Consider the following 144179-nt stretch of genomic DNA (forward strand, 5'->3'; position numbering starts at 1 on the left):
TGGGGGTATCTGAGCTTGTTTGGCTGACTGGTGGGGTGGGGCCCTGCATTCAATCCGCAGGAGGGATTCAGTGGGGAACGTAAGCAGTACATGTGAACCATAAGGAAGAAGGATTAGGAGGATGGTCTCATGTCTGTCTCAGAGGCTTATACTCAGCACAGGCTCTGCCTACAGGCAGCTGAACCCTGACAAAATGGCTGCAACTGGAAATTGAAGGACTCATTTGCACGCAAACTCCAGGAGACTCTGAGGCACGAGAAGACCCTGACTTGGTCTACGTAACACAAACTCAAGGACTACGTGTTAAAGTGGTTCAGTGTAAGGTGGCAAAGTGTAACATCACAGGTGGGGAAGGAGGAGGACACTCTCTCCGCTTGTGCACAGGATACAGTGCCACTGGGGAAGACTGAGGATTCTGGGGCACCGCCACCATTGCTGGCACCTCTAGGCCTGCAGAAGGAGCACCCACCAGTCATATCATGGTGGGCAGTGGTAGAAGCAGTGGGAAGCCATGTTCTCCAGCAGGTGCCCATCACAGAGTGGGGGTCCAAAGCAAGAAAGGAATGAAAGCATGGGTAACATGTGGTAGCAGGACGTATCCTTGAGGCCAGAGGAGATAATCTTTGGGACTTCCGGGGAATCACCGGGAGGTGGAGACTACAGAGAAGAAAAGATCCTGCAAGAGGAGAGATATGCAAAAACCAGTAAAGATGGACCACGTCTAGGAGACCAAATGGCTAGGACTCAGTGAAATTTGAACGTGGGTGAGGGAAAGGGAAGAGTGCCAGAGGGACCCAGCTACCGGGTTTGAATTCTATGTGGTTCCCCCACTGGAGGTGGAGTAATGTTGGGATTTTGAACCCACCATTCCGGAAGATGCTGGGTGTAAGGGTAGGGGGCAAGCTAACAGAGATGAGGGGAACTAGGTAGAGCTAATGCACAGTAAGGGGTTGGCACCCAGAAGCCAAAATTCAGTCCAGGTCGTAGGTCAAGAATTGTGGGTTTCGAGGGCTCAGCATGCGAAAATGGCTTCCCACACACCTCACACACCAGGATAACATTCTTTCCCCCATACCCTTCAATCTTTTCCTTTCTATAGGATCCCTTCCTTTAGTATTCAGATATGGTCAAGTATCTCCCATATTTAAAACAAAAACTTTCCTTTGACCCCGTATCCTTCTCCAGCTACTTCCTTCACCTTAGCTCTCCACTCTCTGTAATGAAGCTTCTCCAAAGGGTGGTTCCTCCACTCACTGCTGGCCCCTGCTCCCATCCCTCTGCCAACATCTCACCACCAATGACTTCTGTGTTGCTAGCACCAGCGCAGTTTTCTGTCCTTATATTATCTGACGTTTCGGCTCTCATGATGTCTGTGATGGCACAAATTTAACCAGTGTTAGGGGTCTGAGGGAACTTAGTTTGGATCAACATATACGATGAAACTCTTACCTTGCTTCCTATAAAAATGTGCCACCGAGCAGCACACCGAAATTGAGGCCTTCCTGAAACCTAAGCCAATGGCCTTCTTTCCCCCAATCTCTTAAATGTCTTGGCCTAAAGCAGAAGCCAGAAATAAATGGCCATTTTCACTGTCGTGCCCTTCTTCAATATCCATGGTCATAAATGAACGTTTGGTAATCACTTGACATGCGCTGGATAATTAAGTCTCACGGCACAACTGCAAGCAAAAGGCAATAGTACCACAATTATCCCCATTTTAATCATATTTTTTAATGTTTCTTTATTTTTCAGAGGGAAAGAATAAGCGTGGGCAGGGGAGGGGCAGAGAGAGAGACGGAGACACAGAATCTAAAGCAGGCTCCAGGCTCCGAGCTGTCAGCACACAGCCCGACGCGGAGCTCAAACTCACGAACCATGAGATCGTGACCTGAGCTGAAGTTGCAGGCTTAACTGACCGAGCCACCCAGGTGCCCCATTATCCCCATTTTATAGATGGGGACACTGACACAGCTGTTAAGCACAGAGCTGGGATCAAAAAGACGGATAGGCCAACCGCAAAGTCCCCACTGTTAACGACGATGCCACAGCCTGAGAGGGGTGTCCAGCCAAGTGGGAGACAGCCGGGCCCAACCATCACCTGCCACCCAGTCCCAGGTCAGCACCGACCAGAGTCAATCACTCACGCAGCATTCCTGCAGATGATGTTTCAAAATTCACCTTTTTATTAATTTAAAAATCCAGAAATACAGCGACTACATAAATAAGTACCCTATTTAGGTACATGTCCCGTGAGAAGAGTAAAGGGCTAATACTGTGACGTTACTCTTACTTGTGTACACGAGTTAACTATGACATGCCTACAACTGCTAAGTGGTGTTTATGGTCTTTGTTGTTCCAAGTGTTTATGATACAAATAAATATACAAGAAGAACCACATCCGTTCCTCTAACTACAGGTGGCTCGGCCTCACCTCCCCACGTCCCACTGCCTACACGACACCAAACGCTGGGTTTCCACGTTGGCCGAGCACAGCTCCCCAGCTCATGCTTCACACGGCACTTTGTAAAGGTGTGTCCCAGCACCCGGGGGGCAGAAGTCTATCTAGGGAAGCTCTCTGGGTGTTCCCTTATGGTTGAGCTTTCAGAGAACACCTGGGTGGGAAGGCTTTGGGGTGAGTCACCCAGAAGGGGAAACCACCGCTTGCTTTGGGATTCAGTTACTTGTTTCCACACTATGGAAATACTGCCACCTCTGGGAGGGAGGCAGCAGCTGCTGAACACCGTCGTCCCCCTCCTCCGCAATAATGCTCTGTGGCCTTTCAGCCCCTGGATGTCCTACCACCCTCTCCCGCGGAGAATATGAAGGAAAGGTTGGTAAGAGGCTTATCCCATAAAGGCCTGGCCACGAGGCGCTCCTGTGTCTCCTAATTTAGGAGAACAGCCTCCTTTATGCCAGGTTGCCATAAAGACTGGGCCCGATTGCTGTCAAATGCTGTAAGGAAACCAGTGTTCCTCTCCCCTATGGTCACGGAGTGGGAAATGCAGGATTTCTGGGCCCCTAATATTTCTGAGTCTTCATTAGAGTTCATTCATGCCCCTCAGAAGGGATAAATCTAGGAGGCAGGCTTGAGATCCTTGTGGAGAATTCAGAGTTTTGTCACAAAGATGATTTCTAAAGCCAGGCCTCAGAATGGAGAGCTTCTACTTCTGGGATTGAGCTGCAAAGAGACAGTTTTCAGAGCAGCCTGGATTAGGATTCATGATTCAGATCTGGGCTTGGTGGATGAGAGGAGAGTGGTAGGAAGGTTTAGAACAAAGATCCTTATCAGAATTTCCATTTCCTCAAAGGTTCAGGGAGAAAAGCGAAGCGGTCTCATCAGGGAAATGTTAATTATCGCTTCCAAGGGAATGCGACCGTGAAATAGCGTTTTTGTTCTTCACCCTTCCATCAGAGTCGGTGACTTTAGCAGCCACACCACTGACCTAAGGGTTGAGCCTTTTGCTCACAATTCCTTCTTTATCTTCCTGAGTACCCACAACTTCAAAGCTACCTGGGAGCCAGGCAAGAGAAAGGAGGGGGGAATCTATGCTGGCTGTGCCTCAGAATGAAGACTGCAGTTTAGTCTGTGTGTGTGTGTGTGTGTGTGTGTGTGTGTGTGAGGATGGGGTGTTAACTTTTTAAAAAAAACACAAGACATTCTAAAATTCAAAGAGTATGATTTCATACAAATATTTTCTCTGTACTACAGAACTCCTACTAAGCATTTCTCTCCTGTTTCTTTCACTGGAATAACTTTCTAGATAGAAACCCTACGGTTTTGTTTACTCTTTAACCTGTAAAGAAATGTGATTCTCCCAGAAACTTAGAGCAGTGCTGTGGTGTTCTATCCCTCTTCCTCCCACAAATAATTCAAGACTCTCCCAGTCTCTTTGGAGGACATGTTTAAGGACTGACACATAAAGGAGCAAGTTATGCTGTGCATGGCGTGAATAATAAACTGCATTTGAGTTTGGGGTTTTAGGGCACTGTTGACTTAAGCAAAATAAGCCTGCAGTCCAGCTGCGGCTTGATTTTTCTTGCTCTATCCTATCCAATACCGCCTGTCTCGTCTAACAGTGGCCCTTTTCAGACCTTTCCAGGTACAAAACCTTGACCAAATCTTCAAGCTCAGTTCTGCACACACGACTCGAACACATCTGGCTGATCTGAGCTTCTCCTTCGGTGAAGATCTTCCACTGGCCTAGAAAGCAAACACAAAGCAGCCCAGAGAGGTAAGAGGAGAGCACAGCCAATTAGGAGTGTGACCAACCTAACCCGATCCTTACCCACTCACTTGCCGGGAGGAGCTGGAAGCCAAATGTCAGGGGGTTTCAGCAAAACAGCGCCCAAAACACTTTTCTGGGGACAGATATGGAAAGTGGGCCACAGAATGTTCATTTCAACACACAGTATTTGTAAGAATCCCAAGAATAATAGGTAATTGCCTCCAGAGTCAAACCTAAGTATTATTTTTGGAATTTTTACAGTATATTTAGCATTTGTAAAATGCTCCACTATCGGGCTGTTAGCTCTTTAGGTGATTCCCTTGGGACCAGGTCAAATAAGGCACTTTGGAAAACAGTACCTGTGCGTTCCCGAGGTCCCGCTTACTTTTCAGGGGCAAGATACTGGTGTAGGTGACTCGATTATTTAGTGCTCTTTTTTCTATTCCTGCCCTTTGTTAAAAAACTGCCCACCTCGGTCTTCTCCTGTGCTCACATGCTGTCTTAACACCCCCCTCTTAGGATCCCTCCCATTCTCTGTTTTCTCCTCTCCCTGCCAGCATGTCCTTACCAGCTCAGCTCTTCCCCCATTCCATCATGCCAACTGAACGAACAGTCTTGAGTGTACTCCCCGTGCTGAGCACTGGAAACCATTCTAGATCACCTCTTTTTTCAACCGTCCCTTTTCTGACTGTCCTGGTCCTTGAGTGGCAAGATCTTCCTTCTCCTTAGTGTCATCTTGCCATGGCAAAGAATCTTCATGACAAACCGTCCACCCTGGATACCCACTTTGGGTCTTTTTCTCCCTGCTCTCATGGCGTTACAGCCTAGGGAACCCCTAGTCCAAGGTCAGCGAGCTCCTCTCAATCCAGAGCCAATTTTGAACCACTTTTCTTTCCCTAGCCACAGAAGAACATGACTCTCTTGGGTTCTTCACTTTTCTCTGTTCTCTCCAACTCAGCGGGAAAGGAGAGAAGGGTCGGGCAAGGAACCACCTTGTACTGAAGCCCTGCTGTGTGCCAGGATCTGAGAGCCACATGACAGAAAGGGCCAGGCTTGTTGTTCTTTGTCCCCAGGTGACCCCGCAGGATCGTCTCATTACCCACTTCCTTCAGCTGCACACAGTTGGGGGCACACACCATCTACTTCCATTATACACCCTCAATCCCATTATGCCTAGCATAGGGCCTTTCTCACAGTAAAAACAAAAACATGTTCTTTGAAATTCATCGGTAATTAAAAAAAATCACATCATTCATACCAGACCCTAGACTCTGCCCCCTTCATTTCCAACCCCTCCATATGAATTCTCCTACGGGGCAGTTTATGGTCTATCAGTCTCCTACAGAATACACAAGTAACCTCGTTAACCCTATTTCCAGCTGCCCACCGCGAAACTCTGCTCAGATGGCCTTTATGTATCTGAATGTAAACATGTTTCAAATGAAACACATTTTTTTTTTTTTCTCCCCGGCAGTACCTGCCTGTTCTCCAGAGCCTCCCCTTGGCAAATTATCACTATTCACCCGGTCTGTAAAATTGTTACTCCTGGAGTCATTCCAAACTCATTTCTCTCTTTGTAGCCATCTTGATGATTTAAACTCAGAGGTGTCCCTCACCGTGACCTCTCTTCCCTGGTCCAACCGACTTAATACAGTATTTTAATTCAGACTATCATCAGCTACTTACCGCCGACAGTCCACTTTCCAGTCCACACAGCAGGCACCTCTTTCTAAAAAACATATGTGCACGCACCGTGCACTTGCTTAAAGTCCTCCCCTGGGGTTCTCTGGCCTGGCAATCAAGTCTAACTTCTCAGCATGGCATAATGGGCTCTTTGGGATATGATCTCATCAAAGTAGGTACACCATAAATCCATCTGCTAGCCAAGAGACATCTTTGCAGAGCATCATTTTTGTTATCAGTAGGCCGTTTGTAAATCTGCAGCAACCACCAACGCGACTGGACTTCCATGTGAACTTCTCACCGGCTTCTTCCAGGGCTGCCCACCCCCCACATTTCTTGTTTGTTCCTGGCAGAGTCTCCTTTTAGGCAGCACCCTCTCCCTGAATTGATTTCCTGACCTGTTGCACAGACACACCCTTCTCTTTCAAAACACACCTCCTCCCCGAAGCCCACCTGGCTCTTGTCTCATTGTGCCTTGCAGATTCCCCTGAGTACTCAGGTAGTTAACTCTTGAGAGCTAGGCTGATTCACGGTGAAGGTATTTTCATGTTCTGTCTGGCCCATTAGAATACCCGGTGGATACAAATTCTGGGCCTTTTATTCCTTCAGAAGTGCTGGCCACCTCCCAGCGCCTAGCAGTATCTAGTCCTTAGGCTCCATCCTGCATTAGAAAGAGGGAAAGCTGCCGAGGTGCTTGAGTCCTTTTAAAGAAACATGACCCCCTGGGGGCAGTTTCAAAGAGTCAAACAGACCTTGGTAGGACACAGGAATTGAGACACTTTCCTTTTCCATCTCCCACCCCCACCGCTGGAGGACACATCCTTCCAGAGGTCAAGTCTCCACAAGTGTACCAGCCCTGGAATCCTGTGAGCTTTCTCTGACCTTCTTGACACGCTGGGGTTAGCAGTTTTCATTAAAGATATTCAGGAAACCTTGACTCGAGGTAGCTGATGCTGAGACTACATCTGGATTTGTATTCATCGGGTCCCAGTTTTCCAGTTCACATTCGGACCCCCCGCCCCCCCCACTGCCGAGTCACCGGGAGAAGAGACACAACAGCCTCTAAGGTTGACATTGAGCACTGCTAATGTTCACTAAGAACACAAGCGGACCTTGTTTGGGGCTATGCTACGTTGAAGACTGGAGGCGTTTTCCAGGGAGGAGCGAAGAAAGACAGGTACCACTTACTCAGCGTTGTCCTGGTCACCAGCTTGAAGTGATGGAGCTCCTCAAACATCCTCTTGGAGATCTTCTCAATATGGAAGTGCTGGAGGATGCCTGGAACCAAGTAAAAAGTGGGGGCAGGTGGTCAGGCCCTCCCTATCTGGAACCACCACCCCCTTTTTCTGCTTGGGCTGGGCATATCATCTCATTACAGGGGCTTAGGAGTATCGAGCTGGGCTGTGTAATGTGCTTAACCAGGAACTTGGATGGCTCAAGGGTTATAATTGACTCCATCTGTTTCTTTGGCTCACTGGCCTCCCCTTGGTTCTCCAGAGGATAGAGATATAGCAGATCGTGTTGCTGACCATGGGACCCCCTCCTAGGGAAAGCCACATGGAATCGGGCATGGGTGCTGGTGGGAGTTGTTATAGCCAAAGGCAGTATTAGAAATTCTGCCCTTGCCCCACGTCCAGGTAGATTATGTCCCTGCCAAACCACTGGGCTGCCCTTCTGGCCAAGCAGTGAGAGCCAGCAGTGGGATTGAAGACAGGTTGTTTGTGTAAATGGAGAAGCCATCCCTGTTCTTGAACTCACTGAAAAGCATATTTTCCTTTGGGAAATCTTCACAGCTCCTTTGGCTTTCCCTTACAGAAAATGGGGAAAGTTAAAATAAAGGTGGAGGGGGGGACACAGTCTCAACTTGGCCTGAATAGTTTTTATCAGAATAACACATAAACTGCAAATGGCCTTGCAGTTAAAGAGCAACATGTTACCAGCCTACTTAATCCTCAAGAGGTCTAGAGAAGGCAACGTAATTGAAACCTGGGTTATCCTCTGCTCACCGAGCACAGACCGTGGCTGCCCAGCCCTGAACAAGAAGTCCTTCAGATGCTACCCCAGCAAGCATGGAAAAATATCCACGTGCCTCTAGGGGGTGAGTGATGTGGGGCAACCAAATATTGGGGCCACTGTTAGGGAAGCCAAAAGGACAGGGCTTAGTCCTAGGTGACCAGTTACAGAGGAGCTAGGGAGTTAGAGATGGAACATGGACATTCCTAGGTATAGAGCAAAAACGAACACAGACAAGAAACCTATGTGTGTTCTAGCATATTTTTTTAAGGGGTGGGAAGGAACTCATTCTTTCAGGCAAGAGAAGTTGTGAAAAGGGAGAGGAAGAAGCCCTAGAAATACTCGAGCCATCGTTTCTCAAAGTATGGCCCGAGTGCTGCCTGAATTAGAATCACCTGGCCGTTTGTTACGTGTTGAGGTGCTACCTAAGGTCTACTGAATTCACGTCTCTTGGATGGGGCCAGGGATCTGTGTTGTAAACCGGCTCCTTTACATGGTATGTAAAGCTCCTCAGTATGATGCGGAGGCATACTAAACTTGGAGCACTCTCGAGGCTTACTTACGCAGGAGCCAGGAGAAAAAGGATGTGCGCTGTTTCCCAGCTGAAATCTTACCTCTTCACTTGGATTCCTAGAAAACGCGGCCAGCCTAGATCAACACTAGCCTTGTTATCTGTGGGATGGTCTGAAGGGCTGTAGGATCACAATGAACACGATGCGGCTGGCTATGGCAGTCGGGGTGAGTGATCAGAAAAGGAACTGGACGGACAGAATGACAGGGATTGTTCCTCTGGGCGAGACGCTTCTTGAGGGCGGGGATGAGGTTTTCAGTGCGTGTCACCCCAGAGTACATAGCGCGATTTGAGAGACGCAGCTTTGCACTGAATGGATGGATTTTCCTGTTTGTTGAGGTTCAGATGGGAAAAGAATGGGTAGGCTACAGTTTGGTAGGCTGCCGTCGTGGCTGTGCATTAGAATCACCTGTGGAGCTTTAAAAACAAACACTTTTGTGGGGCGCCTGGGTGGCTCAGTCGGTTGGGCGGCCGACTTCGGCTCGGGTCATGATCTCGCGGTCCATGAGTTCGAGCCCCGCGTCGGGCTCTGTGCTGACCGCTCAGAGCCTGGAGCCTGTTTCGGATTCTGTGTCTCCCTCTCTCTGACCCTCCCCTGTTCATGCTCTGTCTCTCCCTGTCTCAAAAATAAATAAAAAACGTTTAAAACAAACAAACAAACAAACACGTATGCCGAGGCCCCATCCCTGGCCGATCAATCAGCAGCCCTGGAGGGAGGCTCAGGCATTTGGTATTCACAAAAACCTCTCCCACGTGATTCTGATGTGCAGCCAGGGTTGCAAAGCACTCCTCCAGACTTTGTTGGTACAAGAAAGACAGCAAGCCCCAAGGGCCAACGCTGACTTTTTGGACCAGGTCATGGTTAAGGGTCAAAGGTCACAATCACCACCGTGTCAGTCATGTGGTAGTTGCTGAGCGATCAGGAAAACTGACCCAAACGGAGGAGCTGGTTGAAGCAAAATTAAGGCGAGTCTTCCCCTCCTTCCCTGGTCCCCCGCCCCTTACAAAAAAGTAACAAGGAATTAATATTGTCTTGCTCACCCTTTCGGATGGTCCAAACGTGCACCTCCACCTGAGGTGGTCTCTCGGTCTCCAGGGCTATTTTTCTGGTGGTCTCCCCATCCTCCATGAACACAGATTCATACACAGGCATGGTTTCTTCTCCACAAAAGTAGCCCTTACTGTCAAAGCTTTGGCCCGGAAGTTCTTCTGGAATCGGGAAGCAGGTATCTCATTGTTCATAGTGTCTCACGCTCATCGAAAGTGGACAATCAGCGAAAACATTCTTACAGAGTTAGAAATTCCACCCCTATTCCTTTGGCTCAGTTTAAGCTGCGCTGTAACAGCCACCAAATCACAAAGGACCACATGACCTTTGATTTAAGTCTACACGAGGACAGAATCCATAGATGTGCAGAACACTGGCCCACAAACCAAACTGGATCCACCCACCACCACAGGAGAAGTAGACCTTCGTGAGGAGGAAGAACTCGGCCAGGTACAAATCTCTTAGGCACGTCAGGGTACATAGGATTTTCCATGCTGGGTCCGGATCATGGTCTGTTTAGCACAGTGTTACCAACCGAGACCCAGGGAATGGGCTGACAGAGGGTCTTGCTTAACTTCCCTGACATCACTTTGGTATACTTAGAAAACATTTTATGACCCTCATTTATGTGCATATAGTTGCCCAAAGGATCTATCCAAATTGGCTTGACATTTCTGAATGCTCTTTGATTTGTTTGTGAGGGGAACGATAATACCGGATCAGCACCCGTGCCAAAACCTAGATGTCAGATTAGTCATATGCATGCTATGCCAAATGAACGGCTGGGAAACACAAAAAATTGGTCAAATCCCTCAACTATGGATCATTTAAAGTATAAACTAAACTGCTGGATTTCAGCTTCCAGGCATAAAGATACCAGCCCCTTCAAACTTCCCATTCCGCTCCACCCTTCTCTTCCCTCGGCCCCCTACCAAAAGAAAAAAAAAAAAAAAGTTTTTCCAAGTTGATGATCTGTGAGTTAAGTTTCTTTGCTGGCTTCATGAGCAGCACCCTCTTCAACTATGGCTTTAAAGTGTACCCTCGCATGAGGAGGAACAAAGAGAAGCCACGGACACCCTGAAAACTTTGAATATGTGCAGAAGTCATGTGTAAGACTATCTGATGAAACCACTGAGTGCTGGGTTCTTTGGATCTGTGACTCTAATTAGGGAGACTCATTGTTAGCCAATCAGATGCATCAGGACCAGAGGCTGTAGTCAAATTGCTATTGCCCATCTTGTGCTGACCTGATTCCCACCCTCCACCACCATCTCGGCAGTGTAAGGACAAAATCGAAGTCATCTCTTGGTGATTCCAGGTGGAACTACTCAATTTGTAGATCATCCTAGGATCAAGCCTCCTTTCTCCTTTGGCCCTTTTTAGTTATTTAATTGCTTGGTGGGCCAGTCCTTTGTGGTAATATGTTAGGTAATTAGGGGACGTGTGCTAGCACTTTGCCAGTCAGAGAAGTGGGTCTCTGAGTTCGCAGGGACCTCTGTGTATTTATCACCTTGAGAATGACAGCTGAGTTCAGTTGTTGATTTTTTTTTTTTTGCACCAGCTTAATACTGGCTACAGCTGTTAACTGCCATGCGAAATCCATGATGGCTCTGTAAATACCTGTCATGTACTAAAAGTTCTCCTAGTGTCCTGAAGAGTTGTCTTGCACCCCCCACCACCCCCACCGAGAGCTTAATGGACTCAGCAGAAGGGCTCTATGAACAACAAAACCCATCAGTGACTCAACCCTGGCTGGCACTTGAAAATATTAAGAGTAAACAAAGTGTGTCTTTGAAGCTACCCAGTGGGCAACAACCTCCCCGTTCCACACCCTCCACATCAAGGTGCTTTCTGATCACTCCATGCTCACCTAGTTGCGTTTCCTTCCAAGGAAGCCTGCTATGCTCACAGTCATTTCTGGCCATACCCACCTCCCTTGAGAATGCTCATATCCCGAGCTCTCTACAACTAAGTAATTGACAAAGCATTTCCTTATGGAGGTGGTAATGACTGATGAGGATGTATTAGCCCAGATAAGTTTTAAGTCTTAATAGGGGTGTTTTACACTGTATGCCGAAAGGACTGTGTAATTATAGGAATTCCAGATACCGGGGTGGTGTGGTGGGGATGGGAGTGGAGTTGGAGAACCTTCAGGAAGTGAAAGTCCTACACAATCTTGTAGGTGGCCACTAATAAGCAAGGCCAGGCCAGCCTCTACCAGAGCAAAGGCAAGAGAGGAAAGTAAAACTCACATCCTTAATTTTGGCCCTAGTTTGTGACTGGAGGAGGCTGTGATCATGTGTTCTAAGGAAACTTTTGGCTAGATCATCAGTGAATTTGATTTATCTCTTTTCCCTTCTCAACACAAATAACTGAATTTACTGTTCTTTTCTACATCGATCTTCTTCCCTCTCCACTCTTTGTCCCTTTTTCTCTGTCATGTGTTATCTTTTTTTTAAATTAATTTATTTTGAGAGACAGAGAGCACAAGTAAGGGAGGGGCAGAGAAAGGGGGGAGAGAGACAGAGAGAGAGAGAAAGAGAGAGAGAGAGAGAGAGAGAGAGAGAATCCAAAGCAGGCTCTGCACTGTTGCACAAAGCCTGATGTGGGGCTCGAACTCATGCACTGTGAGATCATGACCTGAGCCGAAACCAAAGAGTCAGATGCTTAACTGACTGAGCCACCTGGGCGTATTCTTAATCTAAGTGTATTACAAGTGCTTTCTTTTTTTAACAGTAAGTGGGACTACAATATAAATATTGTTTTGGAGCAAAGCTTTGTACTTAACAAATATGTCACAAACATCTTTCCATGCCATTAAGTCTTGGTCTACAATGTTTTTTTTTTTTTAATTAGTTTTTTAGAGAGAGAGAGAGAATGTGAGAGTGGGGGAGAAGGGCAGAGGGATAGAGAATCTCAAGCAGGCTCCACACTCAGCATGGAGCGCAACGCAGGGCTTGGTCCCATGACCCTTGGATCATGACCTGAGCTGATGTCAAGAATCGGATGCTCAGGTGCCTGGGTGGCTCAGTTGGTTAAGCGTCTGACTTCGGCTCAGGTCATGATCTCACGGTTCATGGGTTTGAGCCCCACATCAGGCCCTCTGTTGTCAGTGCAGAGCCTGCTTTGGATCCTCTGTCCCCACTTCTGTCTCTGCACCTCCCCATGCTTGCTCGTGCTCTCTCTCATTCTCTCAAAAATAAACATTAAAAAAAATTAAGAGTCAAATGCTCAACCAGCTGAGCCACCCAGGGACCTCAGTCTACAATGATTTTGAATGGCCATCTGATAAGCCATGGTACAGCTATACCATAACTTATTTAACCATTCCCATATTGGTAGATTTTCAAATTGTTTCCAATTTTTTACTGCTGTAAACAACATTGAAGAAAAAAATCCTTATTTGTGTATCTGTGTATCCCTCTTATTACTTTCTTAGGATTCCTAGGAGTGAATTACTTAGCCAAAGAGTAGGAACGTAAAGGTTTTAATAAATACTGCCAACATGAGAAGCCAACTATTTAAAAGCCAATGCCTGTTCTACATTCACTTATTTGAATCACCTATATCTCTAAACGACTAAGCATTACAATGAAATGAGATTTGGTCTGAAGATCTGAGATTGAAATTGGAATATTATATAGCAGGGAGGATTTACCTTCCCTGGGGTAGTTTAGATCATGATTAGTTTTGTCTGAAAATATCATGTTACATTACTTATATGACTGTAGGTGTTACACCCTTGGCCAAAACCAAAGAACATAAAATAAAATTGTGTTGGTAGAATTACTCCAAAGTGACACTAAAAGGTTTGAGGATCCGGCAAGATCACAGACTTGGAAGTCACAACAGGTTATTGTGACTTGGGTGGCCCCCCTGTCTGGATCACGCTCAGAATGTGCTCTCTCCCTATCTCTAATGAGTGCATTTTCTCATCAATTTTATTATTTTTTTAAAGATTTTATTTTATTTATTTTACTATTTTTAAAACTATTTTTAGTTTTCTGTAAGTCTTAGTTAATATATGGTGTAATAATGATTTCAGAAGTAGAATTTAGTGATTCATCACTTACATATAACACCCAGTGCTCATCCCAACAGGTGTCCTCCTCAATGCCCATCACCCATCTAGCCCACCCTCATCCACCTCCCCTCTAGCAACCCTCAGTTTTTTCTCTGTATTTCAGAGTCTCTTATGGTTTGCCTCCCTGTTTTTATCTTATTTTTTCCTTCCCTTCCCCTATATTCATCTCTTTTCTTTCTTAAATTCCACATGGGTGAAATCATAGAATACTCATCTTTCTCTGACTTACTTCACTTAGCAGGATACTCTAGTTCCACCTGCGTTGTTGCAAAGGGCAAGATTTCATTCTTTTTGATCACCGAGTAGTATTCCATTGTGTATACATATCACATCTTCTTTATCCATTCACCAGTCAGTGACATTTGTCTCACCAATTTTAATGCCCCAGTTCCCTACTCCGGATCAGATAGGTCCTGTCCTTCCTATCCAATCCTACCTGCTGTTTACTCTGGGAGGAAGATTTTGTTTGTGCCATAAAGAAATGCTTCTCATACTTTAACGTGCATGGGGATCAACTGGGGGGTCTTGTTAAAATACAGATTCTGATGCAGTAGGTCTGGGAGGGGACCTGAGAGTCTGCCCTTCTAACTAGCTTCTAGGTGCTTCTGGTCCACAAACCACACTTAGAGTAGGAAGGCTATAAACCACCCTGAGCCTATGGCAGGTGCTTCTCAAGCTTGTCTGCACATTAAAACCACCTGGGGATCTTTTAAAAATTCTGGCGCCCAGGCAACACCTGAAATCAATTAAATCCTAATCTCTGGGGATGGTACACAGGTATTTTTAGAAGCTTTCCCGGGGGTTCCAATGTGCAGACAAGTTTGGGAACCACTGGCTTACATGAAGATGGCTCAAAAAATATACGTGGGCTAAGTTCATGTTTGCCTGCAAATCATGACGAACTAACTGCCTAAGTTGAAGGAATAAATGTTTGAGCTCTCTGCCTACTTCTAAAGTTTTTTGGGTTTTCATCTGTGTTTACAAAAATGCTTTGCAGGTAGGCATATGAATCGATGAACTCATGTGCATGGGAGTGACTCATTCACTCCTAGAATGCTGGAGCAGGAAAGGCCCTAAGAAATACTCTACCCTAACCCTCATTTTGCAGAGAAGGAACCTGAAGCTCAGAGAGGTGAAGTGACTTTTTCTAGGTCACACAGGAAACCAGCGGAAGAGCCAGGATTAGAATGCTTGATCACCGATCCCCTATGCTGTCAGTCCCCACACTACAGACTACATTTTAATCTAGTTCATATGTGTTAGAACCACTGTGGATTCCCTTTTTAGGAAATCAGTTAATATTATCTCCTGGCCTGGAAAAGGTAATGAGCTACACGTGACCTGAATTCCAAACCTCGGTTTTGTTATCTATTTGTGGGATTCAGAGCAAATCACTCTATGCACTTCGGTAACGATATCATTATACAATTGTAGTGTTGGATGGGAGCTTGGAGATGAATTCTTCCAAACTTCTCCTTGTGCAGATGAGGCTGATGAAGGCCAGAACAGGTCTGTCACCTTTCCCAGGTCACACAGCAACTTAGGTCAGGACCAGAACCCACTTTCTTTCCACTCTACCTCATGTGCCTCCCATCCTATCTCGAAAGGGTAATGGATGTGATTGTGCTTTGACGAGTGAAATAGTGACATCAATGAAAGGTGCTACTGTTCTTCTGTATAATCCTCATACTCCAATTTCTCTATAATTTAGAAAGGCCAGGCTGAAGTCTGGCACCTGAGGCTATGTGGGGCCAAAGGTGTAGTAGATACGAGAAAAAAAAAAAAACAGTCTATTTCTGAGTTACAAATTTCTTCCAAACAACCATGTTATCAGCCCTTCAAGGGAGGAGAGAATGAAGTTCATTGTTACAACTAGTATCATTACAAGGCTATGGCAGGTTGGTTAGGTTTCTGACACTCAAAGAACACTGAGAAGGACTACGTGGGGAGCTCATTCAACGAACGGCAGGGCTTCCAACCAACGCACCTTTTGCCTTTTTACCTGGACACACCTTGCAGCACTTTCCATCTATTTTTTGAGGATACTTGCAGGGGTACCGGTTGGGGCAGTGGATTTTCTTACACTCTTGCTTGGTGACATTGCAAGTGCACAGCACACACTCCACAATGCCAAATGCCCGGAGATTGGGGTGCCAGGACTCGCCATGGGAGTAAGTCTTTCCATTGGAAACACACACTGGAAGAGAACACAGGACTGGAAATTAAAGGCTAGGGTGCTGAAACGGGTCCCTGTGCTCAGAACCCAAGCCCTGAACCCCTTCAGACATCAAGCATCCTTTGTCCTTTCCATGGCCGTGGACGTATACAGAGCAGTCTCTGTCACCACAAAAATCCCCATCCTGGTTCCTATTCTACCATTAGCAACCATTCAGATGCTTCAGCAGCGACTTCTGGATGCTCACAAGTGCCTGGCACCTTGTGAGCAGTTGATAAATATTTCTTAAAAATGGAGGAATGTACTAGTGCATGAGAGCAGGGTTCCATCTGTCCTGGGTATCTCTGCGATAAGGAACCTCTAAGAGATTGTAGTGTTAATCCCTGCAGTTTCATAAAAGATGTACGCGGCTCGAGTGGATATGCTTCTTGGCATGAAAATCCCCCAGAGAGCTTGGCTGCCCAGGGAAGCTCGATGAAGAAACTGCCGCTCTTCCCAAAGGGCCAATTTCTTCCAGATCCTGAAGCAAATCAAATGCTGTGGAGAGTCTGATCCACCAACACAGATGGGTATGGAGGTAATGGCACCTGCCTACTCTTTGGCGTGGGGAGGAAGGCACTAAAATGAGATGAAGAGGGAAAGGATTGTGAAAGGTAGCCTTTCGTGCCTCTACACTTTGGGCAGGGTCCTCTGGCCCCTGTCTCACAGTGGCTACAGGGGTCCAGCAACAGTGGTCTCCCGTTTCCTGAGCCGGAAGTGAAGTCACTGGCTCCGCGTTTTGTGAGGGGCCTTGCAGGAGCAAGCATCTGAAGAGCTGCAGGCTCGGGGAGGGGGGAGTTGTGGGGGCGGCTATGAAGGGAAGGGGCGACGGGAACATCCTCCAATGCAGACCAACCAAAACATGCCCAGCTCCTCCCGTAAGGCATAGAGCCGAACTCCAGGATTAAGAACTATACAGGGCTGGGAGCGGGGAGGGCGGAGAATAAGCTCTCTCCCTTTCTGAAAGTGCCGAGACATTCTGGAGATTTTAAAGCCATGACTGGGATTGGGTGTGTTTCTCATTATTCCCATCACCTCATCATACCCAGGGAGACCTGTCGGCATCCCAATCAACAACATCTCTAGGGTGGGTTGTATCACTTAAGGCGGGGCTAGGGTGGGAGAAGTAGCCCCACTTGGGGCGTTTCTAGGAATTGGCTGATTTGGCCGCAAGACAATGGCCTCAGAAGGATGAATCATTGGGCTATTTCTTTCTCCTCAAGTCCACTGGGTCACATTAGGAAATATGGATGATGTCGGCTGCCTTTTCCTGTCCTTTGCAAAAACTGCTAGAGTGCTGGGCACTCTAGCAGGGTCCATCCGTGCAAAGATTTCCAAGAACACAGGCACCCAAACCAGAGAAGCTCCCCACCTTCCGGAGAGATGGAACAGGAACTTGACATGTGGACTCTGAGGCTCAGGACTGTGGACGGAATCCCAGGACAAGGTATGCCGGATGTGTCATTCTGTCTCCTGCCCTCATCTCTCCTGTCATCTCCAGAGACCGTGACACTGCCTTCTAGACAATGTGGTCAAGTGGGTACATTGTCTGCTTCATGCCAACGGATGCTGGACTCAAGTTCAAAATGGTGGAGTCCTATCGCTTCTCTTCTTTAACTCAAGCAGAGGACCAAGGACATGTGTCTCAGAGGAGCATGCTGTTAGTAGGAACACTAAGGAGAAGGGCGGGCAGGACCCCTGTGCTATATAGCTAGGTTCACTTTCCCCTAAGTATTGGGACTAAGGGGACAATCTAGACCGGGTGAGAGTCTACATTCTGAGATGTAGTAACAGGAGATCAACCCTCTAGAGGGAAACACAGCCTTCTCCCCACTAACAAACTCTCAAGATGATTTTGAATCATCCAGCTGGGCGTTGTGGGTTGGGGGTGGGGGCAAGTGATTCTCCAGTGAACTATAATAGAAAGGTCAGGAAAGAACTGCTACATCCAAATCAATGGGAGCAATGAAAAAATGTAAACCAGCTGAGCCTTTTGTAGGACGCGGAGAAAATCAAGGGATGAGCCTCTGCCCTGAAATGAAGAGGCCTGTGGAAATTATGGGATTTAAGATTTTCAAAGTCCATTTCCCCACAGGATTTTTTTTAGGCTTTGAAATATTCCTCCTCATTTCATAAATTCATATGAGGATGCCTTGGACTTCAAAAATAATACGCTTCAAATCAAACCCAGATCGATAGTAAATATTTCCAATTCTTCTGATATATCGCCATTTTTTTATCAAGACTTTTATTTTGCATGTTCCTCTTTTAAGCCTGTTAGTTTCAAAAGCGATTCAATGTTTTTTATCTGTAATCTGAAATTTACATCTAACTAGTAACAGCTGTGATCAACTCGCTTTGGTTTGACCAGCTTTGTTGAGATTTATAGTAGGAGTTCTTTGTAACGGATTGTTTTTCACCCGTGTTATTCAATCATTTGGTTTAATAATTTATTACTTTTAACCCATTCAGAGAACTGGCTTTGATTTGTTTTTCCTTTAAAGGAAACAAAACATGTTTGTGGTTTCGTAAAAAGGAACCAGCTGAGCTCTTGCTCTGAAGAGCTGGTTGACACGATGCCTAAAAAAAGTAAGAAGCAGTCAATTGTTTGATTGAATTTCTCCCCCCCCCCACCCCCACTACTGGGGTGGGGGTGGAGGCCAGGGAACTCTGAGCAGGAAGGACCTGGCCATGGACGTGTGTGGGTGCCTGCTGTAGCCAGCTGGTCGGCTGAGTGAGTGGGCTGCATATCTGTGTTAACCTGATCAGTCCTCCTGGTGCTCAGCCAGGAGGTTTCTGGATTTCTTACTGGATTACTCATTTCCAATGACAATCTCCTCATATGAATTAGAATCTCCGAGTGTGGGGCCCGGAATATGTACCTTCAGCAAGAGGCCCGGGGAGAGCCTTGGGTGCACTGCAGTGTAAGAACGGCTACTTCGAAGGTATGGGGCTAAGAGCTTCATTCGGCACTGAGTCCCTGTGAATATTGGGTGCCCAAGTGACAACACACAAGTTCTCTTCTGTTAAGGATCCAAGGAACTTTCCCAAATGACCTGCAACCCCCCGGGGCAACAGAGAAAATGCCGGAGGCTGCATTACGCTCACGGCTTTCTTTTGTCCTAAGTAAGGGCAGGTATACCTGAAATCTAAACTAAGCTCTCTGGGCTGCCTTTAGGGAAGTCCTAACAGTCGGCTGGAGTCGCTTGTCCACACACACGCTTTGAGGCCTGATGGGAAGTCATCCTCATGTGAATGTGTGATATGCATGGGAGACAGGGCCCTTCCCAGGCCCAGCCATTAAGAGAAGGGGACTGTGGACGTGGCCCAAAACGAGAGTGTCCCTTACCTTGTCCGTGCTTGTGTTTGTTGTTGATGACAATTTGCACAATGGTGCCCGATGCTTGCTGGGAATCCATGAGAGCTCCTCGGTGGCTTCTGGCCCCGGGAAAGCGGGGCAGACCTCCAGCCTGTCGGCTTGGTGGGGGGTCGTAGTGAGATCGGTGGTAAGAATGTCTCTGTAAAGTGACAAGGACAAACTCAGTCCCCCAGATCCACCAGTGAGAAGGCCCAAGTGGACTTAAACACACTTAGAAGCCATGTGATGACCTCAAGTGATGAGCTCGGATCTTAAATTAACCACATGTCCGCCTACACCGGTGGAGACATACGGTTGCGCCTGAAGCAAGAGTAGCCTTGACAACATGCCGAGATTTTTCTCTCTGCTTGCAGAAGACTGGACTAGTTTCACCTGAGGGAGCAAACAGCCCAAAAGGGTAAACAAAACGTCCTTAGCTGCTCCCAAGGAGCCATTTGCAACTCTTCAGGAGCCTTAACCTTAGGAGTTAAGGGAGTGGCCTGCAGCCCGAGGCTGAAGGGGACAAAGTGGGAAATGGTGTACAAATTAGGAAGACAAAGAGAACTTTCCAGTCTTGGGGAATGTGTGACCTGGGTGGGCCATGAAGGGTGGAGAGGCTTTTCACAGGCAGAGTTGGTGAGGTATATTCCAGGTAGCGATTTCCAACTTGAGAACGTGTAGCAGAGAACATAGAGTCCAAAAACGGGAACCGCTAAAGGATTACATTCCAAATTTGGGTTGCAGCCAGATCATGGAGGACTTTAAATGACAGGCTGAGGGGTGAGGACTTTATTTGGTAGGCAACAGAGGTGAGGGTGTGGAAGCCTTCGATGGATTTTTTTTTTTTTTGAAGCAGGGAAATAATCAGAATCAGAACTGTGTCTCCAAGCACTGATACCTGATTATATATACGGTGCGCTGGATGGAATGAAGAGACGGGATAGGCCAGATGAGAGGCACAGAGACTCAAAATGCAGCCAATGGCATGAGGTCACAGAGCAGGGTACAGACACCCTAGACATTGCATAAAAGAACCGACCATGTAGGACAGTACCAGAATGTCAGCCAGAGGGGAGGACTTTGTTTTGCTCACTGCTATGCCTCCAGTGCCCCAAACAGCATCCAGTGTCTAGAAGGTGCTCATTAGACACTTGAAGGAACAAATGAATGAATGAATGAATGAAAGCTGTTGTCCCCAATGAAAGCTTAGAGTCTTGTACTACAAATAATGCAATCATTCCTCTGTCAGCAAGGCTTTGACACGTGATGTGCCCACTATTCTCCCAGGAGCTGAGGGAGAGTGAAGGCAGAGGAGGATGGAATGAATGAAGGCTAGAACCTAAGGCAAAAAGCCAAATAACATTGTGTTTTAGGGGCAACTGTTTGGGGTAAAGGAGGGGAGACCCGTGAGTAATTTCACAGGCAATTAAAAAGGAAGATCCTTATGTTCAGTGTTAGATATAGCAGGGGATCTTGGGAAGGTAGTTTTGGGATCCCCTAACCCCAGCATCCCATAAAACATTTATTACAGTTATGGTCCATAGATACACATGTTGCAAATTTAGCTTTGAGAATTAGTATTAACTCTCTTGTGGGGGAAGGCACCGGTGGGAGAAGGGGAGAGAGAATAGGAGTCAGAGTAAGAGAAAGAGAACATGATTCCCTAAATCTAAAGAAGCGTCCACGCTGGTACATTGCTATAAAAACTCACGCAAGTAAGAATTTGCATCAACTTATTATCATGTACACAGATGGAATTTTCAGCGCAAATATTTTTCGTTCCCACAATGGCTCAGATGTCTTTTTCACTTACATTCCACAAAGACCATTACAGAGCATTCTGTCCTTTCTGGAGTTTGGCAAAGTTTTGCCAAAGGAACACAGAGAGGACAGTCTGGCTGGTGGGTGCCCTGATGCTAAAAGGAGGGAGTCCCACAGAGCTAGAATTGGAGAGAGAAGGTCGCTAACCCAGGATGAGTTGCAAGTACAAGAATTTCTGTGATTCATGAGGGTGAGAACAAAATGAAATGCTGGCCTTGGGTGCCAGGGACTCAGACCCTGGACATACAGTAAGAGACAAAAACATTCTACACCAACCAAACAGACTCAAGGATTTTGATCAGCCCCCCAGAACCTTGCCTTGTTAAAGTCTTGCGTTTTTCAGAGAAACAGGCTAGACAGGAGAGGGGTTTTATTTAGGGTGACCATGAAGTTGCAGTTTTTGGAGATGGCAGGAGAGGAGGAGAGAGAAGGATGAACAGGAGGAGGAAGAAAGGAAGGAGAAAGTGGGAGAAGGAACGTGTGGTCAAGCCCAGTGGTCTGCAAACATTTGGCTGAAAGCTGCTCTGAAGAAAATATCCAAGTCTGCTCAGATAGCAAAGTCGGCAACAGTGGTCACAACCTGGGGGTGGAGGGTGGTGAAGTGTGATTTTGATTTGAGGGTCATGGCTCTTTTATAGAGGTTGTTCCCCTAAACAGGCAAACGAGGGGCGCCTGGGTGGCTCAGTCAGTTGAGAGACTTTGGCGCAGGTCATGATCTCAGGGTTCGTGAGTTCGAACCCCGTGTCAGGCTCTGTGCTGACAGCTCAGAGCCTGGAACCTGCTTCCGATTCCCTGTCTCCCTCTCTCTCTCTCTGCCCCTATCCTGCTCGTACTGTGTCTCTCTCTCTCTCTCAAAAATAAATAAACACTAAAAAAAAAAATAAACAAGCGAATGAAAGAGGCTTACCAGGGACCATTCTGACCTTGTAACTTATAGCAAGACAGGAAAAGGCATTAACACCTTGGAGTCGTAAATGAAATTGGAGTTTATCTTAAAAACAAGCTGTGAATAGCCTGCTCAAGAGAAGAGGTCAAGACTTGTTAGGTAGAAATGGCCATATAGCTATACTTTGTTTTATTCTGCTCAATATTTTGGTATTATTTTATTTCCTGACTCAAAGTGTCGATAACTAAGGCTTTTGAAGTGGTTCCCACACAGTTCTTTTCTGATGGTGGAAAATCTCCATTATTGTCGAAAGTTCCCCAGGAATCTCTTCCTTACTTGTTCTAAGGTCTAATATGGGTTTTACTGGCAGAGACGGGGAAACAGGACAGTTCTGGGAGAGCCCTCCAAGTGCCTTCATGGCTGTGAGTCTAAAGTTATCATGAAATATAGTTTAACTTAAAGACTGTCTTCAGAATGTGTCATAATCCACACAACCTTGAGTGCCTGTATCTTCATCACTGGAACCCTGGGACCATCCCTGTCTGGGAGACACTTGGGCCAGTTTCCTTCCCCACCCACCATTCTGACAGTAGGAATGAGACGTGGATTTTTATCTGTTGCCTATTGTTTCTATCTCTAAATCTTTCACTTTTCGAGTGGTAAGTCTCTGAGTAATCTATCAGGGGCAAAATCAAGACGTTGGCTGTTGTCCAAAACAAAATTGTGCTTGCTTTCATGTTTTGGCTTTCCACCCTATGTCTACTTCTCCCTCCCTATAACACACACACACACACACACACACACACACACACACACCCGCTACGGTACTAGGACCAGTGCATGTGAAATTATGATCTGGAAACCGAACCAAAACCATTTCAGATTTTGACAAAGGAGCTGCAATTGAGGCACTGGTTCCTCCTGTGCACTTCGTAAAACTTGGGAAACTGATGGATTGCAACCCATGTGGCAAAATGAAGCAAACCTCTGTGTTTCTATCGAACTGACGTTTGGATGGTTCCCTGTGAATAGGGACGGTCCATTAAAGTGACAGTCTGCTGAACTGGCAACGTCCTGTGAGGCCTGCCTTTTGTGATCCCATCGAGAAAGCTGAGCCTGCACAGGATATTCAGAAGGCGTTCTCCTACCTTCTGATTTTTGGCTGCTCGAGGGCCAGCAACAAGTGTGAAGCATCTTTGACGTGGGACAAATGCCTGTGCGTTCACGTTCATGAAAAGCCCCTCCCACACATTTCACCCCACCTTCTACACCCATTCACTCAACACGGATTTATTGGGTGCCTACTATGTGCCAGGTACATATTCTTCTATTACTACAGATGCTATTTATTATTACAAATCCTATCCCACAATATCTACCCCTTTTAGAACAAAGGAAAATATTTATTTATAATAAAGTGGAACCATCTGGACATTTTGGTCTACTAGGCCCAAATGTTTATTTCTAAAGATAGGTCTTGAACTCCTTTGAAAATCAATAACAATTTCAAGGCCCTGCATTCTGTACCTGACCTCTTTTGCTACAGGAAGTACGGGATCCAGTTCAGCCCTATCACCAGCAGTTTAGGAAAAAGGACAAGAGGGAAAGGCCAGGGTAGAGTTGGAGGCAGCATAAAATATGAGGGCGAGAAGAAGGGCTAATTAATGGCATTCCCAGCAGGATCACCGAGCTGGCCACAGACGCTTAGCTTTGGGGACCAGGGCACCCAGTTTAAGGTATCTCAGGGCCAAATTTGGTTAGAATACCATCTGGTTGACAGCCACAGATTTAGTCATTCTCAACTTTCTACCACAATAAAAAAAAATGAGCCCTGAGAAAAAGAGGAAATTCACAACACAAAAAATGGAGACTGGTATCATCTCCTGTCCAGATCTGGGAGGAATCTGATTTACTATAAAGCAGATAGAGCTAGATGGAGAAAATCTTGTTTTTTTTCTTTCTTTTTTTTAAAGTTGGTATTTAAACTCCAGTCAGTGAGCATACAGTGTAAGATTAGTTTCAGGTGCACAATCTAGTGATCGAACACTTCCATACACCATTCTGTGCTCATCCCAAGTGCCCTCCTTAATCCCCATCCATCTATTTCACTTACCTTCGGGCTCCATATTAACCCGGGAACTGGGAGGCCCATCCTCTCTCACAGGAGTGTCACTTTCTTTGAGACACCCGGTATTCTCTGCCCCACCCACAATCCTTCTACACTCATTCAGAAACAGCAACGTCTAGAAAATAATACGACTACAGAATAAAGCCAACGGCCATCACTTCAACTCATTGCTGAGGGTGTTGGCCAGCTGGATGTAGGCAAGTCGAGAGTGGCGCGTGTGATGACCAGGAAACATGGCCTAAGCAACACTGAGATGTTTATAGTGGCCATTTTATTATGTCCCCACCAACACCTTCCTTACACCCTCTGTATCCTAGGGCTTGCCCTGTAATTCCCTAGACTCTTGTCTTCTATAAAACGCTGGTTGAGAAATAATTCCACGGGTTTAAAAACATCATTTAAATGTTTTATCCTGCAGGGGCGCCTGGGTGGCTCAGTCGGTTAGGCGTCCGACTCTTGATTTTGGCTCAGGTCATGATCTCACGGTTCATGAGTTCGAGTCCTGCGTTGAGCTCTGAGCTGGCGGTGCAGGGCCTGCCTGGGATTCTCTCTCTCCCTCTCTCTCTGCCCTTCCCCTACTTGCACCCTCTCTCTCTCTCTCTCTCTCTCTCTCAAAAAACAAATAAGTACATTAACATTCAAAAAATAAATGTGATATATTGCAAAGCAAATCGATGCTCATTGAAAAACATCCAGTGATACAGAAAAGATAAAGTGAATAATCCAACGCTCCCTGTCCTCCTGCCAACTTCCACCCCTGTGGGATTCCCACTCTTGACGTTTTGGTTTAGGACCTCCCAGACCTTTTCATGTGTATGTACACATGCACACACACAATGTTTACATAAGGAGATGCTAGTGTAAATTGTGTCCTGTACCTTGCTTTGTTTACATAATATATGTTGGGGATCTCTCCACCTTGGTCCATTTCGATGACTTGCACTCTTTAACAACAGCACCATGTGCCATAGATGGGGTGTGTTTAACCACGCCCTTATTGCTCATGGTTAGGTTGCTGCCCCGTTTATTTTGCTCTTATGAAAATAATACTGCACTGAATGCCCCATGCACTTTTTCTGTACGGGGATTCGGTGAATGCCCATTTATGTGCCATGAATGCCTTTGTACATTTTGCGTGCTTTTATAAGCCCTTCAATAGGATAGATTCCTTGAACTGGAACATCTTTCCAGATTTTAAGAATTTTGAGGTATTTACGCTGTACTTGACCATATGTTTTTTTTTTTAATTTGATGTTTTACTTATTTTTGAGACAGAGAGAGAGAGACAGAGAGAGACAGAATACGAGTAGGGGAGGGGCGGAGAGAAAGGGAAACACATAATCCAAAGCAGGCTCCAGGCTCTGAGCTGTCAGCACAGAGCCCGACACGGGGCTTGAACTCAAGAGTTAAGAGATCATAACTTGAGCTGAAGTTGGATGCTCAGCCGACGGAGCCACCCAGGAACCCTGGCCCCCCTGGCCATATGTTTTTTAGAGAGGGATTGCATTTTGTTAATTACTTCAAAATACAAAGGGAGAAGAGATACTGTTGCTATACATAAAGAGGCTTTTTATGAGGTTAGCACTGAGCATGGGAATGAGATATTGTAGGGTGGGGAAGGAATATCCAGCCTGCTACCTTTGCTCTCCTTCAGCTGTAAACCTAAGGCTTCAGAGAGGGTTTGTGGAGACGCGTCCACAGTACCCCTGTCAAAAGGATGGGAGGACCTACCTTACAATTCCACAGAAGGTTCTCACTATTGAGGACAGAGGTAGTGACCTGCCTTCTTTCCAGAAGGCAGAGATTTGCCAAGCCATCCTGAAAGTCTACCAGCTTCTGATCTAGGCAAGGGGTACCTACGGGCGGGGGCTATGATTTCTTTATGCACATGTCCTGGCCCCGGTTACCAATCGTGCAGTGTACTTAAATGGTAATAGGTTGGTGATAATGCCATTTAATTTTCTGAGGAAAGGAAAGAGAAATGGTGTTAGAGATGGGCCCTTTTATGGAGTTGCTGGGATAACAGCCATGGAGAGAGGAAAGTTTGGCTTGGTGCTGTGGAGTGTTGAATTATTTGAGCGATTCACACTTACTGCTTCTCTGTTGGCAGGTTGCCGGAAGATATCACCATCAGAATGTTCCCACGACAATTCTCCATCCCCTGTTTATTACAAAATAAGAAAAGAGTCATACATACATAGAAGGGAAAACCATCACCCTTGTGACCTAGCAACATTTTTGGTTCTATGATCCCAAATTTCTCCAGACAGCTTGACCGTTGTTAAGATGGCTGTCCTTCAAAAAGTGAGCCCGGAAGATTTCTCTCTGGGTGTGCCTCAGTTTTCAAAGCAGCTCTGAAGAAAGCTACCACCTTCTAAAAGATTCCGCCCATCACCATTGTGTAAGATTTGGGAAACAAAAGGGAAAAAATCACTTTCTGCTGTGATACAGCCATCAGCTTCCCTTTTGATTATTTTATTTCCGTGGCAGTTAACTTTTTTGCAGGTCATGTGTAATCTGTGTTTAAACTACCCTTAAAAATGAGAGTTTTGAGGATGTGGTCTGTCATAATTGGTTAAATTTTCCATTGTGTCTCTGAGTAGGATGACCTGGTCTGAAAGTTAAGCTAAAGCTTGCGGTGGTTGGAGGGTTTACATAACCAGTATCCAAGATGTACTCCTCTACCGTTGCCTAAGATACCTTCCTCTAGGTCTCTGTGTCCACTCTTTGAATAGTGAACCCTTATCACTGCCGTCTTCCACAGTAACTGCTTTTGGGAGGAAGATCTTACTTTTAGCCTTGAGAACAACAAACACAGCACAAGATGGTGATATTCCTCAGCCAAAGAAAGATCACGTACAACAGGACAATTTCCAAGGATATTCCCTTGTGTTATCTATGACCAAACAAGCCAATGGGAAGAGCTTGGTCTGACTATTAGCATCAGATCAACCATATATTTCATGGGATAATAAGAAATACCCAAAAGTATCAGCATTAAGAACTTTCTATTTTAATTTATCCCCCAAGCTTTCAAAACCCATGGCTACATAGTAACATGTTACTAGTTCAAGGATGTGATAGTACTATGAGGGAAAATTGGCTGTTAGGACTTGAAAAAGACTTCGAAATTCCTTTGATAGTAATATTATCATCAGGTAGTGACATATAACAAAATTATGGCTTTAGTCCCTTCATGATTTAAAGATCATCTTATGGAAAAAAATTATGAATTGTCAAGATTTAACTCTGGTTACTAGATTAATCATAGTGTAACTTCATCATTCTGTGATCAAAACCTTCAATGTGTTCCCATCCGAGACTGGATATAATTAGCTCCCCCCCTCATCTTTATGAGTACCTGCCTCTTCCTGAACTGTCTCAGCTACTCTACTATGAGAACCCTTTGACCCCTTTGCTCTTTATGGAAAATGTGGCTCCTATTCTTGCTTCCATGCATTCGCTCATGTTATTCTTCTGAAATTATCTTCCCATCTCCCACACCCATACCTCCCGTACAGCTATGCAAACAATTTAAGTTCTGCCTCCTGTACAACATCTTCCTCAAGCGCTCTTACATATTTCTGGTTGCCTAAAGGACTTAGCATCCCATAGTCTTAGTTTTTGTCCAACTGCTCCATTTCACAGATGGAGAAAGGCTCAGAGAGGGCAAGCAGCCATTCACAGTCACATGAGTTGATGAGCATTAACACCCCGAACCCCAGATTTCCTGGCTTCCAAATAAGCACATCCATTCTGTAAGGGCAGGATTTTTTATTCGTGTTATCCATGGCTGTATCACCATCATCTATAACAGTGCCTGACACATAGTAGTCACTCAATAAAATACTTGCCAAATGAGGGAATTGAGAGGCCTTCTCTAACGACATATTGAAAATTTCAACGCTCCTCTGATAGTTCTTATCTGCCATCTTGGCCTTTTCTTTTTAGCACTTAACACTATCTTACGGTTTATACAGTTTGTTTGTTTAATTTTCTGCTCTCTCCACTAGAATTCTCCTATGAGAACAAGGATTTTTGTCTATCGTGTTCACTGATATAACCCCAGCACCTTGAACAGCACTGGGCACATGGTACTCATTCAATATTTCTTGAATGAATGAACATTAAAACAATGTACAGTATCCTCTGTTGTAAAATATTTTCTGAGTCTTCCTTGTCCCCCTGAAGAGACCATAAATCCCTTGAAACTAGGGACCATGTCTTAGACATTCCCCTGTGTTGCCTAGATCACTGGTTTTCAAAGTGTGGTCTCTGGAGCAGCAGCAGCATCATTACCTGGGAACTTGTCAGAAATGCAAAATGTGGGACCCCATCCCAGACCTACTAAGCCACTCTGGGGTGGGAGGGCAATGATACCGGTTTTGACAAGCCCTCCCGGGGATTCTGATGTGTGCAAGAATTTGAAAATATTTGGCCTGGAGCACTTAGCATGTTCCTGGGTACACATCAGGTGCTCAGTATATGTACTGAATTGAACTGCAATCAAAAATACAGAATTAAGTAGTTGGCCAATAGTAAATTCGCTTCTTCCTGGTTATTCCAAGTCTGAGTAAAGATGGCAGACAAAGACTGCATCCAGACTATGTGGAAACCCTGAGTGACCCTGAAAGAGTGAAGATGATTTCACCTTTGTTTACATCTAGAAAATAATGCCCAAAAGTCAGTTAATATGTATTGGATGCTTCTTGGGTGGAAAGCCTGATACTAAGGCAGAAGGTGGAGAGAAATCAGGCTGGGCCCTTGCCCTCAAGATCTTTACAACATGTTTGGAGGTGACAGGAAGTCAGCACAAGAAACAGCCTAACACACGCACACGCATACACACACACACACACACACACACACAGAGTAACAACTGGAAATACAAATGAACCTATGTGCTTGGGAGATACTGAATAGGTGAGTGATCAGTAAGATAGAATTGTGTAAAACTTCCCAAAAGGATTAGTCATGTTTTTAGAAGTAGATGCTACAGGGCACGAACACATGGTGACGTGGACAGCGGGTGGCTCAACTGAAAGGAACGGCATTTGCAAAGGGGCAGAGCTTTGGAAACAGTAAGTAACATACTGGAGACAGCCAGCAAAGTGTGGCTTGAGTAAAAAGTTCCGATGTGAAACAAGAGAAATGAGGATGGTGGAGAGAAAGAAAGGAAGAAGGAAATGGAGGGGGGTAGTGGGTGAAGAGGAGAGGGCAGGAAAGAAACAGGAGGGGAGGGAGACTGGTTGTTGCGGTATATAAGGCTGGTAAATAATTGCTTTGTAGACTTCAGAAAGAGGTGAAGAATTCACATTTTAGCCTGTTACCAATTTTTACGTAGAGGTTCCTGCAGTAAAAATGGTATTTGTGGAAGCTTCTCCTGACAATCGAGTGTCATCTAGTTGGGGAGCAACTGGAATCTGAGAAACCAACCAAGGGGCTGTTCTACTAATATGTGACAGGCCCTGAGAATCTATAAAATAATGGAGAAGGGGCAAATAAGACTACTTCAGATAAAAAGGAAATGTTAAGATCCCAATGGGAGATTTGGTAATGGAAGAGGTTGGCAAAGGAGAAAACAACAAAAAATGACGCTAGGGTTGCAAATCTGGACAGCTGGGAAATGACACTGCCTTTGACAGAGTCTGAGTGAGGATGAACTTCAATTTACTTGTTCCGCTTCTGCTGGCAGTGGTGGGTCCAAGCAACGTCCTTGATGAAGCCAGATGAAAATATGGGACCAGAGAGAAGACTGGAAACCAGAAGAGATTCACCAGCAAACAGCTGAACAAAATGTAAAAGTTATAGGATGTATTTTCAAGCCTAATCTAAGGACCCCAAAGAGAATAAATGAGAAAAGAAAAAAGGATAGATTTGCTCTCTGCATCAAATGGCGTTTGTAAACGTAGATTTAATGATTGGTATTGACACGGAACATATACTTAACATGACCTTCTGAGAAGTTCAATTTATTGCATTTATACCCTAGAGTGTTCAAAGGGCTTTTAGGTAGTGTCTTGAAATACTTATAGTCCAGTCAGAATCTTGAAGCATATAGTCCCTGCTAAGTGAGCAGAGAAACAAGCCAGGATCAAGCATGAAGGCTTGATGTAGAGGTTCCTACAAGCACGGGGCTTTAGCATGAACTTGTGTAACACCCTGTAACACAAGTTCAAGAAGAAAGTGTCGCAACACCTAAGCATTTAATGGCAAACAGGCATGTGCGCCTAAATCTCAATTATTTCACTTCACAAAAAAACTACTGGAGCCATTACTTCTGTACACACACACACACACATATTCTCAAGTATGAATGACTACTAGTTTTATGGCTTTGAGCTTTCAAAGTCATCCAAATGGTATTCTCTAAGCTGGAGTGTTCTGTAAGTAAGAAGTTATTCCATATAATTTGGACCATAGCTAAATTGGAAGAATCTTCTTAGATGTTCCATTTAGTACACGTTTAAGTGATTCTCTAGACCTGGGCAAAGTCTGTCCAGATAGCTGATAACAGGCATGTTCATTTGCCATCTCAGATATACCTAAGAGACAAAATACATACAAGAAAAAAGGAAGCTGCACTACCCTAAAACCTGTTCCTTTGCTTTTTTTTTTTTTTTTTCCTGATTCACCGGGCAAATTATCTTCCCTAAGAGGGAGATGCTTTTTACATCAAGGCTTTATTTAAAAAAAAAAACACCAAAAAACCCCCCAAAACAGTGATTCTAATGGAGACAGATGGATTCTAGTTAATTCCGAGAAGCAACAAGATGTAATTTTAACCATTTTTTAAAACCAAAACGAAAAACAACTCTAGTGTACCGTATGTCAAACAATATTCGTTTAACCTTAAAAGCCACATGTGTTGTTTATTCAAACCTCAATTATATTCTGAGTGGTACCCTATGGAGCTCAAATGGCTTTCTGATAATTGGAGAAATGGAGAACAAGCATTTGAAAAATGGTCAAGAGCTAAGCTAAAATTCAGACTGTTTATAACTCCCACTGCTTCCATTAAACTCCACTTGGCTTGAGTAGGGTCACAGAAGTAAACCGTGTCCTCTTAGAAGGACTAAGTGTACAGCGAGATTATTAGATGTCCATGAAGATAAGCCTCAGAAAGCAAAAGTACGCCAGCATGTGGCCGCTTCTGAACCACACACAACATCATAAGCCGCATGCTTATAGGCCCCGATTTATCTGGGACAACCCAGTTTCATGCCTCTTTTTCTGCCAGGCAAAAGTAGTAAGACTACACTCTCACTTTCAGAAGTGTCTTGATTTGGATGCTAGGTTACACAGTTGCTCTAATCGTAAGGCGCACAGAAATGAAATGAATCCCTGAGATGGAGGGATGGGAGTGATCACTGGGACCAGGGAAAGCGATCTCTGCACTTTCAGAGGAACACGTCCTAATCAGCAGAATCAGGGCACACAGTTAAAGGGCTTTTGAGGGACAGCGAGAGAGGGCAGAGAGGAAGACACTGATCGTGAAATCTCCACCTACTCTGTGCCACGTTCTGGGATGGGCCACTTTATAGCTAGTAGACAATACCCAAGCTGCAGATGAAAGACAGAGTGGAAACAGCTGACTTGGGGGCCTCTGCCAAACATCCAATTCTACAAATTCTGTTGAGAGGGAGCAAGCGGGCTGAAATTTGAGCTCAGCTTTAAAGAACTGGGGTATAAGGATTCTCCGCTGGTAGACGTTTGAGCTAACAAGAATGATATACAGTACTTCCAGGAGTCCTCTAGTGTCTTGTGGATAGTCAGGTTTTCTAGAAAATGCTTCACTGTCAAATAAAGCACTTCATTGTTTGGGCTGTCCGTCGATACAAGCTCTTAGCATTTTAAAGAAAGTATCTGCTTGAGAAATGTTACGACACAGACAAGGGGGACCTCCTGCCAGGAGTAGCCAGCCAAATCTGAAGAGGAATACAAAAGCATTTATCCAGAAAACTCAGAAATACATATTTTTTTTAAAAAAAAAGACCATTATGAGAGTTGCATGTGCTTGCAAGAGGAAATCATGGGAGAGAGAAGAGAGAAGCTATTAGCAAGATGGTAAACAGAGCCCACACTCTGCTCTTCCAATGGTGCTGTGGATAAATAATTCAAGTTTATTATAATAAGGGTCTCTGAGGGGCCTCTGGGTGGCTCAGTGGTTAAGCGTCTGACTTTGGCTCAGGTCATGATCTCGTGGTTCATGGGTTCCTGCCCCACGTCGGGCTCTGGGCTGACAGCTCAGAGCCTGGAGCCTGCTTCGGATTCTGTGTCTCCCTCTTGCTCTGCCCCTCCCCTATTCATGCTCTCTCTCTCTCTCTCTCTCTCTCTCTCTGAAAAATAAATAAACATTAAAAAAAAATTTTTTTAAATGAAGTGGGGTCTTTGAGTCGTCACAATAAATCTGCTGGAAGTGCTACCGTATCTGGCCCCTGGGGAGCAGAGCTGTCACGAAGTCTGTTCCTCCCAGTAACCTCAGAGTTCAGACTCCCCAAAGTTTCTCTACATTCCCAAGTTGAGAGGTGACACAGCAGTCATGGCTGAGAGAACAACCCAAGCCAGACTGCCTGCGTCTGGATCCTGGCTCCGCCCCTTCTTGCCTGTGCAGCTTTGGGCAAGTGATGAACCTCTCTGAGCCTCAGTTTGCTTAGTGCTAAAATGGAGACAATAATGCCTACCCGGGGTGGGGGGCATGTGTGAGGATGAAAAGAATTAGTATGCACAAAGAGCTGAGAACCGTGCCTGGCACACCAAGTGCTACGTGTCGGTTTTATTCCCCTTCTTCTTCCCATCCTTTGGTCCTCCTCAAGAGTAGTTTACCTATGGGGAAAACCCCACCTCAGAGACTCCCATGAGCCTGCGAGGTACCTAACAAGGAAAGGGTCCAGATTAAACAAACAAATGAAACCTAGCAGTAAGGGAAACATTTATGCCTGTACACATTTAAGAGAAATGATTTAAGGGAATCATTTCATGTCTAAATCACTCCACTTTGAAAGCCAGGATCCTGGATACAGGAAAAAAAAATAGCCATAGAGATTCTTTTAGCTCATGGCTTCTGAACTGGTTTAGATGGTCTCATAATTGTGCTAGCCCTGTCCTCATTTTCATCATTTTCAAAGATGCGCTTGGGTTTGAATGCGATCCTGTATTCTCTCTTGGCTTCAAATGAGACTGACGAGGACAGATATCTGCTTCACTGGGAGACAGTGAAATTTGTAGTCATAAAGTGGAGTGACAAAAGTCCAAGTACCCAAAGAAAGAGAGAGTTGTGCTACCGCATCCATAAATGGAAAAGAGCATGTGGATGGAAAACAGAAGCCCAGGAATCCATCAACATTTGCTGCTGGTCAACCTGGGAATGACTGGAAAGCATTCGTAAGTTCTTAACAGTTGTCAGATAGTTGCTCTTCTTGCTCCTGTTAATCAATGAATCAGACTCATTTCTACAAATACCGGGGTCTTGGCCCATGAAGAGTGTTCCAATGAGAATAATGGATACACACGGCCATGGGTTTCTGGGCAATCATGGCGTCCTGTGAAGTGCTTCGAAGGACAGGGCTGAAGGCAGAGTGGCTTTAACCTGGGAAGAAATACTTGCTCCAAAATGCTTCACGGGGAATTCCTTATTTTTACTGTAGAACCAGACTCCTATACATATGAATCACCCTCCAATCCCAGAGTAGGATGGGGCATTGATTCCACACAGCCAATTAGGAATCAGGGCTGTTCATTAGGCTCAGTATGAAAGTCACTGCTGTCCCATACACTGTCTAAAGGGCTTTCTATCTAAGAAGACACACTCTACACATAAGAGACATGCTAAGAAGGAACACAATGACCGCAGAGGGGATGGAGTCCTGGGAGTGTCAGCAAGCTCATAAAGATGAATTCTGAGCACAGAGTATGGAGAGAGAACCAAACACAACCTAGGAAATTTCCGTGGCAAAAGAAAGCTTCCAGCAGGGATTTGGAAGAAGAGAGGAAGGCAAAGGGTGGGAGAGCTCTAAGGTGGTCCTTTCTTTATGAACTTGAACAGTTCACCTGAAGACAGGGCTTACTAATGGTGGTCAGACTCTTCTGCAGCTCTGAGAAGATCGGAGTGTTTCAATGCATATTGAAGTTTACGTGAGAGAACCCCAACCCGAAATCATCAAGGACTGAGTTCACTTTTATTTATTTTTTTGAGAAGTGTGTCTCGTTAATGATGTTTCCTTCCTATCGTCATGACCTGGAGATGGTAGTGTTCTGCAGAAAATGTGGACTAAATCAGAAACAACACTAAAGGATCTATACTTGGAGCTGCTGTTATTTTTTTTCCAGTTTTGGTTGACTTGGCAAACTTTGACAACTTGGGTAGATTTGTACCATGTTCAAAAAAATGGACTATAGCTCACACCACTGCCCTCAAGATTTACGTTGTCTTGGCCACCGACAAATTGCCTTTAAACAGTTGCTTTCGGTTTCAGTCACCTCAAGGGAGCTTGTAGAAATGGTTCAACTTCATAAGAAGAGATTCCATTTTCTCTTTGGACTCTTTAGAAGTGTGTAGGATAAATGAGCTTGGGTCAAGGAAGTTGCAAGTTCAGCCATCTGTCCTGCCTCCCTAGCTAGGACTGCACTTGGGGAATGTTGTCAATAGCGCTCCATAGCTGTACGTCTCTTCCTTTTTCACAAATCCACCAAAAGATATGCTTAATCCTATGCTAGGGGAAACAGAGGAATCAGGTGGTTCTTTCCCAGTTGAAGAGCCAAGACCTGTGAAATGATGAACAATCCAAGAAAATATTTTGAAATGCTGGACTCTACAAACCAGACTAAGCCCTGAAAGTGGTGCAAGAAGGGGCCCAATGACTACTAGAGTGATCAGGTAGGGCTCTTTGGAAGGGGTGAGCCTCTAGCTGGGATCTTGAAAGATGGGTAGGATCCCAACCCATAGAGGAGAGGAAGGAAGCTATTCCAAGCTTGTGGGGAGTAAGAGCTAAGAGAGGCACATAACAGGAGAGAAAGTGGGAAGGAACATGGCATATTTTAGGACACAGAGAAGAGCCAGCCTAGAATAGAAGGTGTGTGTGTTGGTGTCCGAGAAATGAGGATGAGTAGTAGGTTAAGGAAGGGTCAGATTGCTTTATAGAGCGCCTTTAAAAAACAATCTGAAGGGAATTCCCAGGTAGCTCAGTCGGTTAAGCATCCAATTCTTGGTTTCGGCTCAGGTCACGACCTCACAGTTTTGTGGGTTTGAACCCCGCAGAGCCTGCTTGGAATTCTCTCTCTCCCTCACGCTCTGCCCTTCCCCCACTTGCACTGTCTCTGTCTCCCTCAAAAGAAATAAACTTAAAAAAATAAAAATACATAAAAACCATCTGAAGGATTCACCTTGGCGAATGTGGTTAAGACACGGTAGGCACTGACCAACATGATCAATAGTTGTGTAAGAAGAAAAGCCTGGGCTAGAGCATGACACACATGTACAGTGAAGAAAGAACAGTTATTCACACTCCTACAACCCAGGGTGGCTGGTTTCATGGTGGGATCAGAAGTCGGGGATCCTGGGAGGGTAAGACTACCCCTAGCTGTGTCCCTAACTTTTGAGTCAATCCTCCCTTACCCTGGGGTGCAGACAGCAAAGAGGAATATGGTGTGAGTTGAGACTAGAGAGACCGTCCTATGCATCTTCCTTCACCTCCCTGACTAGGTCGACCCCTCTTACTTACTGCCTTTTCCAACACCTTTCTTTGTAGCACACGGCATAGTTGTAATTTTATATTAGCTTGTGCCATTATTTGCTAAGGCGTCTTGCCCGTTTAACTCCAGAAGGGTAGGCTCCATGTTCGTTCTGTTCTCCACTGTACCTCCAGCACCAGCACAGCGCTCGGTACTTGGCGGTTGCTCCAGAAATTGTCCGCGGGATGAAAGAAAGTAGACATTTACATTCTTTAAACCTATAAAGGGAGAGGGGTGTAACAGAGGTGTTCCCCTGTGGTTGGGAGTGGGCAGGTTGAGGCCGTGATGGGGGAAGCTGAGTAGTGTGGTTACCCTCCTAGGATTATCCGCCTATGCCAATGTGCCAGGCATGTTCTTTCTGCCCCTTTACTTCCTTGAACTGGGAGAGGTCCCTTGTCAGTGTCCTATGAACAGCTCCCGCCAGGTAGTGTAAGAACTTGGGACTCTAGAGCCAGGCCGGCAAAGTTCACATTCTAGCTCTGCCACTTACTACCACGGATCCTTGGGCCAATCGCTTAACTTCTGTGACTCGGTTTCCTCATCCATACAATGGGGATAATAATTGTTTCAACTCCGTTGTGAGGGTTAAAGAGGGTATTACACACATAAGGGCTTAGACCACTGCCTGGCACATAGTAAGCGCTACCTATATACACTGTCCATGCAGGCTTGGCTCTCGATGTGGCCAAGAGCCCACTCCAAAAACCTCTCCCTTGTCTAGAGTCCAAGTACACAGCCTTCCCCTTTGCCTTGGCAAGATAGGCAGGAGACAGGAAGCAGTAACGATAAGCGGTAGAGGGAAACCGGGGCCAGGTTTGGGCTTGAGGCCTGCCTGCCCAGAATGTGGCAGTCGTACGATCTCCAAAGAGATTTTTCCTTCTGATAAAGTTTCCCTTAAGGTTCCAGTGGCTGGTTGCGTTCCGCTTCCAGTCCAGATGAGGTCTGCTCAAGTGCCAGCAATGACACGCCCCGTGCCGACACTCTCCTGACTGTCCTAGGCTCAGGGGCACGTCTAAATAATGGAGGTTGGGGTGGAGATTCAATCTGTGGCCGCTATCGCTATCTGACGCAGGAAAAGAGGCACACGCTAGTGTTTGGTGAGAGAACAGAGAGCGGGTTTCAATGGGGCCCTTTATATGAAGGTTTGCAGGTCCGGCACTCAAAAGGTTATTTCTTCCGCAGTATTTTGCCTGCAATTAGGGTGGCCAGCATAGGGGAGAAGCGTGTCTGCATTCTCTGCTGCACGAGTAACATGCTTATACAAGACATACCTTTATAAAACACGACATTTCGACAGAAAAAAAAAAATAACAAGGTGCTTCAAAAATGAGGACTTCAAAGGAGATTCAATCACATTATATACAACTGAAAGATGTAAAGAAATTAAAGGCTGAGAAAAAAGCATCAATTTTATGGAAGTGTAGGATTCAGTCTTCATAGGACAAGACGAAAGAGAATGACTTATTCAGGCTGCAGAAGAGACGGCGGAGAAAGAACTTCATGAACCGTCAGCTGTGTGAAGGGACAACACGTGATCGGTAATACCTTGCTTTTATGTGTTGCTTCTGAGGACATGAGAAAAGAAATGTAAATTGTGATGAGAGAAGTGTTCAGCAGATGGGGACTCTGTGAACAGAGATTAAGCAAATAAAAAGGCAAGACTATCAGATACAGAGGGGAGGGTGTAGACAACTCTCCCCCCTCCAAGATCTCCAGGTCATCTCAGTTACTTTTTACAGCCTTTGCATGGGTGATAGATATTACGTATCTCCATTTTCAGAGCTGAAAAGAAAACAAGGCTGTATGTGGGCCAGCAGCTTCCCCGAGGTAACACCACGAGTAGGTGAAACCTGAGTAAAAGCAAATCTGTGTCCTTCTGACTTCAGAGCCTATGTCCTCTGTGCCACGTTGTCTCTCAGATGCAAAATATGTCTTGTGGCAGTTTCCTTTCTTTTATTAATTGTCCTTCAGTGTAGATTTGTCATTGTAGCCTTTGCCCCAAACAAAATAACCTCAGCCTGACAACTGGACCGGAGCAACGAGTTGGTTATATTAGCAGCCACATGTATACCTCTGCTCTGTATGGACTCTCTTCCCTTTGGAGCAGACTCAGGTTGGGGCAGAGATGGCAGAGAGACGAGGAACAAAATACCCATCTTTTCTGGCTTAAATGTAATAGCTGTATTGACGTACAGACACACACACTGGGAGAGACCGCTACCGAAAGATCCAGGGCCTTACTGAAGCACAAACCAAATCAGGCTGTGACTAAATCCACATTGACTTGTGACAACCACTAAACAGAACATATTAAAAGGGATACACAGAGGAGTGACTGGGTGGCTCAGTCCATTAAGTCTCTGACTCTTGATTTCAGCTCACGGCCATGGGATCGAGCCCCACATCGGGCCCCACATGGGACTCCATATCAGGCTCTGCATCAGGCTACATGTTGGGCTTGGAGCCTGCTTAAGATTCTTTTTCTCCGGCTTTCTCTGCCCTCCCCACCTCAAAAAAAGAGGGGATCAGCACTCAAAACAAGGTCATTTCTTTCTAAAATAATATTAATCACAGTGTCTTGAAGTGCGACGGGGAGGAAAAACCACCTGGGGATCAGACGTGACACCAGGTGATTTCCTACTGACCACGAGCCAATATATAGCCAGCACCACCAACCACTGTCAACCAGTAACTCAGAGGAAGGAAACACAACAATAATACCATATGTTCATTGCATCTAATTCAAACTATAACTTCCTGGCAATACTTCCAAGCTAGTGTGCATTTCTCTCCCTAGAGCAGTGAGGGGGAGAAAAAGATAAATCGGAAATAGTTTCTACCTTAAGGAGCTTATAATTGGTAGGGCGGATAAGACATGGGCACACATAATGAAAACCAAAAGGTAACAAAGTGATAGATGCTACTGGAGAAGGGCCAGTTACATGCTGAGGAGTCTCAGAAAGGAAGGAGTTTTGCTCCTAACGTACAGGATTTTTAAAAAGTGCTTCATGGAGGAGGGGGCAGTTAGGCTGGCCGTTGGATAAGCAGGGTTTGGGGGTGGAGAAATTAGGGATGGAGGTGGGAAGGCAAAGAAGAGAGAAAGGCCTTCCGTCTGGCATTTATCATAACGTGACCAGAGGACCGCCTACAACAGAATTTCAGGCAGTTGCATGTGAGGTACGTCTTGAGAAACCTGTAGGATTTCCACAGGCAGAGATGGACAGAAAAGGATTTTCCAGAAAGAGGTGGTATTCCCTCCTCCCAGATCTTGCTGTACACGTGCAGTTGTTACTTAGGCCGCCATTTTGTTCCCCCCAGTTCCTTACCATGAACCAGCTGTCACTCGTTCACCCCAAAGTTGGTTGCCATATGACTGGAATTAGATGCTCTGACCAGAGAGTGACATTTGTTACTTTTCTATTGCTTTCAGGTCTCAGACTTCTAACAGGTTCAATTTAAGTGCACTAAGCTCAAATGTAAACCATTGTTTGGGGCCACCTCCAGTCACCTACACGGTCTTAGGAATGGCTTCTCAAAGCAGGGCGTGTGGACCACCTGTCTCAGAGTGCACAGTGGGGCCTATATCTACAAGCACAATCTGGAACCCCACCCCAAAGCCATTGAATCAGAATCTCTGTAGTGGTTGTCTGGGGATCTGAAAGTTCTCCAGGTGATTCTGAAGCACACTGGAGTTGGAGAAATCTTGAGGGGGAGAGCGAAGGTACAAAGGGAAAAGAGCACAGGAACACTGTGAGTAGAACCTGAGGTACACAAATGGAAGAATGTGGGCCTCAAGGGTTTAGCTGAAGCTACAACATGGGTTGACGTGTTTTCTACTGGCAACAGGCAGCCATTCTTTTCAGTGCCAGAGTGAAGAGGGTAAGCCTGGAGCCAGACAGCCAGGACTCAAACCTTAGTTCCTTGACTCACTAGCTACATAACCTTGGACAAAGCTGTTAGCCTCTCTCTGCCTCAGTTTCGTTATCCATAAAGTGGGGACACCAACCATCCTCACCACACAGCGTCCTCATGGGAGAAAATGAGTTCATATCAAGCATTTAGAACTGTGACTGGCATTTAGTAGGTACGATATGTGTCAACATAAATACTTTTTTTTTTTAAGTAAGCTTTACACCCACCATGGGACTTGAACTCACGACCCCGAGAACAAGAGTCACATGCTCTACTGACTGAGCCAGCCAGATGCCCCGGCACAAATACTTTTGAGTAGAGGTGTGGTATGGTTAAGGTTAGGTTTCCGGAAGATTAACCTAGCAGTAATGTATAGGAGTCAACTGCCCATCCCCTATCAGTAAATCCTATAATTTTGTCCCTCTAACTCAGTGATTCTCAACCTTGGCTGTACATTAGAATCACTTCTCTTCCCCTCCACCCCCAGTCTGGACACAAATTTATCAAGGTAATTCTAATATAGACACACGGTCAAGAAGCAATGCTGTAAATATATTTCAAACTTGTCCATTTCTCATTATTGTGCCCGCACCATATGCAAGACACTGTGCTAGGTCCTTTTCCTGCATTATTTAAACCTTACAACCCTTTGGGGGTCAGTGCTAACATTATCCTCCCTTTAAAGATTGTTAGAAAGGTTGAATGCATTGCTCAGGATTATCCAGCGAGAAAGTAGCAGGACTGGGATTAGAACCGTGGCAGCCTGGTTCCAGAGGCTCCAGGCTGAACCACTACTCTATATTGTGTCTCTAAACCAGGCATCTGCCCTCTCACACTAGACTCTCACTCTCCACTTGCCTTCTCCCTCTCCTCTACCCTTGCTTCGTTGCTTCCCTCTTATCTAGTCTGGACACAACAGCCAATGAGATCTTTTTAAGACATCAACTGGTTCATGTAATGCCCTGCTCACAACCTTCTGACGGCTTCCCAATGTACTTAAGAACTGAAATACAAACTCCTTCCCGTGGCCTTGAAAGTCCTGTGTGGTCCGACTCCTGTTCACTTCTTCAGCCTCATCTCAGGCCAGTTGACTATAATCACTGTATTCCAGCTACACTGGTCATCAGATCCTTGAATGCTTTGAGCTCTTCCTTGCTGGGGCCCTTGAATTTTCTTTTCTTTCTGCCTGGAATGCTCTTCCCCCAGGATCTCTGCATGGATGGGTCTTTTTCATCTTTCAAGTGAGAGCTTAAATGTCACCTCAGCAAGGCCTTCCCTCCCACTCAATGTAAATGCTATCCCCTCAGTCTTTTATTTGTTTTCCTCATGGCACTCACATATTTATATTTAGATTTTCACTTACTTCTTTGTTTATGATTTGTCTTCTATGGTAGAATGTGAGTTCCACAAGAGCAAAGAACATACCTTTGCTGCTATGTATGCTACATACAGTTGTAGAGGGTGTGTACTGCACAAAAGTGCTGCCGTTAAGGGAGTGCATTCGCAAACATTTTCTGGCAAATGGCAGTAAAGTGTCTTAAATAAAAGGATTCTTTTTAAAATTCGCATACAGATGCCATATAGTCTAGTGGTGCCCTGTATGTTCACTGTATTTACCAATATGTATCTAGCTTCTAGCACAGGGCTGAGCATATGGTAAGTAGATGCTCAATAAATATGTTGATTGGATGGACGGAAAGAAGACAAAATTAGAATACTGCTAGAGACAGCCAGAAGAGACAGATCGAAGATTGCTGATATAGTAATCTCAGAAGAGGGAATAAAGGAGAAATTAAAGGCGATTATGCTTGACCTTAGGAACCCAGAGTGGAAAATGGCGCTATTATCAAAGGAATGGAAACCAAATAAGAAAAAAACTGGGTTGAGAAGACACTGATGCCATTTGGGCTATAATTTGAGAAGACGATGCCTTCCAATGTGCTTTTACTGAGTTTGTCACCATTGGACGGTGGGGTTTTAAAGAATATATCTACATTTGCCCTGCACAGTTTTCAAAGTGGTCATGTCAATGCTTTGCAAGGCCCAATCTTCCTTTCAAGGCTGTGCATGGAAATGGCCTGTGTTTTACAACACAGTAAAAGCTAGAAGAGATTAAGGGAGAAGAGACAGAGACACTTTCTCAGTAGATGATGCTCACTCTTTCTTTCCTGCCACACTCCCGCATGGTTTCTTTCAGGTGGTTGCCCTTAAAATCAGTGTTTTTGGGGGGCCCCCGGGTGGTTCAGTCGGTTAAGCATTCAACTTCGGCTTAGGACATGATCTCACAGTTTGCGAGTTTGAGCCCCACGTCGGGCTCTGTGCTGACAGCTCGGAGCCTGGAGCCTGCTTTGGATTCTGTGTCTCCCTCTCTCTCTGCCCCTCCCACGCTCGCACTCTGTCTCTCTCTCCAAAGATAAATAAACATTAAAAAAATTTTTTTTAAATCAGTGTTGTTTTTCTCCCTTTTGTGAATCAACTGCCCCCACCCCACCCCCTGGCTCTAAACTAAGGCTACTATAGAAAATTTCCCGTCCTAGGACGCTGGGAAGCTTTTTCCTCTCTTCCAAGTCCAGCAGCATCCCTACCTCTTGGGATACGGGGTACCTACCTCTGCACACCCGGCAGCAGGAATCCGGAACAGAGACTGGGAATGCACAGGTTAACTTGGGGCAAGTCTTGAGACCACAATACACGTTTCCCTCCTGCCAAGTAAAAACAGAACTTAAGGTCAGAAGGATCTGGGAATAAGTAAAGGCTTCTTAGCTTGGGACCTGGGATGAGTAGGGACTCAAAATGGGCTACTCCTTCCCAGTGCCCTCGCATAGTTAGTTCTAGGTACTTCCGAGATTTGATTATGCTTTATTTTTTTTTTCTTGCTTACTATTTCTCCAGGCCAGAGACTAAGTCACGGAAGAGTTGGCAATCCTCGCTGGGGATCCCCTGAGGTGGTACAGGGTAGTCAGTGAGAGAGCTGCCGTAGCCCCGCCAAAGCCCTAAATATGGTCTTGCCCTTCTCTTCTCTTTGCATTGTATCCCTTGGTCCCCATTGTGCCCCAGCTGGACACTGGGACTTCAGGGAATGCAGATTTGCATGACAGTCCCCCTTCTTTATAAATCTCCAAGCCAGGGAGACAAATTGTCTCGGGGGCCGGGGGGGAATGCAAAATTACACGGGCTGATTGGAATGGACAGCTCAATTCAGCACAAGGCAAGCGAGAGAACCAAACTTACTTGCTGTTAGGTCTGTCTTTACATAGATTCCACCTCCCTAAAGTTCTAGGTTCCAAACATCTTTCCTTACACCTTGTTCTTAATTCTTAGAAGCAATAATTCTGGGGTGAGAAGGCTCCCTAAAAAGTCATTAGGAAGGCAAGGCCACAACCAAATTCTCCCAAACTACTGAGATACCATATTTTTACTACAAGTCCCTAGGGGAAGAGATTCTCAAACGTCCCTTGGCAATCCAGTGTTTAAGGCCGTTACTGGCAATAAAAAGTTTCTACATCTAACTTCATTTCCTCTCACTTCAGGTTAAATGGCCATTTTATTCCATTTTCTGGTTCTACCTATTACATTCTCTGGATTGCACAATTACGTGAAGATATAATCGATTTACTTTACTCCTAGGGTATACACAGTTCTGACAAGTAATGTCACAGAAATAATCATGTTTTGCTGAGAGAGTTCTCAATGCACGGCACCAGGGACAAACTGGTTAGGAGAATACATCAGAGATGGGATCCAAGAGATACCCCTCTTTTCTTGTGAACTGGGGCACTAGGGTGGCTTAGTCGGTGGCATCCGACTTCAGCTCAGGTCATGATCTAACGGTTCGTGAGTTCGAGCCCCGCATAGGGCTCTGTGCTGACAGCTCAGAGCCTGGAGCCTGTTTTGGATTCTGTGTCTCCCTCTCTTTTCTTTCTCTGCCCCTTCCCCACTCGCTCGCGCGTGTGTGCACGCGCGCTCCTTCTCTCTCTCTCTCTCTCTCTCTCTCTCTCTCTCTCAAAAGTAAATAAACATAAAAAAATCGTTGAGTCCTTCTAATGAAGGCTTTGCTGGTGTGACTATTAAGAAAAGGAGGACAAATGAAGACCGTCAGCTGATATTTGTCTATTTAAACAGTCCTAAAGCTTCAAGACCAGCATATAACTGGGTCTGACTTTAACATAGGTCAGGGTTGTTCAGGGTTGATGCAGATCAGGGAGTAGATCAACAGGGAGGCTTAGGATTCAAATGCAATTCATCTTCCATTCAAACACCTCACGGTGTAGGCTCAAAGTAAAGGTGTAAGCACAGAGAAAGCTCTGGTGTTGGGGTAGGGGCCAGCAGGGACATTAAAATGCTGGGTCTTACCGAACAGCTGCACTGGGTGCATTGATTGGGTTGCCGGTTCTGAAAGAGCCCTTCAGCCATGAACAGCTCACCATGTTGGTAAGTGGTCCCGTTGTACTCACATGACTTGCTGGTCACCTTGTTGTTCGCTGGGGGTAAGGAGTCTTCTGGGACAGGGTGGAGAAAAACCACACCGAGTATTAGCATCATTGCAAAGAATGTCATAAATCCCAACAGCAGACAGGGCTGTACCATATAGAGGGAGTTAAAAGATAGCCTCAGGGTGCCTGGGTGGCTCAGTCGGTTAAGCGTCCAACTTCGGCTCAGGTCGTGATCTCACGGCTGGTGGGTTCAAGCCCTGCGTCGGGCTCTGTGCTGACAGCTCGGAGCCTGGAGCTTGCTTCGGATTCTGTGTCTCCCTCTCTCTCTGCCCCTCCCCCGCTCATGCTCTGTCTCTCTCTCTCTCTCTCTCTCTCAAAAATAAATAAACATTAAAAGAATTTTACAGATAGTTTCTAATTCAGTGGCCGATGACTTTAGATAATATTAAAGTGACCAGACAAGAACAGCAACTGATATGATCACCCATCTGTTCTTTTATTTGGTGAGCATTTATTGAGCACCTATGATGTGCCAGGCACTAGAATAGGTACTAGAGAGAAATCAGAGAATGACAAGACTCCTGCCTTGAGGGAGCTAACAGACCAGATGAATAACGTGTTAACTTGCCTGGAAGGAGGGAGTCCTTTCAGAAGACAAACCATCTATTATAACTACCCTGGTAACTTTACCCCCTCCCATGTTTTATATCACTTGGTATGTTCTTGTATGTTTGTTCTGGCCCCTGGGGTCCTTGCTTGTTTTTTTTTATTGAAGTATGGTTACCACACGAAGTCTTTGCTTATTTTTAATTCCATCACCAAGATCTCCCCCCTCCTCCCACTCTTTTCCACCTGCTGAAGTCCTGTTCGATTTTGAAGTCTCAGGAAAAGTCCCTTTTCTTCTGCAAAGCATTCTCCAATAGCTCCAGCCCACGATCTGGACCTCTCAAGACATGTGATTTCTGAAGCACACAGTCTGGGACTTGAATATTACTGTATCTCATATTCCTGAATTATAGTCATCTAGCCAACAATTTACGAAGTGATTTCACACAGATTATTACACCGGAACCTCATAACAACCCTATCAATCAAGGAAGGCAGATCTTGAACTTCATTTTTCATTTGAGGGTAACAAACCTCTGAGGTGGACTTTTCTGAAGTCACAAATGTAGTGAGCGATGGCCCCAAATTCCATCTTCTTTCTATCAGCCTATGTACACATATGCATGTTTTGCTTTTTAAGGACTTGGACGCTGCCTTACGTGTCTCTTTCCTTTGTGGGGTCTAGTGCAGGGTTCCCATGTAGCAAAAACTCAATGCACCAATGCACTTGGTGAGTGGACTCTAAATGGCCTCAAAAAGTCTTTTTACTGGGCTTCCTTAGGATGCATGGTGTGTGTGTGCATGCACGCACACACCCGCCGCCCCCACGCACACACACCAAACAACCCAGATGAAGCTAATCATTGATGTACAAATTAACAATAGATATAAAAAGAGCTGGGAAAGTGCCCTCTGTAGAATAGTGGAAGAAGAGTAGTCAGAGGAGTTGTGTGTTTTGTTAAGGGAAGGCTCAGACAGTGAAAGCGTCCTTTCCTTCCCATCAGTCAAAGGTATACTGAAGGTGCGCCTGGGTGGCTCAGTTGGTTGGGCGTCCAATTCTTGATTTTCGGATCAGGTCATGATCTCACGGTTCCTGAGTTTGAGCGCCATGTCGGGCTCTGTGCTGACAGTCCAGAGCCTGCTTGGGATTCTCTCTCTCTCTCTCTCTCTCTCTCTGCCCCTTTCCTGCTCATGCTCTCGCTCTCTCTCAAAATAAATAAATAAATAAAACTTTTAAAAATAGAAAAAAAGGTATAATGAAATTGAGTCCATCTTATGGGTCAATTATACCTCAGTATGACTGTTTTAAAAAAAAAAAACAGAATAGATGAATCACTAAATTCTACTCCTGAATCCAATATTTTCCTATATGTTAACTAACTAGAATTTAAATAAAAACTTGAAACAAAATAAAACAAAACAGAATAAAATTGTCCTCAGGATGTTGGTGAAAATAATAAAGGTGAATGGTAATAATAATAATAATAATAATAATAATACAGCTAACATTTATTGAGCCCTAATTAATATGCCAGGCACAATGGTGAGTGCTTTTCCATGCATTTTCTCCTTGGCTTTTACTTATTTTGCTGATGGGGAAACTAAGGTTTAAGAAATTAAATGACTTGCCCCAGGTCACACAACTTGTGAGTGGCAGCACCAAAATCTGAACTGATGTCTGATTCTAGAATCATCCGTCCTTGCCACTATCAAGGAGGCTATCAATCACATCAACCCTGGAACAAGGAAGGGGCCATTCGATTTAAAAACCAAAAGCAATGGAACATGAAGGTTATGTTGTTCCTTTACAATGTTTTGGCCTAGAATACCTAGAAAACTGATATCACACTTACTTTGGCTTCAGTGATTTCTATAACTAACTCAATTCTATACTTTGTTATATAAACTGATCTAGCTTCAATTTCTGAGTAACTTACTCCTTGGGTGTGAACTGCTTATTAATGACCCCTTACAGGATGCAAAAGAAGTTCCTTAAAAAGAAGCCTCAGCTCCTAGAAAATGTTTATTTCTTACCAGCAGACCCTAAGTCCTGGCCCCTGCCCACAACGGGACACAACCAGACAGATTTAGCTGGTAGACAGGAATGAAACTCACTGGAGAAAGGACAGGAGCAGGGCCCACTCACCCCCCTGGGCTCTAATTACACCAAATATCTGTACTTTGTGGTGAAGGAAAACTAGGATGACCTACAAAATAATATCTACCGTGACTCTTACAGGAGTTGACAGATCTTTGGAATACCAAAAGAAGAAAAAGTGGGTTGGAATTATTTTGCCTCAGAAGAATGTGGATTGATCTTTGAATTGGGCCTTCTACCAAGGGATCAACGGGGGGGGGGGAGGGGGGCAAGTGCAGGGTGAGGTTTTCCAGGGGAAGCATGACCTTGAGAGTCTTTCTTGCAATAGTCTGCCTAGCGGCCTGGCATGGAGTCTATTAATCTGCTCAACAGGAGATGGGGAGAAAGCAAAAGACAGAAAGACAAAACAGAATCAAAGAAAAAGAAACCAACTATGAGCAAGTTAATGCTAGGTTTACACAATAAATTTATGTTAATAGCTTTCCATTTATTCTTATTTCATTCTTTTAATATCCTTAATGGAGTGGTGGTGGGGGCATTATGAAAGTGAGGCTACTGGTACCCCAAAAGATTTGGCCCATGCCACACAGCTATCTAATAGGAAGCCCAACTCAGACATACAGTTTTCCTGTCTCGAAGTATGTTTTTCTTTACACAGAGTGGGTGTTAAAACTGGCTGGCAGGAAAGAAATTAAATCAGTACATGCAAGAGATATCTGTGCTCTCGTGTTTATTGCAGTGCTATTCACAATAGCCAAGATATGGAAACAGCCTAAGTGTCGGTCAACCGAGGAATGGAAAAAGAAACCATGGTATATATACACAACAGAGTATTATTCAACCTTAAAAAAGAGATCTTGCCATTTGCAACAATACTGGATGGACCTGGAGGACAGTATGCTAGGTGACATAAGTCAGATACAGAGGTAAAAAAAAAAAAAAAAAAAAAAAAAAAAAAAGGCATGATTTCCCTTTTGGTGAAATCTAAAAAATGTCAAATAATAGAAGCAGAAGGTAGAATGGTGGTTCCCGGGGTCTGCGGTTCAGGGAGAAGGGGAGATGTTGGTCAAAGGGTATAAAGCTGCAGTTATGTAAGATGAATACAGCTGGGGAGCTAATGTACAGCGTGATGACTATAATTAATAATATTGTGTTGGGTCCCGGAAATCGGCTAAGAGAGAAGATTTCAGGTGTTCTCACCACAAAACAAACACGAACTATGTGAGGAGATGATGTTAATTAGCTGGACCACACTAATCAATTCAATCTGTTTATGTATAACAAATAAGCATGTTGTACACCTTAAATGTATACAATTTTTACTAAAGAAAAGAATGTTTTTCAAACTGGGAGACAAAGACCACTGAGTCAAAAATCCCAGCTTAGGTATCCACACTCCACAACCTTACACAAGCCACTTTACCCCTCTGGGTCTCAATTTTTCTTTCTTTCTTTTTTTTCTTTAGGGTTTATTTACTTATTTTGAGAGAAAGAGAGGGAGAAACAGAGACAGAGAGAGCAAAAGAGAAAGAGAACGAGTGCAGAAGGGGCAGAGAAAGAGAGAGGAATCCCAGGCAGGCTCCACTATCAGCGTGGAGCCCGATGTGGGGATCGATCTCATGATCATGAGACCATGGCCTGAGCCAAAATCAAGAGTCAGACGCTCAACTGACTGAGCCACCCAGGCACCCCAAGGGGTCTCAATTTTTCTAAGAATGGGACATACGGAAGTGTTGAGTCACTGTATCATACACCTGAAACTAACCTAACACTGTATGTTAACTATACTGGAATTAAAATTTAAAAACATATATTTAAAAAGCCTCCCCCAAAACTTAGTGGATTAAAACTATAAGAACTAATAATAATAATAATTACTTAATTAATTAATTAAACAGGCATGGACTCAAATGCTAGCTGCACAGTAAAGTGGAACAGCAAGGCCCTTACATTCTTCATTTATAATGCAAAGGAAAGAATGCATTCTCAGAAATTAATTAATTAATTAAGTTTGGAGAAGTGATTTGGAACCTGAAGTTTTATCTAATAAAAATGGGTAGTTGTTTCATTAAAAAAAAAAAAAAAAAGAATGGGACGTGGGAGTTAAATTTCCCCTTACATCTTTAAAACTGTTTTTTAATGTGTATTTATTTTTGACTGAGAGAGAGACAGAGAGAGAGGGAGACACAGAATCCGAAGCAGGCTCCAGGCTCCGAGCTGTCAGCACAGAGCCCGATGCGGGGTTCAAACTCATGAACCGTGAGATCATGACCTGAGCCAAAGTTGAATGCTCAACCAACTGAGCCACCCAGGCGCCCCTTGCCTTGGATTTTAGAAGGCCAACACAGCATGCAAGGAACCACAGAAGCAAGGAAGGCCACCTGGTACTCTACCCTCTGCCTTCCTCGATTTTCCAAGGTGGCCGGGCTTCTAACCAACTATCCTTGGAACACATTCGGTGTTCCTGGCTGAAAAGTGGCAGAAAATGCGTCCAAAGCATAGCTGGCCTCAAAGCCCCTCAGGGGAGTGCTACTCTGAGGAGAGGCGGGGCAAGGACATCGTGGGGTAAGGAGACCAGCACGATGCCATCTGACTATAGTTATGCCAGGAATAGAAACTACTTCTTCCACACACCCCTCCATCCCATTAAGGATGGCCTTATAAATAGCAGAACTATGACTTCCAGGGGGCTCAAAAAACACTCCCCTATCCTAAATATCTCTTCCTTCCTTTTCTCTCACTGCTACCTCAAATGCCATCATTAGAAGTCCATTACTTTGGGGTAAATGACTGTCTTTGGGCAATCAGATTTTATAATCCCAATACTTCTACGAGAGGTTACACATTGTCAGGAATATCTTAGTATGAATAGCCTTGCCACAAGTTTCTTTGGTTTTGTTTTGTTTCTCTTCAGAGAAACTGACACATTTTAACCAAGAAGTCTGTGGTCCTATCCCACTTCCTTTGGTACACCATTCTCTTCCCTCCTGGCACTAGCCTTCTTCCCACCCTCGGGAACCCAAAGTCCGCATGCCAGCTGCTGACTTCTCCACTCTCCCTACCCTCAAATTTCTATTTTCTTAGTGGGCCACTTCTTGGCTCTTCAGAAAGGTCGCTTGTACGTCAGGAGACTAATCAGGTCCCACTGTTTATGAGAGATGCAAACCCCTCCAGAGCTCCCAGTTGCCAATCTCCTGGTCTCCAAGCCTCTCCCTTCTTTTGCCATTGCTGCCATTACTCAGGTTCCTACTTTACTCTTGATGGCTCAGCCTGGTGCTAATGTGTCCAGTCTCATTCTCTGTCATCCGACTGGTCGGCTCCCAGCACATATGCAGACCATGCCGGAGGTGGTGGTGGATGGGGAATTGAGAGATGAAGGTACAAGCCTTGAAGGAAGAGGTTACCTTCCCTTGAATTATGATCACACACACACACACACACATCCTGAAAAAACCCGAAGAACATAGAGGGATTCCCTTCTTTCCATGGATAACTGGACATTTAATTAAACGATGTTTGTTTTGTGTTTATGTGTACGGTAGGTAAATAAGGCATGCCCCTGACTTCAAGGAGAATCCTGCTGTCCTCAGAGGGGCTGGCACAAAAAGATGTTAAATGAGAACACATTTAAATAAGTCATAAAGGTGAAGGCTAGAAGAGAGGTCAGATTATTTATCACAAATTGGCAAACTATGCCAAGTGGGAAGGAATACCACCTGCATCACTAACGATTTCAGTCAGACACTAGAAAGCTGTGGAATTTCTCATTCCAAAATTAAGTTTCAAGTTTCTGTTGGAAAGAAATTCGACTTGAAGGCCAGAGGCTAGACTAGGTGACTATTCTGGGTGTCTTCCAACCAGAGAAAGACAATCCTACAAAACTAGTCACGGAAGCCCAGCTGTCCTCCCACTAGTGGGACAGACCCTAGTCAGGACTCTGTGTTCCCAATCCGACCATAATGAGATGGTTCTTTGCCGCTGACACTATCCGGCACCTTCTGGGGCAAGTGTGAGCTATCGCGGTGCTTTCTAAAACACACTGTTTTAAAGCGTGTAAATTTGGGCTGGCTCTTAGGCCTTGGCCCAGATGGAAAGAAAGCAGACAGCTAAGGATGCTCGTGGGAGACCACTTATGCTCCACCAAGGAGTGCTGCTGTAGTGAGAGAGGGACAGTGGGGTGCTGTGTCTTGTTTCTTTGGGATGCTCAGTAAAAGTGAAGGTACTGCTTCAAGTGGGTCTAGCGGCCACAGCAGCGATGCCTACCATTCAGATCTCTTCCTTTCCATGCTTCAACCGCTCCCGCTTCTTTTTTCCCTGGGCCTCTCCAAGCGATGACTTAAATGCACCGGCTTTCCTGGGACAGAGACCTAAGACTTCCAGATCTTCTCCAAACGCTCCTCTTCCATAAAGACTTAGCTCTTCTCTGGCCCACCACATTGAGGTCCTTATATAGGGAGGCATAGGACTTACCTCAGCAATTTATGCTAAGGTGTCAATGGAAGGAAATGTTTGAAAACAGGTTATTTTTCTAGATAATTAAATTGTTACCATGGCCCTTTGATGTTTGAAGCTATTGGCTTTGCAGAATGTTGGGCTTATGTGGTGGAGATCACTGAAAACACAGCCTCCACAATATGTCCTATTGGGAGGAGAGGCCTGACTTCAGGGTTTTCCATTTGGGTTCAAATTCCAGGCTCACTATTAATTAGTTACCACCTATTAGCTGAGCAAGTCACTTCGTATTACTGAGCCTCCATTTCACCATCTACAAAATGGAGCTCGTAACAGTACCTACTTCATAGGTTGTTGTGAGGAACCAACAAGATAAGACGCATAATGAGCTTGGCATAATACTGGGTGCATATTAATGCTTAATAAATGTTGTTACTGTATTATTACTATCAGCTATAAATGACAGGATTTCTGGAAGGTAGAAAGTAGGTTGGTAAGGCAGCAGATGTGGGGCTGCCTAATCTTTACAGTGCCTGCGTTAGACTGAATGTTTGTGTCCGCCTCGCCCCCCCAAATTCATGTATTAAAAACCTAATCTCCCAACGTAATGGTATTAGGAGGTGGGACCTTTGCAAAAGACATGAACAGACACTTTTCCAAGGAAGACGTCCAGACGGCCAACAGACATGTGAAAAGAGTCTCAACATCACTCATCATCGGGGAAATACAAATCAAAACTACAATGAGAGATCACATGACACCAATCAGAATGGCTAAAATTAGCAACGCAGGAAACAACAGGTCTTGGTGAAGATGTGGCGAAAGAGGAACCCTCTTGCACTGTTGGTGGGAATGCAAACTGGTGCAGCCGCTCTGGAGAACAGTATGGAGGTTCCTCAAAAAGTTAAAAATAGAACTACTCTGTGATCCAGCAATTATACTACAAGGTATTTACCCAAAAGATACAAAAATACTAATTCAAAGGGATATGTGCAGTCTGATGTTTACTGCAGCATTATCAACAGCACTATCGGCAATAGCCAAACTATGGAAAAAGCCTAAATGTCCATCAACTGACGAATGGATAAAGAAGATGTGGTTTATATATACAATGGAATACTACTTGGCAATGAGAAGAATGAAATCATGCCCTTTGCAATAATGTGGATGGAGCTAGAGAGTATTATGCTAAGCAAAATAAGTCAGTCAGGGAAAGAAAAAGACCATATGATCTCACTCATATGTGGAATTGAAGAAAAAAAATGAGCATTGGGAAAAAAAGAGTGAGAGAGACAAACCAAGAAACAGAGTCTTAATGACAGAGAACAATCTGATGGTTACCAGATGGGAGGTCGGTAAGGGGATGGGTTCAATAGGTGATGGGGATTAAGGAGTGCGCTTGTGATGAGCACCGGGTTTTGTATGGAAGTGCTGAATCACTAAATTATACACCTGAAACTAGTATCACACTGTATGTTAACTGGAATTTAAATAAAAACTTGAAAAAGAAAAAAAGGAGGTGGGGGCCTTTGGGAGGTGATTAGGTCAAGATGGCAGAGCCCGCAGGAATGGGATTAGTGCCTTTATCAGAAGACACAGGAAGGAGATGATCTTTGTTCTCGGCATGTGAAGAAGCAGCCTGAAGGTGGGTCTATAAGCCAAGAAGTGGGGTCTCTCCAGACACCAGATCTGTTGGCGCGCTGATCTTGGACTTCTCAGCCATCACAACTGTGAGAAACAAATGTTTGTTCTAGCAAACATGGTATTTTTGTTCTAGCAGCCCACGCTAAGACAACTGTTCTCCACTGCCCTGTAGAACTTCTCAATAATTGCCAGCTTCTGGGGCTCCTGGGTGGTTCAGTCGGTGAAGTGTCCAACTCTTGTTTTCTGCTCAGGTCATGATCTCGCGGTTTAGTGAGTTCAAACCCTGAATCGGGCTCTGCGCTGACCGTGAGGAACCAGCCTGGGATTCTCCCTCTCTCTGCCCCTCTCCCCACTCGCTGCCTAATAAATAGATACACGGATAGATAGATAGATAGATAGATAGATAGATAGATAGATAGATAACCGGATTCTGAGTGGTGACTAGAAAGTCACCTCTGAGCTATCACATTCACTAAGAATCCTTTTATGCCTCTGCTCTCGGTGGACTGGTAGAGCAGACTGTTCCTGCCACATCGATACTTCCAAAGGTGGCCAGTCCACTCTGTCCCTCAGCTCGCTTCCTCTTTGCTCTGCCAGAGTGCCTGACATGGCCCCGGGTTTAAGCATTAGCTAGAAAAGGGCTTTGCTGTTTTCAGAGGTTCAATGAGTTTGTAGTAATGACTACCGAACACTGGAAAAGTCCCGCTATGAAGAGCAAGGCCTTGGGGCAGGGGACAAAAATCCACAGCATGCTGTCACTTCGCACCCACCCGGGAGGCTGTAATAAAAAAGACAAGAACACCAAGTGTTGGCAAGGATGTGGAGAAACCGGAGCCCCCTTCCACTGCTGGTGGGGGTGTAAAAATGTAAAATGGTATAGCTGCTTTGGCAAAGAGTTTGGCGGTTTCTGAAAGTTAAATATAGAGTTACCACATGAATCAGTAATTCCACTGCTGGGCGTGTATCCAAGAGGAGTCAAAGCAGGGACTCAAACAGATACGGTACGTGGATGTTCACGGCTGCATCATTCCGAGGAGCCAGAAGCCCAAAGGTGGAAACAACCCAAGTGTCCATCAGTGAATAAATGGATGAACAATAAGCGGTATATCCATACAGTGCAATGTTATTCAGTTGGACTAGATGACCCTTGACAACATTCGACTAAGGAATAAAGCCAGACACAAAAGGTCACAGGACATAGGATTCCATTTGGATGAAATGTCCAGAATAAGCAAATCCACAGAGGCAGAAAGGACATCAGTGGGTGTCAGGAGCTGTGGAGAGGGAAGAATGGGGGATTGACTGCCAGGGGGTATGAGCCTTCGTTTTAGGGGGTTGACAATATTCTGAAGTGGACAGTGGTGACGGTGGTGGTATGTTGTAACTGCCCTGAATTCACAGTGAATTGTATCTCAATAAAGCTGTTACAACGAAATCACTAAACGCCCTTACAACGCGGACACGGGGGGCTGGGTACCCGCGTGGAACAGGCTTAAGCAAAATGAAGGTGCTATGTAAGGTGACGGGGAGGCAGACAAAGAAGGGAAAGGTAAATGAAACAGGAAAGGAGAACCCACAAAGGGGTCTGGGGGCTGGGATGGGGAGGTCGATGGGAAGTCATAATTTGGTCTGGTGCTCCGTGGCCATGCCGCAGGGCACCCACCTTGGGAGGCGGGATAGGCCTGCCAGGCAGCTGAGCCAAAGGAAAGGGCTGATGCGGGGCTGGATTTTCCCGCTTGGAATCTTCAAGAAGACCATGTTTGGGCCCACACCAAGACTACTGGCCTCACTACTCGCACCCCCAGCCCAACCCCCCAGTGGGGTCCCAGGGCAGGAAATTCTTGCGGCAGACTCAGGAGATCACTCTGCAGCTCAAGAGACAGAGACACAACACTCTGTCCCAAGCAAGAAGGTGCCGAGTGAGAGGAAACAGTCATCTGCCGGTCCAGCTGGACAGGCGACTGGAAGAAAGCGCTTTCTGAAAGCTCACACCCCAGTGTAATCCTGCTTCTTCCCTCCTCACCCGGAACCCATCTGTGGGCTGTTTTTCATCCCGCTTCCCTTAATGTTTCAACTGTTGGCAGTCAGTAGCTGACCTTGCTGGGATGTGCCCTCTTGTCAGACAGATGCCAGGAATGACGGCTAGAGGAGAGGGTTTACGCCGGAGGGAAGACCCGTGTCTCTAGGACGCAAGTGGTGCTGGTCTGCATCTCTGGGCCTACGGCTTCTGATGAACTCTCCGCATTTGTGAGTATGTGTATTTGTTGGGGACAATCATTTCATTGGCTTCTACTTCACGGGGATATAAGGGGAGCAAACGAGATTCCATATGTTTTGAAAAGGCTCGGGGAGGAAAGAAGCTAGAGCCAACACAACCCATTGATGATGACTGTCTGCAGTTTTACCAGGTACATAAGCACCTGAAGGCACGGAGATCTGTCACTGAGTCAGCTCCAGTGGTCCAGTGTCCAGAACTTACTCCATCTCATGATGGTTCCGCCGACTCAGAAAAGGCCCCTCAGTTTGTGATTTGCTGCCTTTCAGGCGGCAATCCTGGCCCTGCAGTGTCAGTCTCCTGCCTGTGGGCGAGCACCCAAGGGTTGAGGCTATAGGTATGGAGCAGTCTCATGGCATGGTCCAGCCAGGGTAACGAAGCACATCTCAAAGATGCATCCCCTTGGCTAAAGAACGCTCTACTTCAGGGGCACCTGGGCGGCTCAGTCAGTTAAGCATCCGACTTCAGCTCAGGTCGTGATCTCGCGGTTCGTGGGTTCGAGCCCCTCGTGGGGCTCTGTGCTGACAGCTCGGAGCCCGGAGCCTGCTTCGGATTCTGTGTCTCCCTCTTTCTCTCTGCCCCCCCCCCAATAAACATTAAAAAAAAATTAAGAATGTTGTACTTCAGACCAACCAGTCGTTATCCCCCTCCCCCCACTGTGCTCCTTGACAACTCTGCCCTGGCTCACCCTAGACCCAACCACCATCAGAGACCAACCTTTGCTTGCTCATATTGTAGCCAACCCTCACCATCCATCCAGCATGCTCTGATTTCTTGTGGCTGCTCTAATGGCCCGCTTGTCTGTACCCTACAGCCTAGCATCTGATAACAAGCGTACTATTTGCTAAATGATCAACGTTGCAATAGCAACACATGCTCAAATGCTGTGAGTCTATTATTAATTCTGTTCACATAGAGCAAGGCTGTTCTCATAGAGCAAGAAGTATGACTGAGAAGGGGGTCCATGGGTTCTCTCAAAGTGTTCCACGACCGAAAAGAGATGCCTCTGCTAGTTGAACACAAAGCCAGGAGCCTGTGGGATTCACTTCAGCGGCACTGGAACCCTGCTGGCAGTTCAGGCCAGTTCTCAGGCTCTAGGGTCACGCATGCTCAGTTTCTGCTTTCTGGAGGCTGAGAGCAGTTACCGGTGACAGCTTCCCATAATCCAGTCTTTGCAGGGAACCTCTCCATGTCCTGTCCTGTCAAAATGTCTTCCTCCACTTTACTGAGCAGCTTTATCATCAGCTCCATTATTCAGCTCATGGACCATTGCAATCTCATTCGGGCCTCGTTTGCATCTGTCCAGAGAGGAAGCCATTTCCAGCTTCCTGTTGGAGATCTACATGGGAAACCCTAGAAGGCTTAGGTAATGAGAGTGGAACGAACACCATTACTTAGTGCCAAAGCAACGACTCAAACTTCATTTTACTGAGAGCCACAAAACTTGAGGGCTAGGGAAGCCCACTAAAATCTAGTCCAACGACTGGGAAAGAAGAAAACCAAATCCTTCTGTTTTCAGGGGCCAACTTCCAAATCCCAAGTCTTCACTGGAACTCAGGTTATATAGCCGAACATAAAGAGCATTTTCTTGTCTTATTCCTATGCTACTATCCAATAGGTTTTAAAATTGGTTTAATTACCCAGTGGTGGGATAAATGGACTTGTAGTTGAAATGGGAATGTTAAATCAACTATTCTGCATGACACCGGATTGTTAATGGCAGGTTGTGTAGTAACACGTGTCACTCACTGCCTTCCTCTTCTCCCTAAATAAATTAAGAATGAGTTCTACTATTACTTGGTTAGTTCTAATCCTTTGGGAGCTAGGCTTTTTTTTTTTTGAAGGTCAATGACCCTTTGAAATGGACAAATTAGTCACTACCCTCAAGCAGCATTTACAGAAACAATGTGAGGCATCTGGCCGAGACAGTGGGGAGTGCAGTCAAGCATTCCTTTGTACTGCCTACCCCAGCATTTCCCAAGTCTGCTCTGCGGAGCACTACTACTCGGCAAGATGCTCTGTGCAAACAAAAATTCCGTGCTTCAAATAAAGTTGGGAAAAGATCCACATTCTATGCTCGCAAACAAAAATTCCGTGCTTCAAATAAAGTTGGGAAAAGATCCATATTCTATGCTCACAATATCCCTCTCGGTGTGTTAAAGGATATCAGAAGTCCCGCAGTAAAGAAAGAAACCTGTTTTTCACTACGACCCCACATCTTCTCAGACTGATTTTTTCTGAACTGCTGCACTTTTGTTTTCATCTATGTGATAACTATGACCACCCGAGGAAGACTCGTAACTAGGTATTTTGAGGATCTGGACATTTGCCATCTCGTGGACAGCCAGACACTACTGAATTCAGGACCCTGCTCCCCAACCCTCAGTCACTCAGCCTTCCTCGAAGACCTAACGTATTTCTCCTGGGTAGCTATACAGCACCTCTTGCATCTTTTTCCTGTCCTCTCCTCTCCTCTCCTCTCCTCTCCTCTCCTCTCCCCTCCTCTCTTTTCTTTTTTCTTTCATTAGCGAGCCCTGTAAAACAAGAGAAAACGCCCCCTATGAAATACTGGATAGTGTTATTAACTTGAACCATACAGTTTGGCACTTGCAACAACAACCCAGTGACATCAGGCATGGGGGGAGGTGGGCAGTGAAAGAAGTCAAGCCCAGGAAGTTTGGATTTTTCCTGTAGAGGAGGAGAAGCCAGTGAAGTGATTTCGGCAGTAAAGTTATTTGGTGAGGTGAGTATTGCTGAAAGACTGGCCTAGGACAACTGGAGGAAACCACGGGGTTGGAGGCAGGACCTGTCGGGAGGCTGGAGAAAGAACCTAACGGAAGAAAAGAGGCATTCAGTACTTGAGGATTAATTGAGAAAACGTATCCCCCAACACGCATTTTGTTGTGTTTGGAAAAGTGTTAGTGGCAGGCTTCAGAGAGTGGTCCCCAGAGGCCATTGGCAGAGGCAGAGGGAAGGCGGTGGCAAACGGAGAAGGTTCCAGGCTGCTTGGAGCAGTCAGAGTGCTGTTAGGAAAAGTCGGTCCACTTCTTCCTGGAGACTAAATGAGGCGGCTCGTCAGCCTTGTCATGGAACTACCAGAGGAAAAAAGGAAGTATGGCGTTTCCCTCCAAGAAGAACCTTCAAGTATGGAAGCCGAAGTCCCTGCTGGGCACAGGGTAGCACACGTAAGAGTATACAATACAGAGACTGAAAAGCAAGTGTTTAGGGAATCTGGATGCAAAAAAACTGCACCACAGATCGCCCTGGGATGGCGAGTAGTCCTCAGGAAATGAAGGCGTGAACAACAGTCACAGGGTGGCCCCCCTCCTCATTTCCGAGTGATGTGATCACAAGCAACCGTGACTGTAGGGGTCGGAGATGAGGCAAGGAGATAAGGTTTGCTGCCATCTTTGGATTTAGCAGGACTGGAGCTGCAAATACGAGGTTCAATCATTGCTTTGGGCCCATCATTATCAAAAGAAGAGGGTGCCTTAATTCTCATGACGACCAGGGTTTCTGATGGGAGCAGTTTCAAGGTTCACACCTCGGCCCACCCCAAACTGGGAACCTTTGAGCATAATGACAGATATCACTGATGGGAGTGTGGCATATGCAGACATTTCGGAGACAGAAACGAATCTGAGAGCCATAGTTCTGATAATTACAGTGATAGCATCAATATCATTAGCAGCTGCTATTTACTGACTCGTGCCTACACTGAGCAGGCTCTGCATTCGGCACCATATGTGCGTGTCCATCAGCCCTGTTCTCCCAGATGCCACCCCATGAGGTAGGTCTTGCTGTTATCTCCCTTACAGATGAGGAAACTAAGGTCAGAAAGCGGTTAGACTGGGGGCGCCTGGATGGCTCAGTCGGTTAAGCATCCCACTTCAGCTCAGGCCATGATCTCACTGTTCATGAGTTCGAGGCCCGCGTCGGGCTCTGTGCTGACAGCTCGGGACCTGGAGCCTGCTTCGGATTCTGTGTCTCCCTCTCTCTCTGTTCCTCCCCTGCTTGCTCTCTGTGTCTCTCTCTCAGGAAATGAATAAACATTAAAAAAAATTGTTTTAAAGAAAAAAAAAGAAAGTGGTTAGACTGGAGCCAGAACCATGGTGTCTGGCCCCGGAAGCGGAGCTACACTACATTCCTCTCGAGATCTCTATACTGCATTACGTGAAGCCACCGCTTGGGCAACACAGCCACCCACACAAAATCCTCTGCGACACTCAAACTGCTCTTCCGAAGTTCTTCTCCCTGGGAAGAACCCCCTGCCTCACTTGCGTGCCTGCTCTTTCGCTGGCACAAAGAACATCTAAAAAAAATTTACAAGGACCAAAAGGAAGCACGTGACTACCTCCCCTCATGATAACCTCACATGGTTATTAGGGAGAGTGTGTGGGAGCAGGTGGGGGAGGCTCTAACCTTGGGCTGTGCTTTCTTGACAGTGGCGGCAAGAGGGGATGGTCACAAACTACAGATTACCTTCGTGGTGACTGGGCCGGTGAAATGATCTCGGAATGGAACGATTCCCTCTACAGAACCTGAAAATGGCATCAGGAGCCGGCAAAGCGTCCCGGAAACCACCCGCTCTCTATTCAAAGCGTGGTATGGGGACCGGCAGCATCAGTGTTCCCTGGGAAATGGTCAGAAATGCAGGATCTCAGACCCTCACCCTGACCTACCGAATCAGCCAGCGTCTGTGCCCCAAGAGGATTCCCAAGGATTCACATGCATTTAGTACAGTTCTGAGAGGCATTGCTTTAGGGCTTCCGGTTCTAAAGCTCACTGAAGGTTTTCCAAACCTTCAATAATACCCTAGAAAAGGAGTCAGCTTCTCAAAGGTACTGAGAAGGCTTTTTTAATTTTTTGTTTTCTTAACTTTTAGAGAGAGAGAGCGTGGGAGAGTGGCAGAGGGACAGAGACAGAGACTGAGAGAGAGAGAGAATGAATCCCAAGCAGACTCCACGCTGTGCAATGAGGGACTCGATCCCACCACCCTGGGATCATGATCTGAGCCGAAATCAAGAGTCAGATGCTCAACTGACTGAACCACCTGGGCACCAGGAGAAAGCTTTTTTTTTTTTTTTAATGTTTATTGATTTTTGAGAGATACAGACAGAGCACAAATGGGGAGGGGCAGAGAGAGGAAGACACCAAATCCGAAGCAGGCTCCAGGCTCTGAGCTGTCAGCACAGAGCCCAACACGGGGCTTGAACCCGCAAACCACAAGATCATGACCTGAGCCAATATTGGACGCTTAACCGTCCAATTTGAGCTACCCAGGCAGAGAACGCTTTTTTATTCCTAGTTCTGGACATATACATGTGCCATTTGTTCCACACTGCCTCAACCTCTGCCTCCTGGGAGCAATAGGCAAGCAATCCTAGAACTCCCTGCCACTCACAACCTTTGTCTCAAACTGCTGTCTCTATGAGAAATGGCAAAATGCCTTTAATGCAAGACCAGGATCCCGGGGAAGTGAGGCTATCTGCGCAAATTCCAAATACTTTAAGACTACAGCAATAATTCTCAGCTGAAGGCAATGCTACCCCCAGAGGACATTGGACAACGTCTGGAGACATTTTCTGTTGTCACAAGTAGGGGAAGATGCTACTGGCATCTTGCAGGTAGGGGTGAGGGATGCCCCTACCATCCTCCAGTACACAGGACAGTGACAACAAAAAACTACCTGGCCCCAAAGCAGGTGAGAAACCCTGGACCAGAGGAAATAATAAAAACAAATGACCTGACACGTAAATACTCGATACAAAACTAGGGAGAAAGGGAACTTTGTTGAAAGGGCTTTCTCCGTTCTGACCAACAGCTGTGGGTTGAACACAATAGCTCTGGCTGCCCTTGAAGGAGTGATGTACTCCTTTTTGGCTTAGAGAGTTGGGCTCTTCTTCTTCAACCCAAGGTTCATCTCCAAAACTACACCATGTAAAAGCAACTGCTCAGAAGCCACTGATACACCCCAACAGCCTTTTTTGCAAATATTAACGTTCAAACTCAGCATTAAATAAAACAAGAAAAAAATACCTTCGCCTTTTCCTCTCTACGAGAGAAGGCATACACCATGACATAGTTTAAAACAGAGGGGCGCCTGGGTGGCTCAGTGGGTTAAGCGTCCGACTTTTGATCTCAGCTTGGGTCTTGATCTCAGGTGTATGCGTTCAAGCTCCACACTGGGCACTGTGCTGGTAATGAAGTCCACTTAAAAACAAAACGGGCGCCTGGGTGGCTCAGTCGGGTGAGCATCTGACTCTTCATTTTGGCTCAGTCATGAGCTTTCAATCGTGGGATTGAGCCCTGCATTGGGCTCCTCACAGAGCGCTGAACATGGAGACTGCTTGGTATTCTCTCTCTCTCTCTCTCTCTCTCTCTCTCTCTCTGCCCCTACTCGGCTCATGCACATGCACTTGCACTCTCTCTGTCTCAAAATAAGTAAATAAACATTAAAACAAAACAAAACAAAAAGCTAAACTAGAAAAAACATGAACCAAGAAGTAGCTAGAAGAACTACCAACCAATAGAGTTAATGTAATTATTGTATGTGAGCATTAGAAGATTCTGAGTTCCCTGGTAGCCAGGGCAAAAAGTTCCCCTTTTAAAGCCTACCTTTTTGTTTCTTATACTGATTTATGAACAGTCTAGGATTCGGAATGCGTTGCCCAGGATCACTGATCATCATTTCACTGAATGTCATCTTTTTTCACTTCTCTGCCCCTAGCACACATATTCCAAGCCTCTGTACCAGCAAGAATATAACTGCCCTTACCTATGAGTCTATAGGCTGTGTGAAGCACAATGCAAAATGTGAGATCTGGGGGTGGGGGTGCATTTATGTCTATTTATAATACGAGTTCTCTGAGGGAAAGACTATTCTCTTACTGCACGAAAGCCTACAGTGCTCTGTGAGTGGCAAACATTTCAATGTTGAGAGAATGTTGGTGAAGACTTCAGTCAAAGACTCGGCAATTTGACCCCTTCCTAGGAAAAGTCACCCTTGATTAGGACAAGTATATCATAGTGGGGAGCCTGGATGGCTCCTCCGGTTAAGGGTCTGACTTCGGCTCAGGTCATGATCTCACAGATTGTGGGTTCGAGCCCTGCTCAGGCTGTGTGCTGTCAGCTGACAGCACAGAGCCTGCTTCAGATCCTCTCTCCCTTTCTGCCTCTGCCCCTCCCCTGCTTGTGCTCTCTCTCTAAAATAAACATTAAAAAAGACAAGTATACAGTAGTACACACAGTGCTGTGTGCCCATCAAACCCGCTTTCCTCCTCTCCATCCCACCCATGTCCCCAACACCCAGATACACTGCATTTCACAGCCTCGTGTGTGGTTAGGTAGGGCTATCGGAATGAGTTCTAGTCCGTGGAATGTGGTGAGAGCTGACATACAGATCTCTAAAGCCTGACCTGCATAACCTAATGCACAATCCTCCTTTCTTTCTTTCCCCTAGACTGGGCGGGGGGGGGGGGCACATGCAGACGATCCTGTGGAGGACTCTCAGGCCACAGAGGATGGCGAGGCCACTACCCCGAAAAGGACCTGGATCCCCGGATGACAACATGGAGCAGAGCCCTCGTTCCCTATAGCCTCCCCCCTCCACTGTGTTTAGCCACTGAACTATTGGGATTGGAGAGCAATTAGCTGATCCCGACTAATTCTTTTGTCTTTACACATATATTCCCTCCTCCAAGATCATGGGCCAAAAGTTTCACTTCAGCCTGTAATATTGCATTGTTATCATTTTCTACCATTCGCTTTTCACCTCCCTCTTCCATCGTGACAACTGCCCTCCAGAGCACTACGGGCAGGAACTGCCCAGAGTCAATATGCTGAGAACGTCCCCCCTGATTCAAATTCCCATTAAAAGCAAACCAAAGTGAAATCAAAACCAGAGGCATGGGAAGTCAAACTGTTCTCAGGCCCGCTGCCCAGTGGCAATCAATCCTTAGGTCTGATGGCATGTCGGAACTGGCTCAAAGGCCCGACGTGATGTTCATAGCTGGTCAACATAGCATTTTAAGGAATAATTGCTGTCCTAATGCTTTTAGTTCCTAAGCTATTCCCTCACATGTTAATGTCAACGGCCAGCAGGACTGAACAAAGTCAGCCAGGGTTGGGCAAAAGAGGCAAATAGGCCAGAGGACCTATGGGCTAGGCAAGAGAGGATATGAAGAACCTGAAAAAAAATGTTTTTAGAAAGCGTGGTAGTCATTAGGGCTATTCATCAACATTCTTATTCTTCTCCTTTCAGACACATGATAGCATTGCACTCCCCTGTCCCCTAGAAGTCAAAACATGGCTGTGTGATTTGCTCTGGCCAATGACATTTGAGCAGAAGTAATCTGTGTTACTTCCAGGCAGAAGTCTTTAAGAACCACGGCAAAATTTGCTAAGTTCCCTTCCCATGTCACTGGAACTAAATTCCAGATGGCAACGCTCAGTCAGCCAGTGTCCCTGGATGAGAAAGCCATGTGCTACCTTAAGGTGCACAATAAGGAATAAACCTTTGTTTTAAGCCACTGAGATTTGTTGGTTGTGACTGCAGCATAATTTAGCCTATTCTGATTGCCACAGGGCATCCAACATTGGGTGAAGAATGGGCTTTCGTATTCAAAATGAGATGAAACATATTCCCACAATTTTTACATCTCTTCCCAAAATGAACTGAGGGGTCCCTTTCCCAAGGGGATGTTCATAAACACTCTACCAGCTGAAAACAGGTCCCACCTACTCATTGGACTTGGCACCTTATGTCTAGAAGAGGCATCATGGGTCAAATCTGACCTGCAGTTTGTTTTTGTAAATAAAGTTTTATTGGAACACAGACATGGCCGTTCATTCACATGTTGCTGACAGCTGCTTTCACACTATGATGGAAGAGTTATCGTAACAGAGGCAGTGCGGCCTGCAAGAGCCTAAGATATTTACTATCTAGACCTTTACAGAAAAAAAAAATTCCTGACCCCTGGTCTAGAAGAAGCCAAGAGGAAACAGATCCATGGAGTATCTGGAAAAGAAATCCAGCATGCCGTGCCACTCACAGTTAAGAGAACGCACTCTTGGTAGCTGTGTAACCAAGAGTATACACTGATCAAGAGTTGGCTTCGGGCCAAGAGTAGTGCTTCGGGCCTTTTTGGAGGTAGGCAAAGGTAGCCCTGGTACAGATGAGCTCCAATAATCACATCTTTAAAGCTCTGTTGTTTACCGACCCCAGTATCAGGATGGGGACAGGATCTGAACAAAGGATATACACAGTATATGTCAGGATTAGTGAACCTGACAGTCCTCAGGATGACTCAGTGGAAAGTTGCTTAAGTGCTTGCTCGAAATGATTCACTGCCTGGAGATTCCATGGCAAATGAGATTCTTAGGCTAAACTGGGCTGTACGGTTTGTCCACCGCCCTGAACTCAGCACAAAGCAAGCAGGCCGACCCTAAGCAAGGGAGCAGACTCTTGGAGGGTCTGATGAGGGTCTCAGCCTGCTGGGCGGATGTAGCCTCCGCTGTGGCCACTGGCTGCCCTCTGGGGGTGGGGGTGTATACGGCGTGGCTGGAATGCTAGGAATCCTGGACTGACTTAGCAGGCACTCCAATTGGCTTGGTGTTCTACATGCTCCAAAGATTTTCTCCAGTGTCCTTGGCATCCAATGACTATACTTGGGCTTAAGATTTTTAGGGCTGGGCGGGTCCCTGGAAGCCTTCAATCTCAATACCAGATCACTCCTTCATTAGGTGGTACCAACAAACGAGCTGGCCATTCCACTGCAGATGGGACCCAGGCCATTTGCTCCCTTGCTTCAGACTGGCTCTTGGCAGGGCCACCTGGAGGAGCCAGCTGCTTGGCTAAGACTCAGCCTTTGGTGGCTGTTAACAGGTTTTGCTTCAACTCAGCTATTTCTGAGTTACTGTCGGTTGGCTCTGGGTTGGGGACAAAGGCCTGGGGTGGGAAACAGAAAGAGGAAAAAAGAAGATGAAAATGTATACTTCACTTGGACTTAGGAGTTGAATGGTCTTCTTTTAGCAGTCGATTCTGAAGTCAGTGTGGACTGGATGTTTCCTCTCAGTTTCTAAGTGGACCGGTAAGACATTGCTCTCAAGTCCTACTCGAGGGATCTTTTGTTCTAGGTGATTGATTGTGTTTTGCTGGAGAAAAGTGGAGAAGGGAGAGCGTTATGCCTGATGTTCCTGGTTACCATCAAGTTTAGAGGATTCAGAATGCAGGTAGGCCCGAGAGCACAACGGGCTACAGCAGTTTCACTGGCCTGCGAGGCAGCTTCCAGAGGTGCCCTAGTTTGTACCTGAGTGCCTGCACAAGCCATGGTCACGTCCACGGAGTAGAGGCCCTGCCTCCCTGGGCTGAGACAGCATGAGCACGAGCCGACTCAAACACACTGAATGTCTGAGACAGAAACAGAATTTCTCGGAAAATATAACATAAAAAAGAACAGACAACGGGAAGGCCTTCGAGAATTCATTCATCCCATGAACGTGTGTCCAGAGCCTACACTGTGCCTTGGCACATGAGGAGATAAAGACAGACTTGGGGCCCAAATTATTTTCAAATATGAAGGCACTAATCTCAGTTATAAAGAGTGAAGACATTGGAAAGAAAAAGGGCATTTACTTTTCTGAAGCATGGTCCAGGAGGCAGGGAGATCCAGGTTCCAGGCTCAGCTACTTATAATGAGCGCTGTGGTTTCAGGCAAATTACAGTCTTTCTCAGTCTCCCCACTTGACAAATGCGAGGGGAAGGGGCTGGACAAAAGAATCTCTTCAAGACATGATTTTCTGTGGTTTTAGAATCTACCATTCCTGTCCTCAACAAATAATTGTAAGACACTGAACAGACGGGCAGAAGGTATGGAATTAAACTCGATGCAACAGAAAAGTACCCGATGAACGGTACAGAGCCATGCTATGCACTACAGTAGCTGCTAATTACGTGTGCCTGTGTATATTTAAACTAACTGATGTTAAATACCATTTAATTTTTTTTAATTTTTTTTAACGTTTATTTATTTTTGAGACAGAGAGAGACAGAGCATGAACAGGGGAGGATCAGAGAGAGAGGGAGACACAGAATCTGAAACAGGCTCCAGGCTCTGAGCGGTCAGCACAGAGCCCGACGCGGGGCTCGAACTCACAGACCATGAGATCATGACCTGAGCCGAAGTCGGACACTTAACCGACTGAGCCACCCAGGCGCCCCTAAATAACATTTTAAATGCAGTTCCATAAGAGACTCTTAAATATGGAGAACAAATAGAGGGTTACTGGAGGGGTTGTGGGAGGGGGGATGAGCTAAATGGGGAAGGGGCATTAAGGAATCCACTCCTGAAATCATTGTTGCACTATTTGCTAACTAATTTGGATGTAAATTTAAAAAAAAAAATTTTTTAATAAATAAATAAATAAGTAAATAAATAAATAAATAAATGCAGTTCCTCAATCACACTAGTCACATTTCAAAAGCCCAATGGCCACACGTGCTTGTGGCTGCCATATTGGATGCTAGAGATACAGAACAGCTCCATCATTGCAAAAAGTTCTGTTGGACAGCACCGGTATAGACAACTTGCACCAAAGATAACCAGAGAACACAGAACTGCTCCTCTGTGCCTTTTAGGTCTGGGCTCATCGTGCCTGTCCAGCTGTGACCAATGCTGACGCTCCCCAACGGTGGGGCTGTGCTCTGGCCCCCATTATTGCCTTCCTCAGAGAGCTCAGCTGCTCTACACTTCCTGCACTGACTCTGCTCCTTTGATCTTCTCGCAGGGCCTTTAGGAAAGCCAACAGCCATCCAGTCTTCTCATGAAAAATTCCCTTTTAAAGAGACATATGAATAATCTAGATAATCCAACAATGCGTGCATCTTTTAGAGTTCCCTGGGCAATTTGCAAGAGCTACGGTATGTAAAGTCTGACAGGGACCAGTTCCATTGATCAGCACTGTATTTATTATTTGGGAGAAGCAGGCATGGCCAAGACTGAGGATAAAGTCCTTACATGCTCCCTCCACAGCACTCTTAATAACATGAAAAAAAAAATCATCCCATGTAATCCCAAAGACTGATTTCAAATCAAAACAAAGCAAATAAAAGAAAGCAAAACAGAAGAAGAGTTAACACAGTCACAGGGGCTACCCAGGGTTCCTCTAGCTCATGGGATGGGTGTGGGTGTGAGTGTAAGGGTAGCAAGACTGTGTTTGTGAGGGTCATGTGTGTGTGAGCGGGGATGGGGGGGCAAACTTGGAGGCTTGCAGAGCGAGGGCGCTTAGGCAAATCTCTGACTCAGAGGAGGAGTCTCCGTTCCTCTTGGTGGGGAGAGGGGAATTCAACTTCTGTCAGACAACCTCATTGCCCCATTCCTCTCAAGGCGGGGGGGGGGGGGGCGGGGAGGACAGTGTCATAACACAGATAGTGTTAACGGCTGCTATTTTAACAATCAAATTCACTGCCCCGCGGCTGCCAGGAGAAACGGAACAGTCTTACTGCAAAGGGTGCAATTTTAAAAAATCAAATAAATAGCTGAAGGCACACTCACATTGAACTTGTGCCCAACTCAGTGTCAATCAACAAGTTTCCATTGAATGCTGGACAAGCCAACCCGCCTTCCAAAGGGAACACAGAAAACATTGTAAGTTCAGTTTGGGGGCAGCTGGATGATCTTTATGTATCCTGTCCCAGTTTTCTTTTTTCCCCTTTTGCTGCTTCCCTTCTCCAGCTAAGACTTTGTTCCCTCATCCAGCCCCTCCCAAGTTAATTTCTTTCTAATGCATCTTCCCGGCTCTGGCCCTAAGTGCTGTGATTCTTCCATTTTGTGAACCCACGCAGGAGGACAACGGACGGGGGACCTGGGCCTAAAGGCAGGTTTGCACCATCTGTGAAACAACAGCTTCCCACCTTGCATGCCCTCCAAGTGGAGGTGAAGAAAGTAAAGCCAAACATACACAAAGTAATGCTATGCCTCCACTTGAGAAAATTGACAGTTTGATAAGCGACGTCCTAAGAGATTATATCGTTCCAGGTTGAGGATGTGGCCTAGCGAGGCACAGATTGGAAACTAGCCAGATAGAGCCATGAAGTCTTAGCATCAAATCTTTATCTCCATCCTGGCCAGCATGTTCTCACCTCCCCAGACTCCACTGTGTGGCCCTGCACTCTCAGGGGCGCCTGGGTGGCTCAGTCGGTTGGGCGGCCAACTTTGGCTCAGGTTATAATCTTGTGGTCTGTGAGTTTGAGTCCCGTATTAGGCTCTGTGCTGACTGCTCAGAGCCTGGAGCCTGCTTCAGATTCTGTGTCTCCCTCTCTCTCTGCCCCTCCCCCATTCACACTCTTGTCTCTCTCTCTCTCTCTCTCTCTCTCTCTCTCTCTCTCTCTCTCACACAGACACACACACACACACACACACACAAATAAATAAACATTAAAAGAAGTATAAAAGGAACCTACATTTCTTGAGAGCGGGCTATGGACTGGGCTTGGTGCTAAGCCCCTTACATGTATTAATTCATTTAATCCTCACGACAGTCCTTCAAGGTAGGAGCTCTTATTATCCCCAGACACCTGCTCACACACACAGAATCCCACCCACTCACACGTGCACGTCACATACTCTCATACTCGCAATGAGTGTGTGGTCACTGAACAAAGGCCCTCGGCACTATCTCCTCAGTGCTTAGTTCTTCAAAAAGTCTTCTCCCCCAAGTCTGTCCCCCTGACATCCAGAATTCTATCTGTTGGGAATTCTTTAAGTGAAGTATTGACCTTTCTGCTGCTACAGGGTGAACCCTCCCTGGAAGGGATCACTCAGCCTCGTTCTCCTCAGACGTTAGTGCCTGTATGAGAGCTGAGTGGTGTGGACAGACGTGAGGATTTGGGGAACTGAAAGAGAGAACAAAAAAATGTCCGGGGGCACTGAAGACAAACTTCATGTACTCCCGATGTGTGCGGTGGGCCAGCTCTCCAAAATTAACTTCTAACTGTAGGGCATGCGAGGCCCTTTGAGACTCGGTCCCCACCGATTTGACCTCTCGAGCCTCCTCCCTCACAGACCATACCCAGTCCAGTCATGGTCCCACACGTGCCTCTGCACGTGCCCTCCCTTTCCTCCTCCTCCATCTGGAAAAGCTCCATTTGTCTGTCAGAACCCAGCTTGAGTAGTGACTTTTCTCTGAGGAGCCTGGCTCTTAGCTCTTGGAGAGTGTCTCTCCTCTTCCCTTCTCTGTCTGCCCAGCCCTGTCCACACCTCTACTGAAGTACTCATCACACTATGTTTTAGTGATCTCGTTAGGCCTGTCTCCCCACTGAGACTGTGGGCTGTCTGAGGCAGGGACTTTGAAACCTCACCACCATTCATGGGACCTGGCCCAAAGCTTGTACTCTGGAAACGTTTGTGAAATGAAGGAATAAGTGAGTGAGTGAGTGAGTGAGTGAGTGGACACGAACTGCCAACTTCTGGCCGGGAGGAGACTCCCTTCCCTGGCCTCCTCTGAATAAGGCTGCGGTCCAGTGTTTATCAATAGGGCCACCGGTGGAATTCGGACGGGACGTTTCTTCACTGCACTGCGTTCCCATTCACACCGTGGAACACGAAGCATCCCTGGTTCCTGCCTAGTCAATGCCGAGGACATCGCCCAGTCACTGTGATGACCAAAATAGTTCCCCAACATTTCCAAAGCCCTGGGAGAAGGGCGGGGGCGCTGCTCCTCCGGGGCTGGGAGGCAACACTATGGCAAGAGCTCTTTGCCCGGAGCCTGGTGGTCGGAGAGGCCCCCTGCAACAAGATGCTGGATGACAGGCTCCAGCCAGAACATGAATTCGTAAGAGCATAGACTGAAGCGCTCCTGGCCTGCTAAGAGGAATTATGGCAGCCTAATCAGCGCTCAACAACGCAGAGCAATGAAGCCCGCTCAATGTTTTTTTGTGACTGGAGGCAAGGGGCAGGCCTAGCCAAAAGAAAAAACACACCCAGTCAAGCTTTCATAGCAGTCCGGAGATTGTTACCTCGTCCCAGCATTGCCCCTACGGCTCTGCTAAGTGCTCACCCTGCTCTGGGAGCATCAGCATTACTGAGCAGCACAGCATACTCAGCACCTGTGAAAATCTCATCGGTGGGAAATACAAAGGAAAGGCAGAAAGGATGCCATTTATTTTGCCCCTCTTGCCTGACACTCACTAAACCTGTCACCTGTTTCCTTTGGAGCCCCCCCCAACCCTCAACTTTTCCCTCAGGCTGGAGACATATGGTCAGTGCCTGTTTATGGAGCTGCTGTCATTGGGATCTACGGGAACACGTACTGAAATGCCCAAGTGTCAAGCTTTGCCCACATTCCCTATTAATGATGCAATCTGGGGACTTGGGGTTCAAATTCCTTCTTTCCCCTGCTGGATACCACCTTGCTTATATACGCACCTCTTTATGCTTTTCAAAGCAATTTCCCATGTCAACTTTGTTTTCACTGTCAATGCAAACCTTAGTAGAAACCAGGAGTTATCACTCTCGTTTTACAAGTTGAGGAGACAGGCACACAGAGGCCAGTTAGGTCTGGACACGTTCCACAGTGAATGGGGGGAAGAGCAGGGTCATTCCCCCATCTCCCTTCTGGCCCTATGCCTTCCTGCTCCCATGATAGCACAGTTCAACTTCACCTCGGGGGAGAGAATGTGTACCCCACAGGAGCAAAGCTCTCTCCCCTTCCCAAATGTGGTCTTGATTCTGAAAGCCGATTGGGCCCTCTGCTCAGTGATACAGACCTGAAGCCGGAAGGCTTCATATGGATATCAACTTACTGGTGCACTCTGCAGTTCAGAGGGCAAAGCCCCAAATGCCCCCAAATGCCTTCTTATTAATTCCAAGGGGAGGAAACGCCCTTTCTCCAGGCTTTGGTACTAATCTGCTTTGTGGGGGGAAAAAAAAGAAAGAGAGGAAGAAAAAGAAAAGACCAGACCAGAGCAAACAAAACCAAAGCAAACACTAAGAAGACCAAAATAATGTAAACAATTAGACAAAAATAACAGGTCCCAAACAGCCAAATGCATAAACACAATCCTATGCTTAACTGTAACATTTAAAAGTTTTCTGGTCACCGTTCGCTTCCAATCATAACCATCCCAAAACAAAGGAAAACGTACTATCATTTAAAAATATATTATGGGGGCGCCTGGGTGGCTCAGTTGGTTAAGCATCTGACTTCAGCTCAGGTCATGATCTCACGGTTCCTGAGTTCAAGCCCCGCATCGGGCTCTGTGCTGACAGCTCAGAGCCTGGAGCCTGTTTCAGATTCTGTGTCTCCCTCTCTCTCTCTGACCACCCCCCCCATTCATGCTCTGTCTCTCTCTGTCTCAAAAATAAATAAACGTTAAAAAAAATTAAAAAAAAATAAAAATATATTATGCTGGGTACACCTGGGTGACTCAGTCGGTTAAACATCCGACTTCGGCTCAGGTCATGATCTCACAGTTCATGAGTTCGAGTCTCGCATAGGGCTCTGTGCTAGCAGCACGGAGCCTGCTTGGGATTCTCTCTTTCCTCTCTCTCTGCCCCTCCCCTGCACACACTGTTTCTCTCTCTCTCAAAATAAATAAATAAACTGGGGCGCCTGGGTGTCTCAGTCGGTTGAGCATCTGACTTCAGCTCAGGTCATGATCTCATGGTTCATGAGTTCAAGCCCTACATCAGGCTCTGTGCTGACAGCTCAGAACCTGGAGCCTGCTTCAGATTCTGTGTCTCCTTCTCTCTCTGACACTCCGTGGTTTACACTCTCTCTCTCTCTCTCAAAAATAAATAAACACTAAAAAAAAAAATTAAAACAAATAAATAAATAAACTTAAAAATAAAGTATTTTATGCTGGGAAACAGAACTTAAGTATCTAAAACATAAACAGACAGCAGAATTGATGATTATAAAGCAAACACCCCTGTAACTGCCATGTAGGTCAAAAAAGAGAGTATGGCTAACACCCTAGAAGGCCCATTCTCTCCCCACTGGAGGGAACAACAGTCCTGACTTTTGGGACAATCACTGCCTTTTTTCTTTTTACTACTGTTTTACCACATGTATGTAACTTCCTTAAACAATATAGTTTCATTTTGCCTGTTGTGAACTTCATATTAATCAAAACACACTGAATGCACTTGTTCATGGACGTGTGTCTTGCTTTTTTACTCAATGTCAAGCCTGAGCTGTAAGATGTCGACTTTTAAAAGACTTCTGCTCCCTTCTCCGTGCCAAAAAGCACAGGTGAGCTTTGAAACAACAGGGGTTTGAACTGCACAGGTCCACTTATACGCAGATTTTTTTTTTATATAAACTCAGTACAGTACCATGCACGTGCTTTCTCTTCCTTAGGATTTTAATGTTTTCTTTTCTCTAGCTTCCTTTATTGCAAGAACACAGCACTTAATACATATAACATACAAATATGTGTCAACTGTTCATGTTATCAGTAAAGCTTCCAGTTCAGCAGTAGGCTATTTGTAGTTTTTAGGAGAGTTGAAAATTATACCACATTTTCCACTGTGGGGCATCAGTGCCCCTCACCCCTGCTCAAGTTCATCATTCAAGGATCAACTGTGTTTCCTTGTAGTTAACATTGTTCTCCTACAGCCCATTTATATCCACTCTCCACCTTTGGAGGTGGAAGAAAAAAAGCTGATCAGCATCCTCTAGGGCCCATTTATTTATCTTTCAGAAGGATGTTTGAGTCCTTCCTTTACGGGGCTCAGTAATTACACTTTTCCTTCAACACTGCCTCTTAGGTTTGATACTATGATCCTTTAATAATCTTTTTAATGAAACCATACTGAATGGCTCCAGACATGATTTCCTTCAGTGAAGCAATCTCAGAAGCAGCCCTTTTGGAAATACACTTCTCTAGATCAAGAGAAACAGGGACACAGCTCTGCCCCTATGGATTTCTCCAGAAGACGACAAAAGCTGCCGGTCAATCAGCTGCTAACAGATGACACTGTCTGAAGTTCTGTAGGAAACATTAACAAGGAATACGTTGGTCATTACTGCCAGTTACCGCTTATCGTGGCCGTCAATGCTCAAGGCAGTGTGGTCTCTGGAGCCTTCTTTATCCTGTGAAAAGTGTGTTCTGACAATCGACATTTGCTAGATTCTTCTAAGACCCCTTGGTCATCTTCTGACTTCACTTGCTCATCTCTGCCACCGGCCTCTAGTCAAATTTCTTCTCTGCCTTCTTCCGCATTTGAGAAAGAAAGGCACACCACACCATGGATGAACCTCGAAGACACTACGCTAAGTGAAGGAAGGCAGTCACAAGAGGAAACATACTGTATGACTCCACTTACAGGAGGTACCTAGAGCAGTCAAATTCATAAAGACAGGAAGAAGAATGATGGCTGCCAGGGGCTGAAGGAGGGGGAAATGTAGATTTATTTAATGGTGACAGAGTTCCAGCTTGAGAAGATGAAAAACTCCCCGAGATGGATGGTGCTGCTGGTTGCATAACAACATGAATGTACTTAGTGCCACAACACTGTACGCTTAAAAGTGGTCAAAATGGTGGGGCGCCTGGGTGGTTCAGTCCGTTAAGCATCCGACTCATTTTGGCTCAGGTCACGATTGCACGGTTCGTGAGATCAAGCCCCGTGTCGGGCTCTGCATTGAAAGTGCAGAGCCTGCTTGGGATTCTCTTTCCCCGCCTCTCTCTCTGCCCCTCCTTTGCTCTCTCTCTCTTTCTCTCAAAATAAATAAATAATACAACATTTAAAAAATATTAAAAAGTGGCTAAATGGTAAATATTGTTATGTATATTTTACTACAATAAAATTTTTTACATAAGAAGACATTAAAAAGTACAAAGAAAAGAAGGGAAGGAGGGAGGTGAGAGGCAGGGAAAGAGAAAGGGAAACAAAGAAAAAGCAAGGAAGAAAGCAAGCCAAATTTCCCTGCCCCTCCTTCTCACTCCCCATTTCTGTCCTATTAAAATCATAAAGGAATCCACCATATAAAGGGTATGATGTTGAGTGTGGACTCTGATTTCGCCTTAGATCCTTGAAGGCATGACCTTGTGAATGTGAAAAAGAAAATCAACGTTGCACGAATTTGCTAAAGGAAAGAAAACTCGAGCTTACAGGGTCACTTACCTAATTTTTATGTTTTAAAAGTAACTTGTACTCCCAAGCTTGATGTCTTTCCCTTTCTCTCCAATTAAAAAGAAAATCCAACCAACCATCTTCCTACCCACAACTTTGATTCATCCCTTTCTCGGGTGCCCAGCTGGCTCAGTCGGTACAGCATGCGACTCTTGAACTCAGGGTTGTGAGTTCTAGCTGCACATAGGGCGTAGAGCCTAGTTAAAATTAATATAGATAGATAGATTGATAGATAGATAGATACCCCTTTTCTTTAAAGATACAGTGCATATCCTTCATAGCGTCTCTCCCATTCAAGGAGTACAACCCTATAAAAAACTGTTTCAGCAGCCACCCATCTACTACTGACTCACCTCGCACTCTCTGGGTCTTAGCGTCTATGTGGCAAAGATAAGAGAGAAACATCAAGCCATTTATACAATAGACTATTTTGATGGCCAAAAGTGGAGTCTTGCAAGGAGGTGGATTTTGGAACAAATTTCAATAACTGACACCCTAAAGTCTGCCAGTTTCTTAAATCACTTTTAGGGAATAGCTGACAGTGTAAAACTCTAAATACAAAAATCAGATGAAAATCATTCTAATAAAGACTGTTATTTATCTTAGTGGCTGCATCCAAAACCCTGGAGTGAAACCCTTTGGCTCTAGGCAACAGATAGCAAGGATATTTGGTTACTTCGAGAACATATTGGTTTTAAATTAACAACCCCAAAGTGAAAAACTGGAGAGCTGGCAACTCATCCTAGAAACCACCGTGTCCTCTGCCACGAATAAAGAACTTGCCCTTGATATTACAGAGAGGCGTGGTGCTCTGCAGGGCTGTGGAACGGGTAGAGCCGGACTCTCTAGCCTCCCCTCTTCAACCCCCACACACCAAATCTCTTCCAGGTACCCAGGCCAGTGGCCTCGGGATCTCCCCCCACCCAGCCACCCCCACTCTCTACCGTCGAATTCTGCTTTCTAGATGCTGCGTGCAGACTGAATTGAACTCGTTAATAAGAGTCAAGACCCCACTTTCAAAGGTAGATTGACTTCTCAGGAATCAAAGCCTGAATTAAGAAGGTGAAGCTGTAACAATGGTAGCATTTCAGGTGTCAGGCAACCTGGCAGGAAGTGGGGAAGGAGAGGGGGAGGCTGTTGCAATGCGGGCTGGACAGGTCTTGGAATCACAGGTGATGGGAAATCAAGGTAATAATCTCCTGCCCAACTTACTCGGAAAGCAGGCCCCGGTTTAAGAGTCAGCCCTGCAACCAGAAGAATGCTCAGTAAAGGACATCTTACTAATCCTTTCCTTAAAATACCCTAGATGTGACTCCTATTCCAAACTAAGTTGAAAACAGACTAAGCTGAAAACACTGATTTTATTTCAAACTATGTTGATTGCTTTTCCCTTTGAGAATTTCATTTGTTTATCAGCAGAAATTCCTGGGCTAATTCCGAGAAATGCCATTCATTTCTTGCCAACAACAAGTCATGGACAATGGGCGGGGTAGAAGGGAGAGCTCCCCACAGAGGGTCCTTCTTTCTGGATACAACGGCCAGGGGCTCTGAATGTGGAACACGGCAGAAGAGCAAAGCTTTACGTGGGAACCCCGGGAAAGCAGGGAGGCTGGCCACATGGGACAGTGTGCACATGTGACTTTAGGGTTGACCCTGGGAATGTGTCACGCAATCAAAGTATGTTTCTGAGGTACTTCTGTTCCCTATTACAGGAGAAACAATGTTGTCGTGTTGCCCCTGGCCCTTTGCACATGCACAGGGTCCTCTACTTGACGATCGTGTAGGCAGTGCTCTTAACCTCCTTTATCAAGATGTTCCCAGGGACTTCCAGGCAGTCCCCAGTCCAACTGCATCGGACCTCACTGAGGTGCTTGTTTAAAGTATAGAATACCCACTGCAGCCCAAATGAATCAGAATTTTTAGTGTTACGTCTGGGAGTCTGCATTTTATCAAATCTCTCCAGGTGGTCCTTAAGCACACTCAAGTTTGAGCAACACTAGTTTGGGGTCTTGTAAAAGGGCCTGATTCCCTAACGAACTTCTCCAAACTAAGCTGCTCTATTATAACTTATTGCTATAATAAATGACTTCTGGAAACTGAATGGCATAATCCAAGACTTCTTAAAACATACAGTAAAAAAAACACTAATCCTTCAGAGTGCCTTGAAACAAAACCAGCTGAATAAGTTTGAAAAATATTGCACTCCATACACCTCTCTGATAGATTTATAATGTATATTAATATATTAAAGGCTCTGAGAAGTCCTGCATCAAACAAAACGTATTTACCTTTCTCTAATCCAAAAAGTTTATCTGCCCAGAAACTCTCAAGTTTATTTGCCCATGTAAATGTTTTCCCTAGTGAGCTCAATTACCATCCCATACAATTGTGTTCCTTGCAACAAACTTTGGAAAAACACTGCTTTAACCCAGAAGAGTGACTGCGGTGGTGGAGGTTTCTTAAATATAGAAAACAAATGGAAGATGCATTTCGGACAAATGGGGCTTGTCAGTATCCCTCAATGAAGTGCCACCTTCTTTATCTTTTTGTGGGATCAGCTTCGCTTAACGTCCATTGAAAGAGAGAAGTTTTACTCTATGAAGCAAAGGCATAGTTTTCCTAAAAGTCTTGTTCTTAGATGACATAAGGGCTTCCAACTTACTGACAGGAAATCCCATTCTTTTTCTTTTTTAAAAAAATTTACTATTTATTTCTGAGAGAGACAGAGCATAAGCAAGCAGCGGGGGCGGGGGGGGGGGTGCGGTGGACAGATAGAAAGGGAGACACAGAATCCGAAGCAGGCTCCAGGCTCCGAGCTGTCAGCACAGAGCCCGACGCGGGGCTTGAACTCAAAGACCGTGAGATCATGACCCGAGCCAAAGTCCGATGCTTAACCGACTGAGGCACCCTGGCACCCCTCCCATTCTTCTTCAAAAGCAACTAAATCCCCAGGGTTTACCAGAGACAATGATCACCTCACCTGGACATGAGACAAGTTGGGTACCATTTTCCTGAAGGAGGTTTTAACCCTTCATACTCTGTGTTCAAGGGCCAAGTGTATGAGGAAAATAATAGAAATAAAGCATGGAAGACAGTGAAAGTCACTATGATGTGAAAGAACAGACTGTATAGATATGGAGGGTCTAGTGACCAAAAGAGACTATCTCTGTGGATACCTCTCAAACATTGGTATAAGAAACTAACAATAATAGGGGCGCCTGAGTGGCTCAGTCGGTTAAGCGTCTGACTTCGGCTCAGGTCATGATCTCGTAGCTTGTGAGTTCAAGCCCCGTGCTGGACTCTGTGCTGACAGCTTGGAGCCTGGAGCCGCCTTTGGATTCTGTGTCTCCCTCTCTCTCTATTCCTCCCTTATTTGCGCTCTGTCTATATCTCTTTCAAAAATGAATGAACATTTTAAAAAAATTTTTAAAGAGAAACTAACAGCAACAATAATAATAAAGTAAAGCTCCTGCTATCCAGAGACCAATGTCCTAGAATCCCCAGGGTTTGGGATGGCTTTTTTGGATAGGTTTTTTTTTAAATACATTCTTCTTTTGCGGGCAAGGAAATGGCCCCCAACTGATCATCTTGCATACAGAGTCGAATTAAATGGAAAGATTATGGCAGCTGGCTGTTAGTGTTTAAAAGGAATTGACCCTTTTCAATAAAATCAAAAGGGGACACAGAATTCAGAAAAGAACCAAAGGAGAGAGGAGAGAGCAATGGAGATCACACACGAATGATGGCAATAGCAGCACTCAGCAGCCACGTGGAGGGAAGGCAGCAGATACTCAAAGAGTTGAACCAAAAGAAGATGGGGTGGCTTTGAAATCCAGAAGAGATTCTTTAGTGAGTTACACATATAATCACTATACGACTCAGAAATCCCACTCTCAGGTATACCCCCCAAATAACTGAAAACATATGCCACAGAACAACTTGTACATAAATGTTCACAGCAGCACTGTTCACAACAGCCAAAAGGTGGAAAGAACCCAAATGTCCATGCTTCCATTTACATGAAATGGCCAGAATAGGGAAAATTCATAGAAACAGAAAGCAGATTAGTGGTTCCCAGGGGCTGGTGGAGAGAGGGGATAATGATCGTTTAAGGGGCACAGGGTTTCCTTCTGGGGTGCTGAAAAATTTGGGGACCTAGATTAGAGGTGATGGTTGCCCCCCATTGTGAATGTTCTTAATGCCACTGAGCTGTACACTCTAAAATCATAAATTTTAGGTTATGTGTACTTTACCACAATAACAATTAAAGAAACGCCCCCCCCCCCTTAAACTTTTGCCCTAAAAAACACTGGAGGGAGTAAAACAAGGCTTGTTTGCTTGATTCACTTAACGCTAGCAGTCACAGACACGGGCACGTAGTCATAGGACAGGAAGGGGAACACAATGTGTAGAGAGTTCAGCGATTAAAGATCAAAAACCAGATTCAGAGTGGCCGAGTGACCTGCAACCCTCACTAGGAACTGTCAAAGGCCGAATGCTGTGTCTCCACCTCATCTTATAAAGGCTATTTCCACTATGGTACAGATTTGCATGATCCGATCTTGTTCAGATGCGAGTGGTAAATAAGAGAATGCTATTGGTATAAAGTAGAAACTGCATTGGTTCATACATGACTTTCCCCAGCACATTAACATTTTGCACCATCAAGGGACAGCAGCATTATCAAGGGACAGCAGCATCATCAAGGGACAACATGAACACAACTGAAATCAGCAAGTTGTGAAAACATACAGTAATCTACCCAATCCCCTTTCACCCCACATTCTTCCTCTTGGCTCAGTTTGGCCCTACTTGTAAGTCTTGCAAGTGCTTGTAACAAGACTCTTTCTGATCTTTGTGCATTTTTCTCGTCTCTAAAACTCAGCAGTTTCAAATCTTCTTTCTTCCCCCTTTCCCCAAGCTGATGACACCATTTTAAAACGTGAGGTCTATACTTACTGTAATATTCTTTTATTTATTAGAAATCTAAGATGCCTTTTTAAGCCACACTAGTTGTTTATTAATATAGTTCTTTTGTTAGTACTTTGGTTACAAAGTTGCATAAGTTTCCAGTTATTTTCTCCAATCTTGTTTGTTCTTTGAGCCTTGTTATTTTTCAGCATATAATTTTGCAGAATGTGGGGATTTTCAAAAACGCATCTATGGCAGCCACTCTGGAAAACAGTACGGAGTTTCCTCGAAAAGTTAAAAATAGAACTACCCTATGATCCAGCAATTGCACTACTAGGTATTTACCCAAAAGATCCAAAAATACTGATTCCAAGGACTACACGAAGCCCAATGCTTAACTGACTGAGCCACCCAGGCGCACCATCAAAGCCCAATGTTTATAGCAGCATTATCAACAATAGCCAAATAGCGACAAGAGCCCAATGTCCATCAACTGGTGAATTGGACAAAGCGGAGGTGGTATATATGGAGTGGAGTATTACTCAGCCATCAAAAAGAATGGAATCTTGCCGTTTGCAACAATGTGGATGGAACTAGAGAGTATTATGCTAAGCAAAGTAAGTCATTCAAGGAAAGACAAATACCATATGATTTCACTCATATGTGGAACTTAACAAACAGAACAAATGAACGTGGGGGTAGAAAAAGAGAGCTGAACCAAGAAACAGACTCTTAACTAGACAGAACACACTGATGGTTACTGGAGGGGAGGCGGGTAGAGGGATGCGGGAAATAGGGGGCAAGGATTAAGGAGGGCAGTTGTCATGATGAGCACCAGGTGTTGAATGGAAGTGTTGAATCACTCTATTCTACACCTGAAACTAATATTACACTGTATGTTAACTAACTGGAATTTAAATTAAAACTTGAAAATGTAATTAAGAAATCCACATATCACATTATAGCAGAAATGCTTGTATCTGCTAGCTAGTTCACAACCCAACTCCCGTCAAGATACAAATGATGGGGCACCGTGGTTCAGTGGGTTGAGCATTCAACTCTTGATATCCACTCAGGTCATGATCTGAGTTGTGGGATGGAGCCCCAGGTCCAACTCTGCACTGAGCGTGGAGCCTGCTTAGGATTCTCTCTCTCCCTCTCCCCCACTCATGCTCCCCCCTCTCTCTCAAGAAAATAAAATAAATTGTTTTCAAAATAAAAAAAAAGAGAGAGACAAATGGCATAGGGTTTCCAGCTTCTCCTTACAGTAACACACAGACTATAGTGCTATACTGGAAAGGTCATTTCTTTAACCTCCCTTGAATTTAAAAGACTGTGGTGAGGGATACCTCTCTTGGTAAAGCCACACTATCACTGACCCTTAAAATCACATCATGGAACTAATATTTTTTCACCGTTAGCCAAAAGGGAACGCTGTGGATTAGGTCTCTGGTAAGAGATAAAATCAGGTATGTTGGCAATTTTATAACAGCTCTTTAATGACCCACGGATGCTAGAAAACCCCAACAGGAACCCAAATTTCTGAATTCTGAGTAGCGAATTAATTAAGATTAGCCATTAAAACAATTGTAGATAGTATCATGATTTAGACTCCTGGTCCCTATAAAAGTCTTCGTTTCATGATAAAATTATATATAAAGAACAAAAGGAAAGGATCCCTGTCCTTTCTCTCTTCCTCCCCTTTACCACTCCACTTCACCAAAAGAGATCTGGAATTTTGTTCCTATAAATCTCTCAATATCATGGACTATGAGAGTCCTGCTTATTGACTGGGATGGATTTAGTGACCCTTCTGACTTCTGTGCAGCCTTCACTTTGTCATTAAGAATGTTCTAAATTTGAGGCACCTGGGTGGCTCTGTGCGTTAAGCGTCTGACTCTTGATTTCGGCTCAGGTCATGATCTCGTGGTTCATGAGACTGAGCCCTGAGTCGGGCTCTGCGCTGACACTGTGGAGCCTGCTTGGGATTCTCTCTCTCCTTCTCTCTTTCTCTCTGCCCCTCCCCTGCTCACTCTCTCTCTCAAAATAAATAAGTCTAAAAAAAAAAAAAAAAGAAAGAAATGTTCTAACTTCCATGCAGCACCTGCCTCTTCAGGCATAGTAGAGCACGCTGTCATATGTGACCAAGACCTGACCTCTCTGCCCCAGATACTTGGGGAAGCCCTGATGAAAAAAAATTTTCGTTTTCTCTTCATGGGAATCAATATAGATTTCTCTCAGGTAATTCTGGAAAAGCAGTGTGCGTACTTTGCCACAGTTCAACAGGAACTGCAGGAGACAACCCCAAATACAGGTGGGAACCTCGGAAATTTCCGGGGTAGGGAGTTTGGAGAGCAAGAACCAGGGTGAACAGAGAAACAAATGGGGGGCGAAGGCTCTTGTGTCTTCTCCAACGGAAGATGAGCTCCAGGCGTATCTAGCAGGACCCTCCCACTGAATCCATCTCCAACCATATGAACGTCCCTAGTCAATAGGGCTACAGAATGGTATGCAAGGCCAAACCTTGGGTATATAGCTTCCTCATTTGTTTTCTCGTTTTGATACAGAACTTGTTCATCATCCTGGCCTATAAATCTTCTACTTTGCAATGAAAACATTTTCATCACAGTGCCTTCCATTGGGTTAAGACAGAAAATTAGAGCCCCCTCCTTTGACCAAACATTCCTGTGGCCCTGAAGGCAGGAGTTTCCTCATGCCTAATAATCACTGGGGCAGAAGGAATACAGAGGAGTCATCACAGCCAGTGCCCCGTCTCAAAGCAGAACAGTGACAACTTTATCTCAGATGGGTGGGTACCTTTTTATTTACAGAAATATGCTGTAAAGAGACGGAAATTCTCCTTAGTCATTTATTCTGGGATTTAACAGCCACCGTGTCCCAAAGTTCATCCCTTTATCAAACTCCATTCTTCTCTGCTATGGTTTAATTAAACCTGTTCACTCTTGTTTGATCTTCAATAGCAAGAAGAGGTGGTCTGCATTCCTGTTCAATATGGCCCAGAGAGCACAGGAGAGAACTCCCTGCTCTTTTCCCACCAAAGAGTGAGGGATGAAATGTAAAACTAACAATAAAGAAAAATGAGCAAATAAATGAGGGAGTAAGTAAAAAATAAATAAATAAAAAGTTAAAAAAGGTTTTTAAATATTTATTTTTGAGAGAGAGAGGGAGACAGGGCGCGAGCAGGAGAGGGGCAGAGAGAGAGAGGGAGAGGGAGACACAGAATCCGAAGCAGACTCTGGGCCCTGAGCTGTCAGCACAGAGAACCTTGAGATCATGAACCTTGATCTTGAACCTTGAGAACCCACGAACCTTGAGAACCCACGAACCTTGAGATCATGACCCAAGCTGAAGTTGGATGCTTAACTGACTGAGCCACCCAGGTGCCCCAATAAATAAAAACTTTGAAACTGCAAAATCATGCCCAGAAACAAAAACAAGACTCCTTGTGGAATAAAACATAGAACAAAAGTACAGCAATAAAGGGAAGGGGCCAAAGCTGTATGGTCCATATGGCAGCTGAGACTGGATACAGACAGTTGGGACCAGACAGCCAGGCAAGAACTATGGCCTCCAAGTGGCTTCTCATGTAAAGGTGGAGACTAGGGCCCCACTCCTCACATGTAAACAGGGATGGACATAGCTCTGCCCACCTGAGGCGGCTCTCCCAAGGTAGGCAGCTGTAGCTGAGGTCACAGTACAAGATCATTATCAGGGACTAGCACTGCACAAGAAAACAGAGGTCGAAATAGACCATCCAGGCATAAGGGAGCCCAAGCTGAAACACTAATGTAAACACTAGTGTAAACACTAATGTAAACACCTGGTTCAGAGCTAAGTGAACTGTGTGGCCTGGAACAATCTTTCCATCAGGAAGGAAGGCCTTATCCAAACAAACAAGCAAACAAACATTTTAGAAAACAAGGGGAAATTCAGATCTAAGAAAAGCCGTCAAGAAACCCAGTACAACTGAGAATTCTCACCAGGAAAAAATACAAACATTTAACCTATCTAAAATGGACCCTAAATAAACATTTAAATGCATTAAAGAAATAAAGAATAAGGTCCCAAGAAATAATAACAAGGGTTTATAAAACAGCAATATGTAGATATTTTAAAATGTAGTTCAAAAACTTAGGGGGAAATACAGTTATTGAAAATAAAAGAACAAACAGAACCCAACAGATGGCCTGAATAGTAGGCATGAAAAGGCCTGAGAAAGAATTCACGAATTGGAGGACAGAACCGAAGTAATGTATCATTACGGGGAGTATGCCAAGACAGAAAAAATAAAAGAAGCATGAAAAGATAGAGGATAAATTAAATGAGCTGCAAAAACATATGTCAAAGGCAACTTTGAGAACGAGGAGAAAAGAAGGGTAAGATGTAATGTTCAGAAAAACCATGAGTAAGAATTGAAGAGAAACTTGCGTCTTTTGGCTGAAAAAATGATGGACTGAGCAGGCTAAAGAAAAATAAATCACACATCTACACCGTTCGTCATGTGCCTCAAAGAAAAAGAGGAAATCTTAAAAGCTGGAAGAAGGAGAAAACAGGTTGCCTAGAAAAGAACTACAGTCCAACACCATACTTGTTATCCCCAAAGGAAGGAAGTCAACAGACCATTTATTAGTATCTTCAAAGCGTTGAGGAAAATTTTTTAGCCAGCCAAATTATCATTCAAGGATGAGGGCAAAATAAAGACATTTTTGCATATAAGGACTGGGGAACCTTCGTACTACCTCCCACAGAAAGAACTGTTAAATAAGCCTTAAAGACAAATTTCTCTTTTCTGGTATTGATGGCCTCGATTCCTTTAAAACTTGTCTTTTCTCCCAAAGGAACTGCTGGCTTATACTTTGCTTTTTCTCAATACTTGCTTCCTATTCTGCAGCTGGGGTAGGTGATAGCCATATTGCACTCTACTGTCTTCGGCCCTGTGTTTTGTATCTGGGTCATGCCTCAACCTCCCTCCCAGGGAAGAACAATGTCTACATAGCTTCGATACATTCCTACGGCATGAGACCACTTTTGGAGGCTTCCGGTGGAAAACAAAGTGGAAAAAAATCTCCAGGTTGGCCTTTTTAATGGGAAATTTTTCTCCCACCTACCAAACCTCTCCTTTGTAATCCAGTTTCAGTAGAAGCAGCAAAGAAAGAAATATCAAACCTGTAAGCCTCATTTAGGGATTTATTACAAAAACCAACTTGCAGGTAGATCTTCCGCCAGGTCAGTCTCTTACATCTTGAAGCACATACTGTCATCATCAATACTCAGAATGATAAGTGTATGACATGGCATGATCTTTTGCCACGGGGGAAAGAAGTCCCTGTGTTCATCAGCGTGTATTTTCTGATCCAGGAAAGTGTAGTTCACAAAGGGGGTGACCGAGAGGGTTTGGGGGCTTCTTCTCCATTAAACACCTCCATCCTTATAACTGAAATGTTAACTGCATTTTCATTGAACCTTATTCCTAGCCCCATTCCTACCACTGCTGCCCTGACACTTTGGGTTCCTCTCTTTTAAGTTCTGGAGATTCTTTACTACTTTAAAAAAGCACCACCTACGCCCTAGACTAGTGGTCCTTCGTGTCCGTAGGGTCACGTACACCCCCTTTACAAATACCAGTAAGATTATGGATGGTCTCTAAAGGAGTTTACATGTAGACATAGTTACACCAAAAATGAAACCGTTTTAGAGGGTTCACTGACCCCATAAAGCCCACCCACGGACTCCACCTCGAGCACCTCCATCCTAGAGGAAAAAAAGATCAATTTACAGGACCACAAGGCTTCTACTGCCCAGATCCCAAGGCCATCACTTAGCTTTTCTTAGGCCTGCTGTCCGGCCCACAGCATTCTCTTAATCATTCCACGCCTGCATGCCTCTGGTGTGGGAGCCAGGCCCCAGTCAGACGTGAACAAAGTGTCATTGAGGGAGCCGCTGCCTCAGACAAACACCCTAGCCGCAAACCATCAAAGTAGACGGTTCTAACGGCCTTGTGAAAGTCTCTGCCCGCCTCCCCCTTAGATTTGCTCTTAACAATGTGTACATAATAACTGTGCAGTCTGGAGGAGGTGACTATTCAGCAGGCAGGCAGCTTTATACTATCATAAACCTCACTGGTTCAGCTCCTTTGATTTATGCAATCCCAGCACTAATTGCTTGAGACACGTGCCGCCATGCTACAATTCCCCTGGTGCCTGCTGCCCATGGCAGGAAGAGGCTGTTTATGGCACGAACTCTCTGGGCCACAATTCCCTTCCCCCAACTGACATCCACCTTCAAATGATTAAAAGCCCAATGAAAATCTGTTACTGGGCACCCAATAACTTATTAGAGCTTAGAATGGGCCCCGCTTGGGCTATAAACAGCATTTAGGGGCCAGCATGGCCTGCCTAAAAGCGTCCTATTGTTATTTCTGTCTGGAAGTTTCCCTTCTGGGGAATTAGGCAGATGGAGTGGGTTGGGTGGAAGAGGGAGGAAGGAGAACCACAGCGGGGAAAGAGAGAGGCGATCTGGTTTTACCTGGGCAGCGCGGGCAGCACAGATGTGGAATATGCACAGGGGAGACGCAGTGAAGGCTTGGACATCTGACTCGGCTGCAAAGCACATTCCCATTCTGAAAGAGAGGAGGCAACCACGAGAAAAAAAATGAATGTCTTTCAAAGGTCACCTGTGGTCATGCCAGTCTGGGAAACAGGCACGCAGAGACTCACCCAGACAGTGAATGACGCATTCCCAAGGAGCTGAATGAAATCAGCATTTTCTTCCCTTTTCTCATCACTAGCACGTCTGCTGGGTTGGTGGATAGCTGGCTGGCATATCTTTCTGAAGCTGGGGTCACCACTGCTCTCGTTTTCAAAGCCTCCCGCCAACTGCAGACAAAAGCTCCTCCTGGCCTGGCTTTGTGGTGTTTCTAGCTTTTCTGGCTCCAGCTGCACATCCACAAGAGCCTAGTCTAATTACACTATCACCTGCTCAATACCACCGGAGGGAAGGGATAACCAGTGATGGGTCCCCCTTAGCTGCTACCCACCCCTGGGCGTGGAGACATCCCTGACACATGGGTCCTGGATTCCACGTAACTCTGCCTGGGTCCAGCAGGCTGAATGCCTCCTCTCCGCCTTTCCTGTTTCAGTCTAAGTTTTCGGAGAACAAGCTAGGCTTTGGAATTGAGAGGATTACCTAGTGTGCCTGGTGGCGGGGGCAGGGGGAAGGGGGAGGGCGGTGACTGGGTCCCTGCCCAATTTACAATGACAAGATCCCTAGCTCTGACAGCTCTCAGCCATCGCTAGATCATGGGAGGCCTTTGGAAATCAATTGGGCATTAGCATATTTCCATCCATAATTCATTCCAAGCAAGGGTTACTTGCATCTATCACGCTCTTGTGGGGGAAGAGGGTGACAAAGAGGATGTGGAAAGAGAAGATGCCAGCCCTTGAGCTGTTGGCTTTGGGATCATATTAACATTTTCCCTGCCCTGCAGACAGCAAAGCTCAGCCCCCAAGGGTTAGCTGTCCATTTCCAATGTGTTGGGTCAAGAATCTGACACAATCTTGTCATACCAGGCAGTTAATCAGTCCCCAGATGCCCTATTTGATACCTGCCCTGGCCATTTAAAGAGGCAGGCTTCTTTGATCCAAATCCAAATGACCTTACCAGAAACCTTTTTCTTTTCTCATGGACTTTCTAGAACAAATTTTTGGAGTGTTGCATTTGGAAACACCACAGAGCCTCCTTTTGTGCCACACTCCTCAGAGCCAGGTGGTATCATCTTGAACTGAAATCACCAAAGCACATCAGAAACCACTCCTTCTGGCTGAGGCCTATGCTGATGCTTCCTTAATGCACTGAACTGAATTCTGTTCTAGAGTTAATAGATTAACAAAAATAACAGTCATAGTGATAGTGATGATGACGATGACAGCAGCTGATGTCTCTTGAATGCTGTGACCAAGCACTGTTGTAACTGAAATGTATTAGTGAATTTAATCCTTACCACACCCATATGAAATACATAGTATCATGATCCCATTTTAAAGAAAAAGAAGCTGAAGGGATCGCAGAGAGGTTAGGTAACTTGTCCAACATAACACGGCTCACAGGTGGCAGAGCCTGGATTGGAAACATGGTCTGTCTTGACCCCGGAGCCCGGTAGCCTCTTAACATTACCTCCTACTGCCCCAAGTTTAGATTTTCACATCCTTAAGATTCTAGAAGTCCAAATTTCTGTTTAAATGGCAAAAGAATCTGGCTTGCAAGTGACTGCTTCTGTTCTACCTGGGCACTTGGGAGGAGATACAGTCCTTCCACAAGGTCTCACGTGAGAGGCTGGTCTTGAAAATTCTTTCCATCTGCTCAGAGTTCTCTATTCTCAAGGCCTGGTACAAGGCTTCCTTTCCCAATTGGCCTAGTGCAGTGGTCCCCACCAGGGGTCATTTTGCTCCCCAAGCAACTCTGGCCATATCTTGAGACATTTTTGGTTGTCATAACTGGGATTGGTGCTATTGGTGTCTAGTGGGTAGAGGCCAGGGACACTGCTAAATATCCTACACAGTCCGGGATGGGCCCTACAACAAGGAAATATCTGTACCGGAATGTCAATAGTGTAGAGATTGAGAAACCCTGGCCTACTATGTGATGGTAGAAGCTTATCCAGAAAGATGGACCACACCTGTGGCCCTGGGTCAAGGCCACGGAAAGAAGAAGATACTGCCTGTTTTGTCTATTGCAAAGATGGCATTTAACGTATCCAAACACCTCTCCGAATGATTGGTCAGGAGCCAAGGCCACGCCAAAAGAACTCCAATCATCAGCAGGTACAGGCCAAGGTTTCACAGCCTCGATCCTAATTATAGTTTCTGGTGGAGACAACAAAAAATACACTCTCCCAAGGAACCAGTGTATAACCTGTCCTCATCTTTTCTCTAAAGGCCAGCCTTGAACATGATCTTCGAAAACGGTTTTGTCTTACAATCCAGGTATTCTAATTGAGCTTTGCTTCCCCATTCCCGGGAATCAAACTCTTCTGCCTTCTCCCACCATGTCCCATATCATTTGGCTAAGAGACTATAAATATGTGTCCCAAGCAAATACTCAGGGATCCCAAAGGCAACAAGCCAAAAGGCAACAAGATGAAAAAGTCAGATGTTTGTTTTTCCATAGAAGCTGCTTCCTAACTTTTCTTAGGCTTTTACCGCCCATGCTTCCCGGCCATTCAGGCAAAGGAAGTATGTCTGAGGAGCAAACTGGGTAATAATATGCTGGGAAGGATTGTACCTCTGAGCAGATGCAGTTCACACAGTAAACCAACCCATAAGGTTCCAGGTAAGGATGCCATCTCTCACCCACTCTGTACTTCTTGTCTTGAAACACACAATATGTCTCTGAATCTGTGAGGAAGGAGATGGAGAATAGGGCAGTTAGAAACCACAGACAAAGTCATAAAATCCAACGGCAATCACACCTTCCATCTGTTTTAGGGTACTTTAAGAGAAGAGGCATAGGGGATATTTCTAGAAGCCCTTCTAGGAGCTCCGTGTTCTACATGCTTTGCTTAATTGATCCTACGATGATCGAACAAGGTAGGCACTACCATTAATCTCATTTCATAGATGAGGGAAATCAAGGGTCCTCTAACCAGCAAGTAATTGACATGAGAGTCAAACCCAGGTTTGCCTCAGTGAAGCCAAGATCCTGATTACCGCTCTGTTCCAATGTTAAGATAAGGGAGCATGTTGGGTGTCCTTTTGGAAGAAGTTGTGCTCCTTGCTTTGGAAATGCAAGCTAAGGTCTGACATGCTGATCTCTCTTTCTCAGAGCTGCCCGGTGGTGGTGTAGGAGTAATGAATGAAAAGCACTGTGTTAAGTTCCTATAAATGGCTTTTGCCCATGCATGCTAATATCATTCAATTATTAACCAAGTATTTTACACTTACTCTTTTTTTAATTAATTAATTTATTTATTTTGAGAGAGAGAGAGAGAACACAATCGGGGGAGGGGCAGAGAGAGAGGGGGACAGACAGAGAAGCCGAAGCAGACTCTTTGCTGACAGCAAAGAACCTGATGTGGGGCTTGAACTCACAGACCGCGAGATCATGACCTGAGCCAAAGTCGGATGCTTAACCAACTGAGCCACCCAGGCACCCTGGACACTTATTATCAGGCATTCTGCTAACTGCTGGGGATAAAATGGTGAGCAAGAATATCCGTAGTCTTTGCTCTCATTCAACTCAAAGACTGTTTCTTATGTAAACAACTCCCCATTTGCTCCAAAGTAATGTCCCCTTCCCCTTTGATGAAAAGAAATTTTCATAGCCACAGCCTGTCTTGTGCCACAGTTTCTTGTATTACTTTACAGGTCTTATTTCTCCATCAAAGTAAAAGCTCCTCAAAAGCAGGCAACATTTGGGGTGCCTGGGTGGCTCAGTCGGTTAAGCATCCGACTTCAGCTTGGGTCACGATCTTGTGGCTCCTGAGTTGGAGTCCAGCGTTGGACTCTGTGCTGACAGCTCAGAGCTTGAAGCCTGCTTCAGATTCTGTGTCTCCCTCTCTCTCTGCCCCTCCCTTGTTCATGCTCTCTCTCTCTCAAAAATAAACATTAAAATTTTTTTTTCAGAAAAGCAGGCAACATTTATTCTTTGCTCTCTATTACATGGCCTACTACGCTGGGGCCAATAAATGTAATCAGTTAACAACTGACTGGTAAATGAGTCTCCAAACATGTGATTCACCGAATCCCATCCTCGTTTATCTCCTGCTTCCCAATACACAAGGTCAAAACAAACCAAGACTCTTCTTGTAGCAAACATATTAGTTTCCCTCACTCTCCAGTACACATTTCGCTGATGAGCAAATTGAATAAAGAAAAGGCAGATGAGCAAGAAACTGGGAGAAGATCTTTCCAACAAATAAACTATGAGTATCGGGAACTTTTGATCATTTAAATTAATAAGTAAAGGACCAACCAATCCAGTAGAAAGATGATCTATTTACTTGAGACATAAATAACAATTTGGGGGAAGAAGAAATGGGAACAGGGAATAAACAGGAAAAGATGTTCAACCTCACTAGAAATCAGAGATTCAGATTAATACTACACTGAAAGGGGCGCCTGGATGGTTCACTAAGTTGAATGTCGGACTTCAGCTCAGGTCACGATCTCACAACTCATGAGTTCGAGCCCCACATGGGGCTCACTGCTGTCAGCACAGAGCCTGCTTGGAGTCCCCCTCTCTGTCTATCCCCCGCTCACGCTCTCTCTCAAAAATGAATAAACATTAAAAAAAAAAAGCTACACTAAGATCATTGTCTCAAGACACTCACTCAAGACCCTCAATTATTTTTTTTCCAACCACCCAAAAATAAATTCCAATTTACTTTTCAAATCTTTGTTTCCAACTTCTTCGGAAGAATGAGCTGGGAGAGTCAGAAAATCCGGGTTTGAATTCTAAACCAACTCTACCTGTGTGGCATTGAGCAAGTCACTGAAACTATCAGTCTTAAAAAAAATAAAAAATTAGAATTAAAAAACCTGCCAATCTGTTTTCCACACCTGTGGGACACAGATTATCTGCTTCTCAAGCGGAGGTTGGAGGAGTAAATGAAACTCTGTAAATGAAGAAGTACTACAAAACGTAGAGTGTCATTTTATATTAATTGTTTCGTCTTAGAAAAGCAATGCATACTTAATGTAGAAACCTGGAAAACTTGCACAAAGTTCCAGAAAGAACAAAGTAAAAACATAAATGTATATACATGAAAAACATTACACGCAATTCCAGCAAGAAGACAACCACTTTTAATATACTGGTAACTCAGAAATAGCCTGTGGTTGAAGAAAAAAATCAAATGGAAAATTTCAAAATAGTTTGCACCAAATGAAAATAAAAACACGGCGTGTCACAATCAGTGAGATTTGGCTAAAGAAGTACTCAAAGGCCTAGATCACTAGAACACCTATATTAGAAAAGGAGAAAACTCTCAAACCAATACCTTAAGAAACTAGAAAAAGTTGGGGTGCTTCGGTGGCTCAGTTAAGCGGCTGACTCTCCATTTCAGCAAAGGTCATGATCTCACAGTCCTGAGATCAAGCCTCATGTTGGGCTCTGTGCTGGGTGTGGAGCCTACTGAAGATTCTCTCTCTCCTCCTCTCCCTCTGACCCTCTCCCGCTTGCTGTCTCTTTCTCTCTCTCTCTCTCAAAAAAAAAAAAAAAAACTAGAAAAAGTGAGCTAAATAAACCAAAAGCATACAGAAGAAAGGAATAATAAAGAACAGAAATCGGTGAAATTGAAGACAGAAAATCAACAGAAAAAAAATCAGTGAGATTCCATGTGTTTTTTAAAATAAAATCAATAAAATTGATAAACTCACAAAACCAGCAATGATAAACATAGAGAGGATGCCAATTTCCAGTATTAGGGACAACAGAGAGGATTTCTTTAAAAGGATAAAAAAAAAGAATATTATGAATAACTTTATGCCACTTAATTTAGCAAACTAGATGAAATGAATGAATTCTTGGAAAAACACAAATTACCAAAGCTCAAAGTAGAAGAGCTAGAGAACCTGAATATTCATATATCTTTTAAAGAACTTGAATCTGTAGTTCAAAACGTTGTCACAAAGAGAACTTCAAGGCCAGATGACCTCATTAGTGGGTTCTATCAAACATTCTACCAAACTTTTCAGAAAAATGAAGAGGAGGGATTGCTTCCCAACTACATCGTTGATGTGAGAATGACACTGACATCAGAACCAGATAAAGGTGTTATGAGAACAAAAATAAGTCTACAGACCAACATCCCTCCTGAACACAGACACAAACATTCTCACTAAAATTTTAGTAAATTAAACCTAAGGATAAATAAAAAGGATAATATTTTGTGAGCAGGTGGGATTTATCCTGAAAGTTAAAGGCTAATTCAAGATTCACAACGTTCCCAATTCAGTCAACCTAATTCACCATATCAGCAAACGGGAGAAGAAAAATCATGTAATTATCACGATAGATGCAAAAAAAGCATTTAACAAAATTCTATATTCATTCGTGACAGAAACTCTCAGCAAAGTAGAAGGGGGGTCTTCCTCAACCTAATAAGGGCATCTTAAAAAAATTTACAGCTAACAGCATACTTTATGGAAAAAGAACACTTTCTCCCTGAGATTGGGAGTTACTCAAAGATGCCCGCTCCAGCACTTTGTGGAGATCCATGCCAGTGAAATCAGGAAAGAAAAAGAAGGAAAAGGTATGCATATTGGAGAATAAAACATAAAACTGTTCTATTCATAGATACAGCTCTCTACAAAGAAAAATCCCGAAGAATCTATTTACAGTTACTAGAAACAGTAAGAAAATTTAACAAGATTACAGAATACAAGGTCAATATCCAAAAGCTGATTATGCTAATGTATTCTATAATAAATAATTAGAAATTGAAATTTGAGGGGCGCCTGGGTGGTTCAGTCGGATAGGCATCTGACCCTTGATTTCGGCTCAGGTCATGATCTTATGGTTCCTGAGACTCAGCCCTGCATTGGGCACTATGCTAATAGCGCAGAGCCTGCGCTCTCCCTCTCTCTCTCCCTCTCTCTGCCCCTTCCCTGCTCATGCTCTCTCTCTCTCTCTCTCAAAAATAAATAAATTCAAAAAGAAAAGAAACTGAAATTTGAAAAAGTATCATTTGCAACAGCTCCCCCAAAACATGGAAATACTGAGCTATAAATCTAACAGGGTATGTGCCAGACCTGTACTCAGGAACCTACAAAACAATCATAAAAGAAACCAAAGAAGGCCTAAAAACCTTGTTTGTGGATTGGAAGTCACAATATTGTGAAGATGTCAAGGTGATTTATAGATTCAGTGAAACCCAATACCAAATATTAGCAAGATATTTTGTAAAAATTGGTAATCTAATTCCAAAATTTTTATGGAAAGTTAAAGGAGAATAGCCAAAACAATTCTGGCAAAGAAAGATTTGGTCTCCCATCCAAGTAGTAGCCAGGCCCGACCCTGCTTAGCTTCTGAGATCAGACGAGATCGGGCGCGTTCAGGGTGGTATGGCCGTAGACTGACAAAGAAAGATTTGGGAGGACACATATGATGTCTTTCAAGACTTAATGTAAAATTATGCTTTTTAAGGCAATGTGGTTTTGGCAAAAGATTAGACAAATAAGTCAACAGAATAGAATGATGAGTCAAAAAATAGACCCACACTTACGTAGTCAATTGATTTTCAACAAAGGTATAAAGACTGTTCAATGGAGGAACAGTATTTTTTTTCAACAACTGCTGTTGGAACGTTTGGATAGTCATACACAAAACATGAAATAAAATGAATCTATATCTCAGACCACATACAAAAATTAATTCAAGATGGATCACAGATAGACTTTAACGTAAACTTTAATATTTTAGAACTCTGGAAGAGAACATTGAAGGCTACCTTTGTGATATTGGGTTAGGCAAAGATTTCTGAGATATGACACCAAAACTATAATCCATAAAAGAAATATTACAAAAAATTACCTCATCAAAATTAAGCACTTGTGTCTCTGAAAGACTGTTAAGAGAATTAAAAAAAAAAAAGCCATGGGCTCAGAGAAATTATTTGCAAATCGCATTTCTGGTAAAAGCTTTATATATAAAGAAATCTCAAAATTTAAGAATAAGGAAACAAGTTTTACAATTTAGGAGCATCTGGGTGGCTCAGTCGGTTAAATGTCCAACTCTTGATTTTGGCTCAGGTCATGATCTCACAGTCATGAGATCGAGCCACACATCAGGCTCCGAGCTGAGTGTGAAGCCTGTTTAATATTCTCTCTCTTTCTCTCTTTCTCTCTCTCCCTCTCTCTCTCTCTCTCTCCTTCTGCCCCTCCCCCATGTGTTCCCTGTCTCTCTCTCAAAAATAAAATAAAATAAAATAGGAATACAATTTGAACAGACACTTTACCAAAGAAGATATATAGATATCAAACACATAATGAATCAGCAGGGAAATGCAAATTGAAACCATAATGACATATCACTACTCACCTAACTCAAAAAAACCTAACCATACTAAGTGCTAGTGAGGATGTAAAGCAACTGTAAAGCAACTCTTCATACTTTGGCTGGTGGAAATGCAAAATAGTACAGCCACCCTGGAAAAACAACTTGGCAGTTTCTTATAAAGTTAAACCTACACTTACTGTATATATAAGCCAACAATCCCACTCCTAGGCACTTTCCGTGGTGAAATAAAAATGTATAGTCAAACAAAAACCTGTATATAAATGTTTAGAATGACTCTATTCATTGTCAACAAAACCTGAAAGCAACTCACGTGTCCTTTAACTGATAAATCTGTAAACATCCAAATAATGGACTATCAGTCAGCAATAAAAAGAAATGAATGTCTGAGGCATACAAACATAGATGAATCTCAAAAGCATTATGCTAAATTAATAAAGCCAGACTCAAAGTCCATGTATGGTATGATTCCAGTTATCTTCATTCCAAAAAAGGCAAAACAATAGGGAAAGAAAGCAGATCCAGTTACCAAGGACCAGGGTGGGGTAAGAACTTTAACTACAAAGGGACACAAAGTAAATCTGTTGGGTGATTGAGCCATTTTTATCTTGACTCTGATGGTGACATCATGGCAGAATGCTTTTGTCAAAACACAAAACGGTACCCTAGAAAAAGGGTGAATTTTGTTGCATGTAAATTACACCTAAATGAAACAATAAAAAGAAATATAGAGAGGAAAGAAAAATCACATAGAATTCTGGTACCAGAAGATTACCACGTTTACTATTCTATAATGCTACAATGTCACTCTCATTTTTTCTTTATTTTTTTTTAATCAATAGACTTCTTTTTTTCGAGCAGTTTTAGGTTTACAAAAAAACTGAGCAGAAAGCAGAGTTCCCATGTATCCGCTCTTGACCTCACCTTAGCTTCCCGTTACTGACATCTTATGTTAAGTGTAATGCATTTGTAATGCAAATTGTAATGCACTTGTAATGCATTAATTACAATTAATGAACCAATAGTGATATATTAACTAAAGCACATGGTTTACCGAAGGATGCACTTTGTTTTGCATAGTTGTATGAGTTACGGCAAATGTATAATGATATATATCCATCTTTATATAGTATCACACAGAATAGTTTCAGAGCCCTAAATGGGTCCTGAATTCTGCCTGTTCATCTCTTCCCTCCTCTGTCTCCCCAACTCCTGAAAATCATTGATCTTTTTACTGTCTTTTTAGTTTTGTCTTTTCAAGATGTCATATGGTCGGAATCATAAGGTGTGAAGGTTTTTCAAACTTGCTCCTTTCACTTAGAAATATGCATTTAAGGTTCCTCCGTGGTTTTTCATTGCTTGACAGCCCACTTATTTTGTCACTAAATAATATTCCATTGTGAGGATGTACAGCTTACTTAACCCACCTTCAGAAGGACATCTTGGTTGCTTCCAATTATTGGAAATTGTGAATAAAAGTACTAGAAACACTTGTGAGCAGGTTTTGTGTGGAGATGTTTGCAGTTCATTTGGATAATGCCTAGGAGGATGGCTGCTGGATCACATGGTAAGGTGATGTTTAGCTTGGCAGGAAACTTTCAAACTGTCTTCCAAAGTGACTATACCATTTTGCATTCCCACCAGCAGTGAAAGAGAGTTCCTGTTGCTCCACATCCTCACCACTATTTGGTGGTGTCTATTTCATGTAATAACCATTCTAATAGGTGTGTGGTGGTGTCAAATTGGTTAATTTGCAATTCCCTAATGACATATGATGTGGAGCATTTTTTCATATACTTATTTGCCACCCGTATATCTTTTTTGGTGAGGTGTTTGTTTAGCTCCTTGGTCTTTAATTGGATTGGTCATTTTCTTTTTTTTTCTTTTCTTTTCCCTTCTTTTCTTTTTCCTTTTCGTGAGATTTAAGAGTTCTTTGCATGTTTTGGACACAAGCCCTCTATCAGATAAGTGTTTTGCAAATATTTTCCCTCAGTCTGTGGCTTGTCTTTTCACTTGCTCAACAGTGTCTTTTGCAAAGCAGAATCTTTTACTTTTAATGAAATCCAATTTATCAATTTTTTTTCTTTCATGGAGCTTGCTTTTGGTGTTATATCTAAAAGCTCACTACCAAATCCAAGATCACCTAGATTTTCTCCTATGTTATCTTTTAGAAGTTTTATACTTTTGTATTTAAAAAAAGGGTTTTTTTACATTTTATTTTTGAGAGAGAGAGAGAGAGACAGAGAGCACACACAAGTGAGGGAGGGGCAGAGAGAGAGGGAGACACAGAATCCGAAGCAGGCTCCAGGCTCTGAGCTGTCAGCACAGAGCCCAACGTGGGGCTCGAACTCACAAACCGTGAGATCATGACCTGAGCTAAAGTTGGACGATCAACCGACTGAGCCACCCAGGCACCCCTGTATTTTGTATTCAGACCTTTGATCCATTTCAAGTTATTTTTGTGAAAGGTTTAAGGTCAGGGTCTACATTCTTTTTGTTTGTTTGTTTGTTTGTTTTGTTTTGCTTTGTTTTGTTTTTTGCATGTGGATGTCTTGTGGTTCTGGCACCATTTGGTGAAAAGATTATCCTTTTTCCAATAAAATTTCATTATTCCTTTTGTCATAGATCACTGTATTTGTGTGGGTCTATTTCAGGGCTCTATATTATGTTCCACTGATTTGTCTCTTCTTTCAATAACACCACACTGTCTTGATTAATGTAGCTCTACAGCATGTCTTCAAGTTGGGTAATGTCAGTCCTCCAACTTTACTGTTCGTCAATGTTGTGCTCAAAATTCTGAGTCTTTTGTCTCTTCATGAAAACATTAGAATCACTTTATTTCCAAAAAATAAATTGCTGGAATTTTGATTGGTATTATATTGAATCTATTGTTCAAGTTGGGGAGAGCTGGTATCTTGACAATATTGGGTCTTCCTATCCATTCACATGGAATATCTTTCCATCTATTTGATTTCTTCCCTGAGAATTTTGTAGTTTTCCTCACAGAGATCTTGTGCACATTTTCCTAGATTTATATCTAAGTATTTTTTTTTTTGGTGCTAATGTAAGTGGCATTGTCTTTAATTACAAATTCCAATTGTTCATTGCTAGCAGAGAGTTAAGCAATGGACTTTTTAATTAAGTCCAGGAGGGTTTTTTATTGACTTTTTAGGACTTTTTGCATAGATAATTATGTCATCTCTGAACAAAGGTAGTTTTATTTCTTCTGTGGACAAAGGTAGTTTTATTTCTTCCTTCCAACCCTTTATATGCTTTGTTTCCATTTTTCATCTTATTGCATTAGCTATGAGTTCAAGTACAATGTTGAATTGGAGTGGTGAGAGAAGACATCATTGCCTTGTGCCTGACCTTAGGGGAAAAGCAGTGACGTTAACTATAGATTTTCTGGTAGATGTTCTTTATGAAGTTGAAGAAATTCTCCTCTATTCCTGGTTTGCTGGATAGCATTGGATTTTATCAAATGCTTTTTATGCATCTATTGATATAATCATGGGATTTATCTTCTTTAGCCTGTTGATGTGATGGATTACATTAATTGATTCTGAATGCTGGAACAGCCTTACATTCCTGGAATAAATTCCATAAATTGTGCACTTTTCCTACATTGTTAGACTCAATTCGCTAGTATTTTGTTAAGAATATTTACATAAGAGATACTGACCTGTGGTTTTCCTTTCTTGTAACATCTCTTCCTGGGTTTGGTGTTAGGGTAATGATGGCCTCATAGAATGAGTTACATAAAGTGTTCCTTTTGCTTCCATCTTCTAAGACACACTGCAGAGTGTTGGCATTATTTTTTCCCTAAATGTTTGGTCAAGTTCACCAGTTCATCATCTGGGCCTGGTGCTTTCTGTTTGGGGAGATTATGAACTATCGATTTAATTTCTTTAATAGATATAAGCTATTCAGGCTATTTCTTCTTGTATGAGTTTTGTTAAATGTATCTTCCAAGGAATTGGTTCATAGTTTCTGAGTTATTAAATTTGTGGACACAGAGTTGTTCATTATAATCCTTTATTATCCTTTGGATGACCATGGATTAATAGTGGTGATGGCCTTTCTTTTATTTCTGGTATTAGTGATTTATGTCTTATCTCTTTTTTTTTCTTAATTAACCTGCCTAGATGTTTATTATATGAATCTCTTCAAAGAAGGAGTTTTGGCTTCATTGATTTTTTCTCTGTTGTTTCCCTGGTTTCATTTTCATTGATTTCTGCTTTATTTTTTTTAATTTATTTCCTTCTACTTACTTTGAATTTGATTTACTCCAATTTTCCTAGTTTCCTAAGGTGAAGCTCAGATTGTTGACATTAGATCTTTCTTTTTTTCTAATATATTAATTCTATGCTATAAATTCCCCCTAAGCACTGCTTTTGCTGCATGCTGTGAATTCTGATTAAGTTCTATTTTTTTCCAAAGAATTCAAAATATTTTTAAATTTCTATTGAGATTTCTTTGACCCATGTGCTATTTGAAGCTGTGTTATTTAATCTCTAGATATTTAGGGATTTTACAGCTATCATTCTGTTATTGAGTTCTAGCTTAATTCCAGTATGGTCTGAGAGGATACTTTGTATAATGTCTATTACTTTTAACAGACATTGGTGGATGGTCCACATGAGCTTGAGAAAAATGTGTATTCTACTGTTGGGTGAAATACTGTGTAGAACTCAATTAGATCTGGTTGATTGATGGTGCTGTTCAGTTTAATTATATCCTTATTTTCTGTCTTCTGTAACTTTTAATTATTAATAGGGAGTCCAACTATCACAGTGGATTTGTCTGTTTCTCCTTGCAGCTCTAAAAGTTTTTACCTCACATATTTTGATGCCCTGTTAGGTGCATATAACATACATCCTTGCCTTGAATGTCTGCTTTGTCTTAAATTAACATAGCTACTCCCACTTTCTTTGATTAGTGTCAGCATGCTACAGCTTTCACCATCTCTTTACTTTTAATCGACATGTACCTTTATATTCAAAGTGGGTTTCTTGTAGAAAACATATAGTTGGGACTTTTTTTTTTTTTTATCTACTGTTACTCTTTTAATTGATGCATATAGACCATTCACATTTAAAGTGATTGTTGACACAGTTGGATTCAGATTGACCATATCTGTAATTATTTTCTATTCATTGACCTTGATTTTCTCTTTTCTGTGAGTGTGTGTTCCACTCTTTTTTTTTTTTTTTGGCCTTCGATAGCTTTAATTGAGCATTTTCTACTCTTCCATTTTCTCCCTTCTCTCAGCATATCAATTATACTTATTTTGAAAAAATTTTTGGTGGTAGAGCTTGAGTTTTCAATACACATTTCCAATTAATCTAAATCCATAAAACACTATATTACTTCTCAGAGTGCGTGTATCTTACAGCAAAGTACTCTTTTCTTCTCTCCCATCCTTTATAAGATTGTTGTTATTCATTTTACTTTTTCATCAGCTATAATCATTCAATACATTGTTGTTATTATTATTTGGAACAATTTTTTTCTTAGACAATTCAGAATATGAAAAATAAAAGATTTTATTTTACCTTAATTTATTTCTTCTCTAATGCTCCTCCTCTCTTTATGGAAATGATCCCAGTTTCTGGTCTATATCATTTTCCTTCTTTCTGAAGAATTTCTTTTAACATTTAGGCAGGTGACAAATTCCTCCCATTTTTGCCTGAGAAAATCTCTTTCTCTTTCACTTTTGAGGGATAATTTTGTTGGACACAGAATTCTAGGTTCTAGGTTGGTGGGGGTTTCTTTCAATAATTTATTTCACTTTCTTCCTTGCATGGTTTCTGAACAGAAATTGAATGTAATTATTATCTTTGTTTCTCTACAGGTAATGTATTTTTCCTCCAGACTCTTTCAAGACGTTCTCTTTGGTTTTGACTTCCTACAGTTTGAATATGATATGCCTAGGTGTAGATCTTTTCATATTTTTCTTGTTTTGTGTTCTCTGAGTTTCCTGGATCTGTGCTATAGTGTCTGTCATTAATTTTGGAAAATTCTCAGCCATTATTACTTCAAATATTTCTTTTGTTCATTCCTTTCCTCTCCTTCTGGTATTCTCATTACACATATGTTAAGCCTTCTGTGATTTTTTTTCTCAGTTCCTGGATATTCTGTTGCGTTTTTCTTCATTTTTTCCCTTTTATTTCAGTTTGGGAAGTTTCTATCGGAATATCTTTAGCTCACTGATTCTTTCCTCCATCATGTCCAGTCTACTGATGAGCCCATCAAAGGCATTCTTCATTTCTTATGGTGTTTCTGATTTCTCACATTTCCTTTGCATTCTTTCTTAAGAATTTCCATCTCTTTGTTTCCATTCCCCTTATATTTTTGCATATTAGCCACATTCCTCATTAAAGTCTAAAGCAGTTACTCGAAAGTTGCTCACAGTTACTCGAAATTCCCAGTCTGATAATTCCAAAATACCTTCTATAACAGAGTCTGGTTCTGATGCTTGATTTGTGTCTTTAGACTGTGGTTGTTTTGTTTGTTTGGGGTTTTTTTTTTTTTTTTTTGGTTTGGGTTTTTTGTTTGTTTGTTTGTTTTTGCCTTTTAGCATGACTTTTACTTTTTTGTTGAAAGTCAGACATGATGTATTGGATAAAAGAAACTAAGGTAGATATGCCTTCAGCATGAGGTTTTTTGTCAATCTAGCTAGGAATTAGGTCATGTTAATTCTTTGTCATAGCTGGGATGTCAGAGGTAAAATTTGCTCTAATGTCCTTGTTTATTTCCCTTCTGTTGTCTTGGGCTTCCCTAGATACTCTTTCTTAAATAATGTTTGAGGTGTGCAGTTCTTTCAGCTGTAATTGCCTGTTATTATACAAGGGCCCCAACTGATATGGTGGTAAATTGTGGCAGGGGTTGGAGAGAGAAGCATTCTATAATTATATGCTTAGTTCTCAGTATTTTAGTGAGCCTGTGTCTCTGAGCTGTGACCTTCAAAATTGCGAGTTAGGTTTGTTCTCCCCCACCAGTGTAGATAAGACAGGAAGGCTAGTGGATTGGGTATTTTCCTTCTCCCCATTGGTTAGGCTCTGACAAAATGCAAATCTGTTAGGCTCTGGTAAAATCATTTCCCTTGAGGGCAGGTCTTAATTAAGGAGAACAAAGAGCTTTGGACTTATTTCAGAATGGTTACTTTTTCCCTCCTGTGCCTGCAGCACTGAAGAATTTTTCTCCAGTCTTCACCCTGAGACCCTGATGGGGCTCCTGGGGGTGAAACTCACAAAAATAAGTTTTTCTCTCAAGCTAGTACATACTCGATCTCCAGCAATTAGTCAATTACTCTTGCTCCTACCAGGATCCAGCAGTGGTGATTACATTCACCAGGCTTTCAGATTTCAGAGTAAAAAGCATAGGGCAGTTTGCCCTGTGACCTCAATTTTCTAACTGATTTAAGAGGAGTCATTCCTTCAGCTTTTTTCTTGTGACAATGGGGGTGACAACTTCTAAGCTCTTTACATGTCAGACCAGAAACTAGAAGTTCTTTCCAGTGTTTTTCTATGCATTGTTTGTATAAATGTTTTATCACAAAATTAATAGCACAAACGTTTTGTAAACTACATTCTAAAATTAACATACCATGAATATTTTGGGGCCACTAAATATTTCCCTTATACTTCGTGCTTGGTGACTGGATTCCACACCAACACAGCTGAACTACAACTTATCAACCAATCCCCTATTTGGGGGGATTAGGCTGTTTCCTTTTCTTTTAATTAAAACAAATTCTTAGTATGTAAACTTTTGGGGGTGCTTGGGTGGTTCAGTCGGTTGAGCGTCCGACTTCGGCTCAGGTCATGATCTCACAGTTGACAGGTTTGAGCCCCGCGTCGGGCTCTGTGCTGACAGCTCAGAGCCTGGAGCCTGTTTCAGATTCTGTGTGTCTCTCTCTCTGCCCCTCCCCTGTTCACGCTCTGTCTCTGTCTCAAGAATAAATAAACATTAAAAAAAATTTACAAAAAAAACCCTTTTGTATGCAACAATGGTTATTTTTCTTAATATAAATTTTTAGAAGTAGATTTATTGGGTCAAAGGTTTTGAATGCATTCAAATTCTTGACCTGTAGTGTTTCACTGCCATTCAGAAAACTTATACTAATTTACCCTCACATCAGCAGAAGGTGAGAATGCACAACCCTGGATCATTTAATTGTTTAAAACTTTGCCAATTTGGACACTTGGGCTCCTTCCATAATTTGGCTATTGTAAATAATTCTGAAATAAACATATGGGTGCAGGTATCCCTTTGAATTACTGTTTTTGTATTTTGGGAGCAACTACCCAGTAGTGTGATTACTGGATTGTTGGGTAGTTCTATTTTTAATTTTTTGATGAACCTCTGTATTATTTTCCACAGTGGCTGCACCAGTTTGCATTTCCACCAACAACACATAACACACGAGGGTTCCTTTTACTCCACATCCTCGCCAACACTTGTTGTTTCTGGTGTTCTGTTTTTGAATGTTTATGTATTTATTTTGAGAGAGAGAGAGAGCTCGGGGAAGGGGACAGAGGGAGAGAGACAGAATCCCAAGCAGGCTCCACACTAAGTGAGGAGTCCAACGCGGGGCTCAATCTCATGACTGTGAGATTATGACCTGAGTAGGAATCAAGAGTCAGATACCCAACCAACTGCACCACCCAGGTGCCCCATCTTTTTGTGTGTATGTCTGTGTGTGTGTGTGTGTGTGTGGTGTTCTTGATTTTAGCCATTCTAACAGGTATGAAGTGATATTGGAGTTGTGGTTTGCATTTCCCTGTTGATCTGCTGATGAGTGGTGTTGAGCATCTTTTCAAGTGTCTGTTGGTCATAAGGATGTCTTCTTTGGAGAAATGTCTGCTTGTGTCTTCTGCCCATTTTTAAATTGGATTATTTGTTTTCTGGGTATATTTCGGATACTAACCCTTTATCAGATATGCCATTTGCAAATATCTTCCCCCATTCAGTAGGTTGCATTTTAGTTTTGTTGATTGTTTCCTTCACTGTACAGAAGATTTTTATTTTGATGTAGTCCCAATAGTTTGTGACATATATATACATATATATACAATATTCTGATATATATATATATGTAATATATATATCAGAATGTTATTTAGCCATAAAAAAGAATGAAATTTTGCCATTTGCAATGACATAGATGGAGCTGGAGATTATAGTGCTAAGTGAAGTCAGTCAGAGAAAGACAAATACCAAATGATTTCACTCATATGTGGAATTTAAGAAACAAATGAGCAAAGGGAAAAAAAGAGAGTCAAACCAAGAAACAGATTCTTAACTATAGAGAACAAACTGATGGTTACCAGAGGGTATGGGGTGGGGGATGGGTGAAATATGTGATGAGGATTAAAGAGTACACTTATTATGATGAGCACTGAGTAATGTATAGAATTGCTGAATCACTATATTGCACACCTGAAACTAATATAACACTGTAAGTTAATTATACTGGAATTAAAATTAAAAATTCTGGGGCGCCTGGGTGGCTCAGTCAGTTGAGCATCCTACATGTCTTGATCTCACCGTTCGTGAGTTCGAGCCCCACATCAGGCTCTGTGCTAACAGCTCAGGGCCTGGAGCCTGCTTCAGATTCTGTGTCTCCCTCTCTCTCTCTGCCCCTCCCTTGCTCATGCTGTGTCTCTCTCTCAGAAATAAATATTTAAATAATTTAGAAAAATAAAATAAAACTGCCAATTTGGTAGTGAAAAACAGAACCAATATTTCTTTCTTTATCAGGAAGGCCGAATATATATTCACTTTTAATAAGTATTTTTATTTTCTCTTTTGTGATATTACTATTATTGTTAGCATTGTTATATTAATCTACATTTATCGGCTAAGAGTAGGTGTTCAAAACCATTTATTAACTGAAAGAACCCAGAAAATCAAAATTACTTTTTAGGCAGAACTTGGGTGTTTTTCAGCCAAGTCTTGGAAATACGATTTTCTTGCTATAGACACAAATTAATGACTCGATCTACAATATTCTAAAATGGAGTAGGAAATACTTTAAATATTTTAACAATCCCAGCATCTTTAACCAATAACAAATGATCATGAATTTCCCAAAACAAACATCCAAATGAGGCACTGTTAGCTACCTTCCACATGTGGGTGAGAGGTGATTGTTTCTCTACAATAAATTTATAGTCTCACTCTCCAACCCCTGATTTGCATCTCACATATACAACTTATCTAGACACTTCACAAAGATCCTGGGTATACACTTAGAGACAAATCCATTGAGGCGCCTGGGTGGCTCAGCTGGTTAAACATCCAGCTCTTGGTTTCCACTCAGGTCATGATCTCATGGTTCGTGGGTTTGAGCCCCACATCAGACTCTGTGCTGACAGTGTGGAGCCTGCTTGGGATTCTCTCTGTCCCCCTCTCTCTGCTCCTCCCCCACTCGTGCTCGCTCTCTTTCTCTCTCTCTCAAAAATAAATAAACTTTATTTTTTTAAAAAAAAGGGAAAAAAAGCAGCAAATACGTGAAGGGGGGCTATTTAAGGGGCATTATTAGGCTAGCATAAATAGTCCTGCTTGTATTGGTCTGCAGCCACTAACATGTAAATGGAGGGAAGCTAGAAATTACTTTGTTGAGTTAAATCCACACTGCAAAGCAAGCTGGAACCTTGTGTCTGATGCATTTGATTCTGGATTATTTCACTCACTTGAATTAGATCGCTCAGAGGTTGACATTAAAACCTACCTACTTCCAATATGAAATTGGTCGGGAGATTGACTCCCTACTAGTTGGGGGGAAAAAAATGGGACAAATAAAAGATAAAGATCCCTGAAAGAGTAAGCAACCACTAAAATAAGCCAAGCTATCAAAGTGTGGGTTTCAAGTGTATTTACATATTTTTAAAACTCACAGCCAAATTATGAAAATTTTTTAATTTGCAGGAAAGTCTGTTTCCAAAGGAACAGTATATACTTACCCCACAAGGAGGGTATTCTTTACATATCACTATTAAGCAAGTTGGCGTCTCATTTACGAAATATCTTTAAGGTACATTATTTCACAGACAGTATTATAAAGTGGATCCTTTCAATATATTAGAGCTCACCATATTCATGAAATCCATAGACCAACCAAAAATAACCTGTTTCAGTCAAGACTCCATTTCCCCCCAGATTCAGTCTCTGAAGAGTGTTGCTGGACAAAGTGTGAAATCTGAATGATCTGAATTTTCCTGCTCTAAATGTGGCTCAGTCTAAGAGGTAGCTGATAAGTGTAAAAAGCAGCCAGGGAACCTCGTCCTAAGTGGCAGAGCCAGATGAGAATGGTGATAACAGTAATAACAAAAATCAGCATTGGTTGAGCTAATATTCGTTGAGCACTTTTCCTATAAAAGCCCAGCTCTGTTCTAAAGGTTTTACATATACGAATTCACTAAATTCCCACAACAACCCCATGAGGTAGTTTCCATTATTACTCCCATTTTACAGATAAGGAATCTGAGGCACAGGGAGATATGGTAACTTACCCACGTTGACATGATTAGTCAGGGTATGGAGCTGGGATTCAAACCTAATTAGTCTGGCTTCAGACCCAAGGACTGTAACCACGGTAGGACTCTGCCTTTCCAGTAACACAGTTGTAAGGTACGGGTCACCCACTCTTAGAAATTGGAAAATAAAGGGCTTCCACACATTCTTGCCTAACACTTTCTCAAATTACCCTTCCGCTAAACCTTTGAAACATCTTTGATCACCTTTGAAAGAATCAGATGTTGTCCATGGTAAAGTCAAGTCATAACGAAATAGACTGTAGAAACTGGTACAGCTGGCCGACTTTATTATGCATTTTTTTGTATCTATTGCAGTGCTAAAGGCACGATGTGTAAAATAGCACCCATGCTTGTTTTGTCTTTTAGATCCCACATGTAAGTGAATCCACATGGTATTTGTTTTTCTCTGTCTGCCTTGTTTCATTTAGCATAACACCCTGTAGGTCCATCCATGTTGTCGCAAATGGCAAGATCTCATTCTTTTTTATGGCTGAGTAATATTCCTTGGTGTGTGCGTGTGTGTGTGTGTGTGTGTGTGTGTGTGTGTGTGTGTGTGTTTTCTACATCTTCTTTATCCATTCATCTACACTTAGGTTGCTTCCATATCTTGGCTATTGTAAATAATGCTGTGATACACAGAGAGGTACATATTTTTTTTTTAATGTGTTTTCATCTTCTTTGGGTAAACACCCAGTAGTGGAATTACAGGACCATGTGGTAATTCTATCTTTAATTTTTTGAGGAATCTCTATACTGTTTTCCACAGTGGTTGTTGAATCAGTATGTTGTACACGAGGAACAAATATAACATTGTATGCTAATTATACTTCAATAATTTGTAAAATGTGTTTACAAGGCAAAAAAAAAAAATAGTACCCATGCTGCTAAGGGGTTTGAAATCTAGTTGGGAAGATAGATTAGCCCAGGGGAAAGTTCTTTCTCATTCCCTTTAAACCTCATAATACTCACATGGCATTTCCTCCATATGACGGTACCAGTGTCTTACAAACTATGCTTCTTGATGAAAATACCTTTCTCAAACACTAACTTCTGATTGAAACCTGGTCTTAACCGCAAACATAATAGTGTTTCATCAGGGTCATTGTTCCTATTATCTGAGCAATATAGGATTTGGCCAATTATGCCCCAGATAGAAACCAACAAACACGTGGAAGGAGCAAATTCAGGAACTGGAGGCAGACAAGGAGTTGAGCAGTAATGCCGCTGGAGTCACTAAACAAAGCTTCTGCAATTACCAGCACTGATTTTTTTTTCAAGCACAGAACAAAAGTAAACCCTGTAAGTTCGAAGACCTGTTTTACCATGGGTGTCTAGGATTGAGCGGCTGGCACCATTACAGTTGATTTCTCAAGAAGTATGCCCGAACAGTTATCAATCTTAAGAAGTGATGATAAAAGTCAATTTCAGCACATGCTCCTAAGTCTAAACTTTTCCAAAGTTTTTGGCATTCCCCAGGGGAAAATTCAACGAGTTGTGCAGCATAACTGCACACACCTCAAGTCCCAGTAGATCATCTTGGACAAGATGCACACGTGAGCTGATTTTATTAAAACAATGATGACTCACTAACTTCTAGAAGATACAAGCAAGTACAGTAAGCTTATCACTAGCCAGTAGCTGACAGATACCAGCTGGACAATACATGACTTCCCACTGACTAATGGTATCTGTGTGGAGAACTTGGTCCCAAAGGAACTGCAGCTAACGTTTGAGTTGGACCTTCAACCTGCAGCATCATAGCTATTTTTCAGATGGTTTGGCTGGCCCTCATCCCTGCTACTTTTGGGGCCCCTGTTCACAGAAACAATGACAAAAAGTAGACAACAGAGATGTGACACTATGCCATTGACGTTTTGCCCAATCATTGCTGTCTAGCGCCCAGGACTAGGTCAAAAGGTCAATAACTTCATCACTGATCTAAAAGCAAGAAAACATTCTTAAGAACTGTTTTTGATAAGAGCTATTACTCTAGACACATCATCATGCAAGTATTCCAATAATATTTATTTTATTATAACACATACAGTCAGTGTAAAGAGAGATGAATCTCTGCTGTTTGTTATAGGAGCAGACAAGTCAAGTAAACAGATTCCTTTTTAATTATTTTGTTAAAGCCTACTCTACACTGTAATAAGGCCGAAAAAATAAAGGAAGAAATATTTCTTTCATTTATTAGACGTGAGGCAGAATGGAAGAAGGGCAAGACAAGATATAGTAGCTACAGGGAAAAAAAAAGTCTATTTCTCTGGCAATTGGGTTTCTGGAATTGAAGTCTCTATGAGATTTCCTCAGGGTTTTAAGAATTCATTTCCAGGTTATGGAGGCCAGTGAAAAAGAAAAGCCAGGAAGAAGGCAAATTCTCCATCCTATATATACAGCTTCTTCCTGTGTATCTGGGGTTAATTACCCTATTCCTACTTGTCAGATCATTTTCCCAAAATTAATTCAAATGCATATCTATCGAGCAGCCTGTGCCCATCATGGCCCTCCCACTATCTGCCTTGGGGCATTTCAATTGTCTGCCAGCAGGTGGGTAAGCTCATGAGAAGAAAAGAGCTTATATTTCAAGAGGTTTGACCGTGAGTAAGACCACACCATTGGCTACAATAAGAACTGGAGATATTCCATGAAATCTCGATTTCTTGTTCTCTTCTAGGCTCCCATTAACATGGATAACTGGGAGTTGATGGTATTCTCATTAGTCCCTACTATAAGGCCACGTGGAGACCCTTTTACACAGAAAAGCTGCTTGGCCCAGTAAAACCTGACCCGAATATTTTTCCGGCAAAAATCATCTCTTACATGTCCTCTGGCCCAGGACTTTGGGTAAAAATCAAAGCTCTTGTTTGTTCTTCCTATCAGCACCTCAGCGGCACAAGTGTCTGCTAAAGGAGGTTTGCTTTCTATTTGGTCAAGAATTCAAGATGTGTGCTCTTGAACTTGTCACAACAGAATCGATTTTGCATGCCCTGCCACAGACAGATATCTCAAACGCCCAGCTTTCTTCTTCAAACGAATGGGATATATCACCATTACAGGTGCATTTTAGAGAATCAGATGTGAAGTGAGATAATGAACCAAACTGGTTCCAAGGCAGGGCTTCGTTTTGTAAAATAACATGTATGTATGAAAATACACACATATAGCTGAGCATTAAAAAAAAGACTTGGGGCGCCTGGGTGGTGCAGTCGGTTAAGTGTCCGACTTTGGCTCAGGTCATGATCTCTTGGTTTGTGAGTTCGAGCCCTGCATCGGGCTCTGTCTGTGCTGACAGCTCAGAGCCTGGAGCCTGCTTCAGATTCTCTCTCTCTCTCTCTCTCTCTCTCTCTCTCTCTCTCTCTCCCCCTCCCCCACTTGTGCTCTGTCTCTATCAAAAATAAAATTTTAAAAAAACATTGTGGGAAAATGTTCTAAAAAAAAAAAGACTAGAAGTGTATATACCAATTAGCTATTTCCTTACACGCTGAGACTACCAGTGACTTTTGTTTTATTTTTATGTGTCTTCTGAATGTTTAACAATGAGAGCCTGGGTGGCTGATTCGGTTAAGCGTCCGACTTTGGCTCTGGTCATGATCTCGAGGTTCGTGGGCTCAAGCCCCACATCAAGCTCTGTGCTGACATCTCAGAGCCCGGAGCCTGCTTCGGGTTCTGTGTCTCCCTCTCTGTCTGCCCCTCCCCAGCTCACCCTCTGTCTCTCTCTGTCTCTTAAAAATAAACAATAAAAAAATTTAATGAATGTTAACAATGAGAATCTATTTTTTCTTATTTTTCAGAGGTGACTTAGCTTTTTTTGAGCAACTATTTTAAAATCAGAAAAAAATCACGTTAATATAAAGCTTGCTTAGGGCGCCTTGTAATTGACAATTTAGTCTATGCACGTCCAGATCATCCAAAGTTAAAAGCGTCTGGACCACATTGCCTTAGCACTTACAGAAAGACCTTTATTGAGTTATAATTTATTAGTTGCCCTCTTCCTTTACAGAGAGTCAATGAAGAAAGGCCATTCTTTCTTCTCTGAAACCAAGGTTACAGATGGAATCCTTGTACTATCCAAATGTGCTTTATTCAAACATCCCATGATCAATACTGCCTGAGTGGGTGGGAGGTGGGAATAATCACTGTAGATGAAACTGTAATTTTTCTCTTGCCAACAGCCCCCAAACCCCTCTTTTTATCTTTCCAGAAGCACAAGCCAAATTTAGAGTGTGAATACTCTAATGTACCAAACCAGGTGTTAAAAACATCTACTCTTCCTACATTCTTCAAAGGGGCTCTATTTTATTTCATCTTTAAAAATGTTAGCTTTGCAACTATGCTTTCATACATAACCTGCATCTAACCTTTTTAGATGCACGCAGGTTATAAATCTTAAACAAATAGTATTCTTTGCAATGGCTCTGCGACAATGATAAAACTCCAGGTGTGTTCCAAGCACCTAAAAAGCCAGAGCCCTGTTCTCCCTTGTCCCACCTCCTCAGTGCCTATCCTGGTGTCCTTTACTCTGCCGTCCAGAAAGCAAGAATCCTTAGTTTACAAGTCGAGACTCTTTAGTTCAGAGACCATGAATGACTCAACCAATACCACACAGCAAGCAAAAAGAACTGACCAGAAACCAGGTCTCCTGATTTAAAGCACAGTCCTCTTTCCACTGGACTCTGAGGACATTCCAATCCTACTGAGAAGTCAGGGAAATCTCAGAAGCATGGACATAAAGGCACATATTTTTAACCTTCCTCACAAATTTCCTTTGGCTTAACTTATTTTAGGTTCCTGAATAATGTTAGTGCTAGTCCCTTTTAACTCCCAAATAGTAAACTGCCTCTCTTAGGAATTCTGGTTACAAAGTTCCTTATTCATTCCTTTGGATCATCTCTTATGTGTTAAGTGGCTGCCATGTGCAAAGGACTGGACTTCTCTTCAAAAGAATGAACTGGCTTCCCCAGAGAACGGCTAGAGGCAAACTGGGGGGTAGTGAGCAGAACACGGAATTTGAAGACCTGGGTTTTAGTTCCAGTCCTGGCTTGGACTTGACCTCGCTGGGTTTCAAGTTTCTCATTGAAAAATTAAAGGGATAATATCATGTGGATTGCAAGAGAGTTACACTCTCAGACCAACCTCTCATTCAAGCCTAACTGTGCCAGCGATTGTCACAGGGCCCTCGGTGTACACGATCTCCTTTATTTTTCAAGTGACTGTGCTGATGGCCATCATGGTAGGATTTCCTGTTCTTGTAGTAATAAGGAAAGTACAGCTGGGGAAGTTAAGTCACATTCCCAAGGTATATAAGCAAGTCACAGCGTGGGGGTTAGGATCTAAGAAAACACCAGAGGGGTGCCTGGGTGGCTCAGTCGGTTAAGCATCCGACTCCAGCTCAGGTCATGATCTCGTGGTTCATGAATTCGAGCCCCACGTCGGGGTCCAGGCTGACAGCTCGGAGCCTGGAGCCTGCTTCGGATTTTGTGTCTCCTTCTCTCTCTGCCCCTCCCCCACTCACACTCTGTGTCTCTCTCCCTCTCAAAAAATAAACATTAAAAATTTTTTTTAATTAAAAAAAATAAGATAACACCAGAGCCTCCACACCCAACCCCACTGGCACCCCCAGCATTAAAAAATTAAGAATGTACTGTGGAAAGCATCGAGGTATCTAAATGTAAAGTATTTTCTCTTTCGCCCACTTCTACTACAAAAGCTTCAAAGATGCGAATGGGTCTACTCTTTGGCTTGCTTCTTTCTGTTGTCCAATCATCACCTCAAATGTCCAAGAGAGAATCTGGAAGAGGAAAACGCAAACCTCTCTGGTTGCTTTTAACAACAGAGAAGCTCCGGGCAGGCACCACAGGAGGCCCATCTTTACAATATACGAATGTGGGGAATCTTTTCTCCTGAAGAGAAATAACGAGTGAGAAGATCCAGCTAACTCACCTTAGAAAGCAGGAACGGACTCCATGAAATACATGAACAATCTCTCTCTCCCCAGAACCTTTGCCAGACTTGGCACAGGCAGGCCCTTTTGAAATACATAATTGAATATTCCTAACACTCAATTCTTCCACCTACTTTGATCAATAGTTCATTACCTAAGTTAGAACTGCCAGAAGAGGCAAACTCTTGAGCTCATTTGTCCCATATTTGCATGAATATTATGCACTCAATGTCACGCTCCTTTGAACTTCAAAAGAGCTTCCGGGCCTCTTTGACGACAACTTTAACAACAGAGCATAATGGAGTTACAGAAAGACTTTCTTCCCCAGCTAAAGACCTCAAACCTTGCTGATTCTGGAAAGTAACAAACTTTTATAGAAGCCACAAATGGCTCCTTCGTCCATTGCAATGCACCATCAGTATTTCCCGGGTTCCTGAGCCTTTCTCGTCTCCTGTGACAGGAACATAACCACGGCTAATCAGCTATTAGGAAGTGGCAGCAACCACCCCTAACTTTCCTTGTGAAAACAGCTTTCTGCAAATGCAGCATTTTCTGCAGACCTCTTCAGATTCTACACCGAGTGAGCATCTTTGACCATAACAGCACGCCCCCTCCTAACACTCTGATGCCCAGGATAGGAGGGAAACAGGCTACACAGCATCTGCATTGACCTAGAAGCTTACACTGAAATCAACCCACAAAGGATCAAAAACCTTGGCTTCCTTGTGTAAAACGGCATCAGGCAGCAAGAAGAGACGTGAGGATTTATTACCCTTACACTTACACATTTCCTGGAGTTTCCCCAGATTTTTATCCTTGTTTTAAAAGTGATATTAGGGGCGCCTGGGTGGCTAAGTCAGTTAAGTGACCGACTTTGGCTCAGGTCATGATCTCATATTTTGTGGGTTCGAGACCTGAGTAGGGGTCTGTGCTGACGGCTCAGAGCCTGGAGCCTGCTTCGGATTCTGTGTCTCCGTCTCTCTCTGCCCCTCCCCTGCTCGTGCTCTCTCTCTCTCTCTCTCTCTCTCAAAAATAAATAAACACTAAAAAAAAAATTTAAAGTAATACTTGCCAATTGTGGAAACTCCAGAAGCACAAAGATGAGCAAAAGTAAGTCATGAACCTACCACTCACAGATAAAAAAAAAAAATTAGCTCCCCACTATACATGACTATAAATTTCTGATGAAGTAGAGAACTACGGGTAAAACCCCAAATTATGCAAGCAGTAGAAGAAAACATAATAGAATGAGTGGTAAGGGTCTCCCAAGAAACAAGAAGAAATTCAGAAGCCGTAAAGGAAATAAATAGCAGATCCGACCACACAAAAATTTAAACCTTCCATATGGGAAGGTACAACTTAAAGTTAAAAGCAAATGGCAAAAGGGGAAAATAATATTTTGAACACAAAAGGTCAGGAGCAAGATTTGCAATAACAAAACCTTAATATGTATGCTTTGATGGATCACGAAGACAAGCAACCTAACTGCAAAATAGGCAATGCACTCTCAAAGATAAAATAAACATTTAAAAATATTCTAAAAACTGATTGCAAAGATACTCCAGAATAAGAAAATAGTGCAGCAAACCTGAAGTATGGTTTCTCCTATTAAATTGGCTCCAAGATACAAAGAATAATTATACTTGTGGGGAAAGAATTCGAAAAGGACTCTCATACACAGACGGTGGGAGTATACATTGATAACTTCTTCGAAGGACAATGTGACTGTGCTTACCAAGATTAACACTGAACACCCACTTTGACCAAAGGACTCCCCACAAATACTTGCCTACGTGCCTGGAGGTGTTCATTAACACCTTAGTTGTAATAGCAAAAACTGGAGACACTCTAAGTGTCTACAGCTAGTGACCATGGGTAAGTAATCCATGGCACACTTACACAACTGGACACTATGCAGGCATTAGAAAGAATACGGTACTGTTGTATTGCAACGTGCTGACATGGAAGGATGTCCTAGACCTACTTCTGAAGAAAGGTTACAGAAAAATACATACAATCGCCAAGAAAAAAAAAACCGAAAACAAAATCTGTACTTACATAGGTTTTTACGATACAGAGAAAAAGCGTTTGGAAGAATACACAGTAAACTATTAGTCATGGCTGCCTCTGGTTGGTAGCTGAGGGACACGCGTTTTTTTGTAAAGCTCAGGTGCTTTCAGATTGTTTTGTACTATGAGTATTATTAGTTTGGGGATACTTAGGAAATTTCAGAATAAATTAATTAAGCACTGCGTAGGGTCATCAAATTTGTAATAAGCAACGTTTTCAATGGTAGCACGACAGCACATTACACAGATGGCTTATATGACCATTCCCCAATGGACCGACATTTCCACTGCTTCTGCCTTCTCATTGTTGGAGCTTCCGTATAAATCTCTGCGCATGCCTCGTGTGTGTGTGTGTGTGTGTGTGTGTGCATCTGCATGTATCGAGGCAACATACAGAGGGCATATGCTTTAAGATTTCCTTTAGTGGAGATAACTGTGTACATGTCCTCGAGACAGTGGGTGTGGCCACACAGAATGATGCTGAGCAGCTCATTCAGGGAATGAGCCTCATCATCTGACCAAAAGCCTGAAACACTAGAACAGAACTGATGCCCTAGGCCATCTACTATATAATCCTTTTGACACCAATTGAATATCCAATGGGCTTGGGACAAATTCATAGGCAGCAGGAAATGTTATAAAGTGATAGTTTGGGGTCTGTAAATATTTTGTAAGTCCTATTTTTCCTTGGTTGGTTCATTAAGCTCCAAGTTGCATGGACAGTACTCCTCAATTCTTTATATCTATGGAAGACCTCCCAGAAGAGACGGTCTTCTAAGAATTGCAAGCTTCCCCTATGACGCCATTGCGAACAGGTCATAAGGGAAGTTTCTTTCTAAGAGAGCAAGGATTTTAGGCCCAGTTGGGTTGTAAGTGGAGCTGAGAATGGATGGACAACTTTTCCATCACGTCCACTTAAAGGAGAGCTTTCTGGAGGGAGAGGGAGGTCATTGGAGGAAAACAGGAGAGAGGCCAATCCAAGTTTCCTTGCTGGTACTGTGCCCTGCTAAACTTCCTCCTGTGTCCCCATCATGCTAGGTCATCACCACGGGCCACTCATGCTCAGAAGCCTAATCAAAAGCACCGCTGGTCTCGGGAAGAAGACTGAGATTACTATGAAAATCACAGCGAGGCAGAAACACACCGTCCTCCCTGTCAGCAAGCTTCATGCCTGATCTATGAAACTTGTGCTGATAAAGGAGATAAATGTTTAAGCGATGGGCTTCAGATGCTGCTTCAGCTCCTACCAAGAAGATTTTCACGGTTCCTTCTCATGAATAAGTTCAGTGGAGCAGAGAATGCCCCTCTTGGACCAACTCCATTTTGTGCTTCCGTTGATGCAGCCAAAAAGGGGAACTAGAGCTAGGGCTTTTCCTTCAAATTTAGAGCAAGGGTCCACCTCAGAGAGGGCTGCAAGTGGCCCAAAGAAGGTGAGGCTCCTACTTTCAGCAGAAAGCTGGTAACAAGAGCAGGGATGCCAACAGTTACGCATAAATCTCCTGAACGTGGAGGCAAGGAGGGTTAATTATCCCCCCTTCCTGCCACTCCGCTTTCTCCAATGTGTTAGCCCATCACACGGATCGCTGACTTTCTAGAAATATTCCCTGGCTTTGCGGGGACGTTCTTTCAATAAACGGCATCCAATTTGCTCACGGTCCCTGGAATCTCAATTTCCTCAAAGGATTTTTCATCTGAATCCAGTTCATGTGAAGGGTTTTTTCCTTCTTCGTTTTTCAGCATAAGGGAATAGGCAGGGCCTGCTTTACTTTTTCTTTTTTTTTTTTTTCTTTTCTGTGTTATTTTTTTTCATAAACTGAAAACCTTTGCTGAAGAGTCTGAAATTTGGGAAAAAATCCAGCTCATCTGTCAGATATTTCTAGAGTTACGTAAAATGGAATGAGATTTGTACAGTTTAGAACAGGAAAAGGAAAACAGGCTAATATGTCATGTGTTCTATGAGATGAAAATTATATGATAATCAGAAAAACAGCCCCAAATTGAGTTGACCCGATTCAAAGCTCTCGTTGTTGTATCAACTCACGCATAAACCAATAATAGAATAATGGTATATGGCCACATTAGGGCAAAATCTCAATCCCTACAGATTATAACCACATTTTCAAAGAGATTACAAGAAAGCATCTTGTTTCTTAAACGGGAGACACTTACGTTTTACTTGCTCTGTTTTGCTTCCTTCTAGGAAAAGAAAGAACAGCAACAAGGAAAAGATGCACTTTGTGCCCCCCACTTTCCACTTTTTTCTCATTTTGGTCACTGCAAGAGGCCACTCAAAACTGTCAGGGCCCGGTATATTCAAGCTCCTGGGGAGAAAGCAGAAAAAAAGACTTAGATCCTCTGAAACCGGTGGAGATCACTGATGCTTAAGCTTTTAACGTGTTGGCGCGGTGGGGGGGGGGGGGGAAATGCTGGAGAACTTATGTAAGCGTAAGCGTTGTTTTCCCGTGTCAGAAAGAGAACTTGCCTCTTCGGTCTTGCAAAGATCGTGGGGGGAAATTCAAGCAGATGAACAGGCGTTCCCATCCAATGCTAAGGCTAAAAATCCTTACAGGCAAGTCATAGAAAAATAAAAATAAATTTTGAAATCTTCCTTTTAACAGAATTAGAGTTGATTTCTCAGGAGATTTTCTTTGGGAGAAAAGGGAAATGGATTTGCAAAACAGCTACTTTGGCAACCAAGATAAAAATAGTAGGCACGGGACCCAAACAATTTCTGAAATGCAAGTTCACCCATGTTAGCTTCAGCGATGAGGCACAAATTGGTTAATAATACTTCTCCTGTGTCCTCCATAAGATCTATAAAGATCTTCAGTTTGGCTACTTATGTTGGAAAAGACAGATGTAATTAGCAAATGGATGCAGTTAAATACCTTTACCGTTCAGACATTGCTTTCACATGAAGTCCACTGTGGAACGGAACTTTATAACGGGCCATCCTCAAAGGAAATTAGGCCAATTTAAATAGGTAACGTGTTTGCCTTACACTGCTGTGCCAAAGGCCATCAGAGCAACTATAATTCTGAAAAGCAGGAGACTTGCATTTCTAGTCTAAGGGGTGGAAATTCTTAAACCTTCGAGCCTTAGAACACAGAACATTTGCTAGAGCTCAGATCCAGTCACAGGTCATTTCCATAGACACTAGAGTTTGCAAAAACGTTCCAATGGATGATCTGAACATATTTAAATGTTCAAAAAACACCACATTTCAATCCGGGGTTAACCCCGGATGGGAACTGAGTGCATTGATCTTTTCTGAGGGGCCAACCTAAATATTGAGTATAAAGAGTTGGCAGGAATACAACATAATCATTCTGGAGAACCGAACGGTTTTTGGGCCATGATGCAGATACTTCAAATGCTATGAACTTGTCTGGGTAATTTGAAAGCCATTGCTTGAAATTACGGCTACGTAACCAAAGAAGAACTGATCATGAACATGTTCCTAGCCTCCCAAAGGCCTCGATTCTGATGTCTTGGTCCCTTCTATGAACTTGTGGCCCAGCTTCAATCACTCAGAACGTCCCTGCCCTCTGAAGCAAATCATTTCCATGAACAGTTTAACACAGCTGCCCACCCCAGTGAAGTTCTTTCTGAGCCTACTTTAATAAGCTTATCCCCCAAGCCTTCAAATGAGAAAGATTTTCTAACCGCTGAAATCCAATTTATCACAATCACATATGGATCTCAGGGGGTAGTTTTGAAACCACAGTTTTCAGGTCGCCCCATGCAAGAACCAACAGGGTTATTTTTCTTGTATGATGGGGGGGGCGGTTCAGTGAACAGTAGCATTGCTTCATAACTCAAGCTGGCAAGAAAACGGCTCTCAGAATTTTTTTTGCTTTTCTTGGGTCCCGACTAATGTTATGAGCAAATAGAAAAGTTGGTGACGAGAGAGCAATTAATCTCTTTTGGCGTTCCTGTCATCTGTGTGGCCTCCCAGGCTGTGATGGAGAACATCAGAAAATGAATCGCTTTATAAATATTCACTTTTGATTTACAAGATCTGAAGCCCTGTCTTTGTATTCTGTGCAGAAATATAAACTGAGAAGAATTCCTTCCCCAGGACTCCTCCCCGTTCAATTTCTCTTTATCCCTTTAACTTTTTCTTTTCGGCGGGGGGAGAGATGTGGTTCAAGACATTTTTGGGGGGACTGCAGCAATAAACCTAAGCAAGCATTGCTCAGCAAACATGCCGACTCTTATACTTGCAAAGAGCCAAACTGTCCTTAATTTTTCAAATTATACTTTGACCCAGTTAACTGGAGTTATTTCTGCATTAACTCTCTGCTTCACACAGGCTGTTGTGCCATTGAACTTGCACGGACTCTTTTCCAGGTTCCTTCAAAATGTGGCCACAGACACACGTTTTGGGGGATCCAGGCCCCGGTCAAGAAAGCCAATAAGAAAACAAGATCCCACCACTAACACTGGGGAGGGGGGCGGGCGGAGGGGGCTTTACAAGAGACTGAGAAACTTGTCAGTGTCTGAAGAAGTGTATCCATGAAGGTGCCTCCATGAAACAAGCATTCACACAGTTCATTTGCATCAAGCAAAGGGACCAGAGGCTCCTTGCCCAGCTGAAACTGCAAGGCAATCTGGGCCATCAAGTGTCAGAAGTCTGGACATTCTCAGAGGAGGTCTCCTGGGTAGAAGAGAACCAAAGCGACATTCCCAAAGGAAGGCTAAGGGATGAGCACATCAGCCAGTTCTCCACGCCCCACAGTGTCTCTTTAATCCGCCAGAGAGGCTTGACTGACCTTGTAATCTCACATTCACTGTCTTCCTGGGACAGTCCCCAGGGTAGCAATTCTCTTTCTGACAAACAACAAGAAGACACTGGGGTCTCAGGGCCCACGTCCATCAGCTGAAATCCTCTCCCCACTCTACCACCCAACAAGAAAAAACTCAATTCGCTGCTGGTGGGTTGCCACAGAAAAACGGCACTTCTAACCCAGGGTGTCTCTCTCCGCCAGAGTCCTTGCCTTCACTGCTGCTTATGACTGACAAACAATGCCTTGCGTTTGGCTTGCAAAACACCTTGCTATCCATCATTTCATTTCATTCCCTACAACAACTCCACCTCCAAAATGGGCACCCTGGAGCCCAGAGAACTCAACTGCCCATTCCCACAGTTAGTGGCAGGGCCGGGAGGGTCTGGAAGGCAGGCTTTCCAGGCCCTAAGCTCTCTGGCAGGGCTGCGTTGCTTCCTGAGCCTAGCGTCTCAAGCTCTGACCCCAGTGGTCTGGGCGGAAAATGAGACAGATGTCCAGAGGACAGAGGAGCCTCTCGCCTGTCCGCTCTGTTTCATTAACTTTAGCATGTATTAATCACCCTCTGGTCCAGGGCACTTCAGCAAGCGAGAAAGAAGGGTCGGGACTCAGGGGATAGATAACTAAGGAGACTGCAAGACCCTTTAGGTGGCTACCCAAGTGGCCTTCCCCGAAGCGCCAGAGCATGGAGATATGCAGGCCCCGCGGGGAGTGGCAAGTGGTGAGTTCGAATCCGGAGTCCCTAACCTGCCCCGGGCGCCTTGGAGCCCACCTCCAGCCGGGCCAGGGCCACTAGCAGCTGGACCCGAGAGCCCAGTTGGGGTGGCAGGTCAGGCAGGGGGGCGGGGGGAGCTCGGGGGGGGGGGGGACGTCCAGGGGCGGTTCTGGCCAACAGGAGACGCCCCACCTGTGCAAAGGCTGGAAAGGAAGGTAGAGGAAGCGGGCATCGGGCACTGCTCACTGACCTGGCCACTGGCCTGCTCCGTCTTCCACGCGTGCACGCGCTCCGAGCTCTCCGGGGCGCTCCTCCGAGGTCTGGGGCTCGCAGGTTGTGGCGAGAGCTAGAGTGCGCGCGAGGGGGGAGGGGGGACTCAAAAGTGGGTGGGAGGAAAAACATCACCGCCCTCACACCACGAGGGAGCAGCGGCTCGCTCGGCTCCCGGGGGCAGAGCCAAGGCGCGGGCGCGGCGGCCCGGGGCCACCTGCCCGCCCGCCGCCCGCTCCCCACTTGGCCGGAGAGGCCGGGCGCCCGGCGCAGGCGAGAAGTCCGCGGGCACGCAGCGGCTGCAAGCCCGCACCCCGTCTCCGCCCCGGCCCGGCGGCTCTACTTCTGCTCCCGCGGCCCGAAAGTTAAGAAATCGGGAGAAAGTGTGAGGCTCTGCCGGCGACTTTCCCATCACGCAGCGCCCCCACTGCACCCCCCTCCTCTGGCTAAGCGAGCGTTGGGGTCTTAAAGGGACCGCACCTCTCCTCCGGCCCCTCCTCCCCCTGTGCACTGGAATGCACCTAGGAGCTTCCCACCACCCGCGCCTGCCCTGGAGACCCCGGCTACCCTCCGACTTCCCTGTCTGGAAGCCCGCAGCTCTTCCCCTCCCGCACAGGGCCCCTCTGGGTGCACCTGGTCGGGTCCTGAGCTGGTGCGCGGGACACCAGAGGAGCTGGCCTCGCAAATTATGCCCCAGCAAGCTGCTTATCACTTAGGGGCGTTTCCCAAATCCACACTGCGGCTAGAAAAGTGGCAAAGTGTTGGTGTCCTTCAAGGCACAGTGGAGATGGGTGTGTGTGTGGAGGGAGAGGGGACGAGTTAGAAATCTGCTTTCTCCTAACAAAGAGGGCCCCCCAACGCCCCCATGAAAAGGGCCTTTACTAATTGGTAAGGGTCTTGAAGAAAACTTGGAGCGACCCACCACAGCCACCCCTGTTCTCCCAGTCCCTAAGATTCTGATTCGGGAGTTGGGCCAAGAACCCAGCCTTGAAATCACAATAGCACTGCTGATGTCTTGGTGAGGCTGAGACAGACTAGGACAAAGTTATGTTTATTTGATGAGAGGTAGTTACAAAGAATTCTCAGAATCCTGTAAGGGCCCCAAAGGCTCTGCCTTGACAGACAGTACCCATTTATATGTTAAAGCCCCCAAATTTGGAGGAGAGCTACAGGGCTGCTTTTTTTTTCTCCTTTCTTTCTTTCTTTCTTTCTTTCTTTCTTTCTTTCTCTCTTTTTTTACTGGAATATAACTTTATTATTTTTTTATTTTTTTAATAGAATTTATTGTCAAGTTAGCTAACATACAGTGTTTACAGTGTGTTCTCGGTTTCGGGGATACATTCCGGTGATTCATCGCTTACATAGAGCACCCAGTGCTGAACTGGATCATATTGATTTTTCCAGGATCTGTATAACGTTATGGCTTACAGAGTAGTTTCATATTCATCATCCCTACTCTTTAAACCCTCACAACAACCCTTGAACTGTCTGTGGCCTTGAGTGTCAGAATTGGTAGGGATCTTCTGGACCATTGAGCTCAAAGTCTTCATGTCACAGAAGAGGAAATTGATGAGGGGGGTGGGAGGGAGGTGATGTATCCAAGGTCATGCACATAGTAAATGATAGATCTGAGATTCCAAGTCAGGTTTCCTGACTTTCAACCGACTACTCTCTGATTGCTATCTCCAGCCTATAGATGAGGAAATGGATGCTCAGGAAAATTGTAGCTTGCCCCCAAATCACATATCAGGAACACAGAACAAGGGAAAATTGAAACAAAAATAACTGTCCTGGGAAATTACCTCCCTTTTCTTTCTTCAGAAGTGTTAATATCATCCAACTAGCTCCTGCATTGCTGGGGATGTTTATTTCACTGTTAACAAAGGAAAGGGGGCCCTTTCTAAAATGTTGCCTTCAGGGTCCAAAATGTCTAGCTCCATCCTGCTGTTTGGGTAGCCATACATTGCCACATGCATTCAATTTGTGCTGTAGTATATTAGTTTGAACTTGCAGATTTGTTGCCTTATAACTGTTCTCACGCCGTTTAACGTGCTGATGTTTTGTCTCACTAGACTGTGAGTTCTTCAAGGCAAGGGCTGGTTGTTCAATTTCCTTTGTATCTGCATTCCCCAGCCCCCATCCATCATCAGTCCCAACATGCCTGGAGAGTATGTATTCAGGAAAATGGGTTTCAGGAACAACAGCCTGGGACAAAGATGGATCCTAGCATTGAAAATCAGTAGACTCACTGAAATTTAAAACTCCTATCCATTTGGTTATGACCACTTGCTCCCAGTGCTTGATGTAATATTCTGATTACTGCAAAATACACCATCCCAAAACCTAGTGGCTTAAAAGCTGAAAGCAATTTTTTTAAAGCTCAAAAAAATTTACTGTGATCAAACGGTTCTTTTCAACTGGGCAGTTTTTGTTCAGGATCTCTTAGACACTTGGCAACTCTATATGGGTGCTGCCAGAATTTTCTGAAAGGTTCTTCATTAGTGTAAATGCTGGTGATCCCTGTATTAGTTTGTCTTGATGTGTGAGTTGGGAACTGCAGTTTGGGTGAGTCCAGACCTATACTTCCTACCAGATCTTATCCAAACTACAGTGAGGATTATCTCCATGCTTTATATTTTTCCTATTAAATGGGGATTAGAGCATAGATCATCTCATACTCATTTCTTAAAACATTTTATTTGCTGATAATTGTAGATTTACAATTATAAGAAATAATTCAGAGGGATCCCGAATACCCTTCACCCCCAATAGTAACATCACACATAACTGTAGTATGATATCACAAACAGGAAATTGACATCGATACAATCCATCTGCCTTAGTACAATTTTACCAGTTTTACATGCACCCATTTGCCTGTGTGTATAGTTCTATGAAATTTGATCCCATGTGTTGGTTCATATGGCCACCACCACAGCCAGAATACTGAACAATGCCAGCACCACAAGGATCCCCAGTATTCTTCTTTTTTTTTTTTTTTAATTTCTATTTTTAAGAGAGAGCGAGAACAAGTGCAAGTGGGGGGTGGGCAGAGAGGGTGACAGAGGATCAGAAGCAGGCTCTGTGCTGACAGAAGAGAGCCCCATGCAGGGCTCAAACTCAAAAATCACAAGATCATGACCTGAGACAAAGTCAGAAGCTTAACTGAGCCACCCAGTCCCCCTCCTCAGTATTATTCTTTTACAGTCCCAACCAGCTTCTCTCCCCATCTTCCTACTCCCTGGAAACCACAAAACTGTTTTCCATCTCTGTAAGCTTGTCATTTAGAATATTACATGGAATTATACAGTATGTAACCTTTTGAAACTGGCTTCTTTTACTTATCATAATTCTCTGGAGACCCATCCAAGTTGTTGCATTTATTAATAATTCATTCCTTTTTATGGCTGATTAATATTCCATGGTCTACATGTATCACAGCTTGTTTTTTTAATTAATTTATTTATTTTGAGGGAGGGGGAGAGAGAGAGAGAGAGAGAGATCCCCAGCAGGCTCTGCATGGTCAGTGTAGAGCAACACAGGGCTCAATCTCACAAACCCATGAGATCATGACCTGAGCCAAAATCAAGAGTCAGACTCTTAACTCACTGAGCCACCCAGGTGACCCATATCACAGCTTGTTTAGCCATTCATCCATTACAGGACATCTGGGTTGATTCCAAATTTTGGCAGTCACAAATCAAGCTGCTATGAACATATGTCTAGGGATTTTTCATGAACATAACTTTTCATTTCCCAGGGATAAAGGCCCAACAGTGCATTTATTTGGGTTGTATGGTGAGCGATGTTTAATTTTGCAAGGACTGCCGCATACTTTTCAGAGTAGTTACGCTATTGATATTTCCACCAGAAGTGGGTGAGAAATCTAGTTTCTCTGCATTCTGGTCAGCATTTGTTGTCATTACTTTTAATTTTAGCCATTTGGGTGGGTATATGGAGATATCTCATTGTGGCTTTATTTTACATTTCCCTAATATCTAATGATATCTCCCATCTTTTCATATAATTATTTGACATCTATGTATCCTCTTCAGTGAACTCCCTCTGCATGTATTTTGCACATGTTTGTCATTGAAATGTTTTCTTACAGTTGAATTTTGATAGTTCTTTATATATGCTAGATACTAGTCCTTGGTTGCATATGTGATTTGCAAATATTTTCTCCCAGTCCATAGTTTCCCTTTTCATCTGCTTCCCAATAGCTTTCATAGAACAGAAGTTTTTAACTTTGATGAGGTTCAATTTATTAATTTTTCTTTTTATTAATTGTGTTTGAATGTTAAGTCTAAGAACTCTTTGTGCAGCCCTGGATCACAAACATTTTCTCCTCTGTTTTTGTTCTAAAAGTGTTATGGGTTTAAGTTTTACATTTTTTTAAAAGCTGATTTATTTAATCTCTACACCCAATGTGAGGCTCAAACTCACAACGCTAAGATCAAGAGTTGCATGACTTCTGACTGAGCCAGCCAGGCACCCCTTAAGTTTTACCTTTAAATCTATGATCTGTTTTGGGTTAGTTTTTACAGAAGGTGTGAGACTTGGGTCAAGGTTCGCTTTTTTGCCTACAGATATCCAATGGCTTCAGCATAATTGGTTGAAAAAATATCTTCCTGCCATTGAATTACTTTTACACCTTTGTCAAACATAGTTAAGCATATTTGTGTGGGTCTATTTCTGGTTTCTCTATTCTGTTCCATTGATCTATATGTCTGTGCTCCACCAACAACACATGGTCTTAATTATTGTGGTCATATAGAGGTTTTACTATCAAGTGGAGTGGTTCCTCCCACTTTATTCTTCTTTTTGAAGATTGTTTTAGCTATTCTAGGTCCTGTACCTTCCTGTATAAATTTTAGAATAAGTGTATCTATGTCTATAAAAAACATTCTCATATTTGGATTGAAATTACATTATACTTCTAGATAAATCTGGGGAGAATTGACAATTTTTTATGTGTTCAATCTTGCCAACCCGTGAATACAGTGTGTCTCTCCATTTATTTAGGTCTTTGATTTCATTCATCAGTGCTTTGTTGTTTCCAGCATATAGATCCAATACGTGTTTTGTTAGAATCATACCTACATATTTTATTTTCTTTGGAGCAATTGTAAATGTTATTGTGGTTTCTTAAAATTTATTTATTGAAGTGTAGTTGACACACAATGTTCCATCAGGTGTACACCATAATGTTATTGTATTTTTTATTTTGGTTTGATTTGTTGCTAGTATATATTAATGCAATTGATTGTTGTGTCACAATACTGTGTGTTACAGAACTCATACTCATTTTATGTTTTTCCAGCCTTTTGGAGATATAATTGACATATAACATTTTATAAGTTTAAGTTGGACAACATGATAATTTGATATATTTATATATTGTGGGGTGATTATCATAATAACGTTAGTTACCGCATCTATCACCTCACATAATTACAATTTTTATTGTGGTGAGAACATTTAAGAGCTTCCCTATCAGCAATTTTCGAGTATATAATACAATATTAACTATAGTCACCATGTGGTACATTACATCCCCAGGACTTATTCATCTTACAGCTGGAAGTTTAAACCTTTTGACCAACACCTCCCCATTTCCCCCACCTCTCAGTCCCTGGTACCCACCATTCTACTCTCTGAGTTTGGCTTTTTGTAGATTCCACATGCAAGTGAGATCATACCATCTTTCTCTATCTGACCTATTTCACTTACCACAATGCCCTCAAGGTCCATCCATGTTGTCACAAATGGTAGAAATGAATGTGAAAATAGAGGTATTCAGAATGATTAATTCTGAACAGTGTTCTGATGATAGAAGTTTTAGCCTTTTAAATGCTTCTTGTCCCATTGGAACCTGGGAAACTCAGGTTATTTGATTGCCTTTCTAAAAAGTGGCAGGATACGTAAAAATTGTTGAGGAGTGTATTACGGTATAGGTTTGCTTCTTTATACAGAAAATCAGACCAACCTAGATTTTGTATTAATCGAATACTTGATTCAATATTTGAAAGATGACGATTCACTCTATAGACCTTTTAGGGCCTTTATAGAACATTTATTTTATTATTATTATTTTTCTTAGAGAGAGTGAGAAAGCAAGGGAGGGGCAGAGGGAGAGGGAGAGAGAGAATCTCAAGCTGCTTCCTCGCCTAGCACAGAGCCCAACTTGGGACTCAGTCTCATGACCATGACATCATGACCTGCATAGAAATCAAGAGTTGGACACTTAACCCACTGAGCCACCCAGACGCCCCTGAGCCACTTTACTACTTGCATGTATTCTTGTTTATTATTAAATTTCTGTCTATTGTATTTTCTTCCTGCTAGTCATTTCTAAAAAAAAAAAAATGCTAAAATACAGAATTGGTTGTCATTGGTGTGGTTCATTTACTATTTCCAGCTTTCTTCCTTTCAGGTTCCCAGTAGAACTTTACCCCCCTTCCCTCTTTGGGGTTGAGCACTGGCCATCCGATTTGCTTTGGTCATTGAAATCTTAGCAAAAGTGATGTGTCACTTCTGGGTGGAAACTTCAAGAGCCAATGCATGATTTGCCCCTTCCCTTTATCACTACCACAGGAATCATGAATACATGTATTCAAATGAAGCCTGGGTTTCTGAGTGACTGAGATAAACTTAGCCCATACCAGTCTCATTTGGCAGATCTGAAATGAGTAATAAATGGAACTTTGTGAATTAAGCTTCTGAGATTTAGAGGCAGCTTATTTGTGTGACATAACCTGGCCAATCCTGACTGATACCACCAGTAAAAACAGTTCTGTTTTCTAGAACTTTATGAAAACCACAGAAGAGAACAGCAGAGTAGCTTATAGGATCGTGGAAACAAAGTTAATGGAAGCAGGGTTTTTTTCGGGTTCAATGTATTCTTTGTAGTCAAGCTGTCATTTTATGCTTGTATCCAACAAAAAGAACCCAAGGTATTTTTTTAAATTTGTACTTTGTATTATATCTGACAGTATTTTTATAGAAATGATTTTCCTTTTAAGTGACTTTAAAATATTTGTGGAAGTATTTTAAGGGAAACATTTCCAAGGAGTGCACCTCTAGGTTAATCATAAAGGCCATCAAAAAAGCAAGCTTTGATTTAGAGAAAATTTCCGAAACATGTTTATTTTTAAAAACAAGGTAAACTCGTCATAGTGTTCAGGACTATGGTAAATATACAAAACATGAAAGGGGGTGCACTCCTTCATCCAAAACTGTAGTGTGTCCACAGTAACCATGAATGGGTCAAATGGACAGAGCGTAACATACACCCACTTCTGACTGGAGATTTGTTTCACACAGTTTAACTACATTTTTTTCTTTTTTTTTTTCAAGTTTATTTATTTTGAGAGAGAGAGAGAGAGAGAGAGAGAGACAGCTCAAGTGGGGAGGGTCGGAGAGATTGGGAGAGAGAGAATCCCAAACAGTCTCCACACTGTCAGAGCAGAGCCCGATGTGGGGCTCAAACCCACGAACTGCGAAATCATGACCTGAGCCAAAATCACAAGTTGGACCCTTAACTGACTGAGCCTTTTGACTACATTTTTTGAGTAGTTCCACAAAGGTGTGTAAAACTTGTTAACCAGGGGTTCCATTAAAACAGACCGGAGGTATAATATGTCCAAGGGTCAGGCTGTGCATAGAAAGATGCAGTATGGTGGGATAGAAATGGCCTTTCTAGAATCTCTATTGTTATAACATTTAATCACTTTAAATTGCGTTGGCTTAGGTCGCTTCCTGTAGGGCCCCAAGGGTCCCACAGTTCCCTAGAACCACCATAAACATCCCAGGGTTATAGCCTTTATTTTTAAGCAAAGCTGCCCGTTGTTATTTTTCAGGAGAACTGAGAGAAGTGACTATCTCATTGTCTTAACCACAGTGTCTAGCTCTCCTCAGGGAGGTGGTAGCTTGTACTCAGAAGAACCAAAGCTTTAGAATCAAGCATACCTGAATCTGAATGCCGCCAAGTCATACACCTTTTCTGAATCTGCTTCCTTATGTGTCAAAAGGGGAGGATAATAATGTTGCTAGGGAGATTCAGTGGTCTACGGCATGTGGAGTGCCTGGCATAATGCCTGACGTATATTAGGTGCTCATTAGTTACTTTCAGCCTCATGTAACCCTCCCTCCCCCCATCCACTTAGTCCAAATGTGAGAGTTATTCCCCATTCAGTAAAGTCCTTTATTAGCTACTCGAGCTTCGGTTTGCCTATCTTTAGAAGAGAGTGGGGATAAAAGCAGGAAGAGAAAACCAATAATTAGCCCAATTTCCCACCCTCTTCTAGGCAGGGAGTGAGTTGGAGAGTAGAGTACCGACATGCCCTTCAGGTGGAACAGTAAAGAGACTGATGCCAAAATGGAAGCCACTCTCTCCTCACACACAGGTGCATGAGCACTGGGGATGGTCCTGGTGCTGGGAAAATATCAAAATGTTACATACAGATTTGGGCCTCACATCCTCTTCTCTAGCTTCATGGCATGTGGACTAGAAAACACGACACAAGCCAGAGTAGAATCGTAAGAAGCCACCTGGATATTCTCAGATCTGAAGCTCCCTCGTTCTTGACGCTCAGGAGGAATGGGAGTTTGGTTTTCATTAGGATATGATGGCGGCCACTCAGCATCAGGGCTGAAACCCAGGGAATAAGAGCAGGAAACAGGGGGGCCAGAAAGCCAAAATGGCAGGCAAACTGCTGACCCAGAGGTCAAGGAGCGCCAGCTCAAGGTTCACAGGTGTTCACTGGACAGGCTGAACAGGGATTTTTTTTTTTTACTTTCAAAATTTGAATTGGTTCCAGGGCGCCTGGGTGGCTCAGTCAGTTAAGCATCTGACTTCGGCTCAGGTCATGATCTCACGGTTCTTGGGTTCGAGCCCCACATCGGGTTCTGTACTCACAGCTCAGAGCCTGGAACCTGCTTGGGATTCTGTGTCTCCCTCTCCCTCTGCACCTCGCCTGCTCACACCCTGTCCCTTTCTCTCTCAAAAATAAATGCACATTAAAAAAAATTAAAAGTATGAATTGGTTCCAAACAATCTTTAATTTTTACATTCGGAGACTTTACACAAAAACCTTGATTTGCAGTTCCTCTCAAAAAATTGGAATTGTTAGCACTATGGTGCTGACATCTTGGCATGGTGGCATAGGCTAGCAGAGAGTAATGGCTTCTGCTTTTATGCACATCAACTGTCACAGTCCCTGTCACTTTCTACTGTGTTCCCATTGTTACCATAAGGCCTATTTGAGTCACTCAGATGGCTTTTCTAGCTCCTGGAGGTATCTGAGCTGGAATCACGATATATAGTGATAAGTGTTTAACAACTGGCTCCCTAGGGAGAAAAAAAAAATCCTGACTTACAGACATTTCTAATTGCTGTTCTATAAATACCCCCACCTTGGCCAGTTTCAACCTACTGGTGGGTTGTCACTTAACGTGGAGTTGGTAAGAGATGTGCCTCGTTGCCCCTCACAGGCTGGTGAGAGCTGGCACCTGAACACCACTGGCTTGGATCCACTCAGAAAAGCTTCAGAAGTAAATGGGATGGTGAGGGGCACATGCCAGAAGATCTTGTTCTTAGATTAAGAGTCAGAAATCGGGGCGCCTGGGTGGCTCAGTCGGTTGAGCTTCTGACTTTGGCTCAGGTCATGATCTCACGGTCTGTGAGTTCGAGCCCCGCGTCGGGCTCTGGGCTGACGGCTCGGAGCCTGGAGCCTGCTTCGGATTCTGTGTCTCCCTCTCTCTCTGACCCTCCCTTGTTCATCCTCTGTCTCAAAAATAAATAAACATTAAAAAAAAAGAGTCAGAAATCATCCAGAAAGCGTCAGATTCAACACTTGACATGGAACCCACCATTAAGACAACACTACTTGCTTGTTCCTTACCTCTTTTTAAGGAATCCCGCTGGCCAGTTGTGCAGCATTCGAGCATGGGTAATCCGGGAGGGAGGTGTGGGATGATGAACGGTTGGTACTCGAATGATGAGGTCAGATGATGAAGTGCAGGCCCCCTCGACAGTACCGCTGAGTCCTTCCTATCAATTGAATACTGTACTCCTTTTCTCTTTATGAGAGGGAGCCTAAGGGAGGGGACCAGAGAGAGCAGTGAGCTGCCCTACTTAGGAGCCAAGCTGGGAGTGCAATGGAAGTAGGCTGTGAATTACACCCAGAAATCCCTTCTCACACTAGAAATGTGGGGCTGCTGACCTCACGCATATGGCAAAGACCACAAGCAGAATGTGATCCTTTCCCATCCCATACTGGGAAAGGACTGAGTATGCATACAGTGGTACTCTCGAAGGTGAAAACTCTAAGGCCCCTTAGAGACAGCTTAGTCCCAGTCGGATTAATTTACAAAGGGAGAAACTGAGGCCTGGGGCTGGGTGGGTAGGTGAGTGAGTGGCTCTACTGAGTCTGGATGCCAGGTTTTCTGACAGCCAGTCTAGGGCTTTTTTTCTACCCCACACTGCCTCTCCAGGAGTTAAAAAGCGAGCGATTGACTCCACCAACTGATTGTGTTTCCAAACCAGCAACATGATTAATATTTTTTGACTGAATCAGCTGTCTGTTTAGGCATCGTGTAGACAGAGTCAAGCATTCATCTCCAGTTTGCTCTGTGTTTAGATTATTTAAAATGTTTTTATGTTTATTTGAGAGAGAGACAGAGAGAGACAGAGAGACAGAGTGTGAGTGGGGAAGGGGCAGAGAGAGAGAGAGAGGGAGACACAGAATCCGAAGGCTCTGGGTTGTCAGCTCCATGCAGGGCTCGAGCCCACGAACCATGAGATCATAACCTGAGCCCAAGTTGGACGCCCAACCGACTGAGCCACCCAGGCTCCCCTAGATGATTTTATTTATTTATTTATTTATTTATTTATTTTTTAATTTTTTTTTTCAACGTTTATTTTATTTTTGGGACAGAGAGAGACAGAGCATGAACGGGGGAGGGGCAGAGAGAGAGGGAGACACAGAATCAGAAACAGGCTCCAGGCTCTGAGCCATCAGCCCAGAGCCTGACGCGGGGCTCGAACTCATGGACCGCGAGATCGTGACCCGGCTGAAGTCGGACGCTTAACCGACTGTGCCACCCAGGCGCCCCTCCCCTAGATGATTTTAAAACCTAGCAAGGAATCTGCACGTCCAGAGAATTTGCCAAGACAATCTGAAAACCTCAAGAGCCACCCTCACATTGACTCTATAAGCAAGTGCCCACGTCTTCTTTTCTTCTTTTCATGTTGGAGAAAATACGATGTTCTTGACACAAGAGAAGCAGCATCAGAACCTGGACTGATCCCGGAACTGAGAATTAGGACTCTGGGCTCTAGTCCTGTCTCCGCATTGGATGGCTCATATCCCGACCTCCTGCCTCCTGTGGGCCTCAGTTTTCTCATCTGTAAAATGCAAGAATGGAACTCCGTGATGCCTCAGATTCCTTCAAGCTCGAGCAGTCTTTGTCAAATCATATTCTAGGTGCCTATTCACTCAACCTCTTGGCCCCTTCCAACCTGCGTTTCTCTGGCTGCAGGAATTCTACAACCCATGTGCCAGAGACATCGCTGAGCCTCTGGAAGCCTGAAAGATTTGGTAATCAGGGTTATTCTCCACAGCAGCTAATTTACACAGGCGGCCCCAAATGTCTGTTCTCATTAGGGACCCCTTCTCTTGCTGCTTTTGGATTTTCCTGGTAACCTCTCAGTCATAAAAACTGGCTGTAATCGAAAAAAAAAAATCTCCAAGAATCATATCTTTGAAAATAAAAAGCCTAAACCCAAATATCTTTGAAAATAAAAAGCCTAAACCCAAATGAACCTTTTACTAGATTATGGGCTCCAGTGCTTATTCCTCAAGGGACTCTTGTGAAATCAGAGACAAAAATTTGAGAACAATCAGACAAAGAGAAATGTCAACCTAAGGTTTGGGTTTATTTCATTTTATTGTTTTCAAATCCACCGTGAGTGGGGGAAGGGCGTAAAGAACACAGAGAAACCCACCCCCGGCTACAAAGCCCATGTGCTCAGCCATGTTTTTCTGTCACTTAGAGTTCAGCTTTCCCCAATATTAATGGAACTTAAACCAAACAAGAGTTTCTTTTATGCTTTCTGCCCCCCGCTCCCTGCTTGCTAAGTCCTGTGCAAACTTGTAGCAGTTTCCAAGCACACGGCTGTGAAATTAGCAGGGCTGGACTGATGCCAGTACAAACCAATTTATTGGGGTCCTGAAATTAACTAAAACCTAGAAAGCTTGATTAATTGTGGCACAGCACAGCAAGGCGCATTCGGGGGGGGGGGGGAGGCCATCAGGCCAGAGCATACCTGGGGACTCTACCCTGCCCCTCGATTTACCCTACACGTAAAGAGGAGTTCCTTCTGTGGACAGGGCTGTGCCGCTGTTACTACTTCTTCGTACAGAACAAAAATGCCTATGTAATCAGCCAATCCCATAATAGTAGTTCTTGGGATTAATTTCATTTAATTTAATTATCATCTTCAGACAGCCCATTTGACAAGCTCGACTTTTTTTTTTTTTTTTCATAACAACATAGGCTAAATATGCCTTTGGAGAGTCATTTTGAGATCCAGTGCTTCTGCAGTTTCTTGGAACGCCTCAGCACGGAAGATAAGACGGAGGGTGACTACATGGCAAATCATCAGGGTTAAAAAAATATATTGGTGTCCACGGAGCGTCACCTTTCCCTTTGGCTCCTATTCAAAACAATCCTGGGTCAATCCCTCACAAAAAGGACACCCCATCTCAAAAGCGGTGAGCAGAATGTATAAATGTCTACTGTCTCCTGACTTGTTTGCTAGTTGAAACCCTTGAAGGCCGAGGCAGTGGCAGCGAGGAGCCTTCTCAACCTTGGGAACAATGACCACATTGCTGTAAATTGCTCGCTTGCCAGCAGATTGGGGTTTCACGCTTCTGCCCAGCTGTCTTCGAACCCTGGCACGGGCACAGTTGTCTAACACGTGAGCTTCTAGAGTGCCAGGCCCAGCTCTGGCTGGTGCCCCTTGTGAGCCCCAGGCCTAAAGCCCTACCTGAGTCCACCCGGCTGACATTTCGCACATGGCTCCGGTACAGTTGTACCATTGTTAAAGCATTGAAATACGTCCTTGCCACCGGGTAAGCTGTTGCTGTCTCGGGCTTCCCCAAGTATGCCCTGAAGCCTCTACTGCTCCTGCCCCTCCCCTGCAACCCTTGGACTCTCCACGCAGCCCACAGCTTAAGGGTTAATGGCTGGTCCAACAGAAGGCTTTCAGTACCCAGTGCTCATGGGCCTTCTGGCAGCTTCTCCAGTTGGTCGTTTGCCCACTCTGGACCAGAAACTAACGGCTTTGGATACCACCCTAAGTACATCAAGAGGCGATATCTTCCTTACAGGTGGTGGTAAGAAGAAGCTTATAGAAAAAAAGCACTAAGTGATCTTCATGAGAAAAATAGCATTTTGTTTCAGGGCGCCTGGATGGCTCAGTCGTTAAGCATCTGACTCTTGGTGTCTGCTCAAGTCACGATCTCACGGTTAGTGAGTTCGATCCCTGTGTCGGGCTCTGTGCTAACAGTGCGGAGCCTGCTTGGGATTCTCTCTCTCCCTCTCTCTCTGTTCCTCCTGCATGCTCTCTCTCTGTCTCTCTCTCACAAATAAATAAACTTTAAAGAAAAAGAAATACACTTTAGGAGACCACACCCTAGTCCTGATACTGTCATTCAGCTAGCTGTGTGCCCTCAGACAGGTTCCTTTACCTCTCTGGGCCTTGGCCTCTTCATCTGTACAACCAAGGGACTGAGTTGAATGATCTCAGGGGTCCCTTCCAGTTTTAGCATTCTGGGGAATTGCGATTACTTTTAATAATCAGACCACTATGATTTATTAGGTACTCACTGTGTGTAGGGCATAATGCTAAGTATGTTTACGTGCATTCTTTTGTTTAAGGCCTCAGCACTACCATATGAGGAGGCTCTATTACTATCATCCCATCCTTTACAAGCTGGGAAGCTCATACAGCCGGTAACTCAAGACTCAAACCCATGTCTCTCTGAATCTAAGACCCGTGCTCTTAACCCGTCACTACCCGACCCATCTGTGTGTCCGTGTGTTCACGATTGCAGGCCGTGAGGCCACACATCTTGGTGTGCACCACTGCCTCTCTTTTCCTTTTCCCCATCCCCCACCCCCGATCGACAGTCCCCTGGCTTCCCTATCCCCAGATTCCTAGCTCACCAGATCTGTGCCCACCATGTTCCATTCTCCCCACCTCTCCATCTTCATGGTGTTTCACAGGCAAATAAATAAAATAGGCAAGGGGCCAAAAAGAATACAGAGACTCCTAAAAAAAATAAATAGACCCACCTTCCCACTTTAGAGGTTGCTTTAGAAGAGGAGGACCGTCTGATTGTATTCACGACCCTAGAAACCGTTCTCAAGCAGAGACAGCCAAGCCAATAATATTTAGAAAAATAACAAAATGGACTGTATTTAGCTCTGCGGAGGAATCCTGCTGGTTATTCATGGTTAAATATTAACATCTCAGCTGTTTCTGGCCACCTGAGTGACAGGCTATAGATTTGGATAAATGAGCCTCTATAAACCCACTCTGGCTGTAAACTTTTTAGAAGAAAGTAAGAGTTACCTTCATATTAATAGTCAGTGAAACCAGAGACTATTCATTGCATCTGACGCATCAGAAGTCCAAAGAAGCCATGTGAAAATTCAGTTATAGATGGTTGGAGCTAAAAAGGAAGGTGAGACTTCATCTATTTCCCTTGCATTGTGGATGAGGAGCCAGAGACCCAGAGAAGGAAAAAGACATGTCCAAGGTCACACAGTGAGTTACTGGCAAGGTCAGAGCTTGATCTAGGATCTAGCCACCACCCTTATTTTATATAAATGAGAGGGCGGCCCAGGGATTTGCCCAAATTCACACAGCCAGTTACGGCACAAAGGCAAGGCTACTCTGTGTGCTTTGTCCCCATATCTCATTTTCCCAGAGAGCCATAGGTTTCGTCTGGACAGCTTATATAGGCAGGGGTTGCATATCTTAGGCCACAAGCTCAGTTGTTTCAGAAATGTTCTTAAATCTTCCACAACAAAACCTCATTTCTCTATCGAGTCTTCCTTCAAGCCCTTGGTAGACTCTCAATCTTAGGCACTTCTGGTCCTCTCAGTCATTTTGGGTCCCTCCTCCTTTCTCCTAAGTTGTATCTAAGTTCTGAGGAGCTTCCAGAGTTTGGCCAAATTGAGGTTGGGGACATGTGGGTGTGGGGTCATGTAGAGAGATCCTGGCATCTGCTTGCATGTGACGCCTTCTGTCTTGGTGGTGGTGGATTCAAGCAGGTCTCACTGTTCCATTGTCCTTCCTCTTCTGCCATGGAGCTCCTCCCTGTCCAGCTCTCTCTTAACTTCCATGCTCCTTGGGCCCATGGGTGACAGGGGTTTCCTCTTTGTCCCTTTGGGGCTGCAAGAAATTCAGTGGGTTGCTTCAGGCCCATCTGTAGACATTCCTTCTGATCCCACATACCTCTGGGCTGTGGGTAATGACTTCTGTGTCCTTCCCAAGCCCACAGGATCAGTCTCCTCTTGGATTCCCTAAACTAGTTGGAAAGCCCACAGTTCCTCCTGCTCCCAGAACTCCACTTAGTGAAGTGTCAGACACAGAACCTCCACTCAGGGCTCCCTATGCTGACTCACTACCAGTTTCCTTGCTGACTCTGTGGCTCCTCCAATCGGAAGGAATGGATTCATCATCATCCTTGTTTCAAGATACATCCTCATCATTGGTCCAGACATGACCCCCTTTGATTTAACTACTTATTTATTTTTCATAATTGTAATAGACATGCAAAGCAATCCATTCAAAACACAAGCTAGAAAGTTAGAAGCTTAATAATATCCTACATCCAACCATGTGTTCTATCCCCATTGTACCCCTCCCTATCTCTGCCCCCCACCTGAGGTAACCATTATCCTGAGTCCCATGTTTATCATTCTCTTGCTTTCTTCTTAGATCATTTTATTACATCTACATAGCTTACAAAAAAATAATTTTTAAAATCATGGGTTTTTTTTCAATTATTTTTTAATGCTTAAGAGAGGCAGAGTGTGAGCTGGGGGGGGGGGGGGCAGAGAGAGAGTGAAACACAGAATCCGAAGCTGGGTCCGGGCTCCAAGCTGTCAGCCCAGAGCCGGATGGGGGGGCTCGAACTCACAAACCATAAGATCATGACCTGAACCGAAGTCGGACGTTTAACCAACTGAGCCCCCCAGCCCCCCAAAATCATGACTGTTTTTAATGCTACTAAAGGGTTATCATGTCTTACGAAAGTCTTTCAGAGCTTCATTTTTTTTTTAACTAGTATCACATTGCTAACTTCGTCTTGTTGTGTGTAACTCCAGACCATTTTTTAAGTTTATTTATTTATTTTGAGAGAGAGAGTGTGTGTGTGCACACGTGTGTCCACGTGCGTGAGGAAGGGGCAGAGAGAGGGAGAGAGAATCTGAAGCAGCCTCCATGCTGTCAGCGCAGAGCCCCACGTGAGTCTCGAACTCACAAACCGTGAGATCATGACCTGAACTGAAATCAAGAAACTGAGAGTTGGACTCTTAACTGACTGAACCACCCAGGCGCCCCTAGATCATGCATTTTGATGGCTGTACAATATTTTATCCTGTGCAGAAAGGTATCACAGTTGATTCTTCCCTGCTCACATTGATGGGTATTTGAACTCTAAAAGCCAACAATTGTATCTTTCTGTTCTTTCTCCCCTCACTCATCCTGTGATGTCCCTACTCTGAGGCAGTGGTTGCTGACTGAATGAATCAACCTGAATGGAAGAAGGATAATGGGATGAAAGGAAATTCCTAGAAGGAAAACACAGGTTGGTTAATATATCAAGAATTGCACAGATACAAACTCAAAGGCTCTTAACTAATCAAACCCTAAGCATGACACTCATTGGTCAAAAGAAGCTGTCTGAGGAGGAAGGGAAGGTGAGGACGGCTCCCTGCAGCTGAGCCCAGGTACTGAATGCAAACTGGTGCACCCCCTGTGGAAAACAATGTGGAGCTTCCTCAAAAAGTTAAAAATAGAACTACCCTGCGACCCAGCAATTGCCCTACTAGGGATTTATTCAAAGGAATACAAAAATACTAATTCAAAAGGATACATGCACCCTCATGTTCATAGCAGCATTGTCTACAATAGCCAAATTATGCAAACAGCCCAAGAGTCCATGAACTGATAGACAGATGAAAAAGATGTGGTGTATATACAATGGACTATTACTCAGCCATAAAAATGAATGAAATCTTGCCATTTGCAACAACATGGGTGGAGCTGGAGAGTATTATGCCAAAATCAGTCAGTCAGAGAAAGACAAACACCATCTGATTTCACTCCTACATAGAATTTACGAAACAAACCAAATGAGCAAAGGGGAAAAAAAGAGAGTGAGGCAAACTAAGAAACAGACTCTTAACTACAGAGAACAAATTGATGGTTACCAGAGAGGAGGTGGGTGGGGGGATGGGTGAAATAGGTGATGGGGATCAGGGAGGGCACTTGTGGTGAGCGCTGGGTGTTGTTGGGAGGTGTTGAATCACCATATTGTACACTTGAAACTAATATTACACTGTGTGTTAACTAACCGGAATTTAAATTAAAACGTAAAGAAGAGAAAAATTGCAAAAAAAAAATGTTACAAGTAAACCCAAATATAGCTGTATTCACAATAAATATAAATGCCTATAGTTTCACTTAATAAAAAAAGAAAGAGTGGGGTGCCTAGGTGGCTCAGTTGGTTAAGCATCCAACTCTTGATTTCAGCTCAAATCAGGATCTCATGGTGGTGAGATCGAGTCCCGTGTTGGACTCAATGCTGGGCAGGGAGCCTGCTTAAGATTCTCTCTTTCTGTCCTTCTCTCCCTGAAAAAAAGAGCATCTCAAACGACTTGTTTTGTAGGAGCACTGTCTCTACAGTAAAAACACAGTATACCAGTTGGCGTCTTTTGTCTTCCCCTTTCTCCTGATAGCTTTGCTCAGAAGACAGGATAGGTGGGGCGGAGAAAGTTTAAGAAAGAATGTGGTTCCTGGCTCAACATTACCATTAGTATTCCTCTAGTCATGTTTTAGATTATCTCCCCATTTACTAAAGAACATTGACTCTGCTAAAGTTACACCACCGTTAGTGCCAACACAATTCCAATCTAGATTTCTTAACATGTTTCCCTTTCTCTGTCACAACTTGGTACCTCATGATACTGACAAGTGCCATTTAGAGGCAAAATGCTGGAAATGAAGAATTTTACTGGAGATTCTGGGTGTGAAGCGTGTTTGTAAGAAGAAGGAAGGTGGTTTATGTGGTTTACAAAATTAAAGATGGGATTTGCTTTGAGACTCTTCTCTCCTTTCAATCTGTCAGTGTATGGCTTACGACTTTGACTTAGGGAAAAGATCAGGCAGCCTGTTGGCAGGTGGTGGGGTATGTGATACTCACTGTTTCTCTTCTTGAGTCAGTGGGAGGTTTTCTACGCCTGTAACTTGCAATGTGAATACAAACCTTATTCTTCACCCTGATGCGATGTGCTAACAGCCCCAAGAAGCATTTGGTGGCAGCTGGGTAGGTATTTCAAAGGAGAAAGTGAAGTGGAAAATTATTTTTGGGATACTATTTTATTTCTTAATTCACCTCCTCCACTGCCCAACAACAAGGGAGTTACACAAACTGGAAGGGAAAAGTAGAGGGGTAAGTAAAATACTGTACTGATAATTATATATATATATAGTTATATATATTATTTATTATATATATGTACATAAATACGTATACATAAATGTACATATATACATAAATACATATAATACATATACATAAATACATATACATAAATATATATATATATATACACACACATATATATATAGTTCTAGGTGAGATATACTACAGGTTAATTTCAAAGTTACTGTACCTTGCAATTATATATATGTATATATATATATTTTATTTATATTTGAGAAACAGAGAGAGACAGAGCACAAGTGCGGGAGGGGCAGAGAGAGAAGGAGACACAGAATCCAAAGCAGCTCCAGGCTCCGAGCTGGCAGCACAGAGCCCGACGCGGGGCTCGAACTCACAAACCACAAGATCATGACCTGAGCCCAAGTCGGACGCTCAACCGACTGAACCACCCAGGTGGCCTACAATTATATTTTAATACAGTTTTCATTTAGGAATAATTTCATATTTACAGAAAAGTTGCAAAGACCATAGGGAAAGTTCCCATATACCCTTCACCCAGTTTCCCCTAACGTTAATGTCTCACGTAACTCTAGCATACTTTTCAAAATGAAGAGATTAACATTGATGCATTACTATTTTTTTAGTTTTATTTTTAATTTTTATTTTTGGAGAGAATGAAAGAGAGAGAGAGCAGAGGAGAGGGGCAGAGGGAGAATGAGAGAGTTTTAAGAAGGTTCCATGCTCAGCACAGAGCCTGACACAAGGCTCTATTCCATGACCCTGAGATCATGACCTGAGTCAAAATCAAGAGTCAGACACCCCACCGACTGAGCCACCCAGGTTCACCTACTATTTATTTTTATTTTTTGTAATTTTTATTTATTTTTGAGAGACAGAGACAGAGACAGAGCATGAGTGGGGGAGGAGCAGAGAGAGAGGGAGACACAGAATCGGAAGCAGGCTCCAGGCTCTGAGCTGTCCACACAGAGCTCGACACGCGGCTCCAATTCACAAACTGAGATCATGACCTGAGCTGAAGTTGGACACTTAACCGACTGAGCTACCCAGGCGCCCCCCCCCCCTTACTATTTTTTGTAAAGTAGGCTTGACACCCAGCACGGAGCTCAACATGGGGCTTGAACTCACGACCTTGAGACCAAGACCTGAGCCAAGATCAAGAGTTGGAGGCTTAACCGATTGAGCCGCCTAGGCGCCCCTGATGCATTACTATTAACTAAACTCCAGGATTTATTCAGATCTCACCAGTTTTTCTAACATCCCTTTTCCATCCCAGGCTTCCACCCAGGATACAACATTGTATTTAGGAAATTATCCTTTAAATGGGAAGAATGGACAAAATCAGAGACAATTTGAGAAAAAGCCCTTAATGCCGAAAGCCAATTACTTATTACATTTTGCAGTCTCTTAATGAGGATTGGAGGCCATGCTAATACAGAAGAGAAGATGGTGGGAGTCTGGGAAGAAGAACACATTTTAATTTAAGGAGGTTTTTAAAAGATTTAAATAATTTTGTATAGTTTTGTTGGAAGAACCTTTTCTTTTCACGAGGATCGTCATGGTGGACAGGTTCACGAAAATGTGTTAAAGCAGTGAGGGAATCAGGAGGCACCGAGGTTTAGTGAAAGTTTCAGACCCACAGTGAGAAATTGGGCTCTAGTCAAGATTACTAACCAGTTCTCTTCCTCTGTTTACTTATCTTGAAAATGAAAGCAAAGTTTTACTTTATGCATCTCGAGAAGTTGTTTGCAGGAGCAAATGAGATAATGTCCCTTGGGGGAAAAGTGGACAAAAAGCTACTCATTTTCAAGGTACACTTCCTTAATAAAAATAAGAACGTGATTATGTGAAAATCAGAGTAAGCGGATCCATCAAGAACCATTCTCAAAGCTAAAGCTTGGCGTTCTCGGTTTCATTCAAAATGTCTCTAGGCTTCTGTGTTCCTTGTGCTTCAATGACAAATTGATTGTGACCTATTGAGGTTCAGATGTTTCCATTTCTAAAAGCGTGGTATCATATTAAAACAAATGAAAAGAAAAAAAATGCAGATTTGGGCTTTGTCTGCCTGTCACCCAAGGACCCCGGTGAAAAGTGAAAAATTAAACCAACCAGATGTTTCCACTGTGTAACCAAGCAGAGTTCTAAGTGACTTTTTCTTTGCATTGCCTAGGTATCCCAGCTGTTCGGGTATCATAAGTGCAGCCTCAGGAGCAATTTTATATCAATTTTCCCATTTGTGTACCAGTTGGATATTAACACATCAAGGAGACTGGGCCACTAAGAATTCCCACTGAAAACAGGGGGCACCTGGGTGGCTCAGTCAGTTAAGTGTCCGACCTCAGCTCAGGTCACGATCTCACAGTTGGTGAGTTTGAGCCCCGCGTCGGGCTCTGTGCTGACAGCTCAGAGCCTGGAGCCTGCTTTGGATTCTGTCTCTCTCTCTCTCTCTCTCTGCCTCTTTCTCTCTCTCTGCCCCTCCCCTACTCGTGCTCTCTTTCTCTCTCTCAAAAATAAACATTGAAATTTTTTTTAAAGAATTCCTACTGAAGGGGCGCCTGGGTGGCTCAGTCGGTTAAGCGGCCAACTTCGGCTCAGGTCATGATCTCACAGTCTGAGTTCAAGCCCCGCGTCGGGCTCTGTGCTGACAGCTCAGAGCCTGGAGCCTGTTTCCGATTCTGTGTGTCTCTCTCTCTGACCCTCCCCTGTTCATGCTCTGTCTCTCCCTGTCTCAAAAATAAATAAAACATTAAAAAAATTTTTTTAAATAAAAAAATAAAAAAAATAAAAAAAAAAGAATTCCTACTGAAAATGGACTCTACTTACTACCCCTCTTCCATTTCCAACGTATATTTGATGTCATATAGATTTCAGTTTAATTTAAAATATTCTAATTACCCCCTCCCCATTTAATCCTTCTCTGTACTTTCTTGGTCTTATATCTTCTCCTGAAATGTTAAAGATTTCATTCATGTTTCAGTTGCTTCAGAAGCATAAATAAAAATGCTAACCGTATGATTCTCACCACTTGTCTTCCCTCTGATGATCCTGAAAGGTGCATTTGGTATCTTTGTCACAGTTAATAAGTGCACAAGAAAACAATATGTGGACCGGTTCTAGGTACATGTTAATAAGAAGACACACCTGGTTCAGATTCAAATTTATTCATATATTACATAAGCATTTATGCAGCATCTAATATTTATTAGGCTTTACAGTTCCTTAAAACCCCAAATAAGATTAATAATAGGGCACCTAGGCGGCTCAGTTGGTTGAACATCCAACTCTTTTTTTTGTAATTTTTTTAATGTATATTTACTTATTTTTGAGAGAGAAATAAAGTGTGAGCAGGGGAGGGGCAGAGAGAGGGAGATACAGAATCTGAAGCAAGCTCCAGGCTCTGAGCCATCAGCACAGAGCCCGATGCGGGGCTCAAACCCATGAAATGTGAGATCATAACCTGAGCTGACGTCAGATGCTCAACTGACTGAGCCACCCAGGCGCTCCAGAGCGTCCAACTCTTGATTTCAGCTCAGGTCATGATCCCGGGGCCATGGATCGAGCCCTGCATTGGCCTCCGCACTGAGTGTGGAGCTTGCTTGGGATTCTCTCTCTCTCTCTCTCTGTCTCTCTCTCTCTCTCTGTCTCTCTGTCTCTCTCTCTCCCTCTCTACCCTTCTCCTCTGCTCAGTCTTTCTCTCTCTCTCTAAAAAAAATGAAATAAAATAAATTAATAATAAATAATAATTTATAAAGCCCAAATCAATGCATGATGGCAATTTAAATAATGGTAACTATAATAGTATTATGTACCATACACTGAACTAAGTGTGCTTTATCTCATTTACTCCTCACAAAAACCTTATGAGCAAGGTGCTGTTTTTATCCCCATTTATAGTGGAGGAAATTAAGTCTCAAAGAGGTTAAGTCTAACTAAATCACAGTCATATAACGATAAAGCTAACATTTGAATCCAGATCATGGGTGAAGTTCGTGCATTGTTCACTACTTCACATATAAACTCAAAGAACTTGGCTTTTGGTGAATCAGTCAGCATACCTAGTTCCAGTTAGGACAGATGTTCCTTCAACTTAATATCTAAGTCCCATGGTCCTGGTGGTTTTGAACTTCCTTGGCTCTTTGGTTTCATCATGCTTGCAAAGCATGTGTTTTGTGTGTGATGGGGGAGTTTGAATTAAGAAATCAATTTATTTCAAAGTTACAAGGCTATTCAATTTAGGGTTTTTTTTAGTTGGGTCTTTGTTTTTTAATTTTAATTTTGTAACTTTATTGTGACAAGAACCCTTAGCATGAGATCTACCTTTTTAACAGATCTTTAAAAGTGAATAATAGCCATACTGTTAACTATAGGTACGATGTTGTACAGCAGATTTCTAGAACTTATTCATCTTGCTTTACTGAAACATTACACCCACTGATTCCTTCTCCTCTGCCCTCATCAACCACTCTACACTCTGCTTCTATGAGTTTCACTATTTTAGATACCTCATATATGTGGAATCAGGCAAAGCATACTTTGACTCATTTTGTGGATCAACTGATCACTTCAACGAATTGTGTCACTTGAGGTGTATGTGTCCCAATAGGAAACCGAGGTTCAGGGAAGTAAGTACTTGCCCAAAGTAATACAGTTTGTCACACTCTAGAACCTGGGCCCTTAACCACTTTGATAACTGCCTTGATCCCAAACTACAGTGAGATCCAGGTTTGAGCTAGTTAGTTCATTCAGTAACCATCAAATGTTATCAATAAAAAACTCAGCCTCTTTCATTCATTCCTCCTTTCCACAAGTGTTTGTTGGGCATTGATTATGTGCCAAACATTGCTTTAGGCTCTGGGGAACATCAGCTAACAAAATAGAAAAGAATGGACAAAAATCGCCCTTATTTGGGGGAGGGGAGTGGGAAAGAAAGATAATAGACAAGATAAATAAGCAAAATGTATAATATGTTAGATTATGATATATACTATGCTAGATCAAGCAGAGGAAGGTCGGAAAATCAAGCATCATATACATCATATATATATGATGGAGGTGGAGGTAGAATTCGCAATTCTGAAATAGGGTCACCTCACTGAAAAGGTGACATTTGAAGGGACCAAGGAAGTAAGCCATGTGGATATCTGGGAGAAAGGTGTTCCAAGCAGAAGAAACAGCAAGTTCAAAGGCTGTAAGGTGGGGCAGTGCCTGGTGTGGTCAACAAACAGCAAGGAGACCATTGTGGCTGGAGGGGCTAGAGGGAGGAGGACAGTGGTAAGGAGATGGGGTCAGAGAGGGAACAAGGCCAGATCATATAGGGCTTTGAAGGTCACAGTCGGGATGTTGGTTTTAACTCTCAGGGAGATAGTGAGATGTTGGAGAATTTTGATCAGGGGAGTGTCATCTAGCTTGCATTTTAATAGCATCACTCAAGTTGCTATTTTGAGAATAGACTTAAGGTGGCCCAAGCAGAAGCAAGAACATCACTTAGAAGCCTTATTGCAACCATCCATGCAAGATATGATGGTGACTTTGGCCATGGCAGCAGAGTGCTGAGAACTGGTCAGATTCCCAGTAAGCTTTAAAGGTAGAGTTAACATAATTTTCTGATAGTTGAGATGTAAGGTATAACTTCAAGGCTTTGGATCTTAGCAAAGGACCAAAGAGTTGCCATTTACTGAGATGGGAAGGATGGCAGTAGAAACAGGTTTGGGGGAGGAATATTAGGAGCTGAGTTTTGGGCATGTTAAGGTTTAAAATACCTAACAGACTTCTAAGCGTGGATATCAAATAGGTACTTGGAGTCATCACTGTATTGATGGTA

General features: G+C 43.7%; 1 protein-coding gene across 9 annotated transcripts; it reads right to left on the reverse strand.

The window, feature by feature from the left end:
* Window positions 1–3657: 3657 nt before the first annotated feature.
* CHRDL1 (chordin like 1) lies at window positions 3658–119861 on the reverse strand. 9 transcript variants are annotated; one of them, XM_027054982.2, is made up of 13 exons: window positions 119572–119861; window positions 115989–116140; window positions 88531–88643; window positions 85968–86186; window positions 85777–85870; window positions 44029–44171; window positions 42284–42377; window positions 26127–26194; window positions 19190–19358; window positions 15613–15822; window positions 9535–9702; window positions 7098–7187; window positions 3658–4201 (listed from the first exon to the last, which is right to left on the reverse strand). In XM_027054982.2, exons 1-13 carry the CDS (start codon window positions 119721–119723, stop codon window positions 4071–4073), a joined length of 1803 nt encoding a protein of 600 aa, XP_026910783.1. In that variant the 5' UTR covers window positions 119724–119861; the 3' UTR covers window positions 3658–4070. The 9 variants fall into 9 exon arrangements, with proteins under 9 accessions (XP_026910783.1, XP_026910784.1, XP_026910782.1 ...); XM_027054983.2 differs by having other exon boundaries at window positions 15628–15822; window positions 44029–44174; XM_027054981.2 differs by having other exon boundaries at window positions 44029–44174.
* Between the last annotated feature and the right edge of the window lie 24318 nt (window positions 119862–144179).

The sequence above is a fragment of the Acinonyx jubatus genome, chromosome X, assembly GCF_027475565.1.
Source record: "Acinonyx jubatus isolate Ajub_Pintada_27869175 chromosome X, VMU_Ajub_asm_v1.0, whole genome shotgun sequence".
Lineage (NCBI taxonomy): Eukaryota > Metazoa > Chordata > Mammalia > Carnivora > Felidae > Acinonyx > Acinonyx jubatus.

What these genes read in the sequence shown, in the direction of transcription:
- CHRDL1 (XM_027054981.2), bottom strand. Translation starts at nt 119,723, where the DNA reads ATGTTTTTCCTCCCACCCACTTTTGAGTCCCCCCTCCCCCCTCGCGCG. An exon ending in CGGAGCAGGCCAGTGGCCAG is followed by an intron (nt 116,141 to 119,571) that starts GTCAGTGAGCAG and finishes CTTTCTCCCCAG; the next exon opens with GAGCTTGAATATACCGGGCC. An exon ending in CAAAACAGAGCAAGTAAAAC is followed by an intron (nt 88,644 to 115,988) that starts GTAAGTGTCTCC and finishes CCTTCCTCACAG; the next exon opens with ATTCAGAGACATATTGTGTG.